This window comes from Macaca fascicularis, chromosome 19, assembly GCF_037993035.2.
Source record: "Macaca fascicularis isolate 582-1 chromosome 19, T2T-MFA8v1.1".
Taxonomy (NCBI): Eukaryota; Metazoa; Chordata; class Mammalia; order Primates; family Cercopithecidae; genus Macaca; species Macaca fascicularis.
In genome coordinates, this window is record NC_088393.1 from 15,297,548 (window position 1) to 15,411,567 (window position 114,020).

Consider the following 114,020-nt stretch of genomic DNA (forward strand, 5'->3'; position numbering starts at 1 on the left):
GGACATGTTGATCAGAGGATATAAAATTACAGTTAGACAGGAAGACTGAATTCTTGTAGAATGGAGATTATCAGAGGATGGGAGGGTTGTTGAGGAGGGCTGGGGAAATGTTGGCCAAAGGATACAAAATTAAGCTAGAAAAAAGGATGATGTTCAAGAGATCTATTGTACAGCATGGTGCTAATGGTAATATAATCATATACATAAACCAATAATGGTAATATATTATAGTTAATAGTAATATATTGTATTTTTGAAAAATGCATGGGGGGTGGATGTTAAGTGTTCTGATCATACATGATGACTATGTAAGATGATTGCAGGCCGGACCTGGTGATCACATCTGTAATCCCAGCACTTTGGGAGGCCGAGGCAGGCAGATCACCTGAGGTCAGGAGTTCAAGACCAGCCTGACCAACATGGAGAAACCCCATCTCTACTAAAAATACAAAAAATACAAAAAATAAAAACAGCTGGGCATGGTGGTGCATGCCTGTAATCCCAGTTATTAGGGAGGCTGAGGCAGGACAATTGCTTAAACCCAGGAGGCGGAGGTGGTAGTGAGCCGAGCACTCCAGCCTGGTGACAGAGCAAGACTATCAAAAAAAAAAAAAAAAAAAAAAAGGAAGGAAGGAAGGAGAGAGAGAGAAAAAGAAAGAAAGAAGAAAAGAAAGAAAGAAGGAAAGAAAGAAAAAGAAAGGAAGGAAGGAAAGAAAGAGAAAGAAAGAAAGAGAAGAAGAAAAAAGGAAGGAAGGAAGAAAGAAGGAAGGAAAGAGAAAGAAAGAGAAAAGAAAAAGGAAAGAAAGAAGGAAAGAAAGAGAAAGAAAGAAAGAAAGAAAGAAAGAGAAAGAAAGAAAGAAAGAAAAGAAAGAAAGAAAAGAAGGAAAGAAGAAATGATTGCTGGCTAGATTTTAGCCATTCCACAGTGTAAACATACTTCAAATATCATGGTGTACACAATAAAGACACAGTATTTATCTGTCAAAATAAAAGTAAATCAACTTTTAAAAGTAAAAGACAATACCTTCTTCACCATGGGATATACAATATATATAACAGCATTTCTGCTGGGTTTGTAGTGCGTGTGTGTGTCATGTTATTTTCTCTTTTTGGTAGAAACGTCAACCAGATGAAGGCAAAGAATGATACACAGATTTCAGAATTTCTTCTCCTGGGACTTTCAGAGGAACCAGAATTGCAGCCCTTCCTCTTTGGGCTGTTCTTGTCCATGTACCTGGTCACCATGCTGGGGAACCTGCTCATCATCCTGGCCACAATCTCAGACTCCCACCTCCACACTCCCATGTACTTCTTCCTCTCCAACCTGTCCTTCGTAGACGTCTGTTTTGTGTCCACCACTGTCCCGAAGATGCTGGTGAACATCCAGACACAGAACAAAGTCATCACCTACGCAGGCTGCATCAGCCAGATGTGCTTTTTCATATTCTTTGCAGGATTGGACATCTTTATGCTGACCGTGATGGCCTATGACAGGTTTGTGGCCATCTGTCACCCCCTGCACTACACGGTCACCATGAACCCCAGGCTCTGTGGACTGCTGGTTCTGGCGTCCTGGATCGTGAGTGCCCTGAATTCTTCGTTGCAAAGCTTAATGGTATTGTACCTTTCCTTCTGTGCAGACTTGGAAATTCCCCACTTTTTCTGTGAACTTAATCAGGTCATCCACCTTACCTGTTCTGACACTTTTCTTAATGACATGGCGATGTATTTGGCAGCTGTGCTGCTGGGTGGGGGATGTCTCATTGGGATCCTTTACTCTTACTCTAAGATCGTCTCCTCTATACATGCAATCTCATCAGTTCAGGGGAAGTACAAGGCATTTTCCACCTGTGCATCTCACCTCTCGGTTGTCTCCTTATTTTATTGTACAATCCTAGGTGTGTACCTTAGTTCTGCTGCAACCCACAACTCACACTCAAGTGCTGCAGTCTCGGTGATGTACACTGTGGTTACCCCCATGCTGAACCCCTTCATCTACAGCCTGAGGAATAAAGACATAAAGGGGGCTCTGACACAATTCTTCAGAGGGAAAACAATAAAAGGGCTGTTTTCCAAGAAGGGCCTGTAATGCCACAACTCTAAGCCCCAGACCCAGAAACTATGATTTATTAGTCAGATGGTGGAAGTAGAAATGGCTCCTTCTGTTAATTTCTTGGAGTTTCAGATTCCATGATCTTAACTGCTTTATAAAACGTATGCATTTTCTTTAAGAAGCTTTCAGCTCTCAGATAGTCAACCATTTTCTCCTTTGTCATTTTCCTACTTTCCCAAAGTTATTCCCAGACTAAGGTCAGAAACAAGGTGGAGATTCCTGTTAGTCTCATGCAGTGGTGAGTTGCATTCACACAAAGAACCAAGAATGGCGACTATAAAAATTATTAATATACTCTTATTGTGGATGAATAGCTGAGACCACAGTTTTCTACATTCGTGTCTGTCATTTCTTTCTCTATCACTGCCTTAACTGCTCCTCCTCACAATGGTAAAGTTTAATATACTAGAGTGTTTATAGCCAGTAGTGGCATTTTATCCTCTGCATTAAGATCATGTTCTCTAGATGCAAATCAAAACCACAATGATATATCATCTCACACCAGTTAGAATGGCGATCGTTAAAAAGTCAGGAAACAACAGGTGCTAGAGAGGATGTGGGGAAATAGGAACACTTTTACACTGTTAGTGGAACTGTAAACTAGTTCAACCATTGTGGAAGACAGTGTGGCGATTCCTCAAGGATCTAGAACTAGAAATACCATTTGACCCAGCCATCCCATTGCTGTGTATATACCCAAAGGATTATAAATCATGCTGCTATAAAGACACATGCACATGTATGTTTATTATGGCACCATTCACAATAGCAAAGACTTGGAACCAACCCTAATGTCCATCAATGATAGACTGGATTAAGAAAATGTGGCCCATATATGCCATGGAATACTACGCAACCATAAAAAAGGATGAGTTTGTGTCCTTTGTAGGGACATGGATGAAGCTGGAAAACATCATTCTGAGCAAACTAACATGGGAACAGAAAACCAAACACCACATGTTCTCACTCATAGGTGGGAATTGAACAATGAGAACACATGGACACAGGGTGGGGAACATCACACACCGGGGCCTGTCATGGGGTGGGAAGACGGGGGAGGGATAGCATTAGGAGATATACCTAATGTAAATGATGAGTTAATGGGTGCAGCACACCAACTAGGCACATGTATACATATGTAATGAACCTGCAGGTTGTGCACATGTACTCTAGAACTTAAAGTAATGTGAGGAAAAGAAAGAGATCAGACTGTTACTGTGTCTACGTAGAAAGAAGTAGACATAAGAGACTCCATTTTGTTCTGTACCAAGAAAAATTCTTCTGCCTTGAGATGCTGTTAATCTGTAACCCTAGCCCCAACCCTGTGCTTGCAGAGACCTGTGCTGTGTTGACTCAAGGTTTAATAGATTTAGGGCTGTGCAGGATGCACTTTGTTAAAAAAAGTACTTGAAGGCAGTGTGCTCGTTAAAAGTCATCGCCATTCTCTAATCTCAAGTACCCAGGGACACAATGCACTGCCGCTGCAGGGACCAGGAAAGCCAGGTACTGTCCAAGGTTTCTCCCCATGTGATAGTCTGAGATACAGCCTCATGGGAAGGGAAAGACTTGACCGTCCCCCAGCCCGACACCCGTAAAGGGTCTGTGCTGAGGAGGATTAGCGAAAGAGGAAGGCCTCTCTGCAGTTGAGATAAGAGGAAGTCATCTGTCTCCTGCTCGTCCCTGGGAATAGAACGTCTCCGCGTAAAACCCGATTGTATGTTCTATTTACTGAGATAGGAGAAAACCGCCTTATGGCTGGAGGTGAGACATGCTGGTGGCAATACTGCTCTTTAATGCACCGAGATGTTTGTGTACGTGCACATCAAAGCAGAGCACCTTTTCTTAAACTTATTTATGACACAGAGATCTTTGTTCACATGTTTTCCTGCTGACCCTCTCCCCACCATTACCCTATAGTCCTGCCACATCCACCTCTCCAAGATGGTAGAGATGATGATCAACAAATACTGAGGAAACTCAGAGACCAGTGCCGGCGTGGGTCCTCCATATGCTGAGTGCCAGTCCCCTGGGCCCACTTCTCTTTCTCTATACTTTTTCTCTGTGTCTTATTTCTTTTCTCAGTCTCTTGTCCCACCCGACGAGAAACACCCACAGGTGTGGAGGGGCTGGCCACTCCTTCAAGTATAATTTTAAAAAAGATACATTAGGAATTTATTGTGGTCAAGGATGAATGGCCCTTTTAAAAGGCCTGTAAAATATTCTCTGCCAGGAAAAGACATCTGTGAGGAAAGTAATCTATTGTTAAATAAAATGTTGAAATAAGAAGAAGAAGAAGAAAAAAAAAGACCCTGTTCTCTAGTCATCTCCATGTCCACAATGCCTACTATATTTCTGATTAAAAACAAAGAAGACTCTGTAATCCCAGCACTCAGCATTTTGGGAGGCCGAGGCAGGCAGATCACAAGGTCAAGAGATCGAGACTATCCTGGCCAACATGGTGAAACCACGTCTCTACTAAAAATAAAAAAATTAACTGGGCATGGTGGCACGTGCCTGTAATCCCTGCTACTCAGGAAGCTGAGGCAGGAGAATCACTTGAACCGGGGAGGCAGAGGTTGCAGTGAGCTGAGATCTTGCCACTGCACTCTAGCCTGGCAACAGAGCAAGACTCTGGAAAACAAACAAAAAAACAAACAAAAACAAAGAAGACAAAAATTGCATATGACATCCTTGCTTGAAGTGTAGTCTAAACACACAAATTAGTGTACGTCAGTTGACTTCATCTGGACTCAGAGGTTATCTTAACTATGATAGAGTAAAATTTTTGGTCATGCATGGACTTACTCTGGAACATTTGGAGTGTGGAATCTTGGTGTCCATGTGTAATGAAGTTTCTTCATTTGAGTGAATGATTTGATGTCATGGTCTATGAAATTTTACTGTATCATCTTCATTCTACCTAAAATTTTCCTGTGCTACCTGCAAATACAACTCTTTCCATTGTACTAACAAATATCTTTCCCTTTAAAAAATTGCGTCATAGGCCGGGAGCAGTGGCTCATGCCTGTAATCCCAGCACTTTGGGAGGCCAAGGCAGGTGGATCATGAGGTCAGGAGTTCGAGACCAGCCTGGCCAATATGGCGAAACCCTGTCTCTACTATAAACACAAAAATTAGCGGGGCGTGGTGGCACACGCCTGGAGTCCCAGCTGCTCGGGAGGCTGATGCAAGAGAATCACTTGAACCTGGGAGGCGGAGATTGCAGTGAACTGAGATCACGTCACTGCACTCCAGCCTGGGCAACGGGGCAAGACTCCGATTCCAAAAAACAAAAAAGAAATATTGCATGATAAACATTAAAGTGAAGATAAGTAAACAATATGGGTGTTTAATTTATCAGCCATTGCTTTATCTCTTTAATACTATAAACTCTCTACAACCCTCATGATCAAAGGAAGACTCACATAAGAGCTTGAATTTCTGCCCAGTATTGCCCCTGGAAATAAAGACTTGTGTGAATCAAGGTCACAACTCACTTCTCCAAAAACATATTTGTCCTTTTGAACAGACAGTTTTCAAAAGAAAACATATATGCAGCCAACAGTCATATGAACAAATTATTAACATCACTGATTAGAGAAATACAAATCAAATTCACAATGAGATACCATCTCACACCAGTCAGAATGGCCATAATTAAAAAGTCAAAAAAATAACAGATGCTGGCAAGGTTGTGGAGGAAAATGATCACTTTTACACTGTTGGTGGGAGTGTAAATAAGTTCAGTCACTGTGGAAGACAGTGTGATGATTCCTCAAAGACCTAAAGACAGAAATATCATTCGGCCCAGCAATCCCATTACTGGGTATATATACAAAGGAATATAAATCCTTCTATTGTAAAGACAGAAGCATGAGTATGTTCATTGCAGCACTGTTCACATTTGAAAAGACATGGAATCAACCTAAACGCCAATCAATGATTGACTGGACTTTTTAAAATATGGTACATATACACCATGCAATACTATGCATCCATAAGAAAGCATGAGATCATGTCCTTTGCAGCAACATGGCTGATCCTGGAGGCCATTATGTGAAGTAAACATAAATATCCACTAACTATGAACAGCACCTTCAAATATCAGATAAAGCACTAAAAAAAAAATAAATAAATAAGAGCCAACAGAATATTCTGAATACACTGAATCCAATAAAAAGCTAAAAAAAGATCTAACACCTAAAAAATGAATATTCTGAATATCTTTAGTTATGTTGCTTTGATTATTGTATCAGTAATCTAAAGCTGTGTAACAAAACATCCCCATAATAAATGATTTAATGTCATGCTTTAAAAAAATCATATCTGAGTCCACCTTGTGGAAGTTTTCTCATTGGGGATTAGGACATAAATATCCTGGACAGGACAAAAATATTCAGCCATAGGACTATCCAAACCTAGTTAGCTCTTGAATGTTGGGCAGTAAGGACAATTTTTTAAGTCTTATTTTAGGTTCAGGGGTACATGTGCAGGTTTTCTATATAAGCAATTTGTGTGTTGTGAGGGTTTTGTGTACAGAGTATTTTGTCACCTAGTTAATAAGTTTATCCAAACTTTTCCAAATATCTCCTGGAGCACAGACACTCCTGGTTAAAAATCAGTAACCTGGTCAGGCACAGTGGCTCATGCCTGTAATCCCAGCACTTCGGGAGGCCGAAGAGGGTGAATCACCTGAGGTCAGGAATTCAAGACCAGCCTGACCAACATGGCGAAACCCCGTCTCTACTAAAAATAAAAAGATTAGCCAGGCTTGGTGGCATGTGCCTGTAATCCCAGCTACTCCGGAGGCTATTGCTTGAACCCAGCAGGAGAATTGCTTGAACCCAGGAGCCAGAGGTTGCAGAGAGCCAAGATTGCACCATTGCACTCCAGCCTGGGTGACAAGAGTGAAACTCCGTCTAAAAAAAAAAAAAAAGTCAGTAACCTAGATGTGACAATTGGAAACATCTGGATGGCGTTCTGATCAAATACCATCCCTCATTTGGTTCATAACTTTGGGCAGGTCACTAACTCACCTTGACCAACATCCCGAAAATGCAGAAAGAGGCACCTAATAGTTTGACCTCATAGAATGAAGATATAGAAAAATGAGACACATTACATGTGACATTAAATGAGACAAACCATATAAGACTCTAACTTATTCCATGATGTCTACAAAGGTTTAAGTATATCTCTTACAATTACCGAATATTTTCTAAATGAAGGACTGAATGATAAGTTGTACATTGACGCTTTTGTGTTTCCAAGCATGAAACTCCTCATGGCTTTGGCAAAAGCATCAGGAAGCCAAGGACTATAGTAAACACCCATGACTTTATGACAAATAAACACAGTTCTTCCCGTTTTGATGAGGAAAGAGCAATGGTCTGGAGATGTCAACAGCTGTGTTCCAAACACAAGGCAATGATTGGAATATCCAAGGGACCTAGTAAAGACCAGGTACTCAGCCTTACACTTTGGATAACATTTTAATTGAGGGCTGTGGAAAGGTGCTATGGCACTTAGACGTCTGGCAGGCACAGAGTTCAGAGAGAAGGAGTAATGAAGACTGGATTCACATGACTTCTAACTTGATTCTCTTGGGAACAGAGAATGAGCAGGAAATTGTTCTTTCTTTCCACATCAGTGTTCCACAGGGAAATCAGGGGCTCCAGGCTTAGACTAACAACTGGGAAATATATCTTGTTATCTTTGATATTAGGAGCTGTAAATATTTCATTTGCTGTTGTCCCTGGGACTAGACAACCCTGGGCTGGATGGGATGTGGTTGATTCTTTTGTAGTCCTAAGTCTGGCTCTGAGACTGACGCTTAACTCTGTCCATCTGCCTGTGTGGAGACAGAGCTTTAGTCTCCATCACGAACTACCCAGGGAGGAATTTAAATTTCCACACAGAGACCTTCATCTCTGAGACCCCATACGGGTGAGTCTGAGACCCCAGAAAGTATTGCAGGAAATATTCAAAGGGAATGGAAGCCGATAATGTTTACCTGAGGTCACCTAGTATCAAGCCAGGTGAGAAATTCACGTGTGTTTGTTTGCCTGGTTGACTTATTTGTAATTCATTGTTATGAATTATATGTTAAACGTATCATATGTTAAAACGTGTCTGTAAGACTCAACAATGCAGGGATTGTTGTTGACAATTAATTGAGTGATTTGGAAGTTCAATTGGATGAGATTGAAGAAGGGATGGAAGACATAAAGTGGTTCCAGTAAAGTTAGAATCCAGGAGTTTGGCAGTTCAAGAAGTAGGAAAGGGGCTGGGTGTGGTGGCTCACACCTGTAATCCCAGCACTTTGGGAGACTGAGGTGGGCAGATCACCTGAGGTCAGGAGTTTGAGACCAGTCTGACCAACATGGTGAAACCACATCTCTACTAAAAACACAAAATTGACCGGATGTGATGGCCCCTGCCTATGGTCCCAGCCACTTGGGAGGCTGAGAAAGGAGAATCGCTTGAACCTGGGAGGCAGAGGTTGCAGTGAGCCAAGATGGCACCATTGCACTCCAGCCTGGGCAACAAGAGAGAAACTCCATGTCAAAAACAAACAAACAAACAAAAAGAGAAGTAGGAATGTAGAATGTAGAATGTTAGGTGTGGATGGATGAGCAATGAATTGAGGGCTTATTTTTAAAATTAAGATGAGGGTATTTGAACATGTTTCTGTATCCATTAGAAAGATCTAGACCAACGGGTTGCTTACAAATAATACCTCACAACAGTACTTCACAAGACAGACCTTTCACAGTATATTCTCTCTTGTTAAACATTCACATGAATAAAATAAATGTTACTTGATAGGTCAAAATGGGAACACTAAAGAGTTTTTACTTGTCATGACATTCTTATTTATTTATTTATTTTACTTTAAGTTCTGGGATACATGTGCTCAACGTGCAGGTTTTTTACACAGGTATACATGTGCCGTGGTGGTTTGCTGCACCTATCAACCCATCGTCTAGGTTTTAAGGCTCGCTTTCTGTTGAGGCTGAGTATACTCAATCTGAGGGTCTGCTAGTATTTAATTTTCTCCAGGGCAAATTGTGCAAGTTCTGTGCTTTATGTTCTGGATTCTCAGGAGTGTTTTTTTATTATTTTGATTGCATTCTTTCAAACAATGGATTGGAAGGATTTGTTTTTTATTTTTGCTAACTTTACTAATAACATTTAATTTTTTGTGTATGTAGAGATGTATGGTTGAGAGAATATGTAAAATTATACTGTTTTGGCAAAGGAGTCATGAAGTCAAGCAATATAGAACTCATAGTTTTCTATCAAGAGAATACATTTCACTCCCTTGTTGAAGAGGGGAAGAGTCATTCTCTAGAGATATCAATGTCTGTTTTCCCATCACGGTCAATGCTCTGCAGATCCAAGGGATCTAATCAAACACAGGCTCCTCAGTTTAGACTGTGGAGCAAACCTTCCCCCAGGATTGGGATACAATGTTAATGGATTATATTTCTGGAAGGCAAAGCAAGTCCATAGTGAAGAAGTCATAAGACTGGATTCACTTCTCTTTTAATCTGGTGTCTTGGATACAGAAAATGCAAGAAAAAATAAAGTTCCGTGCAGAGCAATGTCTCACAGGGACATGATGTGCTCGGGGTTGGAATAACAGGAGGAAGTTTTGCCTAATGAGCAGATGGACAAAGCTGTAGATTTCTCCTCTGCTACTGTCCCCCAGCACATGCCACTTTGGGCTAGATGGGACATGGTTTCATTTTGGGGTCCTAAATCTGGCTCAGGTACTGATGCTCTACCTTTTCCTCCTTTCTTCTCTAGGGACAGAACTTCATTCTCCATCACCAACCATCGAGAGAGGAATTCTCACTTCTGCACGGAGACCTTCCTTTCAGAAAACCCAGCAAGGTGAGTCCGGGAGCCCAGTACGTACTACGGCGGATGGTCAGGGAGAATGCAAGCTGTGACTATGAACCTGAAGTCACCTGAGTGGAAATCCAGCCTCATCCGGAGTGGAGAGATTGTGGGGTTGTTTGCTTGATTGCCTAATTAATTAATTGCTCCATTTCCTTATGATTTCAAAAATATAAGTGAACGTTGAGCTCAGCAATGGAGGTTACAATATAGAAAGTAGTGGCAATGGAGACCAATTAGAGGAGAAAGTGCTTTTTGTGTTTTTGCTTTGTTTTGTTTTGTTTTTTGAGATGGAGTCTCACTCTGTCACCCAGGCTGGAGTGTTGTGGCTCAATCTTGGCTCACTGCAGCCTCTGCCTCCCGGGTTCAAGTGTCTCCTGCCTCAGCCTCCCGAGTAGCTGAGATTACAGGTGTGCACAAGCACACCCAGCTAATGTTTGTATTTTTAGCAAACAAAGGGTTTCTCCATATAGGCCAGGCTGGTCTCAAACTGCAGACCTCTAGTGATCTGCCCGTCTCGGCCTCCCAAAGTGCTGGGATTACAGGCATGAGCCACCGTTCCTGGCCCAGGAAGTGGGGATTTTGAAGGGGTTCCAATAAAAGCAGAACATGTACCCAAGGACCTTTGCAATTAAACACCAAAGAGAAACAGGACATTGGCTGTGGAGGGTACACACTGATGTGATGGTATTTCATTTTTGATTTTTAAAAAGAGGCATGTTTGAATATGTTTTCATATTGATGAGATAGATCTAGACCAATGAATTCCTTCTCCATGCTATCTGACCTCAGCAGTTCATGAGGCATGCATTTTATAGGATCTTCTCTTGTTTGGGTAATCAAATGAAATTTGTTTTTTTTTTTTTTTTTTTTTTGTTTGTTTGTTTGTTTTTTGAGACAGAGTCTCGCTCTGTCGCCCGACTGGAGTACAGTGGCACGATCTCCACTCACTGCAAGCTCTGCCCCCTGGGTTCATACCATTCTCCTGCCTCAGCCTCCCGAGTAGCTGGGACTATAGGTGCCCACCACCATGCCTGGCTAATTTTTTTGTATTTTTAGTAGAGATGGGGTTTCACCATGTTCGCCAGGTCTCGATCTCCTGACCTCGTGATCCACCCTCGAGAGAGTGCCTCGGCCTCTCAAAGTGCTGGGATTACAGGTGTGAGCCACCACGGCCGGCCAATCAAATGAAACTTTAAAATGTACGTAAGAAGTGAAAAATGGTGTGTACTAATGACTTTTACTTTGCAATTATGTTCATACTAGTGACACTGAATATATTTGTGTTTGTTAGCCATTTGCCACTCTATTGCAAATTGTCTGCCCAAGTTTGTTGCTATTATATGATGGGTTTGCCTTGTTTTTGTCCCTGTTTTTCGACTGCATCTTTTTTTTTTTTTTGAGATGGAATCTCCCTTTCGTTGCCCATACTGGTGTACAGTGGTGGTGCCATCTCGACTCGCTGCAACCTTGGCCTTCCAGGTTCAAGCGATTGTCCTGCCTCAGACTCCCGATCCGCTGGGATTACAGGCACCTGGCACCATGCCTGGCTAATTTTTGTATTTTTAGTGGAGACGGACTTTCCCCATGTTAGCCAGGCTGGTCTCGAACTCCTGATGTCAGGTGATCCGCCCGCCTCCGCCTCCCAAAGTGCTGGGATTACAGGCATAGGCCACCATGCACAGCCTGATTGCATTCTTTACAACATAAGAATTGGAGCTTTCCTCAATTTTGGGATCTGTCATTTACTTCTTTTTTTTTTTTTTTTTTTGAGACGGAGTCTGGCTCTGTCGCCCAGGCTGGAGTGCAGTGGCCGGATCTCGGCTCACTGCACATTTACTTCTTTTATGTAAGGATCAACGTATCTGAGGGGGTTTTGTGAAAGTTTATAAATCTTAAGTAGCCAAATTCGTCCATTGGTTATATTGTTTTCCCCTCATTGCTTTAAAAGTGTAGAAAGTTGTTCCATATCATTTCACTAAATAAATCTCCTTTTACATACGTTTCCAGCTTCTTTTCATACCTCTGCCCTTTCTTATCATGTCTTTTGACTTTTTCCATTCAATCTATTTGAAGAAGTTGCATCACTTTGGTCCTTATTTGAAAATCATTCCTTAGCATCTCTTTATCTCTCCTAAACATTTGAAGCTTTATATGTTTATATAAGATGAAATTATAACCTTAGTACTGTTTCCTCCCCACATTTTAAACATTTTCCTGTGATTTTCTTCAATTTCCAAGAAGAGGTCATTTCACCATGAATTAGTGGTGCACTTTCGTGTCAGTAAATTATTATTGTCATATTTTTCTATAAGGTTTTTTCAGACTTTCCTTCTATGTTGTTTCATACAGCTGTTTTGAAATAACTATTCTTTTTTAATTTTTATTTTTAGTTCTGGGGTACATGTGCAGGATGTGCAGGTTTGTTATGTAGTAAACGTGTGCCATGATGGTTTGCTGCACCTATCAACCCATCACGTAGGTATCAAACTCAGCATGTATTAGCTACTTTTCCTAATGCTCTCCCTCCCACCACTCCACGACCCGACAGGCCCCCATGTGTGTTGTTCCCCTCCCTGTGTCCATGTGTTCTCATTGTTCAGCTCCCACTGATAAAAGAGAACACGTAGTGTTTGATTTTCTGTTCCTATGTTAGTTTGCTGAGGATAATGGTTTCCAGCTTTATCGATGTCCCTGCAAAGGACATACACTATGGAATACTATGCAGCCATAAAGTGAAATAACTATTCTTAACCTAATAGCATCCTCACTTATATTCTTTTCTCCAAAAGATTTTAGTTTCTCATAAATCTTCTCTTTCCAAATGCACACATACCTATTCATACAGTGTTTACACAAGGGATGAGTAGTATGCTATGCATAACACATGTGCTATTTATATTTCACTATAGGTTTTTCTTTTTTTTTTAAGCTTGTCTTCCCCTTTCCTTTCTCAGTTGATAAATGCTATAGAAAATTTTGTGATTTTTATGTTAAAAATTGGTTCTTGTCCAGGGGTAATTTTGTCTTCTGGGGGACATTGAGCAATGACTAGTTTGGCTGTCATGCTGGGAAGGGTCAGTAGAGAACAGGGAAGCTGATAAACATCGTACAATGCACAGGACAGACCCAGACACAACAAATGAGCTGGCCCAGAGGTTCCTTTTTATTTCCTTTTTGAATAGTTGGTTTTTATCATTTGCTCATTTTTTTCCATAGCGGTTCTCAACATATCAGTGTCTTGACATGGAAAAGATATCACCATGTTTGATATTCGGTAAATTTCCCTTTGTCTTTTCTGAATTTTGCTGGGCCTCAGGGATATAACAGGAGTTGGAAAGTTTTCAAAACTAGGGAAACTTTTTATTCCTTGTGGTCTCTCAGGGACTATGTGAGCTTATTAGATTATTTTTCCCTTTAGATCTGATTGATTCTTCCCTCTCTGTCTCTCGGGGTTTTTTGTTTGTTTGTTTTCTTATTGTTGTTTTTGAGACAGAGTCTCTCTCTGTCACCCAGGCTGGAACACAGTGGCATGATCTCAGCTCACTGCAACCTCCACCTCCTGGGTTCCAGTGATTCTCCTGCCTCAGCCTCCCAGATAGCTGGGAATACAAGTACGCGCCACTATGCCAGGCTAATTTTTGTATTTTTCGTGGACGAGGTTTTCCCATATTGGCCAGGCTTGTCTCGAACTCCTGACATCAGGGGATCTGCCCACCTTGACCTCCCAAAGTGCTAGGATTATGGGAGTGAGCCACCAAGCCAGTTGCCTCTCTGCTTATGAAGCAGATTTTTATTCTTTAAAGACAGGGCAGGAAAAGGCCATCTCAAAATAGAACCTTGAGGTTACATACGCATGGGAAGTTTCCAAACTGGAACTTCTAGCTACCATATCTATATCCTCTAGGGGAAAGATAATTTGATATTAAGAACTTGCCTGGTGTCCATTCCTTTCTAATACTGAGTGGGATGAGAAGCGTGAGGGAGTACCATGGCCCCAGGAATCCATGGCTGCATGTGTGGATGCGTTCTCTCTGTGTGTGCACATGTGTGGGTACACGACTTTAGGCTGAGCACAGGTTTCAGAAATAGGGAACCTGAGCTCTATATTTCAAAAGGTAACCCATCATAAAGGCCAGATCTCCAGAAAATATCAGTAAGCAGAATGGGCATGCATTGCAGTTCATGAAACACCTTTGCAACCAAATTAACACAGTGAAAATGCATCGATATCTGGACAGAGGGACTCCTTGTGTCTTCGAGTTTCAGCAGCTATGAGGACGGTTCCTTCCCCAACATCCTCCAACAGCCCTCGCCTCTTGCTCATTCCCCTGCCACACTGTCTTCTTCGCAGTCCTCGAATATCTGAAAGAAGCACATTCCTCGGGGTCTTTCATTGATCGTTTCTTCTGTGTTGCACACACTTCTGCAGGGAACATAGTGACCCCCACCCTGTCTTCATTATAGTTTCTCTTCAGTTGTTACCTTCTCTGCTGGTCCTGCCTGAACACTCGGGAAAATCTAATACCCATCCACTCTTTCCTTCTAACCTCCTTCTTCGTCACCATCTACACAGTGTATGGCATTTTAAAAATGTACTTGTGTTTTTCATTCGTCATTAAATTGTAGGGATTTATTTATTTATTTATTATTTTACTTTATATATTTTTTTAAGACAAGGTCTCACTCTGTCAACCAGGTTTTAGTGCAGTGGCATGATCTCGGCTCACTACAATCTCCACCTCCTGGGTTAAAGCGATTCTCCTCCCTTTACCTCCCAAGTACCTGGGATTACAGGCACGAGTCACCACCCCTGGCTAATGCTTTTTGTATTTTTACCTAAGACCAGATTTTGCCCTGTTGGCCAGGCTGGTCTCGAACTCCTGACCTCAGGTGATCCATCCACCTCGGTCTCCCCTAATGCTGAGATTACAGGAGTGAGCCACTGCACCCGGCCAATATTAACTTCTTGACTGTAAAATATAAGTGAGAATATTTCTGATATGTTTGTAATGCGTGCTTGTGTCATGTTCTCTTTCTCTCTCTTTTGGAAGTCACATCAACAATATGAAAGCAGGGAATGAGACACAAATTTCACGATTCCTTCTTCTGGGACTTTCAGAGGAACCAGAATTGCAGCCCTTCCTCTTTGGACTGTTCCTGTCCATGTACCTGGTCACCGTGCTTGGGAACCTGCTCATCATCCTGGTCACAATCTCAGACTGTCACCTCCACACCCCCATGTACTTCTTCCTCTCCAACCTGTCCTTCATAGACATCTGTTTTGTGTCCACCACTGTCCCGAAGATGCTGGTGAACATCCAGACACAGAGCAGAGTCATCACCTATGCAGGCTGCATCACCCAGATGTGCTTTTTCATATTCTTTGCGGGACTGGATATCTTTATGCTGACCGTGATGGCCTTTGACCGGTTTGTGGCCATCTGTCACCCCCTGCACTACACGGTCACCATGAACCCCAGGCTCTGTGGGCTGCTGGTTCTGGCGTCCTGGATCATGAGTGCCCTGAATTCCTCGTTACAAAGCTTAATGGTGTTGTGGTTATCCTTCTGCACAGACTTGGAAATCCCCCACTTTTTCTGTGAACTTAATCAGGTGGTCCACCTTGCCTGTTCTGACACCTTTCTTAATGACATGGGGATGTATTTGGCATCTGCACTGCTGGGCGGTGGTCCCCTCTCTGGGATCCTTTATTCTTATTCTAAGATCGTTTCCTCCATACGTGGAATCTCATCAGCTCAGGGGAAGTACAAGGCATTTTCCACCTGTGCATCTCACCTCTCAGTTGTCTCCTTATTTTATGGTACGCTCCTAGGAGTGTACTTTAGTTCTGCTGCAACCCGTAACTCACACTCAAGTGCTGCAGCCTTGGTGATGTACACGGTGGTTACCCCCATGCTGAACCCCTTCATCTACAGTCTGAGAAATAAGGACATAAAGAGGGCTCTGGTGAGATTCCTCTGGAGGAAAACTCTAAAAGGATCAATTTTCCTTCAGCTAAAGAAGTGCCCATAATAGCAGGACTCAAAGCCTCAGAGCTTTGAAATCTGTTTGGAATATGGACATTGAAATTGTTCCTTCTACGCACCTCCTGGATTATCCGTGACTTTGATTACACCTTCCTTATACAATGTTAGCGACTCACTCATCAAGCTTTTTGCTCTGTCTGCTATCTAGACAGTTCTGCTTTTTGTCTTTTTTTGTATTTTCACCTGTTGATACAAACTACAGGTCAGAAATAGATGGAATCTGGGGCCAGGTATGGTGGCTCATGCCTGGCATCCCAGTGCTTTGGGAGGCCGAGGGGGGCAGATCACCTGAGGTCAGGAGTTCGATACCAGCCTGGGCAATATGGTGAAATCCCATCTCTACGAAAAATACAGAAATTAGCTAAACACGGTGGCAGGTGCCTGTAATCCCAGCGACTTGGGAGGTTGAGGTGGGAACTGGGGAGGCGGAGTTTGCAGTGAGCTGAAATCCCACCACTGTACTCCAGCCTGGGTGACAGAGTGAGGCTCTGTCTCAAAAATAAATAAATAAATTAATTAATTAAAATAAAAATACATGAATCCCATTCATTTCATGGAGCAACATGGATTTCTTAAGAATAATTTCTTCTCAAATGACACATACTAAATAATTTTTCTTTTCTTTTGAAAAATGTTGTATGTTGTACTTCTTCAATGGGGGAAGAAGACTACACTTAGAAATGAAAGTCATTTGTGTAACTCTATAGTAGAAGGAAACACTTTTTCAATTTGATGTTCGTTATACCTTTTTACGTCACCACCTAAACTGTTCTTCCTGATAACATGGTGATAACACATCAGCTTGTTTGATCACTTGCCACTGGGTTTTATTCTCATCTTTAGAATCCTTTTTCTTATTCAGCTCGGTGTCCAAAGTGCATACACAGTCACTGGTAAAAAACTGATTTTCATCTACATGTCTCCAAATGGACAAATTTGAAAAAAAAAAAAAATGGTTTGTCTTAGTATGGCATTAGAGTCAGAGATAAAAGTCAGTATGAGTAAATTTAAAATTATGTATTTAACCCACAGCCAACGTAATACTGAATGGGGAAAAGTTGAAAGCATTCCCTCTGAGAATAGGAACAAGACAAGGATGCCCACTCTCACCATACCTCTTCAACAGAGTACTGGAAGTCCCAGCCAGAGCAGTCAGAGAAGAGAAAGAAATAAAGGGCATCCAAATCAGTAAAGAGGAATTCAAACTGTCACTGTTTGCTGACAATATGATTGTTTACCTTGAAAACCCTAAGGACTCCTCCAGAAGGCTGCTAGAACTGATAAAAGAATTCAGCAAAATTTCCAGATACAAGACTAATGTACACAAATCAGTAGTTCTTCTATACATCAACAGTGATTATGTGGAGGATCAAATCAAGAAACTGCAAAAAAAAAAAAAATAATAATAAAATACTTAGGAATACACCTAACAAAGGAGTCAAAAGACCTCTACAAGGATAACTACAAAACACTGCTGAAAGAAATCATAGATGACACAAACAAATGGGAACACATCCCATGCTCATGGATGGGTAGAATCAATATTGCGAAAATGACCATACTGCTAAAAGCAATCTACAAATTCAACGCAATCCCAACCAAAATACCATCATTCTTCACAGAGTTAGAAAAAAAAAAAATTCTAAAATTCATATGGAATCAAAAAAGAGTCCACATAGCCAAAGCAACACTAAGCAAAAAGAACAAATCTGGAGGCATCACACTACCTGATTTCAAACTATACTATAAGGCCATAGTCACCAAAACAACGTGGTACTGGTATAAAAATAGGCACATAGACCAATGGAACAGAATAGGGAACCCAGAAGTAAACCCAAATACTTACAGCCAATTGATCTTCAACAAAGCAAACAAAAACATAAAGTGGGGAAAGGACACCCTTTTTAATAAATGGTGCTGGGTTAATTGGCTAGCTACATGTAGGAGAATGAATATGGATCCTCATCCCTCACCTTATTCAAAAATCAACACAAGATAGATTAAGGACTTAAACCTAAGACCTGATACTGTAAAAATTCTAGAAGACAATGTTGGAAAAACCCTTCTAGACATTGGCTTAGGCAAGGATTTCATGACCAAGAACCCAAAAGCACATGCAATAAAAACAAAGATAAATAGCTGGGACCTAATTAAACTAAAGAGCTTTTTGCACAGCAAAAGGAACAATCAGCAGAGTCAACAGACAACCCACAGAGTGGGAGAAAATCTTCACAATCTATACATCTGACAAAGGACTAATATCCAGTATCTATAACAAACTCAAATCATAAGAAAAAAACAAACAATCCCATCAAAAAGTGAGCTAAGGACATGAGTAGACAATTCTTAAAAGAAAATACACAAATGACCAGCAAACATATGAAAAAAATGCTCAACATCACCAATGATCAGGGAAATGCAAATCAAAACCACAATGCGATACCATCTTACTCCTGCAAAAACAGTCATAATAAAAAAAAAATCGAAAAACAGTAGATGTTGGTGTGGATGCAGTGATTAGAGAATACTTCTACACGGCTGGTGGGAATGTAAACTAGCACAGCCACTATGGAAAGCAGCGTGGAGGTTCCTGACGGAATACTATTCGGCCATAAAAAGGAATGAATTAACAGCATTTGCAGTGACCTAGATGAGACTGGAGACTATTATTCTAAGTGAAGTAAATCAGGAATGAAAAACCAAATATTGTATGTTCTCACAGATACGTAGGAGCTAAGGTATGAAGACAAAAAGGCATAAGAATGATACAATGGACTTTGGGGACTTGGGAGGAAGAGTGAGCGGGGGCGAGGGATAAAAGGCTACAAATAGGGTGCAGTGTATCTTGCTCGGGTGATGGGTGCACCAGAATCTCACAAATCACCACTAAAGAACTTACTCATGTAACAAGATACCAACTGTACCCCAATAACTTATGGAAAAATAAAATAAAACAACACATTTTTTAAAGTCCTAATGAAAAAAAAATCTAAAAAGTAAATAAAAATATGCATTGTATTATCATGCAAGAAAACCTTTTTCATTATATATGTAATATCTGTATACACGTAGATATTACTTGTTGCATTATGGAAGACTGTTTGTGTATAAAGGATATCACTCACTGCAGTGAGGAATAATTGGGTAAGCCAGGTGTGATGGCTCATGCCTGTAATTCCAACACTTTGGGAGGCCAAGGTGGGCGGATCACCTGAGGTCAGGAGTTCGATACCAGCCTGGCCAACATGGTGAAACTTCATCTCTACCGGATGTGGTTGTGCATACCTGTATTCTCAGCTACTTGGGAGGGTGAGGCATGAAAGTCACTCAAACCTGGGAGGCAGAGGTTGCAATGAGCCAAGATCACACCACTGCACTCCAGCCTGGGCAACAGAGTGAGACTCTTATCTCAAAAAAAAGAATAATTGGGTAGTTTTATGTTTTATTATTGAATTACCCTCCTGTTTCAGTGTAGGGACCAGCCCTACAGGGCCTGTGGGTTTTCTCCTCATGTGCAGAGATGAGAGATCGTAGAAATAAAGACACAAGACAAAGAGACAGAAGAAAAGACAGCTGGGCCCAGGGGACCACTACCACCAAGATGGCAGAGACCGGTAGTGGCCCCGAATGCCTAGTTGTACTGTTATTTATTGTATATGAGGCAAGGGGGTGTGTGAGTCATCTCCAACGACAGGTAAGGTCACGGGAGTCACCTGTCCACCAGAGCCCTTCGCTGTTTTGTAGCCGAGGTGGAGAGAGAGAGAGTGGGGGGACAGCTTACGTCATTATTTCTTCTATGCATTTCTCGGAGAGATGAAAGACTTTAATATTCTTACTAATTCTGCTACTGCTAGGTAGAAGGCAGAGCCAGGTGTACAGGGCGGAACATGAAAGTGGACCAGGAGCATGACCGCAGAAGCACAGCCTTACAAGGTTTAGGCCTCCGGATGGCTGCGGGCGGGCTTGACTGATGTCAGGCCTTCCACAAGAGGTGGTGGAGCAGAGTCTTCTCTAACTCCTCCAGGGAAAGGGAGACTCCCTTTCCCAGTGTGCTGAGTAATGGTTGCCTTCCCAGGCACCGGCGCTACCGCTAGACCAAAGTCTGCTAAGTAACGGGCGCCTTCCCAGGCGCTGGCGTTACCGCTAGACCAAGGAGCCCTCTAGTGGCCGTGTCCGGGCGTGACAGGAGGCTCACTCTTGTCTTGCGGTCGCTTCTCACCGTGTCCCTTCAGCTCCTATCTCTGTATGGCCTGATTTTTCCTAGATTATAATTATAGAACAGACATTATTATAATATTGGAATAAAGAATAATGCTACTTGGCCAGGCGCGGTGGCTCAAGCCTGTAATCCCAGCACTTTGGGAGGCCGAGACGGGCGGATCACGAGGTCAGGAGATCGAGACCATCCTGGCTAACACAGTGAAACCCCGTCTCTACTACAAAATACAAAAAAACTAGCCGGGCGAGGCGGCGGGCGCCTGTAGTCCCAGCTACTCGGGAGGCTGAGGCAGGAGAATGGCGTGAACCCGGGAGGCGGAGCTTGCAGTGAGCTGAGATCCGGCCACTGCACTCCAGCCTGGGCGACAGAGCGAGACTCCGCCTCAAAAAAAAAAAAAAAAAAAAAAGAATAATGCTACAAACTAATGATTGATAAAATTCATATATAATCATGTCTATATTCTATGTCTAATTATAACTATTCGTATTTTAAGTATTTTCTTTGTTATACTGGAACAGCTTGTGACTTCAGTCTCTTGCCTCGGCACCTGGGTGGCTTGCTGCCCACATTTCAGTGCCACATTCAATAAAACAAATGAATGATTTCTTTTATTGCTTTAAATGAAATATCTCCCCTTTTCTAGACTTTATTACAATCAGTAAATGGGTGATGACTGAACCAAAACAATATCATCTATGATATATCTTCTTTATGCTCAGAAATCTAATCAATCTTCATGATCAGAGGATTCTTCACAGAAGAGCTTGAATCCCTGTCCATTCCTGTGATTTTGGGCTCACAGGTTTTTCTGCCCAAGGATGCATGACCTTCCAACCTCCCCTGTTTACCTAGAAAGGAACCTCAACATAGTCACTTTTAAAGACAATTTTCTAAAATAAATTTGAATAACACAGTAATCATGATTGCAGTCTTCAAATATCACAACAAAGGCTAAAAATACCAAGCAACAAGTCATTTTAATTTCCCTCAGTTCTTTTCACTTTGGTTATTGTATCAGTTAGCAGTTGCTGTATAACAAGTCATCCTAGAAGCAAATGGTTTAATATGGTGTTTTTATTAATAAATGTGATTGTATGGTGGGAAGTTTTTCTGAGCTCTTCTGGTCTCTTTATGAGTGTATAATCAGTTGTGGGTCCGCCGGGAAGGGCTTGCTAATATTGGCTTGGTTTTCTTACATTCTGGGGACTCAGTTTGCTTTTGGATGATGTAGCCTGGGTTTGTCCGGGACAACCGTCTTCCCTTCCACATATCCTCTCCTCCTCCGGCAAGCAGGGTTCCAAGAAACAGCAGAAGAAATACACCAAGTCCCTCAAGCACACTGTCAATATCAGCCTATTCTATTGGCCAAGGAAACTGAAACTTCTAAACCTGGCTCAAGGCTTGAAGGATGACGCCTTCCACCTCATCTCTCAGTAGCCATATGATCTTAGAAAAGAAAGGGAGAATGAAAGTATATGTCTAATGAGTATAAGTATAATCAGTATAAGTATATGTTTAATGAGCAGCTACGGAGGATTGTCTTATCCTCCTAAGACAACAGGAGAGTTAATAAATACATGAAAATATATCTGATATATAGAATATATCTGGTGGAGAAAGACACATAAGACTTTCTCCCTTCTGTTGACATTGTTTATGAGTTATATACTATAAACTGGCAACAAGGAAGATAAGAGTTCTGTGAAGTGTTGTAGAAGGTCTTAGAAGATTTGAAGAAATAATCTGATGCACCACAAAACATCAGCTTTATAGATATTCTTAAGAGTAGAAGATAGTAGGACAGCTTTAAAAGATTCTAAAAATTACTAATGTGACTATTTGAAGCCAGTGTAATAATAAGCATAAACTGGTAAACTCTCAAGCACTCTTTCCCCTGTGTGGGATCCTGGAGGAGGTCTTCCTTCCAGAGCACAACTTACTGTCTCCCAGAAGCAGAACAATGGTAGACTCACTTCCTGTCCCAAGAAACCTTTCTAGTGTCACAATGATCTTAGTAAATACAAGAAACTATTATACAGTCACAAACTGCTATCCATCAAACATCTGCTTTGTGGCAGGCACTTTCCAATGAGCTTTAAAATATTATTTATGTCTCAAGTAAACTGCCTAAGGTAGATGGAATTTCTAAAATTCCATTTCCCGTCTGGAGAGAAGTACTAAAAAGGCATGTGTAAACCTGTGCAAAAGCTGAGCTACCAAGTCCAGCATTTGACCTCCTGAAGCCACACATGAGGTGCATGATAGAATTCTTGTTGGAAAAGGCCTCAAAATACGTATACCTGACTCTTACATGGCACCACAGCCTTGGTCCTTGATATGGTTTGGCTGTGTCCCCACCCAAATCTCACCTTGAATTGTAATAATCCCCATGTTTCATCAAGGGCGGGGCCAAGTGGAGATAACTGAATCATGGTGCGGTTTCCCCAATACTGTTTTCATGGTAGTGAATAAATCTCACGAGATCTGATGGTTTTATAAATGAGAGTTCCCCTGCACAAGCTCTCTTGCTTGCTGCCATGTAAGACGTGACTTTGCTTTTTATTCGCCTTCCGCCATGATTGTGAGGCCTTCCCAGCCATGTGGAACTATGAGTCCATTAAACCTCTTTCCTTTATAAATTACCCAGTCTCAGGTATGTCTTTATTAGCAGTGTGAGAATAAACTAACACATCATGTTAAAGTGTTCCTAACACCAAAACAAGAAAAGGACACAGGATACTCTGGGAAATGATGGATATGTTTATTACATTGATTATAGTTTGAATTCTTTGTAGATTCTGAGTATCAGCTTTACTGAAGTATAATTAATATACAAGCACTGCATGTGTTTGATATATACCGCTCGATGAGTTTGGACGCATATACCAGCACTTCCTCTTTTCTCGCTAATATCATACTCAAAGGCGAAAAGTTGAAAGCTTTTCCTCTAAGAAAGATCAGGAACAAGACAAGGATTCTCACTCTCACCACTCTTTTCAGCATAGTACTTGAAATCCTAGCCAGAACAATTAGGCAATAAAGAGAAATAAAAGACATCCAAACAGGAAAGGCATATGTAAAACTGCTACTCTTTGCTAATGACATGACTTTATATAAAGAAAAACTTGGGCCAGGTGCAGTGGCTCACACCTGTAATCCTAGCACTTTGGGAGGCCAAGGCGGGTGGATCACCTGAGGTCAGGAGTTTGAGACTAGCCTGGCCAACATGGTGAAACCTCATCTCTACCAAAAATGCAAAAATTAGCCCGACATGGTGGTGCATGCCTGTAGTCTACTACAGGCTACTCAAGAGGTCGAGGAAGGAGAATTGCCTGAACCTGGGAGGCGGATGTTGCAGTGAGCCAAGATCACGCCGCTGCATTCCAGTCTGGGTGACAGAGCAAGACTCCATCTAAAAAAAAGAAAAGAAAAGAAAAGAAAAAACTGTTAGAATTGATAAACAAATTCAGAAAAGTTGTAGGATATAAAATCAACATATGAAAAATCAGTAGTGTTTCTATACACTAACAACCAACTATGTGAAAAAGAAATTAAGAAAACAATCTTATTATAAACAGCATGGTACTGGCATTTTAAAAGACACATCCACCAATGAAGCTGACAGAAAGCCCAGAAATAAGCCTAAATATTTACTGTGAATTGATTTTCAATCAAGTTGCCAAAACACTCAATGGAAATAAGACAGCCTCTTTAGTAAATGGCATTGGGAAAACCGGATATCCACATGGAGAAGAATGAAATTGGATCCTTAACCCATATCATATTAAAAAATCAACTCAAAATGAATAAAAGACTTAAATGTAAGAAGTGAAACTGTAAAGCTACTAGAAGAAAACATAAGAGGACATCTCCATGACATTGGTCTCAGCAATGATTTCTTGGATAAGACTCTAAAACCATAGGCAACAAAAGCAAAAATAGATACGTGAGATTGCATCAACCTAAAAAAGCTTCTGCACAGAATGAAAACAATTAACAGAGTAAAGACACAACCCATGGGTTGGAAGAAAATATTTGCAAATCATGTATCTGATAAGGGACTAATAACCAAAATATATAAAGAACTCAACTCAATAACAAGAAAACAAATAACCCAGCGAAAAAACAGGCAAAGAATCTGAACAGATATTTCTTAAAAGAAGAGAAAGAATGGCCAACAGGTATATTTTAAAATACTCAACATGTCTAACCATCAGGAAAATGCAAATTAAAACCACAATAGTCATATCTGTTAGAATGACTATTAATAAAAAGATAAATTATAACAAGTATTGGCAAGGATATAGAAAAAAGGGAACACCACTACATTGTTGGTGGGAAAGTGTAAGTAGTACAGACGGTTTGGAAAATAGTAAGAAGGTTTCTAAAAAAGTAAAAATAAAAATTGAACTACCATATGATCCAGCAATTCCAGTTCTGAGTACATATTTAAATAAATTAATAATTGGTATTGATACAGTAGCTAAAAAGAAATTATTTAGACAGTTAGTGAGGCTAAGAGAGTCCTTGGTAAGGTTTCCCTTTCAACAAAAAGCAGCCCCCAAATCATTTCTTTTCTAACAAAGAGCAGTCTGTAAAATCGAGCTGCAGACTGGAAGCTTGTATCAGTGAATGCCGGCAGCTGTGCCAAGAGAAAAAGGGCTAGCTGGGGGCCAAGCATGTTCAACATGGGGGCTCCCTCTTCCTTTTCCTTGTCACAGAGGAACAGCAACATGGCACTGGTCAGATAGACCCATCAACATAATAAAAGATTAGGGTGGGGTGGCCAGCTTCTCTTTGCGCGCTGTGCAAATGTCCTGGTCCGACCGATCTCTCATGCCCTATGTAAATCAGACACCACCTCCTCAAGCTCATCTAAAAAACTCCTGCACTGCACCACGGGCCAGAAGACCCACTCTGGAGCGCCTCTTTCTCTGCAGGAGTGAGAGCTTTTCTCTTTTCTCTTGCCTGTTAAACCTCTGCTCTTAAACTCACTTCTTGTGTGTCCATGTCCTTGATTTCCTTGGCATGAGACAATGAACCCTGGGTATTTACCCCAAACAACAACGTCACTTCAGTGTGTCAAAAAGATATCTGCACTACCATGTTCATTGCAGCAGTATTCATGATACCCAAAGTATGGAAACAATCGAAGTGTCCAACAATAAACTTTGAGGGACCCCCGCAAATCATAGCACTGAGCTACTGAGTCCAACAATTGGTAGTGGCCTCGAAATATCTACATCTGACTGTAAAACTTGGCCACTGCCTTAATACTCAGAGAGTGGTCCACAGAGCAACAACTGGCAGCAACCCCATCAACTGGGGGATAGTTACCAATGAAGCATCTGTGGACCCACCCCAGCCCTGACGAATTAGCCCCTGCGCTTAAACAAGCTCTCCAAGTGATTCTTACACAACGAAATTGTAGAACTGCTTGTCTTTAGTAAAGCTGCTCAACCTTTACTCAACCTACCTGTGCCGGGTAGTTGTTTGTGGTCCGGGCTGTCACATGCATTATAGGTTGTGGAGCAGCATCCCAGAACTCAATCCACTAGGCGCCAGTGGTACCTCCCCAGTTGTGACAGGCAACATTTCACCAGATATTTCCAAATGTCCCTTGGAGGCTAAACCAAGGTTTAGAAGCATTGGCCAAGTGCAAGAGAACTGGAAACATCTTGCTAGAGTCCCAATCAAAGCTCATCCCTTACTCAGTCAATAACTTTGGGCAGATCTTTTAACCCTTTTGAGCACCATTTCTGCAAATGTAGGGCGAAATTCATAATAATCCTAACTATCATAGAATGAACTGTTATGTAAAAATTAAATGGCATCTTGATAAGGTAGTAATCCAAGGACAATTTGCATAAAAAGATATAAATATATATATATCTTATCATTAATAAATTTTTTTTGAGATGGAGTTTTGCTTTTGTTGCCCAGGCTGGAGTACAATGGCATGATCTTGGCTCACTGCAACCTCCACCTCCCAGGTTAAAGTGATTCTCATGCCTCAGCCTCCCGAATAGCTGGGATGACAGGCATGCGCCACCACACCTGTCTAATTTTTGTATTTTTAGTAGAGACAGGGTTTCAGCACGTTGGTCAGGCTGGTCTTGAACTGCTGACCTCAAGTGATCCACCCATCTCAACCTCCCAAAGTGCTGGGTTTACAGGCCTGAGTCACCGTGGGCCTGATAAATGTTTTATAAGTGAAGGACGAGAAGACAGCTCTTGACTTGTGTCACAAGCATGGATTTCTTCATTTCTTCATCAAAAGTGTTATGAAGCCAAGAAGTACAGTATCTATGATTTTATATCAAAGGAATATAGTTCTCTCCGTTGTTGAAGAAAACAATAACAATTTTCTGGAGGTATCAGGGGTGAGGGCTGTGCCCACCATGTCAATGCTTTGGAAATTCAAGAAACCTAGTCAGGAGAGGTTCTTCAGTCTTTGAGTTTCAGGGAAACTTACTCTCGGGGTTGGGACAAGGTGATGGGAGGTTAGACCTCTGGAAGACAGGAGAATTCATGGAGAAGGAATAATAAAGACTAGATGCACCTGACTCTTTTAAAAAATTTTTTATTGGCCGGGCGCGGTGGCTCAAGCCTGTAATCCCAGCACTTTGGGAGGCCGAGACGGGCGGATCACGAGGTCAGGAGATCGAGACCATCCTGGCTAACACGGTGAAACCCCGTCTCTACTAAAAAATACAAAAAAAAACTAGCCGGGCGAGGTGGCGGGTGCCTGTAGTCCCAGCTACTCGGGAGGCTGAGGCAGGAGAATGGCGTGAACCCGGGAGGCGGAGCTTGCAGTGAGCTGAGATCCGGCCACTGCACTCCAGCCTGGGCGACAGAGCGAGACTCCGTCTCAAAAAAAAAAAAAAAAATTTTATTTTATTTTACTTTAAGTTCTGGGATACGTATGCTGAATGTGCAGGTTGGTTACACAGGTATACATGTGCCACAGTGGTTTACTACACCCATCAACCCGTCATCTAGGTTTTAAGCCCCGCATGCATTAGGTGTTTGTCCTGATGCTCTCCCTCCCCTCGGCCCCCACCCCCGACAGGCCCCAGTGTGTGATGTTCCCCTCCCTGTGTCTGTGTGTTTTCATGATGCGCCTAACTTTTAACTTGGACTCTTAATGACGAAGAATCTGCAAGAAAAAAATCCCTTCTGGGCAAAGCAATGTCCCAAAGGAAAGTGATGTGCTCAGGGTCTAAATAATAAGCTATGTGCCTAATGAGCAGATACAGGGAGCTATAAATATCACTGCTGTTCCTCAGCATGTACAACTTGGGCTGGAAGGGACACACGTGGTTATTTCTTCTGGAGTTCTAGGTCTACCTCAGGGACCAGTGCTTGACTCCCTCCTGCTGTCTTGTCTGGCGACAGAGTCTCACTCTCCACCATCAGCCATTCAGAGAGAAATTCGAATTTCCACACAGAGGCTTTCCTCTGAGCGATCCTGGACAGGTGAGTCCGAGAGCCCAGTAGCTACTTCAGAAAAGCTTCAGAGAGAATAAAGGCAGAGAACATTTACCTGAGGTCACTTGAGAGTCAATACAGCCTAGTCCAGAGCCCAGAGATTGCAGTGGGATTTTTTTTTTTTTTTGCTTGTCTGCTTAATTAATTCAGATTTTTGTTTATGATGCTAACAAGAGGCATGAACACTGACCTCAAGCAATGTACTGCTCACTGTTGATATTTAAGTGATGGAAGCATAATGAGAAGAGGGAACTGTAGGCATAGAGTGGTTCCAGTAGAAGCAGAACAAATGTCCACGAATCTCTGCAATTTTTGGAAGTAGACAAATAGGGTATATTGGCTGTGGATACGCACTGATGTGAGCGCACTCTTTTTTTTTTTTTTTTTTTTTTGAGACGGAGTCTGACTCTGTCGCCCAGGCTGGACTGGAGTGCAGTGGCCTGATCTCGGCTCACTGTAACCTCCGCTTCCCGAGTTCAAGCGATTCTTCTGCCTCAGACTCCTGAGTAGCTGAGACTATAGGCGCCCACCACCACGTCTGACTAATTTTTCATATTTTCAGTAGAGACGGGATATCACCATGTTGACCCGAATAGTCTTGATCTCCTGACCTCGTGATCCGCCTGCCACGGCCTCCCAAAGTGCTGGAATTACAGGCATGAGCCACCGCGCCCGGCCTCTTTTTTGTTTTTAAGGTGGAGTATATTTGAGCATGTTTCCAGACTGGTGAGAAAGAGCCAGACCAGTGGATTGTTTGCTAATGCTACATTACAACAGTAGTTCGTGAGGCATATGTTTTGCAGTAATCTCCCTTCATGCTAGGTAGTCAGATGGAAAAAACATACATTGGATAGGTGGAAAAGGGTACACTAATGAGCCTTATTTGCAATTATTTCTTCACTGCTGAGTCTGAATATATTTGTGGGTTTGGTAGACATTTATTGCAAATTGTCTGTGTGAGTGTTTTCCTTTCATGGAGTGGGTTTGTTTGCAGTGTCTTTATTTCTGTTTTTGATGGCATTATTTCAAACATAAAAATTGGAGTTTTAGGCCAGGCAGGGTGGCTATTGCCCATAATCCCAGCACTTTGGGAGTCTGAGGTGGGCAGATCGCTTGAGCTCAGGAGTTCGAGACCAGGCTAGGCAACACGGCGAAACCCCATTTCTACAAAAATAAACACAAAAATTAGCCAGGCATGGTGGCATGCACGTGTAGTCCCAACTACTCGGGAGGCTAAGGTGGGAGGATGGCTTCAGTCCAGGAGGCAGAGGTTGCAGTGAGCTGAGATCGTGCCACTGCACTCCACCCTGGGTGACAGAGCCAGACCTTGTCTCACAAAACAATAAAAGGAATCGGAGTTAAGGTGCGATATATTTGAGTATATACCACCACCTTTGCTGTTTAACATTTAGTTATTTTATGTACATATAGATGTACTGCATATTTTATGTATGTGTAGATGCATCTATCCATGTATAGATATATGAAAGTTTGTAAGTTTTGTGTGGTCAAATCTATCTGTCAGTCATACCGTGTTCCCCTCATTGCTTTTACAAACATACAAAGTTCTTCTGCATCATTTGAGTAAATAAATGGCCTTTAATACATTTCCAATTTATTTTCACATCTCTTTTATTTGTAATTGTGCCTCTTATCCTTTTGTCATTCAATCTATTTTTACAAGTCACACTGTCCTTGACTATCATTTGAAAGGCATTCTTTTTCTTCATTTGACTAAACATCACCTTTATCTTTTATAAACATATTTGATCCGTATTTCCTTATGTAAGATAAAACTATAAATTTAGATACCTCTCACTCAGTTATACCGTATATTCTCTTAGGACTAGATCTGTGTTTTGTTTTGGTTTGGTTTGGTTTGGTTTGGTTTGACAGAGTCTTGCTCTGTCGCCCATGCTGGAGTACAGTGGCACAATCCCGGCTCGCTGCAATCTCTGCCTCCTAGGTTCAAGCGATTCTCCTGTCTCAGCCTCCCAAGTAGCTGGGATTACAGGCATGCGCCATCACGCCTGGCTAATTTTTGTATTTTTTTGTTTTTGGTATAGACAAGGTTTCGCCATGTTGGCCAAGCTGGTCTTGAACTCCTGACCTCAAGTGATCCTTCTGCCTTGGTCTCCCAAAGTGCTGGGATTACAGATGTAAGCCACCACATGCAGCCTTGTCCTGATATTTTGTATTTGCATTTAATACACTGGCTCCAAAGGTGTCCTATGAATTGCATCTCCTGTTTATTTTCTTTTTTTTTTTTTTTTGAGACAGAGTCTGGCTCTGTCGCCCAGGCTGGAGTGCAGTGGTCGGATGTCAGCTCACTGCAAGCTCCGCCTCCTGGGTTTACGCCATTCTCCTGCCTCAGCCTCCCAAGTAGCTGGGACTACAGGTGCCCGCCACCTCGCCCGGCTAGTTTTTTGTATTTTTCAGTAGAGACAGGGTTTCACCGTGTTAGCCAGGATGGTCTGGATCTCCTGACCTCGTGATCCTCCCGTCTCGGCCTCCCAAAGTGCTGGGATTACAGGCTTGAGCCACCGCACCCGGCCTAGATCCCTTTATTCTTAAAAGGAATATTTCTACCTCAGTTGTATGTTATATTTTCTTATGCCTAGGTCTTTGCAACTTTAATTATTTATCCACATTGAAATCATTAAATTGCTGCTATTTTATGTCTCGTTTCAGTTCATTACTGATGCTTCTTTTGATTTTGTTTAATATATTGTTATTTTGAAACCACTATATTTAAACTGACTTTATTCTCTTGCCATTCTTTTCATCTCACTACTTCTTATTTTCTTAAAATGTGTTTCTATACAATGCACATGTATTCACATACCTTTGTGAAAACACAAGAGTGAACAAAGCAAGTTAAGCCCCCGCTCACTTATACTTGGCATAAGAATGGCGAAGACAGAATATGATGAAATAAATGTGTGTATGACACAGTGTCCTTGGGGATTAATTGCATGAAGAAGGCATTTCAGTGTAAAAGGACTTGTCACAGCATGCACAGAATTTTACAGAGTAATATCGGCGAAGCCTTTGCATGTTGCAAAAAGACCAGAACCAGAAATAGAGTGTGCCCGTGGGATTATAAATAAAGAGATCAAAATCCAAAACCCCCCAAAAATAGCAAAGAATAGATTGCCGGCCGGCACGGTGGCTCACGCCTGTAATCCCAGCACTTTGGGAGGCCGAGGCAGGTGGATCACTTGAGGTCAAGAGTTTGAAACCAGCCTGACCAACATGGCGAAACTCTGTCTCTGCTAAAAATACAAAATTAGCTGAGCATGGTGGCGGGCACCTATAGTCCCAGCTGCTCAGGAGGCTGAGGCAGGAGAATCTCTTGAACCCCGGAGATGGAGGTTGCCGTGAGCCGAGATCGTGCCATTGCACTCCAGCCTGGGCAACAGGAGCGAAACTCTGCCTGAGAAAAGGTGCCCGCCTCTTCATCTTCTGTTGGACCATATGAAAACCAGTCTTCCTAATCAATATGAAATAGGCTATGGAAAAACAAGTTTTTTGCTGTTTCATATATTAAAAATGCCCAAATGTGGTTGTTCTTTGTTGGATTGTTGGTTTATTTCCTTTGCCCATTCTTTCCATGGATATGTTCAATCTCTAAGTGTCTTGACCCCAAAAAGATTTCATGACTTTTATCTTTTGGACAAATTTGTTTTTTATATTCTATTATTTTGGCTGAGTATCAAGGAGATATATTGGGAGTTGGAGTGTGGCCATAACCAAGGAAGCTTTTTCCTTTTTTTTTTTTTTTCTTAATTGTTTTTTATTTCCACAGGTTACTGGGGAACAGATGGTGTTTGGTTACATGAGTAAGTTCTTCAGTGGTGATTTGTGAGATTCTGGTGCATCCATCACCCAAGCAGTGTACACAGCCCACAATTTGTAGTCTTTTTTTTTTTTTTTTTGAGACAGAGTCTCACTCTGTCTCCCAGGCTGGAGTGCAGTGGCACAATCTCGGCTCACTGCAAGCTCCGCCTCCTGGGTTCCCGCCATTCTCCTGCCTCAGCCTCCCGAGTAGCTGGGACTACAGGTGCCCACCACCACGCCCGGTTAATTTTTTGTATTTTTAGTAGAGACGGGTTTTCACCATGTTAGCCAGGATGGTCTCAAATTTGTAGTCTTTTATCCCTCACCCCCTTCCCACCCTTTCCCCCAGAGTCCCCAAAGTTCATTGTGTCATTCTTATGCCTTGGCATCCTCATAACTTAGCTCCCACTTATGAGTGAGAACATACAATGTTTGGTTTTTCCATTCCTGAGTTACTTCACTTAGAATACTTGTCTCCAGCCGGGCGCAGTGGCTCATGCCTGTAATACCAGCAATTTGGGAGGCCGAGGCAGGCAGATCATCTGAGATCACGAGTTTGAGACCAACCTGGCTGACATGGTGAAACTCCGTCTCTACCAAAAATGCAAAAATTAGCCGCACGTGGTAACAGGCACCTGTAATCCCAGCTACTCAGGAGGCTGAGGCAGGAGAATCACTTGAACCTGGGAGGCGGAGGTTGCAGTGAGCTGAGATTGCACCATTGCACTCCAGCCTGGGGGACAAGAGCAAGACTTTGTCTCAAAATTAATAATAATTAATAATAACAATTGTCTCCAATCTCATCCAGGTCGCTGCAAATGCCATTAATTCATTCAAGAAAGTTTTCTCTTCTTCCTAGTCTCTCAGGAATCATCTGAGGTTATTAGATCTTTTCCCCCCTTGACTTTTATTTAATTCTCCTCTGTAAGTTTATCAAGCAAAATTACTGTGTTTTTTATAACTTTTTATGTTTTTTTAAACAGAAGACAGAACATGACCTACAAAAAATGGAAAGATAATCTGATATTGAAAGCTTGCTTTGTATCCATTCCTCTCTAATATTAATAGCGTGATTGGAGATGAGAATAGCCTGCTATAAATACAGTCCAAGGAGTCCTCATTCAGCTTCAAGCGTGTGTCTGTGCTAATTGTGTGTGGGTGTGTATGTCTTTAGTGGGGAGAGTGATTTCAAAATAATAGTGTTAAACAGAATTGAAAGGAGTCTTGCTAATTCACTGAAACAAGATATGAAATAGCAATAATTTAATATTTTCAACCTGGATAAATAATTAAAGTTGCAAAGACCTAGGCATAAGAGAATATAACATACAAATGAGGTAGAGATATCCCTTTGAAGAGCAAAGGAAGGCCGGGCGTGGTGGCTCACACCTGTAATCCCAGCACTTTGGGAGGCCGAGGCGGGCGGATCACGAGGTCAGCAGATCAAGACCATCCTGGCTAACATGGTGAAACCCCATCTCTACTAAAAATACAAAACAATTAGCCGGGCGTGGTGGCGGGTGCCTATAGTCCCAGCTACTCAGGAGGCTGAGGCAGGACAATGGCGTGAACCTGGGAAGCGGAAGTTGCAGTGAGCCGAGATCGTGCCACTGCACTCCAGCCTGGGCAACAGAGCGAGATTCCGTCTCAAAAACAAAACAAAAAAAAGAGTAAAGGAACCTGGACTCAATATATCCCAAAAGGTGACTCAGAATACAGAGGTCAGCACGCAAGGCAGCATATGGAAATAAACAAAGGGTGCATTTCAATTCATGGGACACCTTTGGAGCCAATTTATTAAAGTGCAAATAGAAAACATCAGGACAAGGCTGGGCGTGGTGGCTTACGCCTGTAATCCCAGCACTTTGGGAGGCCGAGGCAGAAGGATCATTTGAGGTCAGGAGTTTGAGACCAGCCTGGCCAACATGGTGAAGCCCCATCTCTACCAAAAAAATATAAATCTTAGCAGGGCATGGTAGCGGGCGCCTGTAGTCTCAGCTACTTGGGAGGCTGAGGCAGGAGAATCACTTGAACCCAGGAGACGGAGGTTGTGGTGAACCGACATCACGCCACTGCACTCCAGCCTGGCCAACAGAGTGAGACTCTATCTCAAAACAAAACAAAACGAAACAAAATCTGGGCAGAGGGACTTCTTGTATTTTGAAGCTTCAGCAGCAATGAGGTCACCTTATAGTGCAGCATCTTCTGACACCATCTCCCATCACTTACCTCTTACAGATTTCCCTGCCACACTGGCTTCCTTGTTGGCCTTGAACACCTGAAATCTTTGCACCATTGCACTGGCCATTCCTTCTGCTGGGCACACCCATTCCCAGATATCCTCATGGCTCCTGCCCTGTTTTCCTTGAGGTCTCATTTCTCTTTTTAAAAATTTCAGCTTTTATTATAGATTAAAGGGTACATGTGCAGGTTTGTTACAAGGGTAAATTGTGTGATGCTGAGGCTTTGAGTTCCAACAATCCCATCACTCAGGAGGTAAGCATAGGACCCAACAGGTGGTTCTTCAGCTCACATCCCCCTCCCTCCATCCCCTGTCCAGTGGTCTCCAGTGTCAATTTTTCCCATCTTTATGTTCATGTATATTCAATGTTTAGCTTCCCATCTTTATGTTCATGTATATTCATGTTTAGTGAGAACATGCGATATTTGGTTTTCTGTTCTTGCATTAGGTTGCTCAGAATAACAGACTCTAGCTTCATCCAGGTAGCTGGAAAGGACCTGATTTCATTCTTTTTAACGGCTGCCTAGTATTCCATAGTGTATAAGTACCACAGTTTCTTTGTCCAATCCACTGTTGATGGGCACCTCTCACCTTGACTGCTAGTATTCTCTGAACACCTAGGAAAAGTAACATTCTCTATCCACGCTTTTTTACCTTCTTTCTTTTTCTTATTAGCCCTGGTCGCCATCTGACACAGCATATGATTTACTTGTATTCTTCTCCATACTTCACTTTAGGGACTTCTGTTTTCCAGCACTGTTCACTCATTGTCTAGACAGAGACTGAAACATAGACAACACTCAGTTTAAATTCCTCAAATCCATGGAAAAATTTATCATTAAAGTGTTTGTTTTTGTTTTGTTTTGTTTTGTTTTGAGACGGAGTTTTGCTCTTGTATTTGCTCTTGTAGCCCAGGCTGGATGGAGTGCAGTGGTGCCATCTTGGCTCCTCACAACCTCCGCCTCCCAGGTGCAAGCGATTCTCCTGCGTCAACCTCCGGAGTAGCTGGGATGACATGCATGCACCACCACGTCCGGCTAATTTTGTATTTTTAGTAGAGACGGGGTTTCTCCATGTTGGTCAGGCTGGTCTCGAATTCCCGACCTCAGGTGATCCACCCACCTCTGCCTCCCAAAGTGCTGGGATTACAGGCATGAGCCACTGCACCCGGCAAAGTTTTTAAATACATGACCATTTGGGGAAAGGTTGAGCATCATGGGAAAGGAATTCCTAAGCAGAGATGGGATGGAAGATCTCATAAAGAAGACCAGATCCACACACGAAATATAGAAATTAACTTGTTGACTGTAGGATATAAATAATAGCTTTTCTGACGGGTAAATAAAGCACGCTTATGTTATGTATTTTCTCTCTCTCTCTCTCTTTTTTTTTTTTTTTTTTTTTTTGACAGTCACCTCCACCACATGGAACCAGAGAATGATACACAAATTTCAGAATTTCGACTTCTGGGATTTTCAGAAGAACCCAGACTGCAACCATTTCTCTTTGGAGTGTTCTTTTCCATGTACCTCATCACTGTGTTTGGAAACTTGATCATCATCCTGGTTATCACTGAATGCTCCCACCTCCACACCCCCATGTACTTCTTTCTCTCCAACCTGTCCTTTGTAGATATCTGTTTTGCCTCCACCACAGTCCCAAAGATGCTGGTGAATATCCAGGCACAGAGCAAAGTCATCACCTATGCAGGCTGCATCACCCAGATGTACTTTTTCATACATTTTGTAGGATTGGACAGCTTCCTCCTAACTGTGATGGCCTATGACCGGTTTGTGGCCGTCTGTCATCCCCTGCACTACACAGTCATCATGAACCCACAACTCTGTGGATTGCTGGTTCTGGTATCCTGGATCATGAGTGTCTTGCATTCCTTATTACATAGCTTAATGGTGCTGCGGTTATCCTTATGCAGAGAGTTGGAAATCCCCCACTTTTTCTGTGAACTTAATCAGGTTATCCACCTTGCCTGTTCTGACACTTTTCTTAATGACATAGTGATGTATTTGGCAGCTGTGCTGCTGGGTGGGGGATGTCTCACTGGGATCCTTTACTCTTACTCTAAGATAGTTTCCTCCATACGTGCAATCTCATCAGCTCAAGGGAAGTATAAGGCATTTTCCACCTGTGCATCTCACCTCTCTGTTGTCTCTTTGTTTTATTGTACGAGCCTAGGGGTGTACCTTAGCTCGGCTGCAACCCACAACTCACACTCAAGTGCAACAGCCTCAGTGATGTACACGGTGGTCACCCCCATGCTGAACCCCTTCATCTACAGCCTGAGGAATAAGGACATAAAGAGGGCTCTGAAGAATTCTTTGGGAGGGAAACTAGAAAAGGGCCAGTTGTCCTAGGGCTGAAGGGCTGAAACTATAGCCATGATTGCAGGGCTCAAAGCCTCAGAGCCAGATATTACTGTTATTTAATCAGATCATGGAAGTGGAAATTGCTCTTTCTATTTATTTCCTGAAGTTTCCATCTCTTTTATCTCAACTGCTTCATCAAACTTAAGCAACTCCTATTATTAAGCTTGCTTCTCTCTCTAATATTTAACATATTTTCCCTTTGTTTTCCTCCTTTCTCAAAGTTATTCCCAACCTTGGGTCAGAAACAATTTAGCCTCATAGAGTGATGAGTTGTACTATTCCTATAGAATAAACTACGCTTGGCACTGAGGCCATTGATGTAATTTTATCGGAGAAGAATTTCTGAGGCTATGGTTTTTCACTTTTTGTGTTTGTCATTCATTTCCGTATCACTACCTTAATTGATCTTCCTGGTAATGTAGGCTTTAACGTACTAGTGTATTTGATAGCTGGTTATGGGATTTTACACTCCCATTAGGATACTGTTTTCTTCTTGAACTCAGTATTCATGGATTCTACTATATTTACTGGCACTGAGTACTTAGTCAAAAGTTGCCCATCAAATAAATGTTCCAAGTGTAGTCTACACAGAAAGACAAATTTGCATAAATCAATCGGCTTTACATGGCCTTAGAGTTAGACATGACCTTAAATATGGTAGAGTAAAATTTTCAATTATATACTAAATTTCTATGGAATATTTGTTTTCGATGATATACATCTACTCATTGAAGTGTGGAAGCTTGTTGTTCATGTGTAATGAGGTTTATTGATCTGAGTGAAAGATTTGGTGTCATGGTCTGTATTATTTTATTGTATCATTTTGCTGTTTCTACTTGAAAATTCTAGTATTACCTACAAATATGACTACTTACATTGTCCAAAAAATATTTCCCCCTTTAACAAATGTAATCATAACACAAACTACAGATGATTGAACAATATGTGTATTTACTTGATCATCAGTTCCTTTACTTCTTCTATGATCTAAATTATTTTCAGTCCTCATGATCAAAGATTACTCTGTTTATATCTGGATATTTATATCTTTCCTGAAAGTTGGACAGTTTTCAGTTATTATTTTTTTAGTAAGCTTTCTGTCCGTTTGTTCATTCCTTCTCTTTCTTGATTCCTGTTAACTCAAATATTTACCCTCTTTATGCTGCCCCATAAATCCCATAAGCTTTCTTCACTCCTTTTTATTCTGTTCCTCCTCTGACTGTATGTTTTCTAATAATCTGTCTTCAAGTTCACAGATTATTTCTTCTGCTTTATCAATCCTGCTGTTGACACTCTAGATTGCATTTTTCATTTCATTCATTGTATTTTTCATCTTGAGAATTTCTAGAGTTTTTTATAATTTCAATCTGTTAAATTTCCAGTTTTGTTCATTTATTAGCTTTCTGATTTTGTTGAATTGTTTCTCTGTATTTTCTCAAGGTTTGCTGCACTTCCTTAAAACAATTATTTTTGAATTCTTTGTCAGAAAGTTCACATATCTCCATTTCTTTCTTTTTTATTTAAAATAAATAAATAATTGTTTTAAAAAAAATAAAAATCACAATACAACAATAAAAATAATACAAATTTTTAAAATAAAGTATAACAACTATTTACAGAGCATTTACACTGTATTCAATATTATAAGTACTCTGGAAATGATTTAAAGTATACAAGAGAATGTGCATAACTGATATGCAAATACTATGCCTTTTTATATAAGGGACTTCAGCATCAGTGGATTTTGTTATCTGCAGGTTGTTCTGAAACCAGTCCCCTGCAGATAATAAGGAATGACTTACTATAGAGAAGACAAGTGAGAGGTTAACCCAGGAATAAAGCATTGACCAGATGAATGTTGCATCACTTGAACACATGAGCATTGTAAACCCTAGAGTAGGTCTTCCCATCTGGTGAGAAAGATCTCATCTTGTTGATTATTCCTTCAGGCAGAAAATTGTCACTCAGAGGGGATGCTGTGTCTCACTATTCTTATTTTCTGCAACTGTTTTAATGGTATTTTATTTGGGTTTTAAAAATCAGTCCTAGCCATGCATAGTGGCTCATGCCTATAATGTCAGCATTTTGGGAGGTTGAGGCAGGAGGATCACTTGAGCCCAGGTTGTTCCCAGACCAAAGCAAGGGTCAGGCTGCTTATTTTCATGGCCCATTAACGAGATGAAGATGAACTAAAGAGGAAGAGAGTTTTTATTTCTATAACCGGTTACAGGGAGAAGGCCTGGAAATTATCACCAGATCAACTCAAAAATTTTGCTGTTTTCCAGAGCTTATATACCTTCTAAGCTATATGTCTATGTGTAAGTGTGCTTTCATCTAAAGACATAAGTGATTAACTTCTTTTAATCTATAACTAAAATCTGAGTCCTGAAGACCTTCCTCGGTAGCCTCAGTAAATTTACTTAATCTAAATGGGTCCAGGTGCTGGGATGATTACCCTTATCTTGTCTCCCGATATATCATGGAGGTTGAGGGAGTTCCTTCAGACCTCCAATAAACTTGTTTGTGGAGGCCTGGGGAGTTTCTTCAGATCCCCAATAAAACTTGTTTAATCCTAAATGGATCCTGTTAAGAATTCCTTCGTTATCTTCTCATGTTTCAGTGCCCAGGAAAGGCCTAGGCAAAACTCTGGGTAGGCTTTTTTTTTTTTTTTTTTAAACATTCCAGCCTTTGTATAAAGGCACTGGCTCTATCAGTTTTTAAAATTTAACTTAACCACTCAGTCAGTGCTGACACAGTTGTTACAGAGGCCTGCATTAGTGGGACCTGGCCTGCCACAAGGTGTTTGAGACCAGCCTGGCCAACATAGCAAGACCCCATCTCTATCAAAAAAAAAAAGATCCTTTGTGAATTGTTAAAGATGGTCTGTATTCTCTGGAGTGGAATAACAAGGAGTATCCAATGAACTTGTTTTGAACCTGTAAAAGTGTAGATACCTGCAGGGTCCTGCCTGGGCAGCCAGGCAAGCCACCTCTCATCTTGCTTCTCTTTGCATGCCTGGAAATTTCTCTATATTGTACCTTCAATAGTAAGAATAGAACTTGTGGCAAAGTCACTGGAATGGTTTTGTTCGGAGTTGTGTGTGGTCCCTGTCCACAACTCCAAGTTCAGTTGGTCAAGACTCACAGGGTCTTTTAAAAAGAAAAAAAAAAAAAAAAAGACAAAACCTGCCTGCTCATGCACAAAGAAACTCCATCTAAAATGTTGAGGAGGCCGGGCGCGGTGCTCACGCCTGTAATCCCAACACTTCGGGAGGCTGAGGCCAGTGGATCGCTTGACGTCAGGAGTTTGAGACCAGCCTGGCCAACGTGGCAAAACCCCGTCTCTACTAAAAGTACAAAAATCAGCCTAGCATAGTGGTGGGTGCCTGTAGTCCCAGCTACTCAGGAGGCTGAGGCAGAAGGGTTGCTTGAACCCGGGAGACAAAGGCTGCAGTGAGCCGGGATCGTGCCACTGCACTCCAGCCTGGGCAACGGAGCGAGACTCAAAACTAAATAAATAAAAATTAAAAAATAAAATGTTGAGGAAACCATCGTGGGGGAGGACAATAAACAATGGAAGCCACACCAGGCAGAAAAGAATATCGTAAGCAAAGAGCCCCAGAGGAAAGCATTCCCATACCTAGTATCCAAGATGCTCCCAAGAATACAAAACTAGCAGAAAAAAAAAAATGTTTCTTTCTATTTTGGCTCCCTCACTCATGGGAATGAAATCGCTCGGAGAATAGAGTTAAAACGGAGTGATTAATTTAATGGGCATTCATGAGAATTCAACCTCTGAGAATGATAGTAAATATGCCCCTTACAGCTGTTACCTACTGCTCAAATGTTCCAGGAAGCAGGAAGTTCGACTTTCAGAGGACTTATGCCCAAGACCACCTCTCCATCCATCCCTGAAGTTGAGTTGAACCTCCATCACCCGGGGAAGACAGGACCCAGGGAACTAGAGGCTTAGCAATGCCCCGGAGCATCTGAGATGGAGAACAGGTAAGGAGGCAGGCAGAGCTCTCAAAGGAAGAACTTTGGCGGTGTAAATGGGGACAGCGTGGTGAAGACAGTTCATTCACTTAAAGCATCCTGCACAATCAATTCCTGTGTCTCTCTCAACCTCTAAGAGGAAGAGCGTGTCTTCCTCTCTCTTCTAGAACCAAATTCTGAGGCTCTTTCACCTTCCTCATAAAAATTGACCTTCTCTTAGCTTCTAGTATCTCTCAAAAGTTTCCTACGCAGCCTTCTTAGCTGTTTTTCTGGAGCCATTAAAAGTGCTTCCAAGGAATGAAATAAGAAAAACAAAAAAGAAAAAGAAAAAATAATAAATATGTTTCCATTCTCCTGTATCAAAGACGCTCCTATATGAATTATCCATAATATCGTATTCAGTTATTCATTCATTCACTGATTCACTCAAGAAACATTTTCCTGAGATTTCATAGTTAGCACTTGCAAGCCCACTGCATACATCTTCTGCCATTAGTTCACTTATTTCGGTGCCTCAGTCTCCGTATTTGTAAAATGAGTATAACTGTCATGTCCACTTCATGGAGTTAAGAATTAAATTAGATCTACCCTATGATCCAGTAATCCCACTGTTAGGTATCTATTCAAAAGAAAGGAAATCAGTATATCATTTTTGGTTTTGGTGGTTGTTGTTGTTGGTGGTGGTGGTGGTTGTTGTTTTGGTTTTTTTGAGATGGAATCTTGCTCTGCCACCCAGGCTGGAGTGAAATGGCGTGATCTTGGCTCACTGCAGCCCCCGCCTCCCAGGTTCAAGTAATTCTCCTGCCTCAGCCTCTCCAGTAGCTGGGATTGGCATATGTCACCACACCCAGCTGATTTTTGTATTTTTAGTAGAGACGGGGTTTTGCCATGTTAGCCAGGCTGGTTTCAAACTCTTGACCTCAGGTGATCCACCCACCTCGACCTCCCAAAGTGCTGGGATTACAGGCATGAGCCACCATGCCCAGCCTGGAAATCCACAAATCAAAGAAATATCTGTACTTCCATGTTTATTGCAGCGCTATTCACAATATCCAAGATATGGAATCTACCTAAGTGTTCATCACTAGATGAATGTATAAAGAAAATGTGGTGCCTAGACAAAGGAGTGCTGTTCAGAATGAAATCCTGCCAGTTGCTGCAACAAGGATGAGACTGGGGGTCATTATGCTAAGTGAAGTAAGCCAGGCGCAGAAAGTCAAATATCGCATGTTCTCACTCCTATGTGGGAGCTAAAACGCTGATTTCATGGAGTTAGAATGTAGAACGATAGTTATCAGACAGTAGGAAGAGAAGGGGGGTGATGAGGCGAGGTTGACTCATGGGTATAAAAATACAGTTAGAAGGAATACGTTCTAGTGTTTGACGGCACAGTAGGGGACTATAGTTAACAATAATTTATTGTATATTTCCAAATAGCTGGAAGAGAAGATTTGAAATGTTGCCAACACAAAGAAATGATAAACGTTGATGGATATGCTAATTACTCTGCTGTGATCATTATATATTGTATGCATATATCAAAATAGCACGTGCACTCCATAAGTGTATACAACTATTATGTATCAATTTTTAAAAATAGCTATAATAAACATTTTTAATTTAAAATGAGGATTAAATTAAAGAAGATCATGCATGAGAAGTTTTTTCAATTGTCACTAAGATCTAGTGAACTCATGTTATTACTGCATTACTATAAACACATTTTCATTCATTAAATCAAAAAAATTGTGATGATGATCAAATGAACTAAGACATATAAAATATATGACACGTATATAATATATATATAAAATATATGAACTAAGACATATAAAACATATGATAAAATATATAAGTCTTTCATAGATTTTAGCTATTATGACTTTTATTTGTTGAGTATTTACAAGTTTCCCGTTCCTGTTCCAGGAATTTTATATTCTTGGATTTTTTTTTTATTTCTTTTTAACTTTTATTTTAAGTTCAAGGGTACATGTGCAGTTTTGTTACATAGGTAAATGTGTGTCATGAGGGTTTGTTGTACAGATTATTTCATCACCCAGGTATTAAGCCTAGTACTCATTAGTTATTTTTCCTGATCCTCTCCCTCCTCCCACCCTCCACCCTCCAATAGGCCCCAGTGTGTGTTGTTCTCTTCTATGTGTCCATGTGTTCTCATCATTTAGCTCCCACTTACAAGTGAGAACATGTGGTATTTGGTTTTCTGTTCCTGTGTTAATGTGCTAAGGATAATGGCCTCCAGCTCCATCCATGTTCCTGCAAGGGACATGATCTCGTTCTTTGTTATGGCTGCATAGTATTCCATTGTGTATATGTACCACATTTTCTTTATCTGGTCTATCATTGATGGGCATTTAGGTTGATTCCATGTCTTTGCTATTGTGAACAGTGTTGCAATGAATATACCCATGCATGTGTCTCTATAAAAGAAGGATATATGTTCCTTTGGGTATATACCCAGGAATGGGATTGCTGGGCCAAATGGTATTTCTATCTTTAAATCTTTGAGGAATAACCAAACTGCCTTCCACAATGGTTGAACTAATTTACACTCCCTCCAACAGTGTATAAGCCCTTCCCTTTTCTCCACAACCTCACCAGCATCCATGCTTGTTAATGTTTGAAATGATGGAGACATATTTTCTAAGAGATTCAACCGTACATATGAATGCTACTTTTATTTTCCCTTGGACTCACTTTTTTGTTAATTTTTATTTTTGAATGATTTGGATTTACAGAGTAGTTACAAAGAGAGTACAGAGTTCCCATAATTTCCATGCCTGTTCCCATGGGAACTAGATAAAAGCAATGGTTAAAAAACATTCTGAATGTACCTCTGAATGCCACCTTGAAACGGCTACCGCTTTTTACGTATTTGTTTTGTTCCAGCTGCCTTACTAAAATCATGCTCAGTTAAAATAAGTTTTCAGGCTGGGCCTGGTGGCTCACGCCTATAATTCCAGCACTTTGGGAGGCTGAGGCGGGGGGCTTATAAGGTCAGGAGTTCGAGACCAGCCTGATCAACATAGTGAAACCCCGTCTCCACTAAAAGTACAAAAATTAGCCAGGCGTGGTGGCGTGCATCTGTAATCTCAGCTACTCAGGAGGCTGAGGCAGGAGAATCACTTGAACCCAGGAGGTGGAGGTTGCAGTGAGTCAAGATCGTGCCACTGCACTCCAGCCTGGGAGAAGAGTGAGGCTCTGCCAGGAAGGAGGGAAGGAAGGAGGGAGGGAAGGAAGGAAGGAAGGAAGGAAGGAAGGAAGGAAGGAAGGAAGGAAGGAGGGAAGGAGGGAGGGAGGGAGGGAAGGGAGGGAGGGAAGAAAGAGAGAGAAAGAGAGAAAGAAAGAAAGAGAGAGAGAGAAAGAAAGAAAGAAAGAAAGAAAGAAAGAAAGAAAGGAAAGAAAGAGAAAGAAAGAAAGAAAGAAAGAAAGAAAGAAAGAAAGAAAGAAAGAAAGAAAGAAAGAAAGAAGGAAAAAAGGAAAAAGGAAGGAAGGAAGGAAGGAAGGAAGGAAGGAAGGAAGGAAGGAAGGAAGGAAGGAAGGAAGGAAGGAAGGAGGGAAGGAGGGAAGGAGGGAGGGAGGGAGGGAAGGGAGGGAGGGAAGAAAGAGAGAGAAAGAGAGAAAGAAAGAAAGAGAGAGATAGAAAGAAAGAAAGAGAAAGAAAAAAAGAAAGAAAGAAAGAAAGAAAGAGAAAGAAAAAAAGAAAGAAAGAAAGAAAGAAAGAAAGAAAGAAAGAAAGAAAGAAAGAAAGAAAGAAAGAAAGAAAGAAAGAAAAGGAAAAAAGGAAAAAAGGAAGGAAGGAAGGAAGGAAGGAAGGAAGGAAGGAAGGAAGGAAGGAAGGAAGGAAGGAAAGAAGGAAGGAAGGGAGGGAGGGAGGGAGAAAGAAAGAAAGTTTTCAGCTACCAAAAGTTTTCAGCTACCAATCCATCATCCACCACCAATCCATCATCTGAAAACAAAATTGTGTTGCCTTTTTAATACAGGTCTCATTCCTTTTTCTCCTTGGATTGCATTGGTTGAAACTTCCAGGGCACTGACAAACAATTACTAATGATAAACATACCTTTCCTTTTTAATTCTTAAAGGAGAATTCTCCTGTTGCTCCTGCCACACAGCCTCACCAGATCATTTTTGGAAGTAAGTTCAGTTTTTTATTTAATTCCTTCCTTGGTTATTGATCTGTTTTCCTCCATCCTGATTCAACTTTGGGCACTTACGTTTTTCCAGAAATAAGTTTGTTTCTTGGATATTTTAATATTTTAACATGGCATTATAAATAAATTATCTTGCAAAGTTGAGCGTTTCCTTACCTCTGTGTTCATTTTTTTTCTCATTCCTGGTTCCAGGCCTATCTGTTCTTTCTCCCTCTTTGTATCCCTTTTGTTACACTTTTATCTAATTTTTTCTATTTGTTTGTGTTTGCCGAAGAATTAGCTCGGGAATTTATTTTTCAGTTCCAGAATATTTCTTCTTTTTAGTTCATTAACTCGGCTTTGATCTTTATTGCTACTTCTTTCTGTTTTAACAGAATGTTAAATGTTTTCTGATAATTTTTAACAAAATCAAATTTTACAATATTGATTTTGTAACATTTGTATTGACAATATCTTCAAATTTTTAAGTTTTTCTTTCTTGAGGACAGGCTGCACATGTGTTTATTTGCAATTTTCAAACAATGTACTAAAAAGGAATCTAAAAATCAAGATTGATATTAACACTCAAAGATGATCCCTCTTCATGCTTTGGGGTATGTTGTTATAGATTTTTTTTTTTTTTTTTGGTGCCAATGTGCATAATTATAAGAGATCCATAGGCAAGGCTGAGTTCATTTCTCTAGCTCAGAAAGGGAGACCAAATGTCTTTTCATAGCAGTATCTGAAATGCTTTCTTTCGACATGATGGAATTTTGCTTTTTTTTTTTTTCTTAGATGGAGTCTCACTCTGTCTCCAGGCTGGAGTGCAGTGGCGCGATCTCGGCTCACTGCAACCTCCGCCTCCTGTGTTCAAGCAATTCTCCCTCAGCCTCCCAAGTAGCTTCGAGTAGCTGGGATTACAGACGGGTGCAACCATGACCAGCTAATTTTTGTATTTTTAGTAGAGACAGGGTTTCACCATGTTGGCCAGGATGGTCTCAATCTCTTGACCTCATGATCCATCTGCCTTGGCCTCCCAAAGTGCTGGGATTACAGGCGTGAGCCACCGCGCCCAGCCGGAATTTTGCATTCTTACTCTTCTTTCATGCAGACATTTTAATTCCCTCAGTGAAAGGGGTATGTTATTGTTAATTTTACTTTTTTAGAGTAACAGTAAAAACAAAACATTTTCTCAAACATTTATTACCTTTTTTACAGTTCATTTTATGAACCTTTAATATTCTGTTTATTTTCCCCAGCAATGCATTAATATTTCAATGATTTATACTTGTCTTTATAATGATACTAACTTTTGTCAGTTAAATAGATTATTTTTGCATTCTAACTTTCTGCAAGACACATTTTCTCATTCAGAATTTTTCAATTTATGGTTCCAGTTGCTGATCTCTTTTTTCTATCAAAGGCGAATTATTCAGAAAGAATTTGCACTTTCAAAGATTATATATATCCATGTATAAATACATATAATCTATATGTTTATCCATGTTTTCTTCAGATAGCTTAAGTAGTCTCTTGTCTGTTTGAAATGTATTTGGGACTACAGAGATGGGATTTAACATTATTTTTTCTAACTAATCATTAAACACTTATTTTTATCTTTTTAAAACACTATTTAAAATAACTAAAGGAGGCCAGGGAAGATGGCTCACACCTGTAATCCCAGTACTTTGGGAGGCCGAGGTAGGTGGATCACCTGAGGTCAGGAGATCAAGACCAGCCTGACCAACATGGTGAAACCCCGTCTCTACTAAAAATACAAAATTAGATGGGCACGGTGGCACATGCCTGTAATCCCAGCTACTTGGGAGGCTGAGGCTGGAGAATCGCTTGAACCCAGGAGGCGCAGGTTGCAGTGAACCAAGATCGTGCCATTGGGTAGACATTTTTGTTCATGTGTTAAAAACACACGTATAGATTATGTTAATTTCTTAAAGATATTTTAATGTAATACTCCCCCACATAACATCTCGGCTATTGGTATTATATTAGGAAGTCCTTTGATTTTTTTTTTTTTTTTTTGGTATGGATTCTGAGCCAGCATGCCCAGCTGGAAATGTCTTAATTTTTTTAAAAACTGAGAAAGGCCATTTGCAGATTATCCTAAGAGAAGAAAATATAAAACTAAAATTAATCAAAAACTTTCTTTGTATTGAAGAAAACTTAGAAAGTAAGTAAATGTCCAACATGGGCAGGTTTTAAAGAGCCATTTCTGTGTGGCAGAATATTTTGATCTGATGAGAATCAGATGATGGAAAATGGGGGTAAAATTTAATTCTATATCTAGAAACTCTAGGATTTTTCTATTTCAAAATTCCATTTTTTTGTTGAGTTTAGGTAGGGAAATTGATAATATAAATGAAATGTAAACAATGATTATTAAGGTGGTTATTATTTTTTAGCAGAAGGAGCATCCAAGATCCAGAGGATTTAACATGTAGAAATTACAACCGGGCACAGTGGCTTGCACCTGTAGTCCCAGCTACTTGGGAGGCTGAGGTGGGAGGATCACTTGACCCCAGAAGTTCGAAGCTGCAGTGAGCTAGGATGGTGCCACTGCACTCCAACCTGGGCAACAGAGCAAGACCTTGTCTCTAAAACAGAATGAAAAACAAATTACAGGAATGCAGCACAATGGAAGAAAAAGCCTTCTGAGGATTGGAAATCTGCCTAGAATTAGGGAATTTTCACTCCGTAATTTCCTAATTCCCATGCCTTAGGCAGAAAGGGCAAGAGCAGCCAGGGATGCTGGGGAGGGGATGATTGCTTAGGGACACAGGCAAGCGTTGAAGCAATAGTCCTCAAACTCGAGTGTGCATCAGAATTCCCTAGAGGGCTTGTTAAAACCCAGAATGCAGGCCGGGCACGGTGGCTCACGCCTGTAATGCCAGCACTTTGGGACACTGAGGCGGGCGTATCATCTGAGGTCAGGAGTTTGAGACCAGTCTAGCCAACTTGGAGAAACCCCGTCTCTCCTAAAACTACCAAAAAAAATAAAATAAAATTTCCTGGGTGTGGTGGTTTGCGCCTGTAGTACCAGCTTCTCAGGAGGCTGAGGCATGAGAATTGCTTGAACCCGGGAGGCAGAGGTTGCAGCGAGCTGAGATTACAGCACTGCACTCCAGCCTGGGCAACAGAGTGAGACTCTGTCTCAAAAAAAAAAAATTAAAAATTAAAAGGCCAGGCACAGTGGCTCATGCCTGTAATCCCAGCACTTTGGGAGGCCAAGGCGGGAGGATCAGGAAGTCAGGAGTTCGGACCAGCCTGACCAACATGGTGAAACCCTGTCTCTACTAAAAATACAGAAATTAGCTGGGCGTGCCTGTAATCCCAGCTACCCTGGAGGCTGAGGCAAGAGAATCCAGGAGGTGGAGGTTGCAGTGAGCCGGGATTGTGCCACTGTACTCTAGCCTGGGCGAAAGTGCAAGACTCCATCTCAAACAAACAAACACACACCAGAATGCGGGCTCCAAACCCAGAGTATCTAATTCAGTTGGTCAGGCGGGCGTGATAAGGTGCATATATAATGAGTTCCCAGGTGATGTTGATGGGGCTGTTCCAGGAACCACAGTTTGAGGACCAATGACGTAGGGATGACTTCTCCAGGTAGCGATGGTAACTGTAACTTGTCGGCAAAGAAATCCAATAATTAGCCAACATGCGTGATTTCTTGAGTTCCCTGGTTTTGAGTAAATTTTGTGTGGTTGTTTTTTTTTTGTTGTTGTTGTTATTGTTGTTGTTGTTTTTGCCTCCTTCTCAGTAAACCCAGCGGCCCCATGGAAAGAGGAAACCAAACAGAAGTTGGAAACTTTCTCCTCCTGGGATTCTCAGAGGACTCTGACATGCAGCTTCTTCTCTACGGGCTGTTCCTCTCCATGTACCTGGTCACCATCACCGGAAACCTGCTCATCATCCTGACCATCAGCTCAGACTCCCACCTCCACACCCCTATGTACTTCTTCCTCTCCAACCTGTCCTTTGCTGACATCTGTTTCACGTCCACGACTGTCCCAAAGATGCTAGGGACTATCCAAACACAAAGCAAAATGATCACTTTTGCAGGCTGCCTCACCCAGATATTTTTTTTCACTGCATTTGGATGCCTGGACAACTTGCTCCTGACCGTGATGGCCTATGACCGCTTCGTGGCCATCTGTCACCCCCTGCACTACCTGATCATCATGAACCCCCGGCTCTGTGGGCTGCTGGTTCTGGGGTCCTGGTACATCAGTGTCATGGGTTCCCTGCTCGAGACCTTGACCATTTTGAGGCTGTCCTTCTGCACAAACATGGAAATTCCACACTTTTTTTGTGATCCTTCCGAAGTCTTGAAGCTCTCCTGTTCTGACACCTTCATCAATAACATCGTGATGTATTTTATGACCATTGTCCTGGGTGTTTTCCCTCTCTCTGGAATCCTGTTCTCTTATTCTCAGATTTTCTCCTCCATCCTGAGAGTATCATCTGCCAGAGGCCTGCACAAAGCCTTTTCCACCTGTGGTTCTCACCTCTCAATAGTCAGCTTGTTCTGTGGCACAGGCCTTGGGGTCTATCTCAGTTCTGCAGCTACACCATCTTCTAGGAGAAGTCTGATGGCCTCGGTGATGTACAGCATGGTCACCCCCATGCTGAACTCCTTCATCTACAGCCTGAGGAACATGAAGGGGTCACTGGGGAGACTCCTCCTCAGGGCAACGTCTCTCAATGAGGGAACCATTGCTGAGCACTCATGAATTGCAGTGAACACAATACTGAGGCCAGACTGGCCTCTTTCAGCCAATGTTTTCACTTCTGCTTTTATGCTTTTTTTTTTTTTTGAGACAGAGTCTTGCTCTGTCGCCCAGGCTGGAGTGCAATGGCGTGATCTCGGCTCACTGCAACCTCCGCCTTCCAGGTTCAAGCAATTCTCCTGCCTCAGCCTCCTTAGTAGCTGGGATTACAGGCATGCGCCACAATGCCCGGCTAATTTTTTGTATTTTTAGTAGAGACGGGGTGTCACCATGTTGGCCAGGCTGGTCTCGAACTCCAGACCTCATGATCCATCCGCTTCAGCCTCCCAAAGTGCTGGGATTACACGCATGAGCCACAGCGCCCAGCCGCTTTTTTTTTTGTTTTTCAAGAAGGAGTCTCACTCTGTCACCCAAGCTACAGTGTAATGGTGCAATCTCGGCTCACCGCAACCGCCACTTCCCGGGTTCAAGTGATTCTTCTGCATCAGCCTCCCGAGTAGCTGGGATTACAGGCACTCGCCACCACGTGACCACAGGTAATCTGCCCGCCTTGGCCTCCCAAAGTGCTGGGATTACAGGCAATGAGCCACCGCACCCTGGCTTCTTTTATACATTTTAAAGCATCTCTTCCCTTGTATCTTCCTTTGGAACGTTTCCTGCCCTTGCTACTGCTAACAAAGTTATATAGGATTACACTTTTTGACTTTCTAACCAGTAATTTTAACTTTGCATGAATACAACCTGGTGTTTTCTCAGTTATCTTTAGTAATAATTTGGATTTTGTTTTTTTGTTTTTGTTTTTGAGACAGAGTCTCCCTCTGTTGCCCTGGCTGGAGTGCAGTGGCACCATATCGGCTCACTGCAAGCTCCACCTCCCGGGCTGAAGCAATTCCCCTGACTCAGCCTCCTGAAGAGATGGAACTACAGGCATGCACCACCACATCCTGCTAGTATTTTCAGTAGAGACAGGGTTTCACCATGTTGGCTAGGCTGATCTCAAACTCCTGACCTCAAGCGATCTGCCTGCCTCAGCCTCCTGAAGTGCTGAGATTACAGGCATGAGCCACCGCGCCCGGCCTGATTTGAGTTAAAAATATATATATCAAATCTTACGTGTTAAATATATACTGTCAGAAGCGATGAGATATGTCCCTATTTTGGACATGTTGCCCTGGAAACTCATTTACAGAGATGTTTTTTGAGGTTACATGAATAAAAATAACTCAAAGAGTTGCCCCCTTTTTTTATCCAATTCACTTTCCTTTCAGTCACACTAACTTTACTTCACTTCTACTCTTTCACAATATCGGTCCCTTGAATTTCACAGCAATGTCTTACCCATTTTTGCAATCACAGTGCCTGGTACAGTTGTTGGTAAGGAGTTTATGTTTACATGATATTTGTCAAATGGAGTAGAAAAATAGATGGGCGGATGGTTAAATAGAAAATAAGATCTGGACCAGAAATATACAAACTGATTAATCTGATTAGAGCTTTTGGCCGGCATGGTGCTGCATGCCTGTCGTTTCAGCTACTCAGGAAGCTGAGGTGGAAGGATGGCTTGAACCCAGGAGGCTGAGGTTGCAGTGAGCTGTGATTATGCCACTGTACTGCAGCCTGGGTGACAGAGTGAGACCCTGTTTCTAAATAATAATAATAATAATAAATTAAGTTGTTGAGCTAGAAACAAAATTCAAGGTTATTGATGTTGATATTAATAACACTTTCTATACCAGCACAGTTTAAGAGCTTTATGTACATTACCTCATTTAATGTTTCCAATAACTCTTTTATGTGATTAGTATTAGTTCTCATATTTACAAATAAGAAAGTAAGAGCTTATGGTAAGTAGGTAACTAGCTCAAAGTAATAAATGTAGTGACAAGGTTCCAACGCAGGGCTGTAGGAATCAGACGGCTCTCCCAGGCCTTATGTTACGTTACTGTGGAGTCCTAATTAGGGAAAAGAAGTCAGGCTGGTGAGACCAAGGGAAAGCAAAAAGAAGAAGCAGATAGAAGTCTGCCTTTCTTCACGGTCCCGGACACAAAGCCCTCCTGTACAAATAACTCACAATCTTCCCGCACTCAGCTATCGCCAGACCCTCGGCCGATACAAAAATTGGAAGTTAGCTCACTGCAACCTTGGCGTGATCAATACTGTACAAAGCCCTCTTCACACAGCACAAGCACTGTCTTATAAAATCCCCAGCAAGCTTTTGTCTCTTTGCAGTCAGGTCTTCTATTGCTAGCCTGCCCATTGCTTCCTTGCAACGTATTTTCATACTTTCTCCAATAAATCTGCCTTTCTTTACCTACAACTACACGTGTTCGTAAATTCTTCTTATCCTCCACACCACCAGCCCCAGACAGTCGCCACTCAGCCATGACAGTTGAACCTTCTAATAATAATAGTTAAACCTCAAAGGAACCAGGAATTCTCTGACATAAATTCTTACTTCTGGAATTACGCTCCCCAACCAAGAACTGTGTTTGGGTGCTGCAGCCTCAGAAATAAATTAAACCCGTGAGTAAGATTTATTGTTTCCTTTGATATTTTAATTTGACTTCCTTTGATTGTTCATGAAAATGAGTGTGCTCGATCTTTTTGTGTTTGATGTTTTATAGTAACTCTTTTTGCCAGCTTTACTGAGGTATAACTGATGAATAAACATTGTACATATTCAAGGTGTATAACATGATTTGATACATGTATACATTGTATAGTGATTTACTTGCATTTATTTTTACTAGATTTTGAGTTTACCTCCTTTGATCATTTATAATCTTAGATTTTTTAAAATTCTAGTTGACTGAGTTTTTAAATTTTTATTCTTAATCTTTATGGATACATAATAGTTGTACATATTTATGAAGTACGTACAAAACTTTTCCACAAACATACAATGTATAATAATCAAATCAAGGTAATTGGGGTATCTATTGCTTCAAGCATTTATCATTTCTTTGCGTTATAAACATTCCAATTCCACTTTTTTAGTTATTTTGAAATATACAACAAATTATTGTTAACTATAGTCACCATATTGTGCTACCAAATACTAGATTTTATTCCTTCTAACTGTATTTTTGTATCTGTTAACGATCCCTTCTTTATCCTCCCTCCCTACTACCCCTCCTAGCTTCTGGTAACCATCATTCTACTCTGTTTCCATGAGTTCAATTTTTTCAGCTCCCACATACAAGTGAGAACATGTAATGTGTTTTTCTGTGTCTGGCATATTTTGTTGTTGTTGTTTTGTTTCTGTGTTTTTGAGACAGACTTTCGCTCTTGACACCCAGGCTGGAGTGCAATGGTGCGATCTCGGCTCACTGCAACCTCCACCTCCCGGGTTCAAGCCAGTCTTCCTACCTCAGCCCCCCGAGTAGCTGGGATTACAGGTAGCCACTGCCACGCCCAGCTAATTTTTGTATTTTTCTGAGAGACGGGGTTTCATCATGTTGGCCAGGCTGGTCTTGAACTCCTGACCTCAGGTGATCTGCCCGCCTCAGCCTCCCAAAGTGCTGGGATTACAGGCATAAGCCACCGTGTCTGGCCCTGAATTCTATGAGCCTTTCTAGTGAATTGCTGAACCTAAAGGTGGTCTTGGGGGACCCCTGACACAGAGACCATGGCTATTGTTTTATTAGGAGAAATAATGGTTTTGCTTTACCCTCTTCAGTTCCGCCACTCTTTGAGAATATAAGAAACATGAGTTGACCCTTCTTCTTGTTGAAGCTGAAGCTTCCCTTCTCCCCAAACCTAGGAGAAACATTTATTTCCCTCCCTTGCTCACGCCGTCCTTCAAGCCCTCAGCATGTGCTCAGAGAGAAACAGAGACCTTGTACACCTTTCATTCCTGCTCCTTTATTACACTTTTCCCTCCCCCTTAAACGAGTCAAGCAGAACATGTGTGTTCAGCCCACGGTCAGCTGGGTGGCAGATGTGTCCCCAGGACTCCCCTCCCCAGGCCCCTTCCCTCCTCTCTTGGGGGGCAGAGCTGGAGGCCCCTCACATAGCACTTTCATTGCCTCCCCGTCCCCGGGATGCCCCCTTCTCCTGTGCCATGAGGGACTTGTAGGGTTTCCCCAGGCTGGGGAGGGTGAGCTCAGCTTCCTGAAGCTCCAGCTCCCGCTGAGACAAGTGCTCGATGACGGCTGCTCCAATTGAGTCTCCTAGTACGTTGGTCATTGTGCGAAGCCGGTCACTGGTACGGGGGGAAAAAGAAGCTGCCATTAATGGGGGCTTGAAAAGCTTCTCAGAAAGAGAGTGAAGCAGACTGGGGGAGGGGGGGTCCCTGTGCCAGGGAGTCAGGGGGCTCCCATTCCAGAACAATCCATGACCACATGTCCCCAAGTAGGTTCTTCCCCCTCTCTGTCCTGTTTCTCCTCCTAACAAACAGGATGGACCAGCTCTGAGATGTTCATGTTTGATCTTAGATGTGATTTAAAAAAAAAAAAAAAAAATGAGGCCGGGTGTGGTGAAAAAAAAAAAAAAAAAAAAAAAGCCATATCATTAAAAAGATATGATCCCAGCACTTTGGGAAGCTGAGAGGCAGAAGAATTGCTTGAGACCAGGAGTTCAAGACCAGCCTGGGCAACAAACCAAGATCCCATCTCTATAATAGAATAATTTTAAAACATGGCCTGGGACGGTGGCACGTGCCTGTAGTCCCAGCAACTTGGGAGGCTGAGATGGGAGGGTCACTTGAGCCCAGGAGGTCAAGGCTGCAGTGAGCTATGATCATGCCACTGCACTCCAGCCTAGATGAGAGAACAAGACCTTGTCTCTCAAAAAAAAGAAAATGAGGCTGGGCATGGTGGCTCATGTCTGTAATCCCAGCACGAGGTGGGCGGATCACGAGGTCAGGAGTTTGAGACCAGCCTGACCAACATAGTGAAACCCTGTCTCTACTAAAAATATTAAAAAAAAAAAAAAAAAAAAAGGCAGGCATGGTGGCATGTGCCTGTAACCCCAGCTACTTGGGAGGCTGAGGCAGGAAAATCGCTTGAACCTGGGAGGCAGAGGTTGCAGTAAGCTGAGATCGAGCCACTGCACTCCAGCTTCGGTGACAGAACGAGACTCTGTCTCAAAAAGAAAAAAGAAAAGAAAAGAAAAAATGCACATCCGATACAGACAATTAAGGGTTATGAAGTGAAAAGCACATCGAATCAGGAATGGTAAACCAGGGCAGGCCTGAGTCAATACAGGTGTAGACTAGGGCAGGCTGAAGATTGTAAAATTGGAACTCAGGCTCAGCTGTCAGCTCCCATGTGGGAATGAAAGTCCAGGCTTCCTTTAATGTAAACCTCCTGGTTTTGTTGTTGTTGCTGGTTTTGATTTTTGTTTTTTGAGATGGTGTTTCGCTCCTATTGCCCAGGCTGGAGTGCAGTGGTGCGATCTCGGCTCACTGCAACCTCCACCTCCCAGGTTCAAGGAATTCTCCTGCCTCAGCCTCCTGAGCAGCTGGAATTACAGGCACACGCCACCACACTCGGCTAATTTTTTTTTTTCTTTTTTTTTGTATTTTTAGTAGAGACAGGGTTTCACCATATTGTTCAGGCTGGTCTCAAACTCCTGACCTCAGGTGATCCACCTGCCTCAGCCTCCCAAAGTGCTGGGATTACAAGCGTGAGCCACCGCGCCCGGCCTGGATCACCTTTTTGTGACTTCCACATACAACAGGTAAAAGAGGAGTTTTTCTGTGGGATTTGGGGTCCAGAGGCCATGGATTGGAGGCCTCTCCAAGGCCTCCTTTTCACTTGAAAATTCTGGACCACATCATCTCTGCTGGAATGAAAGTCCACAAGTTAAGGATGTTGCAGGGGAAAGCAGTATGTGCAGAAGCAGGAGCACCAGGGTCCAGCCTGGAGAACACTCACAGGAACCAGTCCACGGCGATGATGAGCGTGATGTCCTCCGTGGGCAAGCCGACCGACGTGAGCACAATGACCATGGTGACCAGACCCGCCTGCGGGATGCCAGCAGCCCCAACACTGGCCGCTGTGGCTGTGATGCTGCAGGGGGAGGGAGAACATGGGGAGGCAGGTGGAGGGAAGAAGGCGATGAGGAAGAGACAGGAAAAGGACAGAGAGAGGGAAGAGATCCGCTCTCCAAGGCATCTTAAATTAAATGCCCAAGCCAGACAGACACAGAGAGAAAAATACTGCTTGATCTCTCTCTCTCTCTCTCCCTCCCTCCCTCCTCTCTCTTCTCTCTCTCTCTCTCTCTCCTCCCTCTCTCTCTCCTCCTCTCTCTCCCTCCCCTCTCTCTCTCTCCCTCCTCTCTCTCTCCCTCTCTCTCTCTCTCTCTCCTCCTCTCTCTTCTCTCTCCTCTCTATCTCCCTCCTCTCTCTTCTCTCTCTCTCCTCTCTCTCTCTCCCTCCTCTCTCTTCTCTCTCTCCTCTCTCTCTCTCCCTCCTCTCTCCCTCCCCTCTCTCTCTCCCTCCTCTCTCTCTCTCTCCCTCCTCTCTCTCTCTCTGCCTCTCTCTCTCTCCCCTCTCTCTCTCCCTCCTCTCTCTCTCTCCCCTCTCTCTCTCCCTCCTCTCTCTCTCCCTCTCCTCTCTCTCTCTCTCCCTCCTCTCTCTCTCTCTCCCTCCTCTCTCTCTCTCCCTCCTCTCTCTCTCCCCTCTCTCTCTCTCCTCCTCTCTCTTCTCTCTCTCTCCTCTCTCTCTCCCCTCCTCTCTCTTCTCTCTCTCTCCTCTCTATCTCCCTCCTCTCTCTCCCCTCTCTCTCTCTCTCCCTCCTCTCTCTCTCCCTCTCTCTCTCTCCCTCCTCTCTCTCTCCTCTCTCTCTCTCCCTCCTCTCTCTCTCCCCTCTCTCTCTCCCTCCTCTCTCTCTCCCTCTCCTCTCTCTCTCTCTCTCCCTCCTCTCTCTCTCTCCTCCTCTCTCTCTCCCCTCTCTCTCCCTCCTCTCTCTCTCCCTCTCCTCTCTCTCTCTCTCTCCCTCCTCTCTCTCTCTCCCTCCTCTCTCTCCCCTCTCTCTCTCTCCTCCTCTCTCTCTCTCTCTCTCCCCTCTCTCTCTCTCTCCCTCCTCTCTCTCTCCCCTCTCTCTCTCCCTCCCCCCTCTCTCTCTCTCCCCTCTCTCTCTCCCTCCTCCTCTCTCTTCTCTCTCTCTCTCTCCCCTCTCTCTGAAACAGAGTCTCACTCTGTTGCCCAGGCTGAAGTGCAGTAGTGTTATCTCAGCTCACTGCAACTCACTACTCAATCCCACCTTAACCTCCTGAGTCGCTGGAACCACAGGCACATGCCATAACACCTGGTTATTTTTATTTTTATTTTTTTGTATTTTTGTAGAGATGGGATCTCACTATGTTGCCCAGGCTGGTCTCAAACTCCTAGGCTCAAGCAATCCTCCCACCTCGGCTTCCCAAAGTGCTGGGATTATAGGCATGAGCCACCATGCCTGGCCTTGACCTCTGCCATACGTAGACTCTAAAAGATAATAATAATAAGTTGAATACATAATTGGGAGATGTAGTCAAAGAATTCAAAGTTGCATTTAAAGGCCAGGCACAGTGGCTCACACCTGTAATCCCAGAAGTTTGGGAGGCCAAGGTGGGAGGACTGCTTGAGCCCAAGAGTTCAAGACCAGCCTGGACAACATAGTGAGACCCTGTCTCTACAAAAAAAAAAATTTTTTTTAATTAGCAGGGCATGGTGGTGCATGCCTGTAGTCCCAGCTACTTAGGAGGCTAAGACGGGAGGATGGCTTGAGCCCAGGAGGTTGAGGCTGTAGTGATCTATGCCTGCACCACTGCACTCCATTCTGGGTGACAGAGTGAGATTCTGTCTCAAAAAAAAAAAATGCAGTTATGTAGGATGAATATATCTAGAGATCTAAAGTTCTATAGGAGGAGTACAGTTAATAATATTTGGGTGTACACTGGAAATTTTCTAACAGAGTAGATTTTAGGTATTCTTAGTAGAAAAAAGAAAGGCAACTATGTAAAATAACAGATTTTAAACTGCACTCCAGCCTGGGCAACAGAGCGAGACTCTTGGCTCACTGCAACCTCCGCCTCCCACGTTCAAGTGATTCTTGTGCCTCAGCCTCCCCAGTAGCTGGGATTACAGGCGACAGCCATGACGCCCAGCAAATTTTTGTATTTTTAGTAGAGATAGGCTTTCACCATGTTGGCCAGGCTGGTCTCAAACTCCTGACCTCAAGTGATCCTCCCACTTCGGCCTCCCAAAGTGCTGGAATTACAGGCGTGAGCCACCTCGCCCGGCAGAGTTTACATTCTAGTATGGGAAGCAGATAATAAACAAAATGAATAAGTAAAATTCATACTAGGTGGAGATGGTACTACACGGGGAAACGGTGCCTCCTTAGCAAGACCCGATATGCCATTTTAAACAGGGCTTCCCTGAAAAAGTAACGCTGAAGACCTGAAGGAGATGACAGCTCACTGTTATTTTTATAATGACTAAGTTGGAACCACTGGATGATAGGACCTATAAATACAGGAATAGGTAAATATATAAGGCCTATAAATATAAGAATCTATATTCATAACAAGAACCTCGGGTTATTAGGATGCACCAGCCATCCTTTGGAAAACACTGGACAAAGGGATCTCTCACGTGAGAGGGAAACTGACGGGAACGTCTTGGCAGCTCCTGACAGCCTCGGGTGGCAACTTTACCTTCCACCTCATCCGGCGTTGGGTTCTTTCCACATCCCCCTTCCAACATCCGAGGGCTCCTCTGAGCTCCAGCTGTGGCCCCCTCCTCCCTCCCCAACCCTCCCAGCCAAGCTGAAGATCGCTGAAGTCTCATCTGTTGGCAGATCCCCTCACCTGATAGTTGTGATCTGACCCAGGTTGAGCTCGTAGTTGTTAACTTGAGCAATGAAGATGGCAGCCAGGGCCTCGTAGAGGGCAGTGCCGTCCATGTTGACCGTGGCGCCCACGGGCAGGACGAACCTGGTGATGCGGCGGTCTACACCCAGGCCCTCCTCCAGGCAGCGGAAGGTGATGGGCAGCGTTGCTGAGCTGGGGGAAAGAGCCCAGGGTTGAGGACGGGGCGTGGCCTGGTGGGGGCGGGGCTGGGAACAGGGTGTGGCCTAGTGGGGCAAGGCAGAGAATGGGGCGTGGCCAAGCCGAAGAAAGACTGAGAACAGGGCGTGACCTAGTGGGGCACGGCTGAGAATGGGGAGGGCTGGGTCACATGGGCGGGGCTGAGAACAGGGGAGGAGTAGGTGAGGCGGGGCTCAGAGCAGGACGTGGCCAGGTGAGGAAGAACTGAGAAGAGGGCGTGGCCAGGCAGGGCGGGGCTCAGAGCAGGGCAAAATGAGCCGAAGGAGCGTTCCCCTTGAGAACATTGAGCAGGCCAGGTGGGGGCTCCGCAAGAGGCAGAAGACAAGGGTATAACATTTCAGAGGCTGATAACTGCACAGCCATCTCCTCACCATACAATGAGAAACAGCAATGAGGGTCCCCCAAGCTGAAGATCTCTTGACCCACTTAAAGCCAATAGCTAAGACCAATGACTACACACTAGTTTATGGCACTAGTTCATTCTACCTATCCATTTCCAGAAAGGACAGGACCAAAGGTCTGCTGACTTCAGGGAGGGCCCCTATTCCAGACTCCCCTGTTTGCACCATCATTGACCTCAGCTATGTTAACTTTCTCTATCCATCTCCCCACCATGCCTTATGGGAGAAAAGTGACCTAATTGGTTGGCGAGTTTAGTCAAAGAAGTGGGCGTCTCATTTGGGGTAAGCCTGTCCACAGGACGTGTGTTCTGTGGTCAGCTTTATATCATACGGTTGGAATCCTGGACTCATAGAGGGTCTTTGGGTGTCCAGCTCAGCGGTGACTACGTGAGTTTAATTCTAGGATACAGTGACATTAGTCTTACATAGGCATAGACCAAGAGGCACCAAGATACCCTGACCAGCGTTATGGGCAATTTTAAAAATTCTATTTTTGAACAGGTGCAGTGGTCCGTGCCTGTAATCACAGCACTTTGGGAGGGCGAGGCGGGCAGATCACTTGAGCTCAGGAGTTCAAGACGAGCCTGGCCAACATGGCAAGACCCCATCTCTACAAAAAAAAAAAAAAAAAAAACAAAAAAAAAAAACACTTAGCCGGGAGGGCTAAAAAAAATTAGCCAGGAGGACTGGAATCACGCACCTGTAATTCCAGCTACTTGGGAGGCTGAGGTGGCAGGATCACTTGAGCCTGGGAGGTGGAGGTTGCAGTGAGTGGAGATCACACCACGGCACTCTAGCCTGGATGATAGAGTGAGGCCTCATATCAAAAGAAAATTAAAAAAAAAAAAAAAAAAGATATTTTTAGCTGGGCGTGGTGGCTTACACCTGTAATCCCAGCACTTTGAGAGGCCAAGGTGGGCGGATCACATGAGGCCAGGTGTTCAAGACCAGCCTGGCCAACATGGCAAAACTCCATCTCTACTAAAAATACAAAAATTAGCCAGGTGTGGTGGCGCACACCTGTAATCCTAGCTACTTGGGAGGCTGAGGCAGGAGAATCGCTTGAACCTAGGAGGCAGAGGTTGCAGTGAGCCAAGATCACATCACTGCACTCCAGCCTGGGCAACACAGTAAGACTTTGTCTCAAAAAAAAAAAAAAAAATTCTTCCATCTTTTTGGCTGTTGTGCTACTTTTCAAATTGTTTTTGAATTGGGATGATGCTCTTAATTAATCCCGTAAAACTACAAAAGAAGAAGAGGAGGAGGAAGAAGGAAAAGGAGGAAGAGAATAAAGGGGAAGAGAAGAGAAGGAGGAGGAGGAGAAGGAGAAGGAGGAAGAGGAGGAGGAGGAGGAGGAGGAGGAGGAGGAGGAGGAGGAGGAGAAGGAGAAGGAGAAGGAGGAAGAGGAGGAGGAGGAGGAGGAGGAGGAGGAGGAGGAGGAAGAGGAGGAGGAGGAAGAGGAGGAGGAGGAGGAGGAGGAGGAAGAGGAGGAGGAGGAGGAGGAGGAGGAGGAGGAAGAGGAGGAGGAGGAGAAGGAGGAAGAGGAGGAGGAAGAGGAGGAGGAGGAGGAGGAGGAGGAGGAGGAGGAGGAGGAGAAGGAGAAGGAGGAAGAGGAGGAGGAGGAGGAGGAGGAGGAGGAGGAGGAAGAGGAGGAGGAGGAAGAGGAGGAGGAGGAGGAGGAGGAGGAGGAGGAAGAGGAGGAGGAGGAGGAGGAGGAGGAGGAGGAGGAGGAGGAGGAGGAAGAGGAGGAGGAGGAGGAGGAGGAGGAGGAGGAGGAGGAGGAGGCGGCGGCGGCAGCAGCCAAGAGATCTCCCAGACACCATCTCACAAGCAGAGATGACACCCTCTGAGCTAGGAATTGACTGAGCTCATGGGGCATCCTGGAACCTTCCCTCTTAACCTCAAAATTGGTACCTGGTTCTCCTCCATAGAAAGTTAAAAAACAGGAAAGGGGAAAAGGAGATCAGGAGAGCCAGCCCGGGACAATGATTGGCCCCCAGGTGTTGCACCAGCTGGAGGCCCTCCAGAGCCCTGGACATTATTGGATGTCTCAGAAGAGGTGTTTAAGGAAGGGAGAGGGCAGATGCCCTAGGAGAGGACATGAAGGACAAGTGCAACCAGAAATTGTGCTGGGGTGGGGAGCAAGGCCATACCTGGAAGACGTGCCCATGGCAGTGATGAGGGCTTGTAGCATGCCCCCAATGAAGGGGAAGGGGTTCCGGTGAGTGATGAGGAAGTAGATGAGGGGAAGGACGCCACCAGCATGGAGGAGCAGGCCCACGATGACGGTCAGGGTGTACATGCCCAGCTGACCCCCCAGGACAGCCATGTCTTCCATCTCCAGAATCTTCCCAGCAATCAGGAACAGGATGCCCACAGGTGCATACCTGTGTGAGGGAGCCACATACCTGTCAGGGCTCCCTCCTAACCTCCCTTGCAGGTCTGAGGCTGGCATCCCCAAGGCTTTGCTCATATAGGGCCCTGGAGCCACGCAGTACCCACGATACAGCACCCTACTCCATCCCAGTCTTCCCCGTACACTAACGAATGCCACCGGGCCCCACAAATGAAGCCCACCTCCTCCTCCTGCTCTTCCTTATCTCCCCATCATGGTAGAAAAGGTCCTACAACTCCAGGATATACAACCTTTCAGGTGCCTACTCCCCATTCAAGCCCTCTCAACCATGCCCCAAATAATCACTACCTTCAGGATCCTTCCCTAGACGTTGCCAAGGCATTCCCTGTCTCTGGTCTTCTAAGCTTCCCTTATCTTCTGGCCCCAACTCTTTGTTCCACATTTGAAACTTATATGCCCCTTTTCTCTTCCCTATCAGTGCCTGTTCTCACTCATGCACCAGCCTAATAATTTCCCTCTCAAAACACCTGTCCTATCAAAATCACCAATGTATTCATTCATTCCACAGATATTAACTGAGTACATACTATGTTCTCAGGCACATGGCTCCTGTCCTCATAGCACTTACATTCTGTTATGGACTAAATGTTTATGTCCCCTTCCCTCTCCAACCAAATTCATATGTTGAGATCCTAACCCCCAGTGGGACAGTATTGGGAGGTGATTAGGTCATGAGGATGGAGCCATCATGAATGGAATTAGTGCCCATATAAAAGACACACCAGAGAGCTCCCTCCATCCTTCTGCCATTCAAGGACACAGCAAGAAGACGCCTTCCATGAACCAGAAGACAGCCCTCACCACACACGGAATCTGTGGGTGCTTTGATCTTAGACTTCCCACCCTCCAGAACTGTGAGAAATACATTTTTGTTCTTTAAGCCACAATGTCTATGTATTTTTGTTACAGCAGCTGACATGTACTAAGACACATTCTAATGGGGAAAGCAAGAGGTACACATAGAAACGCACCAATTACAAACTTCAAGTGGTGATAACAGCAAAGGAGAGTCACTGTATGGGACTGCTTCTGAGCAGATGATCAGAGAGGGCTTCTCTGAAGAGGTGACATTTAAGCTTTTACATGATAAGAAGGTACCCTGGGTGTCTGGGAGAAATCATTGCAGGCACAATGCAAAGACTCTGAGATGGGCATGCACTAGGAGTGCTGGAGGACCAGAGAGAAGACCAGTGTGGCTGGAGTAGTGAGTAAAAAGGAGAATAAAGAAGATGAAAGAAGCAAGTTCATCAGGGGCTCACCTGTTTTCCCCACAATCCAGCCCACTGGTCAATCATGTGAGTTTCTGCCATTGGCACCATCATCTCATTTCTAGGCTTCAGTGGCTACTCCTCTCTCTTTAAAAATCGAAGTCTACAGCCGGGCGAGGTGGCTCATGCCTATAATCCCAGCACTTTGGGAGGCTGAGGAGGGTGGATCACTTGAGGTCAGGAGTTCAAGACCAGCCTGGCCAACATGGTGAAACCCTATCTCTACTAAAAATACAAAACTTAGTCAGGTATGGTAGTGTGTGCCTGCAGTCCAGCTACTCAGGAGGCTGAGGCAGAAGAATCACTTGAACCCAGGAGGTGGAGGTTGCAGTGAGCCAAGATCACACCACTGCACTCCAGCTTGGGCAACAGAGTAAGACCCCATCTCAAAAAAAAAAAAAAAAAAAAGGAAATCTACTTTGACTCACGTTCATCATAGATGTTTTGGAGGAGGCGGGGACCTCTTGGGAAGGTGGTACAATAGCTTGAGTCAAAAATGAGGATGTGAGGGACTTCTCCAGTCACATCTGTGTTTTCAAAACGGCTCAGAGTTAGCCCGGGGAAGTAGTTGCTGAGTCTTCTCCAAGTCAACATGACTAGATCCACCCCTGTGCTTACTCTGAGTAATCCCTCTCTCAACTTCCTCACCTCCATCCTTCCACCTCATCCCCTGCAAAATTCCTCAGCCCAAGATTAATTGTGCATGATTTCTTACCCCCTACACTCAGCCACCTGGCAAATCTGGACATTTCACCCAGTCATGCCAACGACAGTGCTATACATTCATTGTTCCCAATTTAACTGAGCCTTCATTGTTCCTTGTTAATTATCTGCTTATCCTGAATAAGCTCCCCACTCCCATTCCTTTCAAATGCTTTCCTAGGCCCTCAACTTGGCCTCAAGTTCCTTATATGTAGTCTTCAAAGTTTCCCTTCTTGTTAAAGAACAAATCTTAAGTGTTAAAAATTGTTTCTTTTAAAGACTAACTTCCTTCAAGCCTCCTTACTTTATGCTAGTAACTTTTTGTTAAGCCCTATCCTATGTAGCTATTGACACGTTCACAGGCACATAGTACATTCTACGTCCTTGTAGTTTGACAAAGATATCGGTGCTGGATGTGCTCACAGGCACGTCCCAGCTCGCAGCCTATACCCCTTCCTTATTTGGGAATGTTATTACTTTTTCTAAGTCCTTTTGTAAGCAACTTCCTCTTTTCCTCTGTTTTCCATTGCTTTTACCTACTTAGAAAAGTTTTAAGTTATTAGCCAGTGGGTTTTAGTTTAGATTGTAAGGTCTGGCTCCAGCCAATGGAGACAGGACACAGTAGCAGGGACAAACTGTGTAAGGGATAAAAATTGCTTCCCTCCTTTGTTCAGGTGTGCTCTTGCCGTTGTTCCATCTGCGATGAGCACCCTTTCTGCAGAAGGTAAAAATTGCCTTGCTGAGATAATTAAATTTATGTTCAAGTGCTATTTCTTTGCGGCACTGGGGAACAAGCATTCTGTTTCTAAATAAACATTTTACATACAACACTATACAACTTTCCAATTGTTTGGGATGACGTACAAAGTCTTCTCCCATTTGGGATCTGACAGCTTTGTTAATATCGTCCACCACCACTCCCAACTTACCCCATGCTCTCACCTTCCTGAATGCCCCACCACTCTCCAAATAACTTAGGTACCTTCATGCTTTGCATGTTCTCTTCTCTCTGCCTGAAATACGTCTCCCCTCTCACTGTCCAGTTGAAGTCCTACTCACCTGTCAAGATGCAGTTAACAGGTGACCTTCTTCATGACTCCCTCTTCAGAAAGCATTCACTGTGTACCCCTCTACTCACTGCTCACTTCTCCATGTTCCCAACACTTTTTAAATGTTCCTTTACTACAGAACCTACCACCTTGTGTTATATTGATCTACAATGTGTCTGTCTCCCCTAAGATTTTGTGAGCTCCTTGAGGACAAGTATGAGTGCACTGTGTCTCTGTATTCCAGAGGTCAAGACAAAGTCTGCCTGGGAAAATGCCTGCTGAGTGAATAAAGAAATTTCTGAAGGAATGAAGGAATTTAGAGAAGGAAAGACGAGGGAAGGGAAGGGAAGGGAAGGGAAGGGAAGGGAAGGATAGGATAGGATTAGCAAGTGGATGAAAAAGCAAGGAAACAAGTAGATGAAACAAGTTAGTAGCTGAGTGAACAAATACATGAACAAATGAGTGAATGAAGAGAATACCTGAGTAAATGAATGAAAGAATAACAAATGCATAGATGAATGAGTGGGTCAAGGAATGAATTAGAATGAATAAATGACTTAACTGAGTAAATAAACAGATGAGTCCATCAGTGATTTAACTAATGCATGGATGAGTTTGTAAATAAATTTACAAGTGAATGAATGCATAAATGAGGGAATTAACTGACGCATGGAAGAGTGAATAGATGAATAAGAAAATGAATGAACCGATAGAAAAATGAGAATGATAAGTGAATTTATTGGTGAGTGAAGAGATAAATGAGGAAGTAAGTGGGTGAATAAATCATTGCAGAAAGGTATGAATGAATGAATAGTAACTAACCAATGCATAGGAGATGAATAAATCCCCATCGCTTGTGACAACACAGATGAACCTGGAGGACATTATGCTAATTGAAATAACCAAGATACAGAAAGACAAATACCACATGATCTCACTTATCTGTGGAATCTAAACAATCAAACTCACAGAAGCAGGGAGTAAAATGGTGGTTACCAGGGACTCACAGGGAAGGGAGGTTGGGGAGATGTTGACCAAGGATACAAAATTTCGGTTAAATAGGAGAAATAAGTTCAAGAGATCTATTGGACTACATGGTAGGTATAGTTAAAAACAATGTATCATGTACTTGCAAATCACAAAGAGAGTAGATTTTAAGTGATCTCTCTCTTTTTTTTTTTTTTTTTTTTTGAGACTGGGTCTCATTCTGTCACCCCGGCAATCACACCTCACCGAAGCCTCTACATCCCAGGCTCAATCTGTCCTCTTGCCTCAGCCTCCCAAGTAGCTGGGACTACAGGTGCATGCCACCACACCCAGCTAACTTTTTTGTATTTTTTGTAGAGACGGGTCTTGCCATGTTGCCCAGGCTGGTCTCAAATTCCTGGGCTTAAGTGATTCTCTCACCTTGGCCTCCCAAAGTGCTGAGATTATAGGCATGAGCCACCACACCCTGCCTAGATCTTAAGTGTTGTCACCACAAAAAAATAAGCATGTGAGGTAACGTCTATGTTAGTTAGCTCAACTGAACCATTCCACAATGTAGAGATATTTCAAAACATTATGTTGCACATGAAAATATATACAGTTTTTATTTGTCAATTAAAAATACATTAATTTTTAAAAATAAATGAATGACCAAATAAATCCAGAAACCAATGCATGAAATAATAAATGTAGATAAATAAATGTCAGTGAATGGTTTGGTCAAGGCATTGAAGGATGAGTGAATGAACAGATAAGCAAGGCAGTGAACAAGTGAACAAATCATTGCAGAAAAGTGTGAATGAATGAATGAGTTAGTGAGTTGGCCAGTGATTTAACCAATGCGTAGAAGAATCAACAAATGAATGAGGAAATGAGTAAATCAATGCATGGAAGAATGAGTGTAGATGAATAAATCACTGAATGAGTGATTTCATCAATGCATAGAAGAATGAGTGAATGAACAGATGAACACAGGAGTGAATGTGTGAATGAATCATTGCAGAAGGACACGAATGAATCAAAGAGTGAGATATTCCATGAAACTAACCAATGCATAGAAGAATTAATGAATGAACAGATGAACAAGGAAGTGAACCAGTGACGAAATCATTGCAGAAAGACATGAGTGAATGAGTTGGTGAGTGGGTAAATAAATTACCCAATACATAAATGAATGACCAAAAGTCCCCAGCAAGCCTTCAGCAGCTTCCCCATAGCCTGACTTCCCAGCTCTGGCTCCATCTTCCCATGGGCACGGACCAGGACTCACCAGATAATGATGCCCACCAGCCTCATAATAGCCTCATTGAGGCTGTCGAAGAAGTCCCTGAGGACTCGGCCCTTGTGTTTCATGCCACCAATGACCAGCCCAAAGGCCACAGAGAAGACCACGAGGCCCAGGGCGTTGATGCCATTGGCAGAGCCAGGCACGGGTACAGTCTCCTCAAAGCTCAGCACCTCCTGCAGGGTGCCCAAGGCCCGAGTGACATTTTCCAGGAGGCTGGTTCCGTTATCCACTGAGAATGGAGGAGGCATGGAGGCACCCAGCTCAGACCCGTTCTCTGTCCTCACGATGGTCCTGGTTACCACCCTCGTGCTGTACTGCGTCTTGAACTGAAATAGAGAGAGATTGCGCCCAGACTCAATTCAGCGGATGCATCAGAATCGCCTGGAGAAATTCCTTGAGACCACTGATTCCCAGTTCCCACACCCTGGAAAATCTTATCCAGCAGAACTGAATGAGTGAATGAATGATTTGAACAGTGCGTGGAAGAATGAGTGAATGAATCAGTAAACCCATTATGAAAAATAGTATGGAGGTTCCTCAAAAAATTAAAAATAGAACTACCGGCCAGGCGTGGCTCACACCTGTAATCCCAGCACCTTGGAAGGCCGAGGCAGGCAGATCATGAGGTCAGGAGTTCAAGACCATCCTGGCCAACATGGTGAAACCCTGTCTTTACTAAAAATACAAAAATTAGCCGGGCGTGGTGGTGCGCGCCTGTAGTCCCAGACACTTGGGAGGCTGAGGCAGGAGAATCGCTTGAACCTGGGAGGCGGAGGTTGCAGCGAGCTGAGATGGTGCCATTGCACTCCAGCCTGGCGACAGAGTGAGACTCCGTCTCAAAAAAAAAAAAAAAAAAAAAATAGAACTACCATAGGACCAGCAATCCCACAACTGTATATATCCAAAGGAAATGAAATCAGTATCTCAAAGAGATATCTGCTCTCCCATGTTTATTGTAGCACTATTCACAATAGCCAAGATATGAAATCTACGTAAGTATCCATCAATGAATGAATGGATACAGAACATGTGGTATACATACACAACAAAATGCTATTTGGCCTTGAAAAAGGAGGGCATCCTGTCATTCGTGACAACAGGGTTGAACCTGAAAAACACTGTGCTACGTGAAATAAGCCAGGCACAGAAAAACAAATATTGCATGCTCTCACTTATATGTGGAATTTAAAAGAGTTGGACTCATAGAAGCAGAAAATAGAATAGTGCTTACCAGGGACTGGGAAACAGGGAAAACTGGGGAGATGTCGGTAAAAGGACACAAAATTTCAGCTAGACAAGAGGAATAAGTTCAAGAGCTCTATTATCCGACATGGTGACTCTAGCTAATAACAATGTATTGTGTATTTGAAAATCACCAAAAGGGTAGATTTTTAGTGTTTTTATCGCAACAAATGATAAGTACATAAGGTAATTGATATGTTAATAAGCTTGATTGAGCCACTCCACAATGCAGGCATATTTCAAAACATCGTCATACCTCATTAATACATATAATTTTTGTGTGAATTTAAACTTAAATAAATTAAAAATCTATTTTTTTGAAGAATAAGTGACTGAATAAATGAATGAGGAAGTGAACAGCCAATGTGTTGAAGTAGTATAGATTCCGAATTGTTCACAAGCTCCCTGGGCAATGCTTAACCAGAGTTCAGGGCCTCTCCCTTCAACCATCTATGGTCAAAATTTCTGGAATCTCCACACCAGCCTCGATGCCTCCTCTAGCCCTGTGCTCAGGAAGTCCTTGGCCTAAGTCCTCTTTTTTTTTTTTTTTTTCCCTTTTTTGAGATGCGGTCTTGCTCTGTCACCCAGGTTGGAGTGCAGGGGTGTGATCACTGGAGCCTTGGTCTCCTGGGTTCAAGCAATCCTCCCACCTCAGCCTCCCAAATAGCTGAGACAGGCGTGCCCAGCTAATTTTTTTTTAATCTATTTTTTTTTTTTTAAAGACAGAGGGAGGGTCTCACTCTGTTGCCCAGGCTGGTGTTGAACTTTTGGCCTCAAGTAATCCTCCCACCTTGGCCTCCCTAAGTGCTGGGATTACAAGCCTGAGCTACCGTTCTCGGACCTAAGTCCTTCTCCCTAACCCTCCCAGATCACCATGGAAAATACATCCTTTCTCCTAGACTCCTCTAGAACCCCTGCCCATTGCTCCGTCCGGCCCTTCCTCCCACCTCTTACCCTTGGACCATCCCTTCAGCCTCAAGCTCCCGCCACCCTCCGAATCTCCCTGATCAAACTGTGTACTTCCCCCTGACCTGTTTGAAGCAGGCCTCCACAAGGTTTGGTGGAAACATATTTCTGCAGAGAAACATCAGAAGAAGGAAAGTGGTTAGACCGTGGAAGGGCATCTAGGGTGATAACAGTAATACTAACACCAAGAACAACAGTAATGCAGCCAACACATGAATGCTTCCTCTAGGCTGGGCACTGAGCAAGTATCTTGCTATCATCTGATTTAAACACTACAATAACCCCAGACGTAAGTGCTATTTAATGCCCCATTTCACATAGAAAGAAACCAAAGCTCAGAGAATTGATGTAAGCTACCCAGAGCCACAGAGCTGCTAAGAGGTGCAGATGGCCCTCAAATCCAGGTCTGTCTGAGCACGTGGCCAGAGCCCTGCATCACCTCAAGGACTTTCATTCAAACACACGTGTCTCAGTGATGCCTCAAAAATCCACAGAAAACTCCTAAACCCTTTTAACTTTAGGTTTCCCCTGTGCCCATGATTAAGGGAGAACCAAGGCTAGCCTTGAATCTGGGTGGCAAAAATCTTGCTGCTCTAATTAAAACCACAATGAGATACCACCTTACTCCAGCTAAAACAGTCATTATTAAAGAGTCAAAAAACTATAGATGTTAGCATTGATGTGGGGAAAAGGGGACACTTACACATTGCTGGTGGGAATGTAAATTAGTACAACTTCTATGGAAAACGGTATGGAGATTTCTTTTTCTTTTTTTGAGACGGAGTCTTGCTCTGTCGCCTAGGCTAGAGTGCAGTGGTGTGATCTCAGCTCACTGCAAACTCCGCCTCCCAGGTTCAAGCAATTCTCCTGCCTCAGCCTCCCAAGTAGCTAGGATTACAGGTGCCTGCCACCACGCTTGGCTAATTTTTTGTATTTTTAGTAGAGACAGGGTTTCACCATATTAGACAGGATGGTCTCAATCTCCTAACCTCGTATCTGCCCGCCTCAACCTTCCAAAGTGCTGGGATTACAGGCGTGAGCCACCGCACCTGGCCGAGAGATTTCTTAAAGAGCTAAAAGTAGATCTACTATTCCACCCAGCAATCCCACTTCTGGGTATCTGTTCAAACGAAAAGAAGTCACTATATCAAAAAGATACCTGCACATATATGTTTATCACAGTACAATTCACAGTTGCAAAGAAATGGAACCAACCTAAGTGCCCATCAACTGATGAGTGCATAAAGAACACATGATATATGTACACCATGGAATACTACTCAGCCATGAAAAAGAATGAAATAGGCTGGGTGCAGTGCCTTACACCTGTAATCCCAGCACTTTGGAAGGCCTAGATGGGTGGATCGCTTGAGGCCAGGAGTTGGAGACCAGCCTCGCCAACATGATAAAGCCCCGTCTCCACTAAAAATACAAAAATTAGCTGGGCATGGTGGCGGGCACCTCTAATCCGAGCTACTCAGGAGGCTGAGACAGGGCGACAGAGTGAGAATATAATGAGAATAAAATATAATGTCTGTGGCATGGATGGAGCTGGAGGCCATTATTCTAAGTGAAGTAACTCAGGAATGGAAAACCAAATACAGTATTTCTCACTTATAAGTGGGAACTGAGCTATGAGTATGCAAAAACATACAGAGTGATATAATGGACACTAGAAATTCAGAAGCGGGAGGCGGGGAGAGTAGTTAGAAATTAAAAACTACACATTAGGTACAATGTACACTACTAGCGGAACAAATGCACTAAAATCTCAGAATTCACCACTATATAATTCATCCATGTAACAAAGAAACACTTGCTCCCCAAAAGCTACTGAAATTAAAAATTAAAAATTTTTTCATAGGCCGGGCACAGTGGCTCACGCCTGTAATCTCAGCACTTTAAGAGGCTCAGGTGGGTGGATCACTTGAGGTCAGCAGTTCAAGATCAGCCTGGCCAACATGGTAAAACCCTGTCTCCACTAAAAATACAAAAATTAGTCCAGTGTGGTGGCATGCGCCTGTAATTCCAGCTACTCTGGAGGCTGAGGCACAAGTATAGCTCGAACCCTGGAGGCAGAGGTTGCAGTGAGTCAAGCTCATGCCACTGCACTCCAGCCTGGGTGATGGAGTGCAAAAATAAAAATAAAAACAATTATGTAATCCCAGCACTTTGGGAGGCCGAGACGGGCGGATCACGAGGTCAGGAGATCGAGACCATCCTGGCTAACACGGTGAAACGCCATCTCTACTAAAACATACAAAAAACTAGCCGGGCGAGGTGGTGGGCGCCTGTAGTCCCAGCTACGTGGGAGGCTGAGGCAGGAGAATGGCGTGAACCTGGGAGGCGGAGCTTGCAGTGAGCTGAGATCCAGCCACTGCACTCTAGCCTGGGTGACAAAGCGAGACTCCGTCTCAAAAAAATAAATAAATAAAAAATAAAAACAATTAAAAGAATAAAGGCAACTATTAATAGCCAAAATATATTTTTAAATAATAAAAATCAAAAATTTAGTTAATTTTTTAAAAAACTGTGCTGCTTCTATTTCCCATAGCAAAGACTTGGAACTGACCCAAATGCCCATCAGGGATAGACTGGATAAAGAAAATATGGCACACGTATGCCATGGACTACTATGCAGCCATAAAAAAGAATGAGTTCATGTCCTTTGCAGGGATGTGGGTGAAGCTGGAAGCCATCATTCTCAGCAAACTAACATAGGAACAGAAAACCAAACACTGCATGTTCTCACTCATAAGTGGGAGTTGAACAATGAGAATACATGGACGCAGGGAGGGGAACATCACACACCGGGGCCTTCCAGGGGGTGGGAGGGGCAAAAGGAGGGAGAGCGTTAGGACAAATACCTAATGTATGTGGGGCTTAAAACCTAGATGAAGGGTTGATAGATGCAGCAAACCACCATGGCACATGCAGACTTATGTAAGAAATCTCCACGTTCTGCACATGTATCCCAGAACTTAAAGTAAAAAATAAAATAAAATATAAATTAAAAAATCATGCTGCTTTAAGAGAATCATTCACCCTCCAATGATGCTTAGGGAAACACCAGCTGTTCTGACCTCACCTTGAGGGTCATATCCTAAGATCATATTCTAGCAGCAGCTGCCGTTGGAGAATATATGCAAGGCTCCAGGGCAGAAATTGGGTACCAAAAATGGGTACTATGGGAGCTGCTATGTCCAGCCTGCAGCAGCCTGTCCCCTTCGTCTCTCCTTGAGTATGAGTTGTTGCAAGTAGAGTCAGAAATCATATCAAAATGAGTACAGTCACCCGTAAACTAAAAGTAACACCTAAGCCACCACCACCGCCAACAGCTGAACAGACTCTCTCGTGGCCAAGTGGACCCCAGAACAACTTTAAAACTGAGTTCCTGGCCATGATGGGACAGGAGGTCAGACACGCCTCCTTACACCCTCTCCCTTTTATAATCTAGACACAATAACTAACCCACATCAATGTTAAATTAGGGTGTTAAATTAATTAAAACAGAAATCATAAGACTGATAGAACACGCTCCTTGTGGCATTAAGACACCAAACTCTAAGCAGGATCTAAGGCCATGCCAGGCAGCGGTGAAGTCATGCACCCTACACTCAAATAACAAATTGTGTTCTAGCTGCCAAAAAGTTCTTCTTTTTCTCTAGGAGTGAAACAAACACTAGCCTTAAGATAAGCAATATTAAAATAATTACAACTCTTAAGCTCACAGACAAGGACTAATGGGGCCCTTGTTCCACCAGCCGTAACTACAGCTTTGATTGGGCAAGAGACCGATTTCAGTAACTTTCTCCTGATAACACCACTGACCATGGGCTGGTTCTGGCTCATTGACAGAGGCTGCGCATTTGGGTACCTTCGTGTCCTGAAAAGACCTTTTGATGTATAAAGCCTAAATGTGATACATTTAAATGTTAACTAAATGTTAAGTCTCCACCCCAAAGTGGACATGGGGTCATATGTCACATGCAACTTTGTTCAATATGCATGCATCAGGGTCACCTACATGAATATTCATAGCTCCTCCTACAACCTGTTGAATATGGATGTTTAGCCAACCTATTCAGCATAAAGCTCCTACTCCAACCCCTCCTCCTTAGAAGTGCCTGCCTCTGATCCTGACCAGATGCATACTTCCCAGCCTGTGGGATGACCGCTTTGCAGGCTATAACCTTTTACAACAAATAAAGTCTCCTTTTCCAAATATGTATATTGGGATTTTTTAGGTCGGCATACCTGATCAGATCCATGAAGGCATCAGCTGTGGGGATGGTCTCGATCCGGCCCTCCCGGTGCAGCCCCTCCTTGGAGCCCTTCCCGGGATGGATGATGGTGACCATGAGGATGCCAATGAAGACCGCGATGATGGTGGTCACCATGTAGTACACAGCTGCCCGCATCCCCATCCGCCCCGTGGCCTTGTTGTCCAGGGATGCCATACCTGCAGGACAGATGATGTGGTCCCCACAGCTCCATGCATACCCAACGCCAGCCCTCCTAGCCATCCGTTCCACCCTCCCCATATTACCAACTCAACAGCCATCCCACCAAGCATCCCTTTTCCTACAGCCCACCCCAGAACCCACCCATTACCCATTCACCAGCACCACCATCTTTCTACTTCCATTCTATTTTCCAAATACACACCCTCACACTCCACCCCAACCCTTACCCCAAGCAGCATTCCACTACCCTACTGCCTTCCCTCTACTCCAAGCCAATCTTTTCCACTCTTTCACCCCATCTCCTATTAACTCTTGTTTCCTCTTGTTTTGCACCATAACCTAACTTTCTTTCTTTCTATTCTCTCTCTCTCTTTTTTTTTTTCTGAGATGGACTCTCCTTCGCCCAGGCTGGAGTGCAATGGTGCCATCTCGGCTCACTGCAACCTCCATCTCCCAGGTTCAAGCAATTCTCCTGCCTCAGCCTTCCGAGTAGCTGGGATTACAGGCGCCTGCCACCACGCCCAGCTAATTTTTGCATTTTTAGTAGAGACGGGGTTTCACCATGTTGGTCAGGCTGGTCTCGAACTCCTGACCTCAGGCGATCCACCCGCCTCAGCCTTCCAAAGTGCTGGGATTACAGGCGTGAGCCATTGCGCCTGGCCCATAACCTAACTTTCATTCCACTTGTCATCCCACTATTCATCCCAAAATCACACCTTCCTCCAACCCACCTCACTGCACACCCTTTGTAGTACATGTTCTTGGTGCTCCACTCCTACACCCTTTCCCAAGCCAATATGCTGATCCTTCAGCCCCAAGAGCACTGTCTACAAATAGCTCAGGCTGCCCCCTTCTCCTTCTCCTGAGAATTGCCCTCAACAAAACAGGAACTGCCTTGCCCACAAAAACCCCAGGGGAGACCTATAGCCAATGAATGACCATGCAAGGATTCACAATGGCCAACTCCTTTGATTCAGGTGGCAGCAGAGCTGGGGAGGGGTTCAACTCTGTGGTTCTGCTCACGCTCCAGAGCTCCCGATGAAATCAGGTTGACAGGCCAGCCTTCTTCTGAAACCCACATCTTTGCTTCACTGTTTTCCCAGTCCTGTCCCACTTCCCTCACTCCCTTATGAGTTTCTCTTGAGAGCTACCCCGCAATAAATCACCAGTGCAGACATCCCCATCTCAGTCAGGCTCTGCTTCCAGGAAACCCAACCTAAGAAACCATTTCTTCATGCTTTTTTCTTCTTCCCCATCCCCAAATCCAGGGATTGGCAAACTGCTACTCATGCCAAATCCGGCCCTCTGCCTGCTTTTGTAAATAAAGTTTTATTGGAACACCATCATGCCCATTTGTTCTCATATTGTCTATGGCTGCTTTTGTGCTACAGTGGCAGAATCGAGTACAATTGACCCTTGAACAGCATGGGTTTCAACTGTTCGAGTACACTTATGCATGGATTTTCTTCCGCCTCTGCCACCCCTGAGACAGCAAGACAAGCCCTCCTCTTCCTCTTCCTCAGCCTACTCAGCATGAAGACAATGAGGATGAAGATCTTTATGATGATCCACTTCCACTCAATTAATAGTAAATAAAATTTCTCTTCCTTATCATTTTTTTAATAGACAGAGTCTCACCCTGTTGCCCAGGCTAGAGTGCAGTGGTACCATCATAGCTCACTGCAGCCTCCTGGGTTCAAGTGATCCTCCTGCCTCAGCCTCTCGAGTAGCTAGGACTATGGGCATATATCACCATGTCCTGCTGATTTTTTTATTTTTTGTAGAGCTGGAGTTTCACTGTGTTGCCCAGGCTGATATCAAACTCCTGGGCTCAAGCAATCCTCCTGCCTCAACCTCCCAAAGCACTAGGATTACAGACATAAGCCACCTCACCTGGCCTGATTTTCTTAATAACATTCTATTCTCTAGCTTACTATATTTTAAGAATATAGTATATAACGGCTGGGCGCGGTGGCTCACGCCTGTAATCTCAGCACTTTGGGAGGCCCAGGTGGGCGGATCACGAGGTCAGGAGATCGAGACCATCCTGGCTAACACGGTGAAACCCCGTCTCTACTAAAAACACAAAAAACTAGCCGGGCATGGTGGTGGGCACCTGTAGTCCCAGCTACTCAGGAGGCTGAGGCAGGAGAATGGCGTGAACCCAGGAGGCGGAGCTTGCAGTGAGCCGAGATCGTGCCACTGCACTCTAGCCTGGGTGACAGAGTGACACTCCGTCTTGAAAAAAAACAAAAAAGAAAGAAAGAAAAGAATATAGTATATAATACATACAGCATACAAAATATGAGTTAGCCAACTGTTTATGCTATCTGTAAGGCTTCCAGTCGATAGTAGGCAATTAGCAGTTAAGCTTTTCGGGAGTCAAAAATTACACGTGAGCCCGACGCGGTGGCTCACGCCTGCAATCCCAGCACTATAGGAGGCCGAGGTGGGCAGATCATGAGGTCAGGAAATCAATACCATCCTGGCCAATATGGTGAAACCCCACCTCTACTAAAATAGAAAAAATTAGCCGGGCGCGTTGGTGCGCGCCTGTAGTCCCAGCTACTTGGGAGGCTGAGGTGGGGGAATTGCTTGAACCTGGGAGGCGGAGATTGCAGTGAGAGGGCCGAGATGGTGCCACTGCACTCTAGCCTGGAAACAGAGCGAGGTTCCGGAAAAAAAAAAAAAAAAAGTTATATGTGGATTTTTGACTGTGTGGGGATTGGTGCCCCTAACACCCAAATTGTTCAAGGATCAACTCTAGTTGCAGAAGAGACCGTATGGCCCTTGAAGCTGAAAATGTTTACTATCCAGCCCTCTACAGCAAAAGTCTGTGGACCCCTGCATAAGCCAACCATACTCCCATCCCACCCTCTACCCACTAAGCTGTCACCTCCATCTCATGCACCTTCCACACCCTAATCTACACGCTACTCCCTGCACATCCACACCATATCCCGGCCACTCTCCCTGGCTGCCCCTCCAAGACTTTCTCTCACTTCTGGGTAATACTGAGCCCCTTGCAAGCTGGCATTTTTACCTCCAAGGAAAAGGACAGGAAGCCTACTGAGTTAAGTGGGGTGGGGTCATATGGGATCTGGAACCTGGGACCGATCGGGACCTGGGCTTTGTTTGGCCAAGGACCCTGGACCAGACGCAGGCTCCGCGTTTGAGGTGCCACGTCAAGGAAGTGGTCCCATGCTTGGGATGGCCTTGGCTCTGGTTCAAGCTGAGGCTCCGGATGGGTCTTGGAGGCCAACACTGGCCTGGGCTCTCTCACCTGTGACCAGGCTGGAGACAATGAGAGGTAACACCAGCATCTGCAGCATCCTCATGAGAAGCTCTCCGGGAAAAGAGAAGTACTTGATCTGGCGGTAGGTGAGCTGATATGGGCGCAGGGCAAAGGCCAGGCTGACCCCTAAGGTCAAAAGAAGGGGTCCATGGACTGAAGTCTGGGTTGCCCAGCCCTAGGCAGGGTCCATCCACCCTAAGAAGGCTAGGGCAAGGGTGGGAGTGAGGGAGAGAAATATCCTATGAGTGTGTGTATTCGTGTGTGCACTGATGCGTGCAGACATTGTAGAAATGTATGCATGTATGGGTTACCATACTGATACTGTGTAAATGTGTGTCCATGTCTGTGTAAATGTAAATGTGTAAGTGTATACATATCCAGGATATGTGACGGTAGGCGTTCACTTGTAAACGGGCATAGGTGTCTGTATACAGGCACATATACACATGAATATGCACACGTGTTTTCCTGGACATCTATAGGTGTAATTTGTGTGTATGTTACTATTTTCAAACATGCGAATGTATGTGGTTTTTAAACTCATAAGTGTGTGCACGAGTACTCAGGAGAACGTATGTGAGATGTGAATGTGTTTATAAGTTCCAATACACATGCACAAGTGTGCATGTAAGTTTCTGTGTTTGCACCTATAAGTTCAATGCATGCGTATGTGTGCGTGCAAAGTGTGTTTGTACATTGTATATGTATATATGTGTGTGTGTGTATACACAAGGATATGCATGTGACATTGTGTGCACACAGTTGTGTTTGCACACATGCGTATTCATCTGTGTGGTGTGTCTTTATGTGGGGTTGAGGGTGGCTAGTGGGACTGGGAGGTGTGTGCAGGTGAGAATGAGGGAGTGGAGCAAAGAGATGTGTAGGGGCCAGGAATTTCCCTGAAGTCCCTGCCTTTCCCCGAAGTCCCCGCCCTCCAGGAGGCAGAGCTCACCGATGACCACGGCGCTGACCGTCAGCAGGATGAAGGCGTTTCGGCGCAGGAAGCGCAGCACGTGCTCGCGAGTCATGGTCTGCAGGCGCAGGCGGGTGCGCAGTGCTCGCTGCTGCAGGCTTTCCTGCAGCCGCTGCAGCCAGCCCACCCGGCCCAGCCGCTGGCCGCTCTCCCGCAGGAACAGGCTGTTGCCATGGCTGCTCATGGTCTATCTGCGGGAAACAGAGAAGCCTGGGGCTGGTGAGGGCCAGGACAGAAGGCAGGCGTGGGCAGATGGCGAAGGCTGGGAAGAGTGATGAGCGCTTCCTAAGGACTCTCAGAAGGCGGGGGTGGTTGAGTGTTTTGGCTCAGGCCTGTAATTCCAGCACTTTGGGAGGCGGAGGCAGGAGAATCACTCGCACCCAGGAGTTCAAGGCTGGCCTGGGCAACATAGTGAGACCCTGTTTCTAAAAATTTAAAAACAGCTGGGGATGGTAGTCCTAGCTATTCGGGAGGCTGAGGCAGGAGGATCGCTTGAGCCCAAGAGTTCAAGGTTACAGTGAGCTATGATCTTCCCAGCCTGAGCAAGATGGTGAGACCTCCACCCCTCCAAAAATGCACAAAGGCCAGGCGCACTGGCCCACACCTGTAATCCCAACACTTTCTAAGGCCAAGGCAAGAGGATCGCTTGAGCCCAGAAGTTTGAGGCTGCAGTGAGCTGTGATTGCACCACTGCACTCCAGCCTGGGTGACAGAGCACAGCCCTGTCTCTAAGAGCAACAAATAAATAAAAATAAAATTTTTTTTTAAAAAAGGCAGGGGAAGGGGAAGGTCAGTCTGTTAAGATGTGCCCATCTGAGGACACCTGAGGCACTGCCTGGGGTTCTAAGATCAGGTCTTGGCAGGAAAAGGTCAAGTCTCCAGAATCATTCCTGGGAATGGCTGGGAAGAGGAGGAAACCACAAAATAATGGATCCTTTTGACATTCCCTGACTCCAGCCCATTCTTTTTTCACTGAGATTATCACAAGCCTCTGGGGGCTGCCCCAGCGGCTCAAAGGAAATTAACAAGCCTTTGTGAAGTGCCTGCTGCATATGGAGCCCTAGACAAAGCACCCGGAGGCTAGTCCTCTAAATTAACACGGTTTTGTGTCCAGCCTGGAGGCTTTTCACAAGGACAAAATCAGCAGGCGCCTGGCAAAGAGCAGGTGCCCAGTAAATGCAGCTACTCTGCCTGACTGCCCAGGTGAGCAACACAGAGAGCGGGGAGTCCTTTGGTAATGAAATGATAATGACTCTTGGCCACAGCGTGATGTGCATGAGCCCCTCTGGGGTGGCAGGCACTGTACTGCTGTTTCCCAAACTGCAGACTTTCGTGTCTCCTCCTTATATTTGGCTATATCCATGTGTCCTAATTCACTTATCTAAAAAACAGTACCGAACCAGGCGCCGTGGCTCACGCCTATAATCCCAGCATTTGGGAGGCCGAGGCGGGCAGATCACTTGAGCTCAGGAGTTCGAGACCAGCCAGGCTAACATGATGAAATCCCGCCTCTACTAAAAATACAAAAATTGCCCGGGCATGGTGGCAGGTGCCTGTAGTCCCAGCTACTTAGGAGGCTGAGGCAAGAGAATCACTTGGACCCGGGAAGTGGAGGTTGCAGTGAACAGAGATTGCACCACAGCACTCCAGCCTGGACGACAGAGTGAGACTCTGTCTCAAAATAAAAATAAATAAATAATTATTTTAAAAATTAAAATTAAAAATGTATGTAAAATGGAAACTTTAGACTCCTACTGGAAATGTGAATTATATTTTTCAACAACATTAAATACAATGCATATAAAAATTAAAACCTGCCCATCCGTCTACCAACTAAACACTTCACATGTACAGGGCGGCTTAGAAATTGTGATTTTCGTAGGCCTGAGGAATTTTTCTCTTTGTGCACCCTTTTCTTCATTAAAAAAAAAAGTCTACATTAAAATTCTGTTTTACAACTGCATTCATATAAAGAAAAATATATTATTTCAGAACGAGATAGAGGTGATAATTATTGCACAACATAATGAAAATACTAGATGCTATTAAATTGTACGTTTTCAAATGGTTGCTTCCGTGTTATGTGAATTTGCCCTCAATTTTATAAATGGAGCCAGCTGCTGTGGCTCACGCCTTTAATCCCAGCTACTTGGGTGGCTGAGCGGGGAGGATCACCTGAGCCCAGGAGTTCAAGACCTAAGACAGAATGTCGCTCTGCCACCCAGGCAGGAGTGCAGCTCACTGCAGCCTCCAACTCCTGGGCTCAAGTGATCCTCCCACCTCAGCCTCCAAAAGTGCTGGGATTATAGGCACAAGACACCGCACCCACCCTAAAAAAAAAAAAAAAATTAAAATGAATATGTTAATATTATACATTATAGCATTTTCTTTCATCTAAACGCTTGTTTCTGTCTTCTAATTTTAAAAGAGATGAAAACATCAGGGAAATAGTAGAATTGTACTAGAGGCTGGGAAGGGCAGGCGGGAGGGGAGGATGGGGCGAGGTTGGTTAACAGATACAAAACTACAGCTAGAGAGAAAGAATGAGTTCTGGTGTTCTATGGTTAATGATCATTTATTCTATATGTTCCAAAAAGCCAGTAGAGAAGGTTCTGAGCGTTCGCACATTAAGACATGATCAATGTTTGAGATGATGGACATGCTAATTACCCTGATTTGATCATTACACATTGTATACATGTATCGAAATATCACTCTGTATCCCACCAATATGTACAAGTATTTCATATCAACTCAAAATAAAAGGGAACAAAAAGAAATGAAAATGGCCAGGGCGCAGTGGCTCGCGTCTGTAATCCCAGCACTCTGGGAGGCCGAAGCGGGCGGATCGCTTGAGGTCAGGAGTTCGAGACCAGCCTGGCCAACATGGCGAAACCCCATCTCTACGAAAAATACAAAAATTAGCTGGATGTGTCACACGCCTGTAATCCTGGCTACTCCAGAGGCTGAGGCAGGAGAATCGCTTGAACCTGGGAGGCAGAGGTCGCAGTGAGCCAAGATTGCACCACCGCACTCCAGCCTGGGTGACAGAGCCAGACTTTGTCAAAAAAAAAAAAAAAAGAGAGAGAAGAGAAGAGAAGAGAAAAGAAGAGAAGAGAAGAGAAGAGAGGAAGGAAGGAAGGAAGGAAGGAAGGAAGGAAGGAAGGAAGGAAGGAAGGAAGGAAGGAAGGAAGGAAAGAAGGAAAGAAGGAAGGAAGGAGAGGAGAGGAAAGGGAGGGAAGGGAGGGAAGCGAGGGAAGGGAGGGAAGGAAGGGAAGGAAAGGAAGGAAGGGAAGGAAGGGAGGAGGGAAGGAAGGGAAGACATTTCTGTAGGTCCCTAAAAGCATTGTGTGCTATAGGTACTACACCTCCTAACCTACACTGTTCTCATAACCAAGAAAGGGTGGTGCCCTTCCTCCAGGCATACTGAGAATTCTGTTCTTCCTTCTAGACCCACTCTTAGGCTCCCTCTCCCACTGGCTCCCTTTCGATCTGCCCAGTGGAAAGGACAACAGTATGAAGATTTCTCAACGAACTAAAAATAGAACTACTATCCCATCCAGAAACCTCCCTACTGAATATCCACCCCAAGGAAAACAAATCATTGTATCAAAAGGATATCTACACTGGTATGTTTCTTCACAGCAATATTTGCAATCGCTTAGATACGGAATCACCCTAAGTGTCCACCAATGGACGATTAAAGAAAATGTGATACAGATAAGTGTGTCACATTATAGATAAACAGACCTGTATCACATTTATATCGCTATCACATTTTCTTGCTACATTGTTGATTATGTTATCGTATCTATGTTTCATTATGTATATAATGGAATACTAATCAGCCATAATAAAGAATGAAATGTTCTTTACAGCAACATACATAGAATTGGAGGCCATTCTCTTAAGCGAAATAATTCAGAAGCAAAGTGTAACACCGCATGTTTACTTATAAGTGGGAGCTAAATAATGTATACACAAGGACATAGAGTGAAATAACAGACATTGAAAACTCGAAAGAAAGGGTGGGAGGGTGAGAGGTGGATGGGATGTGAAAAATTACTTAATAGGTGCAACACACACAATTAGAGTGATGTTTACACTAAAAGCCCGAACATCATCACCATGCAATCTATGCATGTATCAAAACTACCCTTGTACCCTCTAAATGTATACACCATTCTTTCTTTCTTTCTTTCTTTTTTTTTTTTTTGAGGCTGGAGCGCAATGGCACCATCTCAGCTCACTGCAACCTCCACCTCCCAGGTTCAAGTGACTCTCCTGCCTCAGCCTCCCAAATAGCTGGGATTACAGCCACCCGCCACCCCACCTGGCTAATTTTTGTATCTTTTGTAAAGATGGGGTTTCACCGCGTTGGCCAAGCTGGACTCAAACTCCTGACCTCAGGTGATCCGCCTGCCTCCGCCTCCCAAAGTGCAGGGATTACAGGCGTGAGCCACCACGCCCAGCCACAAAATTCTTTTAAAGGCAGCAGGAGAATGGAGGGTGGGAAGAGATTGAGATGGAGCATTTACTCTCCCGTCTCCCAGCTCCCTGTGCCAGGCCCCTACTTGGCAGCAGCTGTGTTCCTCTACCTAAGACCACTGCTCCCATGGGACAGTCCTCCGCCATAACCCTGGATCTCCCTGGGTCCTCCTCTCTGCTAGTATCTTCATAAATAGTCCGATGACAAACCCTTTTTACTTCTCCCTTCAGAGTCTGCTGTCTGTCTCCCCAGCAATACACCAGATTCATCTGACTCAGAAAAAAAAACTCTGTAAATTAAAGGAAGACACTAAATATTGTACCCTGTACTGGACTCTGTACCTATTTGGTTTGCCTGGGATTGTCACACCTATAAAGAGAATGTGTTCACCTCCCGCATCTACTTCCTTTTTTTTTAAATGGAGTTTCGCTCTTGTTGCCCAAGCTGGAGTGCAGTGGCATGATCTCAGCCCACTGCAACCTCCACCTCCTGGATTCAAGCAATTCTCCTGCCTCAGCCTCCTGAATAGCTGGGATTACAGGCACCTGCCACCATATCTGGCTAATTTTTTTTTTTTTTTTTTTGATTTTTAGTAGAGGCAGGTTTCATCATGTCAGCCAGGCTGGTCTCGAACTCCTGACCTCAGGTGATCCAACGGCCTCGGCCTCCCAAAGTGCCGGGATTACAGGCATGAGCCACAGCGCCCGGCAGCTTCCCCATCTACTTCCTAAGGGATCAAGGCTCCCTGATATATTTTCTCACCCCCACCCCAGCCTCATGCCCAGTACCTGAATTCAACCAGGTCCAGCTGGGAGTTTCTCGGAGGCCTCTGTTTTACCAGTACGTAGATGCCTGGCTTTTTGTTTTGCTGCCACTGGTTTTTCTGAGATCTTCCTTGCCCTCCTCCACTCCCCACCATATCCAAGGGATGGGACATCTGCCCTGGTTTTCCAGACCCTGTGTCCTCTAGATCTAATCCAAATACCGAATGCCAAGCCCCACTTAAGATCCTGCTCCAAATGGATCCATCTCCTGAAACCACAAAGCTGCTTCTCACCTTGCTGTGAAAAAAAAAAAAAAAAAAAAAAAAATCCCAAGGAGTGAACCACAGACTACACAGGGAATGTACAATCCCTCCCTCTCCTCTGGGATATTATGTTTCCAGTCCCTAAGCCACAGCAGGAAGTTGCCTGTGGATACCAAGAGAGATCATTCAGCTAAGATCTGAACAGTCAGGAAAACTCCAGAGGCTAGGGTTTTGTCCGGTTCTTTTCTCTTCCTTACAAGCCATAGTACGGTATTGACAAACTATGGTCTGCTAGTCAAATTCAGCCTACTGCTTGTTTTTGTAAATAAAGTTTTATTGGCACACAGCCACACTCATTCATCACCTATTGTCTAGAGCTGCTTTCAAGCTACAATGCCTAAGTTGAGTTGTTGGGACAGATTGTATGGGCCACAAAGCTCCAAATATTTACTCTCGGGCCATTTGCTGAAAAAAATTTGCTGACCCCTGGAGAAGAGCAGACAACACTTAGCATCTGTGGGCCAGACGCAGTGGCTCATGCCTGCAATCCCAACAGTTTGAGAAGTGAAGTTTGGAGGACTGCTTGACCCCAGGAGTTCATGGCCAGCCTGGGCAACATAGCCAGATCCTATCTCTTTTTAAAAAATTAAAAATTAGCCAGGCATAGTGGCCCGTGCCTGTAGTCCTAGCTACTCAAGAGGCTAAAGCAAGAGGATCGCTTGAACCCGGAAGTTTGAGGCTGCAATGAGCTATGATTGTACCACTGCACTCCAACTTGGATAACAGCATAAAACCCTGTCTAAAAGAAAAGAAAACAGCACCTTAGCACCTGATGACTATAATATAGTTGTCAACTGTGGTTGATAAAAAGCAGAAACCTAACTCACACAAAATTAAGAATAAAATGCTACAGTGTGAGAATGTCTTACTATCAATTTTTCTCTTGTCTGCATCACTTATAAGTTTATACCATTGTGATTGTCAAATTAATAATAATATTAGTTTTTAAAAATGTTTGACTTGAAATGTGATCTTAACCTCCACTTGGGCCTCTCTGGGTCTCTCTCTTCTTCCCCACCCTGGGCTCCCTCTTTTCTAGGCTTTCCTGGGTCTAGGCTTTCTTTTGGACTTACCTCTTGGGTTTCCTGCTCAGAAAATGTCCCTTCTAGTGTCCCCAGTCTCTACAGGGTGAAGGGATGAGGATGGGTCTTTCCCACTCGGTTCTCCCAACCTCCAGACACTTCAATATGACGAGATGTGTCGGCTACCTCTTGGAGCCTCTTACATCCCTAAAACTAAAGCAAGTTACAGTGAGTAAACTGAAAATGCTTTCTATACATTTTATGTCAATGCTGTGCTAGCCAGAGGAGTGAGTGAGGGGAGAGAGAGATGGGATGGAAACTACGTACATCACACACACTCAGACACACACAGGCACACATAACCTCGAAAACCTCTTATATGCAATTGACATATCCACAACCCCAGTCACACGCAAACTCTTCAGACATACAACCACACACATACCCACACACACCTTCAGAAATGCAGCTCCGTGCATGCAGTCATACAATCCCTACACACACACACACACTTCCCACATTCATGTACACCCTCAGGCGCACAACCACACACCTTCAGAAATGCAATTCCAGGCATACAGTCGTACAATTCTGCACACACACACATTCATGTACACCCTCAGACACACAACCACACACACCTTCGTGGCTCTGCACAACCACCCTTCATGGATTAAATCCTACAGAAGCAGTGACAGTCACACAATTCCTACATACACACAGAAACACACACACACTCTCTTTAGGTCACAAAACACAAACTTCAGACTTTTGAAATCATCCTCACATTTAAACATTCAGCTCCACACACCTGTTCAGGACGGCGATCCCACTCACAAATTCAGTCTGTCTGTCTATCTGTCTATCTGTCTCTCTCTCTCTCTCTCTCTCTCTCACACACACACACACACACACACACACACAAATGCCCAGACCCCTTGCAGCCTCAGCCACATCAGATATATCTGAAATTGGTGAAATGAGCCCTCTGATAGAGAAAGCAATCGAGCCCTATAAATGCACGAGGCATCAGGCTCGGTGCTGGAAACATGCCTGTGAGCGGAGGCCACGGGTTGGGGAGGTGGGGATATGGGGCAGGGAGACTGGGGATAACTAAGGGGATAGGAAACTCACCAGAACGACCCAGAGAAAAGCGGAGGCGACGGCTCTAAGGGGCAAGGAGGAGCTCAGAGACAAAGGGCGGCAGAGAGGTGGGGACGTGGGTGCAGGGAGCGCCCCACACGCCTCAGCCCAGCGCCACGGATCCCCACCTGCCCGCAACCTCCGCGCCGCAGCCCCACCGAGTCCCCGCGCCGAGCCGCGGAGCCCCCAGTCACCAGCGTTCGGAGCGGCGGGGGCGGCCTGCCAGCGCCTCGGCCTGCGCGCTGCGCCCGGATGCAGGAGCCGGAGCCCGGCGAAGCGCCCGGCCGGGGCCGCGGGGACCCGCCAGGGACGGTGCAGCGCCGGCGTGGGGACTGGACGGTGGAGGCACCGGCGCGGAGCCGGGACGCGCTGTGCTGCCGGTGGGATCCGGGCCAACCCTGAGCTTACGTGGGTGTGGGGGCGCCGGGCGGCCGGGGGAGGGGGCGGGATCCCCTCCGCGATGCCCCCCGCCTCCCCCGCGCCCAGCCCAGGCTCAGCAGCCGCGCGGGAGAAAGGGGACCGCGTGTTTGGGAAGGGAGGGGAGTTGGGGTGGGCGGGGGTGAGTGGCCTCTCCGGCATCCAGCCCCCGCCCCCTGCTCAGAGCCGCGCCTCCGCGCCCCCGCCCCCTAAACCGTCTCCGGAGCCCTCGGAGGCCTCAGCATCCCGGGCGGAGCGCGGGGAACAGGCCCTGGCACTGCGGGACCCGCGCCAGCAGCCTCGGCGGAGGCCTGGGGAAGGCGCGGCTCTAGTGTCCCAGTGACAACAGCCCGGGAGATGGCTCCGCTGCCCTCTTCTCCCTGCGGGTGCACCTTCTGGCCTTGGCCACTCGACCGCTCTGTGCCCTTGGGCCAAACCCTCTCCCTCTCTGAGCCTGGCCTCCTCCTCTAAACAAGGGAGATGACTTGGCCGACCCCATAGAAAATTAAAGCTGGGAAAATTAAAGCGCGTGAGGCTGGAAATGCTCCATGCCAGCGCGAAGCATTGGGCAAATGGGAGATGGATAATGTTGCTCCTATTGTAATTAATATTATTCTTCGCTGTCTTTAGAGCACACCAGGAAAGGCGCACTCGGCTTTTCTTCTCGAAAGGCAGTGACTTGGTTGCTTCCCACATCTTCCGCCTCTCCTGAGAGCTAACGCCATTTAAAGATCTGAGCATAAAGTCTGTCATGTGAATAAAAACTCAGTGCAGGCCGGGCGCGGTGGCTCAAGCTTGTAATCCCAGCACTTTGGGAGGCCGAGGCGGGCATGAATCACTTGAGGTCAGGAGTTCAAGACCAGCCTGGCAAAGATGGTGAAACCCTGTCTCTACAAAAATACAAAAATTAGACGGGCATGGTGGCGCATGCCTGTAGTCCAGCTACTCGGGAGGCTGAGGCGGGAGAATCTCTTGAACACAGGAGGCGGAGGTTGCAGTGAGCCGAGATCGCACCACCGCACTCCAGCCTGGGCGACAGAGCGAGACTCCGTCAAAAAAAAAAAAAAAAAAAAAAAAAAAACTCAGTGCACGTTAAATGTTTTTTATTATTGTTGCTGTTATTGATGAAGTGTTGATGGCAACCTCCTGAACTAGGCCGGCTCTTTTATTAATACTTATATTTCATCTACACACTTCTATAAAGTAGATATCACTTCCTCTATTTTCAGGGCGTGGACAGGTGCTCAGAAAGGTTCAATAACTTGTCCAAGGTCACACAGCCAGGAAACAGGTGCCCCAATTCTAATTGTTTGCATTCATCGCCCTAGCTCTGCTTCTTTGCAACAGCTCCCAGATAGGTGATTCTCAAACTTGACTGTATTTTAAAATCACCTGGAAAGCTTTCAAAAATTCTGAAGCCAGCCTGACATGGTGGCTCATGCATGTAACTCCAGCACATTGGGAGGCCAAGGAGAGAGGATCACTTGAGCCCAGGAGTTCAAGATCAGCCTGGGCAACATAGCAAGACTCTGTCCCTAATTTTTAAAAAAAAAATCAAAAAATTAGCTGGGCACACATCTGTAGTCTCAGTTACTCAGGAGACTGAGGCAGGAGGGTCACTTGAGCCTAGGAACTTAAGGTTACAGTGAGCTATGATTGTGCCACTGCACTCCAGCCTGGACAACAGAGCAAGATCCTATCCAAAAAAAAAGAAAGAAAGAGAAGAAATCTGATGCCCAAGCCACACGCTATACTAAGCATTTCAGCATCCCTGGGAGTGGGACCCAGGCATCAGTATACTTGAATGCTCCCCAATGTATGGCTAAGGCTGAATCTCTGTCCTTGGTGTCAGGTTCCCCTGGACCACATTGGCAACCCCTCCCTGCAACCTTCTCACTCCTCTGCTTCAGTCACTCACTATGCTTGGACGATTCTGCATCCTTCTTGAACCTAGAGCTGCCTCTGAACTCGTGCCTCTTACAGTCATTCACTCCACAAATACTTACTGTGCACTTGGCTGTGCTAGAGGCTGGAGATTCAGCAGCGAAGACAACAGGGCCCTTGGTCTGTCACACAAAATAATAAGTAAATAAAATAGCAATAGTTCCCTGGCAATTGGGTCTTGCAAATTCTTTACACCCGTAACAGTCAGGGACAATCCCAAAGAAACCACAACTCAAGCCTAAGCATGAGAAAAGCATCAGACACATTTCAATAGAGAGGCATCCTGTAATCTACCTGCGTAGTCCTCTTCAAAACAGTCATTAAAAATTAACGGGCCGGGCGCGGTGGCTCAAGCCTGTAATCCCAGCACTTTGGGAGGCCGAGATGGGCGGATCACGAGGTCAGGAGATCGAGACCATCTTGGCTAACATGGTGAAACCCCGTCTCTACTAAAAAATACAAAAAACTAGCCGGGCGAGGTGGCGGGCGCATGTAGTCCCAGCTACTCGGGAGGCTGAGGCAGGAGAATGGCGTAAACCCGGGAGGCGGAGCTTGCAGTGAGCTGAGATCCGGCCACTGCACTCCAGCCTGGGCAACAGAGCCAGACTCCGTCTCAAAAAAAAAAAAAAAAAAAAATTAACGAACGTCTGGAGCAGGGTTTGGTGGCAGGCGCCCTGTAGTCCCATATACTCAGGAGGCTGAGGCGGGAGGACTGCTTGAACTCAAGTGGTTGAGGCTGCAGTGAACTGTGATTGTGCCACAGCACTCCAGCCTGGGCAACACAGCGAGACCCTGTCTCTAAAAAAAAATTAAAATTAAAAAATGAGAAAACAAGGAATGTCTCAGAAACTGTCACAGCCAAGAGGAATCTAAGAAGATGTGACAACCAAATGTAATGTGAGATCCTAGAAAAGAAAAAGGATATAAGGAAAAAATTAGGAAATCTGAATAGGGTATGGGCTTTCACCAATAATAATGTATCCATATTGGCCGGGCATGGTGGCACACACCTGTAATCCCAGCCCTTTGGGAGGCCAAGGTGGGCAGATCACTAGAGGTCAGGAGTTCGAGGCCAACATGGTGAAACTCTGTATCTACTAAAAATATAAAATTAGCCAGGCATGGTGGTGGGTGACTGTAATCCCAGCTACTCGGGAGGCTGAGGCAAGAGAATCACTTGAACCCAAGAGGCAGAGGTTACATCGATCCAAGGTCATGCCACTGCACTCCAGCCTGGGCAACAGGGTAAGACTCTGTCTCAAAAAAAAGTATCTCTAACAATAACATTTTGTTAATAATGTATCAATATAATAATATATCAATGTTACAATGTTGTAATTATACAAATGTGCCATACTAATGAAAGATATTAATAACAAGTGAAACTAAGTCAAGAGAGTATATGGGAACTGTCTGTACTATCTTTTCATTTTTTATGTAAATCTAAAACTGTTCTCAGAAACTGTGTCTTAATTTAAAAAGATCCTGGGAGATCCCAAAGAGCTTTTGTTTATATAGGTTACAGCTATTGATCTTTACAGTATCAGAAATTAAAACTGAAAAAGTGTTTCTACACTTATTTATTCATTTTGACATAACAAAAATAAACCTACTACATGTTAACATAAAATAGCATATTTTTATGAAAAATAACTGTATTTTCCAAAACAAGGAAAAAAAAGAGAAGAGTGACGTTGTTTTACACTTTTTCAAATTGCTTTGATGTCTACCTTAATAAAAAGGAAACGGAATTTTTATACAGTTGATTTTCATTATTCATGGATTCTGTATTTGCAAAGTCACTCACTCACTAACATGTATTTGTGACCCCAAAATTAATACTTGCGGAGATTTTGAAGTTATTCTGGGTCATTTGCAGAGAGATGCACATTTCGAGCTGCACGGCGTGAACATCTGTAGCTGAGGTACAATAAAACCACGCTCTGTTATCTTGTTTCAGCTCATACGGTGAACAAGCATCCTATTTGTGGCCTATTTAATGCCATCCTTTTCTATTTTTCACGTTTTTTGTTGATTTTGCTGTTTAAAATGGTCCCAGGCACTTTGCCGAAGTGCTGTCTAGCGTTTCTAAGCTTACGTGCTTAGTGTGTTTCTAAGCTCTAGAAGGCTGTGGGGTAGCTGGGTGCGGTGGCTCACACTTGTAATCCCAGCCACACTTTGGGAAGCCAAGACGGGAGGATTACTCGAGCCCAGGAGTTTGAGACCAGCCGGAGCAACATATCGAGACTCCCCTATCTCTACAAAAACTTTTAAAATGAGCCAGGTATGGTGGGCGTGCCTGTGGTCCCAGCTACTCAGGAGACTGAGGTGGGAGGATCACTTGAGCCTGGAAGTTTGATGCTGCAGTGAGCTATGATCGCACCACTGCACTCCAGCCTGGGCGACAGAGCAAGACTCTATCTCTAAAACAACAACAACAACCAAAAAAAAAAAAAAAAACTGTAAGGCTGTGACGTGCCTTACAGAGACAATATGTATGTTAGGTAAGCTGTGCTCAGACATAACTTTTAGTACTGTTGGCCATGAGCTTGATATTAGTGAATCAACAACATATATTAAATATGGTGTCTTTAAACAAAAACACAAATAAAACAAAGTGTATATCAGTTGACAAAAATGTTGTGACCAGGTGCTTACAGAAACTAAATCTTATACTTCCTCCTGGAAGCAGTGATTTAGTATCTGCTACTTCAGTGTTCAAAGCAACTTTATAGGGCTGGATGCCGTGGCTCAAGCCTGTAATCTCAGCACTTTGGGAGTCCAAGGCGGGCGGATCACCTGAGGTTGGGAGTTCGAGACCAGCCTGACCAACATGGAGAAACCCCGTCTCTACTAAAAATACAAAATTAGCTGGGTATTGTGGCACGTGCCTGTAGTCACAGCTACTTGGGAGGCTGAGGCAGGAGAATCGCTTGAACCCAGGAGGCAGAGGTTGTGGTGAGCTGAGATCGCACCATTGTGGCGAGCCAAGATCGCACCATTGCCCTCCAGCCTGGGCAACAAGAGCAAAGCTCCATCTCCAAAAAAAAAAAAAAAAAAAAAAAAAAGCAGAAAAAAAAAAAGCAACTTCATATAATATAACTACCATGAATAATGAAAATCAACTGTATCTTCTTCTGCATTGAATCTGTCGTAGCATATTGTTTTGGTTGAAATACATGAAACATATTCAGCCTTACACAGATAGGCGGTTGAAAAGGGAAGATTATTTCAATCAGCTTTTCAGGTAATTGTGTCTATTCTTTGAGTGACACCAAAATGCTACATAGTTTCTTCAAGAACAGTTGCAATGTGGAATCGGAAACCCTGTCCGTGAATTCTTGTGTTCTATTAATATTAAAATCCATTAAGCTTGTCTTTTAACCATGCATGATTTTGAAACCTCATGCATTCGTCATTTGAAAAATGTTAGCTCACTAGTTATAGATCTTCTAAATATTAACACATTTCATTATGCAGCAACAAAAAGTCATGTTTGTTAATATCATCACTGATCTCATGGAGAGTTTTAAAGTGTTGGGAAGCTGTCACAGTCATGAATACAAATTTTTTAAAATTATAATTTTCACTCAAAAGTGCAATTTTTTTTATTTTTTATTTTTTATTTTTATTTTTGGATAGAGTCTGGCTCTGTCACCAGGCTGGAGTGCAGTGGCGTGATCTCAGCTCACTGCAACCTCCGACTCTCTGGTTCAAGTGATTCCCTGCCTCAGCCTTCTGAGTAATGGGGATTACAGGCACGTGCCACCACGCCTGGCTAATTTTTGTATTTTTAGTAGAGACAGGGTTTCACCACGTTGGCCAGGCTGCTCTTGAACTTCTGACCTTAGGTGATCCGCCCGCATCAGCCTCCCAAAGTGCTGGGATTACAGGCATGAGCCACCGTGCCTGTCCGACAAGTGCAAATTTTATCATTGACAATGGCGACTGTGAATCATTTTCCTTGAAGTGACAGATATATTTCTTTCATTTTTGCAAAAACGTCGGTCAAACTTCCTTTGATAGGGTTTGAGTGTTCTGTCCCCTCCAAATCCCGTGTTGAAATGTGACCTCTGGTGTTGGAGGCAGGCCTAGTGGGAGGTGTTTGGGTCACAGGGGCGGATTTTTATGAATGGCTTGCTGCCATTCTCCTGGTAATGAGCGAGTTCTCACTCTATGAGTTCACGGGAAAGCTAACTGTTTAAAAGAGCCTGGCACCTCCTCCCTCTCTCTTTCTTGCTTTCTCTCATCATCTGACATTTCTGCTCCCCTTTACCTTCTGCCATGACTGGAAGCTCCCTGAGACCTCACCAGAAACAGATGCCGGCGCCATGCTTCCTGTACAGCCTACAGAACCATGAGCCAAAATAAAGCACTTTTCTTTATCAATTACCCAGTCTCAGGTATTCCTTTATTATAGCAATGCAAACAGTCTGACAGGGCACTGTGGCTCACGCCTGTAACCCCAGCCTTTGGGAGGCCAAGGACAGAGGATCGTTTGAAGCCAGGAGTTTGAGGCCAGCCTGGCCACTATGGCAAAAATCCATCTCTACTAACAACACAAAAATTAGCTGGGCATGGTGGTGCACACCACTCAGCTACTCAGGAGGCTGAGGCAGGAGAATTGTTTGAACCCAGGAGGCAGAGGTTGCAGTGAGCCAAGATCACACCATTGCACTCCAGCCTGGGCGATAGAGCAAGACTCTGTCTCAAAAAAGAAAAAAACCAAAACAACAACAACAACAAAAAAAACCGGCTAATACACCATGTCAGAATAGCCACGGTTTGTCTGTCCAAAAATGGTATTCCGTGAAAAAAAAAAAAAAAAAGTAGCTGATTCAGCTTGCAATTCAAACACTCATCAAAGTGTTTTTTTTTTTTTTTTTTTTTGGTTTTTGTTTTTTTTTTTTGGTCCTGGAGACAGCTACCATGGTAGTTCTGTGTGTAGAAAAATTCTTTATCCATACTTCCTATTGCATCACACAGAAAATTAAAAAGATACATACTCAACAGTCAAGATTGCTGAGGTGGTTGGATCATCTGAGGTTAGGATTTCAAGACCAGCCTGGCCAACATGGTGAAACCCCATCTCTAGTGAAAATACAAAAAAACCTTAGCTCACTATGGTGGCGGGCACCTGTAATCTCAGCTACTAGGGATGCCGAGGGAGGAGAATTGCTTGAACCAACGAGGTGGAGGTTTGCAGTAAGCCAAGATCGCACCATTGCACTCCAGTCCGGGCGGCAAGAGCAAAACTCTGTCTCAAAAAACAAAAAAAGGATTTAATAAAATGAATAATTTTATTGCTTTATCAAGCACAACAAGCCAAAATGAAAGTGAGTTGGTTTTTTTTGTTTGTTTGTTTTTTTGGTTTTTTTGGGGGTTTTTTTGTTGTTGTTTTTTTTTTTTTTTTTGAGACAGGGTCTCCCTCTGTCACCCAGGCTGGAGTTCAGTGTTGCGATCATAGCTCACTATAGCCTTGACATCCTGGGCTCAAGTGACACTCCCACCTCAGCCTCCTGAGTAGCTGGGACTACAGGTGTGTGCCACCAGGTCTGGCTAATTTTTCTTTTACTTTTTTGTAGAGACTGGGTCTCAAACTCCTGAACTCAAGTGATCCTCCTGCCAAGGCCTCCCAAGGTGCTGGAATTACATACATGAGTCACTGTAGCTGGCCTGAAACTGACTTTTGTTAAAACTATGAGTGTGTGGCAATGAAGAATATAATGCCTCCTAGTACAGCTTGGTGCTGCTGCGTTGATTCATGCTTAGATGGTAGACACTGTTACTCGCCCTCACTTTTGCTCCACGAGTGCATAGACTAACACAGTGAAAAAAGGCGAATAATATCTTAGTATGATTATTAAAATCATTTTGACCTTGCAGACCCCCTGAATGGTCTCAAGGCCACCACACCCTAGGGATTTGCAGCCTACACTTCGCAAACCATTGTCAGACGGTGATAAGTCCTATGGGGGAAAGAAATAATCAGGGTTGGACGCGGTGGTTCATGCCTGTAATCCCACCACTTTGGGAGGCTGAGGCGGGAGGATCATGAGGTCAAGAGTTCGAGACCAGCCTGGCCAACATGGCGAAATACTGTCTCTACTGAAAATACAAAAATTAGCCAGGCATGTTGGTGCACACCTGTAATTCCAGTTACTCGGGAGGCTGAGGCAGAAGAATTGCTTGAACCCAGGAGGCGGAGAGTCTCCTGGCATATTCCCCAAGTCTGCTTTTAGCTTCCCTATCTTAGTGCACCTGAAGGGAAAGGAATGTGCTTATTAAGACCCACTGTTTTACTGGGGTCCATTGTATGAGGGTGCAGTTTGGTCGTTACCCAATAAACTTTCTCCCCACCTCCCTCTGTGCCCGAGCTGTCTTATTTGTGTTTTATGATCTGCTCTTTCTGTCTGCTTGTAGTTAGAAGAGAAGTGATTTCTTTGCAATGCGTGAGGCTAGAAAAAGAGCTGGAACTTAAAGTGGCGGTTTTTGTCCAAGATGATGGTGCTCCTGCTCTGTGAAACCTTATGTTCAGAAAAAAAATAACCCAATTAGAAAATGGGCAAAGGACTTGAATAGACATTTCTCAAAAGAAGACATACAAAATGGCCAACAGGTTCATGAAACCAAAAATGCTGAATATAATTAATCATCAGGGAAATGCAAATTAAAACCACAATGAGATATCACCTAATACCTGTCAGAATATACACCGTAGAATACTACTTAGCCATTAAAAAAAGAATGAAATAATGTCTTTTGCAACAACTTGGATGGAGCTGGAGGCCATTATCTGAAGCGAAATAACTCACAAACAGAAAGTCAAATACTAGCTGGTGTGGTGGCTCATGCCTGTAATTCCAACATTTTGGGAGGTTGAGGAGAGAGGATCACTTGAGCTCAGGAGTAGGAGACAACCAGCCTGGGCAGCATAGCAAGATCCCATCTCTATTAATAATAATAAGAATAACCTGGGTGTGGTGGTGTACACCTGTAGTCCCAGCTACTCAGGAGGCAGAGGTGGGAGGATCACCTGAGCTCAGAAGCTCAAGGCTGCAGTGAGCCATGATCGTGCCACTGCACTCCAGGCTGAGCAACAAAGCAAGATCCTGTCTTTAAAAAAAGAAGGAAGAGGCCGGGCGCGGTGGCTCAAGCCTGTAATCCCAGCACTTTGGGAGGCCAAGATGGGCGGATCACGAGGTCAGGAGATCGAGAGACGATCCCGGCTAACACGGTGAAACCCCGTCTCTACTAAAAAAAAAATACAAAAAAATAGCCGGGCGAGGTGGCGGGCGCCTGTAGTCCCAGCTACTCGGGGGGCTGAGGCAGGAGAATGGCGTAAACCCGGGAGGCGGAGCTTGCAGTGAGCTGAGATCCGGCCACTGCACTCCAGCCTGGGTGACAGAGCAAGACTCCGTCTCAAAAAAAAAAAGAAGGAAGAGAGTCAAATACTGAATGTTCTCACAAATGGGAGCTAAACTATGGGTATCCATGGATATACATACACCAGCAACTCCAAAAGGTGGGAGGGTCGGGGGCTGAGGGATGAGACACCACCTATTAGGTACAATACACACTATTTGGGTGATGGCTACACTAAAAGCCCAGACTTGACGACGATTCAATATTTCCTTGTATCAAAACTGCACAGTAGGCCCAAAATCTACTTAAAATTTTTTAAGAAGGAGTTTCTCTCTTGTCGCCCAGGCTGGAGTGCAATGGTGTGATCTCAGCTCACTGCAACCTCCACTTCCTGGGTTCAAGCAATTCTCCTGCCTCAGCCTCCCAAGTAGCTGGGATTACAGGCATGCGCCACCATGCCTGGCTAATTTTGTATTTTTAGAAAAGACAGGGTTTCTCCATGTTGGTCAGGCTGGTCTTGAACTCCCGACCTCAGGTGATCCACTCACCTCGGCCTCCCAAAGTGCTGGAATTACAGGTGTGAGCCACCGCGCCCGGTCAAAAAAATTTTTTTAAAGATGAAATATAAGTGGTCAGGGGAATTCGGAGAAAAGAGAGCCCGGGTACTCTGTTGGTGGGAATGTAAACTAGTACAGCCATTATTAAAAAAAAAAAAAAAAAAAAAAGTATGGAGGCCAGGCACAGTGGGTCATGCCTGTAATTTCAAAACTGGGAGGCTGAGGGGGGTGGATCACCTGAGGTTAGGAGTTTGAGACCAGCCTGGCCAACATGGTGAAAACCCGTCTCTACTAAACATACAAAAATCAGCCAGGTGTGCACCTGTAATCCCAGCTACTGGGGAGGCTGAGGCAGGAGATTCACTTGAACCCAGGAGACGGAAGTTGCCGTGAGCCAAGTTCATGCCACTGCACTCCAGCCTGGGCGACAGAGCAAGACTCTGTCTCGAAAAAAAAGAACAGTGTGGAGGTTTCTCAAAAAGTTAAAATAGAATTACCATATGATCCTGCAGTCCCGCTACCGGATATGTATATCCAAACGAAATGAAATCAGTATCTCAAAGAGATACCTGCACCCCCATGCTCATTGCAAAGTTATTCACAATAGTCAAGATATGGAAGCAATCTAAGTGTCCACCGAGAAATGAATTTTTAAATATACTATGCTATGCAGTTGTAAGAAAAGAAAATCCTGTCCTTTATGACAACATGAACAAATAACAGGATTTCCTTTTGATGAACCTAGAGAACATTATGTTGAGTGAAATAAGCCAGGCACTGAAAGACAAATACCACATGATCTCAGTTACAAGTGGAATCTAAAGAAAATTGAACTCATAACAGCAGAAAATAAAATGATGATTATCAGAGACTTAAGTAGGGGGATTGGGGAGATGGTGGCCAAAGGATACCGAATATCAGTTGGTAAAGAGGAATAATTTTTGCCGGGCGCGGTGGCTCACGCCTGTAATCCCAGCACTCTGGGAAGCTGAGGTGGGCGGATCACCTGAGGTCAGGAGTTTGAGACCAGCCTGGCCAACATGGTGAAACCCTGTCTCTACTAAAAATACAAAATTAGCCGGGCATGGTGGTGCACACCTGTAATCCCAGCTACTTGGGAGGCTGAGGCAGGAGAATCTCTTGAACTTGGGAGGCGGAGGTTGCAGTGAGCTGAGATTCGCACCACTGCACTCCAGCCTGGGCAACAAGAGCAAGACTCCGTCTAAAATAAAAAAATTTTTTTTAAAAAAGGAATGATTTCAGGGGATCTATTGTGCAACATGGTGATAACAATACATTGTATTCTAGAGAAATGCTGAGAGAGTACATTGTAAATGTCCTTACCACAAAAATAAACTTTGGAAGGCAATGCACATATTGGTGAGCTAGATTTAGCCATTCCACAATGTGTATGTGTATACTTCAAAACATGCTGTACACAATAAATACACACAATTTTATCTGTCATTTCAATAAAATTTTAAAATAAAAATAATTTTTAAAACACACCTTAAAAAACATAATGCTGGCTGGGCGTGGTGGCTCACGCTTGTAATCCCAGCACTTTGGGAAGCTGAGGCGGGCGGATCACAAGGTCAGGAGATCGAGACCATCCTGGCTAACACGGTGAAACCCCGTCTCTACTAAAAATACCAAAAAATTAGCCAGGCGCGGTGGCGGGCGCCTGTAGTCCCAGCTACTCAGGAGGCTGAGGCAGGAGAATGGCATGATCCCAGGAGGCGGAGCTTGCAGTGAGCCGAGATCGCGGCACTGCACTCCAGCCAGGGGGACAGAGCGAGAGTCCATCTCAAAAAAAAAAAAAAAAAAAAAAAAAAAAAACCAAAAAAAAAACATAATGCTGAGTGAGAGAAGCCAGATACAAAAGGCCACGTAAGTGTATATAATTCTGTTTATATGAAATGTCCAGAATAGGCAAATCCTATCCTAGATTTAGAAAGCAGATTCGTGGTTGTCAGGGGCTGCAGGAGGGAGAAATGATGAGTGACTGTTAAAGGGTATAGATTTCCTTTTGGGGTGATTGAAGTGTTCTGGACCTAGATAGAGGTGATGGTTACAGAACACCGGGAATTGTACTCTTTAAGAGTTAATTTGACTAGGTGCGGTGGCTCATGCCTGTAATCCCAGCACTTTGGGAGGCTGAGGTGGATGGATCACTAGAGGTCGGGAGTTCAAGACCAGCCTGGCCAGCATGGTGAAACCCCATCTCTACTAAAAATACAAAAATTAGCTGCTGGTGATGTGCGCCTGTAATCCCAGCTACTTGGGAAGCTGAGACACCAGAATTGCTTGAACCCAGGAGGAGGATGTTGCAGTGAGCCAAGATATCACTACTGCCCACCAGCCTGGGTGACAGAGGGAGACTCTGTGTCCAAAAAAAAAAAAAAAAAAAAAAAGAGTTAATTTTACATTACACAAATTTCACTTCAATAAAACAAAAGTAAAGGAGTGCCAAAAATCGTCAATATTAAAGAGAAACAATATTTCAATGCAATCTTTTTAGAAATCAAATGAACACAAAAAATCCACAATGAACAAAATAGATCAACATGTTAAATAAAGACGGGACCAAAGTTCCTACTTTTCCTTCTGCTTTTTTTTTTTAGATGGAGTCTTGCTCTGTCGTGCAGTGGTGTGATCTCAGCTCACTGCAACTTCCGCCTCCTGGGTTCTGGCGATTCTCCTGCCTCAGCCTCCCAAGTAACTGGGATTACAGGTGCCCACCACCACGTCCAGTTAATTTTTGTATTTTTTGTAGAGACGGGGTTTCACCACGTTGGCCAGGCTGGTCTCGAACTCCTGACCTCAGGTGATCTGCCCGCCTCGGCCTCCCAAAGTGCTGGGATTATAGGCCTGAGCCACTGTGCCCAGTGCCTTCCGCTTTTTAGGCTCCTGTATGACTCAGTTCAACATGCTTACTGATTCCGTCTTGAACATTCTGCTATTTGGTTTAACCATGGATTGTTTGCGTTAATTTCATGAGTTGTTGGGTTTTTTTAATTATTGACATTGGAACATTATTTAGTTTAGTCGCCGAGTTTTTTGGTGCTACCTTATATTTTGCATGCGGGACTGGTATCTTAACCTCATCGTGGCCTTGTGGATCTCTTGCTCTCTCAACAGTAAAGGCTGCCAGCTCCCTTTTATGGATATAAAAGGGTCTCAAAGAGGTTAAGCAGCAGGCCTCAGAATTAATAAAGAGCAGGGTCAGGGCCAGGTGTGGCAGCTTACGCCTGTAATCCCAGCACTTTGGGAGGCCAAGGTGGGCAGACAGGTGGTGCGCACTTGTAATCCCAGCTACTCAGGAGGCTGAGGCAGGAGAATCACTTGAACTCAGGAGGTGGAGGTTGCAGTGAGCCAAGATCGTGCCACTGCACTCCATCTTGGGCTACAGAGCAAGACTCTGTCTCAAGAAAAAAAAAAAATTGAGTGGAGTTAGATTGGAGCTCACATCTGTCTGGCTGAAACCTCCAGTCACCCCCGGTCCACTCTGATCAGAGGCTCCAACTCTGGCTCTAGCATTAGGAGGGCAGGGCAGTGCAGACGGAGCACCCCAGGCTGCCCCAGACGACTGCCCCAGCTGCAAGGTGGAGCTTGAACATGAGCTGAGCCAAGAAGAGCCTGAGACTGAGGAATTGAGGCTAATTCCTCTGTGGGAAACGCTCCCTATTAATTAATTAGGGCAGAGCTAGCCTGAGGCACCCCCGCAGCCCCCAGAGTCATTAAGGGAGCGGGGGTCTCATTATCGGCTAACAGCTTCCCCACCGTTCCCAGGGCCCCAGAGGGAGCAGAGGAGGTGGGAGGAGGACCAGGTCTCCCTCTCCTGATCCCCCCTCTTTCATTACCAGAGTGACCTGATATGCAAGCGAATTGTCTAAAAGTAGAATTTCAGGGGAGATAAAAAGGGGAAAGTCAGAACTGAGGGATTCAGGATACCCCCTCCCAAATTCAGTCTGCGCTTATATTTATATAAAATACCCAGCTCAGGTAAATCCATAAAGAGAGACATCCAATTAGTGGTTGCCCAGGGCTGGAGTCGGGGGGCGATGGTGAATGACTGCTAATGGGTACAGGGTTTCCTTCTGTGAAGGTGAAAACTGTAGTCAAACTTGGTAATGATGATGGTAGCACAACACTGCAAATGTACTAAAGTCACTGAACCATCGACGTTGAAATGGTCAATGTTACGTTATGTGTATTTTATAATTTTAAAAAGTCAGTCTCCTTCTCATTCCTGGCTATTTCATCAACATTTATTAACATATACTTTCTGCCCGGCATCGCACTGGGAGGGGAGGCCTGGTACCATCCTGGCAACTCTGTCTTAGTGAGAGATGTCATGGTCAACAACTGTTTGAGACCTGCATGCAGGGGGTAAAGGAATTTACCAAGACAAGAGTGAGTTTTAAAAGGCAGATTTATTAAAGAAAGGGGGACATGCATTGCAAGGATGCAATGGGTAAGACAGCAGAAGGAAGGTTGTCTGCTGTCTGCAAAGAGGCAGGGGCTGGAGGGAAAATTGTATAAGGTCGTGCTGCTTGAGCTAAGTGCTTGCGGACAGGATCGTTGGATGCAGGTGGGCTGTGAGCTGAATGCTTGTAGACAGGATGCTTGGATGCAGGTGGGCTGTGAGCTGAATGCTTGTAGACAGGATAGTTGGGTGCAGGTGGGCTGTGAGCTGAATGCTTGTAGACAGGACAGTTGGATGCAGGTGGGCTGTGAGCTGAATGCTTGTAGACAGGATAGTTGGGTGCAGGTGGGCTGTGAGCTGAATGCTTGTAGACAGGATAGTTGGGTGCAGGTGGGCTGTGAGCTGAATGCCTGTAGACAGTATGCTAGGGTACAGGTGGGCTGTGGGCTGAATGCTTGTAGACAGGATGGTTGGGTGCAGGTGGGCTGTGAGCTGAATCCTTGCAGACAGTATGCTAGGGTGCAGGTGGGCTGTGAGCTGAGCACTAGGTGCTAGTGGGCCTTTTGCAGTTGACCTCGTTTCTCAGAACATTTGCTTCTGTCAACCCCAGAGGAGCCCATTCTTTAATTTTTCTTTTAACTCAGGGCTCCACACGAAATGATGCTGGAGACCTTCTAGATGGCCTCCAGGGACGTTCTCCATCTGTCCTCCCCTTGTTCTGTGTCCAGGTTCATGGACCAAACCAACAGGAAGCCTTGTCTTCTGTCTTCTGGTTGGCTTCAAGCAATGGGAAGCCCTTACAGGAGGCAAGAGGGATGAAAGAGGGTGAGACCAGAGTATTTATTTCCTGGGTCCCTCCCTGCATCCCCCTGCAGATTGGCCTTAGACTGCAGAGCACAGGGTCCTGGCTGGCAGCCGTCTCTAGGTTCCAGTAGTAACAGCTCCCTTCCCTCTCTGCATCTGCCCAGGAGTGGTAATAACTCCCAGATGCTGCCTGCTCCAGGGAACTGCATGGATTCTGCAATCCTGTGTGGTTTCTTTAGCCCCTCCCACACCTTGTCCCAACTCCCCTCAAACTACCCAGTCTACTCTCCATCTTTCTCCAGGGGGTAGCGAGAATGCAACCCTCCGACTTGCTCTGCACCCCAGAAGGTGGATTTTTGTGGCTATCAATGGGCTGCCTACCTTGGAGAATCTGATGGGGTTGGCTTTGTGAAAGGAAAATGAGTTTGGGAACCCCAAAATCACTAAGCCAAAGGGAAAAGTCAAGCTGGGAGCTGCTTAGGGCAATCCCCCCTGCCATTCTATTCCTTAAAAAGTTTGAGTGCGCCATCCTGAGTTTCTTTCTGCTCAGACTTCCCTCTTGATAGGTATTTAGAAGAGGAAGAAGAAAAATAAGCAGGCAGGTGGTAGAGTATAATCACAATGGGATCGTATTCAGCCATAAAAAAAAAAAAAAGGAAATCCTGCCATTTGCAACCACAGGGGTGAACTCAGAGAACGTGATGTTACAGGAAATAACCCAGGTACAGAAAGACACACACTGCATGATCTCACTCATATGTGGAATCCTAAAATGTTGAACTCATAGAAAAAGAGAGTAGAGTGGCCGAGCGTGGTGGCTCGCACCTGTAATCCCAGCACTTTGGGAAGCCAAGGCTGGTGGATCACCTGAGGTCAGAAGTTCGAGACCAGCCTGGCCAACACGGTGAAACACCATCTCTACAAATAATACAAAAATTAGCCAGGTGTGGTGGTGCATGCCTGTAATCCCAGCTACTTGGGAGGCTGAGGCAGGAGAATTGCTTGAACCATGAAGGTGGAGGTTGCAGAGAGCCGAGATCACACCACTGCACCCCAGCCTGGGCAACAAGAGTGAAACTTCTTGTTTCACTTTTTTCTCCAAAAAAAAAAAAGAAAGAAAGAAAAGAAAGGAAAAAAATGTAGAAAAATGGTTACCATAGGCTTGGGTGGTTGGGAAGATTTTGGTCAAAGGATGGCAAATTTCAGTTAGATAGGAGAAAAAAGTTCAAGACATCTATTGGACAGCATGGTTACCTTATTCCTAAAAAATGCTAAGGGAGCAGATGCAAATGCTTCACCACAAAAATGATAACCATATGAGGGAATGCATATGTTAATTCACCAGATTTAGTCATTCCACAATATATACATATACTATAAAACATTATGCTATACTTGATACACAAATACAGTTTTTGTCAATTTTTAAATTTTTAATTAAAACATATATTAAAAGTCCAGATCCCCAATGTTGGCATCAATAGTTGCTTAAGGGTGAACAAAAATACAATTTGACATTAAAAAAGTAAAGTATAGTAGTAGAAGCATCCTCAGTTGACCTCATAGAAGAAGAGAGATGGTAGATCAGTGGTAGATCCAGGAGCTAGGGTACCCTAGAAAAGAACATTAGATGGTAATATCATTGATGAAGAAGAGAGACAGAAGGAAAAGGGGGTGTCCATTTTAAAGACCTTAAGGATTTCATGTTCCTTAAGGTAAGGATTAAGGTAATTCATGTTCATTGCAGAAAATCTGAAAAATGCAGAAAGAATAGAAGGAAACATGGTAGAAAAAAATCAATCAAATCCTATTTATAATCAACACTAAATTGTTGGTGAACTGCTTTCCAGGTGGAGATATCTGTCTTAGTTCAAAGTTAGAATCATGCCTACTTGTTACATGAATAAACCTTGAGGACAGTGGGCTAAGTGAAAGAAGCCAAATGCAAAAGGACAAGCATTGTATGATTCAACTTATAAGAGATAAAAAGAATAGCCAAAGTAAAGACAAAAAGTAGAACATTGGTTGCCAAGGACTGCAGAGTTGCGAGGAGAATGCGGAGTTATTGTTTCATGGGTACTGAGTTTCAGCTGGGGAAGACAGATGAAGGTGATGGTTGCACAACAATGTGATTGTACCTAATGCCACTGAACTGTACACTTAGAAGCAGATATATTAGAATCCTGCCAATTGGTCAGTTTATTCTCCTCCTCCTCCTCCTCCTCCTCCTCCTCCTCCTCCTTCTCTTCCTCCTCCTCCTTCTTCCTCTTCTTCTTTCTTCTTCTGTTTCTCCTTCTCCTTCTTCTTCTTCCTTTCTTTGTACCTTAAGCTGTTACTTCTATCTGACATGATCTTGATGGTTTATTTTAGTTTTTCATTTTTCCCACTGAATGACAAGCTCCAGGAGACAAGAGAAAATTCATCTTACTGCTCTCCTCTCCTGGCTCTGAGCCTGGCGCCTGACACAGAGCAGATGCTCAGTAAATACTTATCAAGTCACTCGACCAATCAATCAAGCTATTAGAAAAGAAAAATTTTCTAGTGGGCCCCCAAGTCTACTCTCCATCCTTCTCCAGAAGGTAGAAAGGATGCACCCCTCCAACTTGCTCTGCACCCCAGGAGGTGGATTTTTGTGGATAACAATGGGCTCCCTGCCTTGGAGAATCTGGTGGAGTGTGAGAGGAAAATAAATCTTGGGACCCAGAAATCACTAAGCCAAAGGGAAAAGTCAAGCTGGGAACTACTTAGGACAAACATGCCTCCGATTCTATTCCTAAAAAAGATAGCTACTAAGATAAAAGAGGTACATATCTCCCTCATAAGGAATTTCCTCACAGGCAAAGGACAGACAGAACTCAGTTATCCCTCTGCTCACTGAGATAAATGCATATCTGCGTGCCTCCTTTGGAAAGGCGAATCAGAAACTCAAAAGAACGCAACCATTTGTCTCTTACCTATGACCTGGAATCCTCCTCCCCGCTTTGAGTTGTTCCACCTTTCTGGGTGGAACCAATGTACTTCTTACACATAATTTACTGATGTCTCATGTCTCTCTAACATGTAGAAAACCAAGCTGTGCCCAGACCACCTGGATCACATGTCATCGGGACCTCCTGAGGATGTGTCACAGGCACTCATTTTTAACTTTGGCAAAATAAACTTCCTAAATTGACTAAGACTTGTCTCAGATATTTGGGGTTTGTCGCTTAAAGGAATCCCCAGAAAATGGCAGCATTGGGGCAGGTTAAGGTGGGAAACCAGGAAATTAGAAGACGAGCTTCAGCCGGGGGCGGTGGCTCAGGCCTGTAATCCCAGCACTTTGGGAGGCCGAGGCGGGCGGATCACAAGGTCAGGAGATTGAGACCACGGGGAAACCCCGTCTCTACTGAAAATACAAAAAATTAGCCGGGCTCGGTGGCGGGCGCCTGTAGTCCCAGCTACTCAGGAGGCTGAGGCAGGAGAATGGCGTGAACCCGGGAGGCGGAGCTTGCAGTGAGCCGAGATCGTTCCACTGCACTCCAGCCTGGGCGACAGAGCAAGACTCCGTCTCAAAAAAAAAAAAAAAAGAAGAAGATGAGCTTCAGGCAGCCAAGAGAGCAAGTGGCTGCTTCTCTCTTGCTTTGCTATTTGAGATGCTTCCCCGGTGCTCCTATCTGTGATAGGCAATGCCACATAGAGATAGGCCAGGAATAGGCCGGGGACCCTCAGCTAATGGAGCAGAAGCCATTATATTAGTTTCCTAGGCCTGCCATAACAAATCACTGCAAATTGTCTGGTTGAAAGCAACAGGAATTTATTCTCACACAGTCTTGGAAGGCAGAAATCTGCAATCAAGGTGTTGGTGGGGCTGTGCTCCTTCCAAACCTCTGGAGGAGAATCTTTCCTTGCCTCATTCTAGTTTCCCATAGTTGCCAAGAATCCTGGGCATTTCTTGGCTTGTATATCCTCCACTCCAATCTTCATGTCTTTTTTTGAATTGACAAGTAAAAATTGCATATATTGGCCGGGCGCGGTGGCTCAAGCCTGTAATCCCAGCACTTTGGGAGGCCGAGACGGGTGGATCACGAGGTCAGGAGATCGAGACCATCCTGGCTAACATGGTGAAACCCCGTCTCTTCTAAAAAATACAAAAAACTAGCCGGGCGAGGTGGCGGGCGCCTGTAGTCCCAGTTACTCGGGAGGCTGAGGCAGGAGAAAGGCGTGAACCCGGGAGGCGGAGCTTGCAGTGAGCTGAGATCCGGCCACTGCACTCCAGCCTGGGCGACAGAGCAAGACTCCATCTCAAAAAAAAAAAAAATTGCATATATTTATGATGTACAATATGATGTTTGCATGTGTGTGTGTATGTGTCTGTGTGTCTGTGTGTGTATGCATTATGGAATGACTAAATCAAGCTATTAACATATGCATGTAAACTAAAAATAAAATTCTATGCCCTACCAACCATCTGAATGGACTCCTCTTGGCCAAGGGCATTCCAAAGTTAACCTGAAAGAGTAGTTCAGGCCATGATGGGAAGATGGAATCAGACATGCCGCATTATGCCCTCCTCCATTTGGAATTCAGGCATAGCTGGCCAGCATTAACATTAAAACAGAGATCTTGGCCAGGTGTGGTGGCTCACACCTGTAATCCAGGCACTTTGGGAGGCCGAGGTGGGCAGATCACTTGAGGTCAGGAGTTCAAGACCAGCCTGGCCAACATGGTGAAACCCTGTATCTACTAAAAATACAAAAATTAGCTGGTCATTGTAGTACATGCCTGTAGTCCCAGCTATTCAGGTGGCTGAGGCAAGAGAATCACTAGAACCCAGAAGGCAGAGATCCAAGTGAACCAAGATTATGCCACTGTACTCCAGCCTGGGCAACAGAGTGAGACTCTGTCTCAAAAAACAAACAAACAGACAAAAAAAAAAAAAAAAAAAAAAAAAAAAAAACAGAGATCTTAAGACTTTTTGTAGCAATAAGACACCAAATTCCAAATTACTTTAGTATAGCATCACATGACAGATTGCAGGTCCTGAAAGAAATTGAGGTATTTTACTCTAAAATATATTTCTTTGACATATTTTGAAATGGCCCTGCAAAGCTGTCTCTCGTGGGGAAAATCTACACTCTTTAGAGCATCCCTTCTCCTTTCCAGGTCTTCTCCCTGATCCAGGAGAGAATTAACTGGGTCTGGAAACTTTTTAAGTCTGATAAGAAACATTTAAAATCTACTCTCTCTGAAGCCTGCTACCTGGTGGCTTCATCTGCAAAATAAGAACCTTGGTCTCCACAACCCCTTATAGGAATCCAGACACTCTCTTCTATGGATTCCATATCTTTATATAAACTTTTTCAATCAATTGCCAGTTGGAAAATCTTTGAATCCACCTATGACTTGGAAGCCCCCCAACTCCTCCCCACCTCAAGTTGTCCCACCTTTCTGGATCGATCCAATGTACACCTAACATGTATTGATTGATGTCTCATGTCTGCCTAAAATCTATAAAACCAAGTTGTAGCCCAAAGACCCTGGGCACATGTCATCAGGACCTCTCCTGTGTCACAGGCATGTCAATAACCTTGGCAAAATAAACTTCTAAACTGATTGAGACTCATCTGAGATACTTTTCGGTTTACATGCATTATCTCACATGCTAACCATTTTTTGTGGTGAGAACACTGCAAATCTCTTTCAGCAATTTTCAAGTAGAGACAGTCTCCAACTTCCAATAGTTCAACTTGTGATTTTTTTTTTTTTTTTTTTTTTTTTTTTTTTTTTGAGACGGAGTCTCGCTCTGTCGCCCAGGCTGGAGTGCAGTGGCCGGATCTCAGCTCACTGCAAGCTCTGCCTCCCGGCTTCACGCCATTCTCCTGCCTCAGCCTCCCGAGTAGCTGGGACTACAGGCGCCCACCACCTTGCCCGGCTATTTTTTTGTATTTTTTTAGTAGAGACGGGGTTTCACCGTGTTAGCCAGGATGGTCTCGATCTCCTGACCTCGTGATCCACCCGTCTCGGCCTCCCAAAGTGCTGGGATTACAGGCTTGAGCCACCGCGCCCGGCCAACTTGTGATTTTTTGACTCTACAATGGTGCAAAGTAGAAACCATCCTTTGAGTGGCCACACAATCATTCTTGTTTTCACCTTCAATACAATAGTCAATAAATTACATGAGATAGTCAACATTTTATTATAAAATAGGTTTTGTGTTAGATGATTTTGCCCAACTGTAGGCTAATGTAAGTGTTCTGAGCATGTTTAAGGCAGATGAGACTAAGCTATGCTGGCCAGTAGGTTATACTTATTAAATGCATTTTTACTTACAATATTTTCAAGTTATGATGGGTTTATCAAGATGTAACCTTATCATAAGTTGAGGCATATCTCTCTGTAATATATTGTCATTAACTATAGTTGCCACGATGTATAATAGATCTGTTGAACTTATTCCTCCCTTCTAACTAAAATTTTGTGTCTTCTGACCAACATCTCCCCAACTGCCCACAATCCTAGCCTCTGGCAACCACCATTTTATTCTGTTTCTACGAGTTTGACTTTTTTACCTTCCACATATAAGTGACAAGATGCAGTATTTGTCTTTGTGCCTGGGTTATTTCATTTAGCCTAATGTCCTCCAGCTTCATCCAGGTTGTTGCAAATGACAGGATGTCCTTCTTTCTAATGGCTAAATAGTATTCTGTTGTGTGTATGTGCCACATTTGCTTTATCCAACCGGATGGACTCAGGTTCATTCCATATCTTGGCTACTGTGAACAGTGCTGCAATAAACATGGGGAGTGCAGATATCTCCTTGACATATTGATGCCATTTCCTTTGTTGATCATTACGTTTTCACACAGCATTCTCCCCATGCATCTCTGTTCTCTTATATACATGGCTAACTTGTCATAAGGACAGGAGTAGGATCCACCCTACTCTAGTACCACCTTACCTTAATTACATCCGCAATGACCCTAATTCCAAATAACATCACATTCACATGTACCACGGGGAGAACTCCAACATACCTTTTTTGAGAGGCACAGTTCAACCCATAACAGTAGATAAGGTCTTTCATCAGTTCTTCTTCACACCTAATTTGGGTTATCCCACAAACAGAAAAGATGTTTGAAGGTTGAACAGCTAAAACAGGAATGTTCATAGCAGAAGCAGAAGAAAGTCCTTGGTTGGTCCACACACAAGGAGTATGTTTTAGCATGGCAGAGCAGTCATCATTATGTCATTCAACAAACAAATATTAAGGGTCTACTTTGATCCAGGAACCGGGCTGGGAACTGTAGATTCAGTAATAACTAAGACAAATGAGATACCCACCAAGGAGCTGACATTCTAGAGAGGGAAGCAAAAGAATTACAAACTGACAACAGCTGTGAGGGGAGGAGGTATGGAGCATAGCCCGGTGGTGTGAGACCTCAAACCAAGTAGTCAAAGAAGATTTCTTTAAGAGATAATATTTGAGCAGAGACCCAAAACAAGAAAGGGAGTAAGCCATATACAAATGCAGAATAAGAACATTTCAGAGGAGAAAGAACATTTCAGAGAGAGGAAAAACAAATGCAAAGACTATGAGATTAAACACGGATGGTGAGCACATCATGACTGATACTTTCATCTCTTTGGACAGAGATGTGGGAAACGGAAGGAAAGGTGGGATGGGACCAGATGCTAAGAAACTGGAATTCTGAAGATTATGGTAAGGAACTTGGATGCCATTCTAAACTTGAGGTTCACTTCATTGAACCTACCCATTGGTTGTAAAGCCACAGTCTTCCTAACCTTTTTATTTTCTTGAGACAGGGTCTCACTCTGTCCCCCAGGCTGGAGTACAGTGGCACAATCAGGGCTCATTGCAGCCTCGACCTCCCTTGGCTCAGGTGATTCTCCTTCTTCAGCCTCCAGAGTAGCTGGAACCACAGGCACACACCATAATCCCCGGCTAATTTTTCTATTTTGTGTAGAGCCAGGGTTTATCATGTTGCCGAGGTTGGTCTCAAACTCCTGGGCTTAAGCAATTCACCTGCCTCAGTCTCCCAAAGTGCTGGGATTACAGGTGTGAGCCACCACACCTGGCCCTAACCTAACTATTAATACCCAAATTCACTAATGTGAAAAAGATTTTCCAAGGAAAAAGTGAGGAATGAGAAGTGAATGGAGAATGAAAGTTTGATGTACGTGCTATTTCTCTTATTATTTTTGTTTTGTTTTGTTTTGAGACAGGATCTTGCTCTGTTACCCAGGCTGGAGTGCAGTGGCGCAATCATAGCTCACTGCAACCTCCAACTCCTGGGCTCAAGCAATCCTCCCACCCCAGCCTCTTGAGTAGCTCAGATTCCAGATATGTACCACCACACCCAGATGTTTTTTGTTTTGTTTTGTTTGTTTGTTGTTTTTTTTTTAAAGAAACGGGGTCTTGCTATGTTGCCCAGGCTAGCCTCAAACTCCTGGCTTCAAGCAATCCTCCTACCTCAGCCTCCCAAAATGCTGGGATTACAGGCATAAGCCACCATGCCTGACTTGGATTTCTTTAGAGTGAGCAAGTGAAAGTACAAGCAAGATAGAGCAGAACAGAAGCCATGATCACTTTGTAATCTAATCTCAGAAGCGGCATCTATCACGTTTGCCATAGCCTGTTGGTTACAAGTGAGTCATCAGGTCCAGCCCACACTCAAGGGATTACACAGGACATGAAGATCAGGAGGTGGGGACCATTCAGGGCCATCTGAAGATGCCTAACCCAGCTGAAAAAGAAACCCACCATTTTTGAGGGGTGGATGGCGGACAACCGGATAGTGAAGAACACAGAGTAGAGGTGAAAAAGGAAACATGTGAAAGAGCACAGGGGAGGGGATTCAAGTCACAGGGGGCTGACAATTTCAAAGCTCCCAGGAGGTCAAGTTGAGCAGGATAGAAAAGAAACTATGGAATTTGTCCATTGCGGGAAGACATTGATGATGGATGCCTGAGCCATTATTTTTGTTTGTTTGTTTGTTTTTGGTTTGTGTTTTTGGTTTTTGTCTTTTTGTTTTTGGTGGGGTGTTGTTGTTGTTGTTGTTTTGTTTTTTGTAATAGAGCCTCTGTCTTGCCCAGGCTAGAGCACAGTGACAAAATCTCAGCTCATGGCAACTTCTGCCCCCCGGGTTCAAGCAATTCTCATGCCTCAGCCTCTTGAGTAGCTGGGATTACAGGCACGTGCCACCACTCCCAGCTAATTTTTGCATTTTTGTAGAGACGGGGTTTCACAATATTGGCAAGGCTGGTCTCAAACTCCTGGCCTCAAGTGATCCGCCTACCTCGGCCTCCCAAAGTGCTGGGATTATAGGCATGAGCCACCATGCCTGGCCTGCCTGAGCCATTTTAAGGGATTGATCGAGGGTATAGCCATAGACACAGGTCCTTGTCACTCACTGACCAGCAGGGTCACTGCCTTTGCAGGAGATGACAGAGAAGAACCAGGAAGCACCTCCTCTCCCAGCCTGGGGCTTCCCACCGTCTCCTGACGCCTCCACCAGAAAAGCGACCTCATTTCTCAAAGACAAAACAGATTCTAGGTCATATCCCCCTGGAATGAGAGACCAATTGATGTGATTATCTCCAGGAGAAAGAGGGGCACCTACTAAAAGTAGAATCTGGTGTCCCAGAAGGGAAGACATCGGGGAACCTAAAAAGGGGTCTCTGATAATTACCTAACAAGATTTCACAGCGAAGGGCATCTCCATGTAATGCCAAAAAAAAAAAAAAAGAGGAAAGAAAAAGAAAAAAGGCTAGAAGTTTTAGAAGGTTCTCCTTCTTCATCCATTCTGCAATTTCACTCAATTTCACCCAAAAGCAGAATTCTGCTCCCTACATTGCATGAATCAGTATATTGAACAGGTGGCCCCAGCAAGGATGGTGGCAAAAACGAATTTCTGTAAAGTGTTCTTTATTATGAAAATCAAGAGAGCTGCCAGGTGCCGTGGTTTGTGCCTGTAATCCTAGCACTTTGGGAGGCCAAGGCAGGCGGATGGCCTGAGCTCAGGAGTTTGAGACCAACCTGGGCAGCACGGTGAAACTCCATCTCTACTAAAATACAAAAAATTAGCTGGGTGTGGTGGCGCCCAGCTACTCAGGAGGCTGAGGCAGGAGAATTGCTTGAACCCAGCAGGAGGAGGTTGCAGTGAGCCAAGATCACGCCACTGTACTCCAGCCTGAGCAACAGAGCGAGACTCTGTCTCTAAAAAAAAATAAATACATAAATAAAATAAATAAAAATCAGAGAGCTAATTTCACAAAGAAATATAACTCCCTATTGGCCTGAGTTAGAAGTATTTGGGCTTCAGGCCGGGCGCGGTGGCTCAAGCCTGTAATCCCAGCACTTTGGGAGGCCGAGATGGGCGGATCACAAGGTCAGGAAATCAAGACCATCCTGGCTAACATGGTGAAACCCCGTCTCTACTAAAAATACCAAAAACTAGCCGGGCGAGGTGGCGGGCGCCTGTAGTCCCAGCTACTCGGGAGGCTGAGGCAGGAGAATGGCGTAAACCCGGGAGGCAGAGCTTGCAGTGAACTGAGATCCGGCCACTGCACTCCAGCCTGGGCGACAGAGCGAGACTCCGTCTCAAAAAAAAAAAAAAAAAAAAAAAAGAAGTGTTTGGGCTTCAGCATATTGGAAGGAGGGAAATATGTATAACTATAATTGTGTACATGCACACACACACGCACACACACGGAGGCATGGGGGGGAATGAACATGGAAATGGTTACAGTGAAATCAAGAGCGAGTTCAGAATAGGTATCTCTGCATAGTACAATAAAAAATAAGGCTGGCCACAGTGGCTCGTGGCCATAATCCCAGCACTTTGAGAGGGCGAGGCAGGAGGATGGCTTGAAGTCAGGAGTTCAAGACCCAGCCTGGGCAACATAGCAAAACCTCATCTCTACGAAAAAAAAAAAAAAAAAAATTAGTCATGTGTGATGACATGCACCTGTAGTTCCAGCTACTCAGGAGGCTGAGGCAAGAAGATCTCTTGAGACCAGGAATTGGAGGCTTTAGTGAGCTGAGATTGTGCCACTTCATTTCAGCCTGGGTGACAGAGTGAGACTCTGTCTCCAGAAAAAAAAAAAAAAAAAGATTCTTATTCATTTCATTATGTTTTCCCGTATTTTATACATTTTATACAATGTGCATACATTGCTTTCACAGCTTATTTGTTAGTTTAAGAGAGGTATTTAGGCTTGAAGAGTAGTGAAAAATTTTCCCAGTCCTCGGGCTTATGTACATAATGTTTCTGTAGGATTTTTTGAACATCATTGTTTCTGTTCAGACCCACATAAGTGAATCACCTGGAAACTGAGAGCTAATCCCAGCCCGGCAATGAATGGCTCCTTCCAGACAGGCCAGGTGCAGTTGCTCACACCTGAAACCCCAGAGCTTTGGCAGGCCAAGGCAGGAGGCTTGTCTGAGCCCAGGTGTTTAAGACTAGCCTGGGCAACGTAGCAAGATCTTGTCTCTACAAAACATTTTTTCAATTAGCCAGGCATGGTAGCACATGCCTGTAATACCAGCTACCCAGGAGGCTGAGGCAGGAGGATTGTTTAAGCCCAGGAGTTCAAGGTTGCAGTGAGCCATGATGGTGCCACCGTACTCTACCCTGGATAACAAAGCAAGACCCTGTCAGAAAAAAGAAAAAAAAAGAAAGAAAAAAAAAGCAGAGCATGGTGACTCATGCCTATAATCCCAGCACTTTGGGAGGTTGAGTTGGGCGGATCATCTGAGGTCAGGAGTTCGAGAACAGCCTGGCCAACATGGTGAAACCCCATCTCTACTAAAAATACAAAAAATTAGTGGGACGTGGTGGTGGGCGCCTGTAATCCCAGCTACTCAGAAGGCTGAGGCAGGAGAATCACTTGAACCCAGGAGGCAGAGGTTGCAGTGAGCCGAGATCGCACCACTGCACTCCAGCCTAGGCAACAAGAGTGAAACTCCATCTCAAAAAAATAAAAATAAAAAACAAAAAAGGAGATAACTCACATGTTCTTCAAATACACATCAGGCTAGAGAAGTGTCCAAAATGGGTCATCAAAGCCAGGAGCTAGCAGTGAGGTTTTGGAAGCTGATATAGAGAACGGAAGCTGGGGTTGGGAGATGGAAATGAGAAGTTGGCCCGATTAAGCAATGGTCTGCACCAATTTCAATGCTTAGATAATAGTATCATATACTAGCAGCACGTTGGTGTCAGTGTGTTGGACTAATAAAAAGCCAGAATGTAACAGTCTGCACCCACTTCCATAGCCCTAACGCATTTCACCAGAGAGCCATGTGGAAGCCAAAATCCTCACATGTAGATCTGGCATGAGAAAGCTTCCTAAGTGTGTCTCAGGTAGCTTGGTACAAGTTCTGCCCAATAGAGGTGCTTCATACACCAGGCAGCAAGCCTACCCAGATGAGATCCCCCGGTTGGGAAGGTGGAAGTACTTCACGAACAAAGCAAAGGTAGATGGCTGTGTGCAGAAGGGCATCTCACGTGAGGTGTCTCCCAGGTTCTTTGTGAAACCCTCTCTGGACCGCTTCTGGTTTTGAAATAGCTCATTCGTGGGTTCATTCCATTAATAAAAGTAAAAAGTAAACACTTACATAATGCTTACTAGGTGTCAGCCGAGGTGCTAAGCACTTCATTCATATCAGCTCATTGTCTCCATGCCACAATCCTATTATCTGAGTTGACAGATGGGGCAACGCAGGCACAGAGATGTTAAGTGAATTGCTTGAGGTCACGTGGACAGTAAGTGGCAGAATCATAATTTGAATCCTAGCTCATTTGGATCCAGAATACAGACCATAATACTCTCCTGATGCTCATGAAAATTTGTTGAACCAGATACCACTGGTCCAAGCAGCAAATGACTGTGCTAACCCCATATTCCCAAGCCTCCATCACCAAATGTTATCTGGCCCCATCTCTTGCTAGTGGCCCTAAAGAACATAATGGTGGGTCTCCAGCATGGCTGGTGTAGGAGTCGCTGGTTGCCCATCTTATTCCCCCCGCCCCATTACTGAATGATCCCTTAGTTACAAACCCAGGGTCATTCATTCTTTCTTGACGGTCGCGCCTCTCATTCACTCAATACGAAAATATTTGGACAGGCACGGTGGCTCATGCCTGTAATCCCAGCACACTGGTAGGCCGAGGCAGGAGAATTGCTTAAGCTCAGGAGTTCAAGACCAGTCAGGGAAACATAGCAAGACTCTGTCTCTACAAAAAAAAAAAAAATTAAAAAATAAGCCGTGCATAGTGGCACATGCCCATAGTCCTAGCTACCTGGGAGGCTGAGAGTGGGAGGACCCCTTGAGTCCAGGAGGTTGAGGCTGCAGTGAGCCATGATCTTGCTACTGCACTTCAGCCTGGGTGACAGAGTGTGACCCTGTCTGAAAAAATAAAATAAAATAAAAATAAAACATTTATTGATTCTTCCACTTATATATTCATCTAATAAATACTTACTGAGTGCTTGTCGTGAGCCACTATCTGTGCTGGGTGCTCGGTGGTGGAATAC

General features: G+C 44.2%; 5 protein-coding genes and 1 long non-coding RNA gene across 12 annotated transcripts; 5 read left to right on the plus strand and 1 right to left on the minus strand.

The window, feature by feature from the left end:
• Positions 1–1,129: 1,129 nt before the first annotated feature.
• Positions 1,130–2,089, plus strand: LOC123570330 (olfactory receptor 7A17-like). Its single transcript, XM_045380352.2, has one exon. The coding sequence runs from the start codon at positions 1,130–1,132 to the stop codon at positions 2,087–2,089; it is 960 nt and encodes a 319-aa protein (XP_045236287.2).
• A 12,996-nt stretch (positions 2,090–15,085) lies between these two features.
• LOC123570308 (olfactory receptor 7A17-like) lies at positions 15,086–16,529 on the plus strand. The gene has a single exon (XM_045379963.2). The coding sequence runs from the start codon at positions 15,086–15,088 to the stop codon at positions 16,052–16,054; it is 969 nt and encodes a 322-aa protein (XP_045235898.2). The 3' UTR covers positions 16,055–16,529.
• Positions 16,530–34,630: 18,101 nt separating this feature from the next.
• LOC123570312 (olfactory receptor 7A17-like) lies at positions 34,631–36,232 on the plus strand. Its single transcript, XM_065536238.1, has one exon. The coding sequence runs from the start codon at positions 35,285–35,287 to the stop codon at positions 36,230–36,232; it is 948 nt and encodes a 315-aa protein (XP_065392310.1). The 5' UTR covers positions 34,631–35,284.
• An 11,539-nt stretch (positions 36,233–47,771) lies between these two features.
• On the plus strand, positions 47,772–50,248 carry LOC102118804 (olfactory receptor 7C2). Its single transcript, XM_005588262.4, has one exon. It carries the CDS (start codon positions 48,185–48,187, stop codon positions 49,139–49,141), a length of 957 nt encoding a protein of 318 aa, XP_005588319.3. The 5' UTR covers positions 47,772–48,184; the 3' UTR covers positions 49,142–50,248.
• A 2,734-nt stretch (positions 50,249–52,982) lies between these two features.
• SLC1A6 (solute carrier family 1 member 6) lies at positions 52,983–85,651 on the minus strand. 7 transcript variants are annotated; one of them, XM_045379372.3, is made up of 12 exons: positions 84,960–85,367; positions 83,877–84,038; positions 82,505–82,777; positions 77,207–77,418; positions 76,243–76,380; positions 72,751–72,955; positions 68,559–68,601; positions 66,268–66,611; positions 60,729–60,962; positions 57,935–58,129; positions 55,018–55,152; positions 52,983–53,342 (listed from the first exon to the last, which is right to left on the minus strand). In XM_045379372.3, the coding sequence occupies exons 4-12, from the start codon at positions 77,409–77,411 to the stop codon at positions 53,147–53,149; spliced, it is 1,695 nt and encodes a 564-aa protein (XP_045235307.1). In that variant the 5' UTR covers positions 77,412–77,418; positions 82,505–82,777; positions 83,877–84,038; positions 84,960–85,367; the 3' UTR covers positions 52,983–53,146. The 7 variants fall into 7 exon arrangements, 6 of the variants coding, with proteins under 6 accessions (XP_045235307.1, XP_073882273.1, XP_073882274.1 ...); XM_074026172.1 differs by lacking the exon at positions 82,505–82,777; XM_074026173.1 differs by lacking the exon at positions 82,505–82,777 and having other exon boundaries at positions 77,207–77,437.
• Positions 85,157–86,292, plus strand: LOC141409216 (uncharacterized). Its single transcript, XR_012428465.1, has 2 exons — positions 85,157–85,376; positions 86,016–86,292. It is a non-coding gene; the product is annotated as an uncharacterized lncRNA (long non-coding RNA).
• The last annotated feature ends 27,728 nt before the right edge of the window (positions 86,293–114,020 follow it).

Bases quoted from the DNA above. Each gene is read 5' to 3' on its own strand.
- LOC123570330 (XM_045380352.2), top strand. From the start codon at position 1,130: ATGAAGGCAAAGAATGATACACAGATTTCAGAATTTCTTCTCCTGGGA.
- LOC123570308 (XM_045379963.2), top strand. From the start codon at position 15,086: ATGAAAGCAGGGAATGAGACACAAATTTCACGATTCCTTCTTCTGGGA.
- LOC123570312 (XM_065536238.1), top strand. From the start codon at position 35,285: ATGGAACCAGAGAATGATACACAAATTTCAGAATTTCGACTTCTGGGA.
- LOC102118804 (XM_005588262.4), top strand. From the start codon at position 48,185: ATGGAAAGAGGAAACCAAACAGAAGTTGGAAACTTTCTCCTCCTGGGA.
- SLC1A6 (XM_065536598.2), bottom strand. From the start codon at position 77,411: ATGAGCAGCCATGGCAACAGCCTGTTCCTGCGGGAGAGCGGCCAGCGG. The intron at 60,963-66,267 runs GTGAGTCCTGGT...TCCCTCACACAG, and splicing joins CTGGTGGGCATCATTATCTG to GTATGCACCTGTGGGCATCC. The intron at 53,343-55,017 runs GTGAGTGTTCTC...CCCCCGTACCAG, and splicing joins ATCGCCGTGGACTGGTTCCT to TGACCGGCTTCGCACAATGA.